The sequence below is a fragment of the Dermacentor variabilis genome, unplaced genomic scaffold, assembly GCF_050947875.1.
Source record: "Dermacentor variabilis isolate Ectoservices unplaced genomic scaffold, ASM5094787v1 scaffold_20, whole genome shotgun sequence".
NCBI lineage: Eukaryota > Metazoa > Arthropoda > Arachnida > Ixodida > Ixodidae > Dermacentor > Dermacentor variabilis.
In genome coordinates, this window is record NW_027460368.1 from 994,836 (window position 1) to 1,139,014 (window position 144,179).

At 45.9% G+C, this 144,179-nt stretch overlaps 3 protein-coding genes across 3 annotated transcripts; 2 read left to right on the forward strand and 1 right to left on the reverse strand.

Annotated features, from left to right (window-relative positions):
* The first annotated feature begins 1,775 nt into the window (after positions 1-1,775).
* cm (AP-3 complex subunit carmine) lies at positions 1,776-81,937 on the forward strand. The gene is made up of 12 exons (XM_075678427.1): positions 1,776-2,127; positions 9,061-9,245; positions 10,927-11,039; positions 12,594-12,715; positions 24,166-24,325; positions 32,249-32,362; positions 34,484-34,557; positions 50,848-50,953; positions 60,617-60,775; positions 68,234-68,284; positions 72,962-73,030; positions 80,332-81,937. Exons 1-12 carry the CDS (start codon positions 2,093-2,095, stop codon positions 80,395-80,397), a joined length of 1,254 nt encoding a protein of 417 aa, XP_075534542.1. The 5' UTR covers positions 1,776-2,092; the 3' UTR covers positions 80,398-81,937.
* A 5,764-nt stretch (positions 81,938-87,701) lies between these two features.
* On the reverse strand, positions 87,702-95,604 carry LOC142568521 (zinc finger protein 593). The gene is made up of 3 exons (XM_075678432.1): positions 95,317-95,604; positions 94,731-94,793; positions 87,702-87,877 (listed from the first exon to the last, which is right to left on the reverse strand). The coding sequence occupies exons 1-3, from the start codon at positions 95,508-95,510 to the stop codon at positions 87,760-87,762; spliced, it is 375 nt and encodes a 124-aa protein (XP_075534547.1). The 5' UTR covers positions 95,511-95,604; the 3' UTR covers positions 87,702-87,759.
* Positions 95,605-123,272: 27,668 nt separating this feature from the next.
* On the forward strand, positions 123,273-132,522 carry LOC142568522 (uncharacterized). The gene is made up of 2 exons (XM_075678433.1): positions 123,273-123,639; positions 131,261-132,522. Exons 1-2 carry the CDS (start codon positions 123,346-123,348, stop codon positions 132,404-132,406), a joined length of 1,440 nt encoding a protein of 479 aa, XP_075534548.1. The 5' UTR covers positions 123,273-123,345; the 3' UTR covers positions 132,407-132,522.
* The last annotated feature ends 11,657 nt before the right edge of the window (positions 132,523-144,179 follow it).

Consider the following 144,179-nt stretch of genomic DNA (forward strand, 5'->3'; position numbering starts at 1 on the left):
GTACAAAAAGACCACCAGAAGCGAACTCGCCTGAGATGCTTACCTACTATAGGGAGCCGTGGGAGATCCTCCTCGCCCGGTCGGGGCTGGCGGCCCAAAGGGGCCTCTTGGACCAGGCGGAGAGAGTAGCCAGGTCCACTGGTGTCCTGGAATAGGGGCCCACCCAACCGCTTCCCTCCCACACTACCCTTTTCCTTACTCCCCTATTCTCTCTCAATAATGAATAAAGTTTTTCCACCGCCACCACCACCTTTCTTTAACGCTGCGAGCCCGGTACTTCCCAGTCACGAACGGCATGCGCGTTATCAGTGTGACGCAGCATTCTCGACAGGAAAGTAGCGAGCGCTGAGTTTTCAGGAAAGGAAACGCAAGCAAGGCAGATGACGATTATCGTTGTGGGACAAATATACACCCAAAGGGTGCAACCGTTTTAAGAGTGTACACGCTAAGAAACGTTTACACCCTTTGGAGTGTATATTTGCCACACAACGATAATCGTCATCTGCCTTGCCCGCATTTCCTTTCTTGAAAACGCCGCGCTCGTTACTTTCCTGACGGGAATGCTATGTCATGCTGATAACGCCCATGTCATTCGTTACTGGAAAGTATCGGGCTCCCGCGTTAAAGAAAGGAAACGAAAGCAAGGCGGATGACGATTATTGTTGTGGGACAAATATACACCCCAAAAGGTGCAACCGTTTTAAGAGTGTCCGCTATAAGTTGCACCCTTTGGGATGTATATTTGCCACACAACGATAATCGTCATCTGCATGTCTTGTCCGCATTTCCTTTCTTTAACGCGGCGAGCCCGGTACTTTCCAGTAACGAACGGCATGCGCGTTATCAGCATGAGATAGCATTCCCGATAGGAAAGTAACGAGCGCAGCGTTTTCAAGAAAGGAAACGCAAGCAAGGCAGATGACGATTATTGTTGTGTGGCAGATATACACTCCAAAGCCTGTACCTTTTTCTAAGAGTGTAGGCGTGCACTCTAAAAAAAGTTTACACCTCCGACCTAAAGTCCTCCAACCTTAAGTTCAAGGAAGCGCCTCCCCCGTGGTATTCCCCCGGGACAGCTACTTCTGCCGGGCTTGATCTGGAGGTATTCGGATTTTTCCGGTGAGCACGTCAGACCCCTTCACACCGCATAAGCTGGTACGACGTCAATGCCGCGTTTCATGATCTCTTGAAGAGTTTGTGGATCATCTGATAAGCTATCAGCATGAACAGGTAGCTACCCGCAGCAGATAGTTTGTGAGCGGCACAGAAATATAACACATGGTTGTTTTTCATTGTTGTATAGTAGACCATCACCTTTACCCTTCGACATCTGACCCGTCACTTAACGTATGACATTACCACGACTCAGTGGTTATGGCGTCCTGTTGCTGAGCGTCGTTTCGATTCCCAGACACATTCATGGGGGCGGAATGAATAAGCGCTTAAGTACCGAGGTGTGAGTGCACATTACAAAACTGCAGCTAGTAGAAATGAATCCGGGCCCATTTGTGCAGTGTTCATCAGAATACCACTCTGTTCATCAGAACCCTATCCACATACCTATCCACTTCGTTGTTCAAACTTTCCGCCATTCCGATTCGCTGATGGAAGGGTGAGACTTCTTATTATTGACTAAAAAGTATTATAAGTACACTAGCGCAGTTAAGATTTTGAGGGCGCTTTTTATGTAGAATTAACAGTATAATAAGCGAAAATTTACATACCTAACGTTAAAGGGTTGGTTGCGCCACTTATTCCCCTGTCGGCAACTGTCCCATGCCGCGTCGGCAAGTGTCAGCGGCGGTAGGCAGTCGCGGGGCGGCGTGATTTCGTTGGGCTGCGGTCAGCTGCTCGTCATCTTCAGCATGCGTTGTTTACGACCGAGCATCGCGTAACGTTAGTAGTATAGTTATTAGGATATTGATTAGAGCGAATTTGTTCACTTATAGAGCTATTGGCGCTTCGCCTTTATCTAGTCGTAGCCCATCGTGTCAGCCGAGCCTGCGTGCCATGTTATAGCAACTGTTATCAATTGGAAGCTGGAAAAAAACTTTTCTGAATCGGGTAGGGTAAGATATCTTACTTAGCCACCATGATCCACAGCGTTTTCGTCATAAATGGCTCTGGGTAAGATGTGCTTGACGCATTTCTGTTTATGCTTTTGCTCCATATCGTTCGTAGACCGCCGGCTTGTCTCTTTTTAGTGATCTTGTGGCTCGCTCGTTGAGCATCTCAAAAGTTGCGTGTTGTATTAATGTGCTCTCTTGGAACTCTTCTTAACTGCGAACAATTTACGTTGAGTCCCCGCGATTGCAATGTAAACAATGAACTATCATGTCCAAGTCGGCAGCCTTGTTCTTACATCGGTAGTTTCAGTGGGTGGCTCCACATACTGCTACCGCTGATACCTTGCGGTACCAATACAAACATCCAGTACTCATGACCGTAATCCTGTGTAGAAACATGCGTGGTGGAGCACACCTAGACCTTGTTCACACTAAAGAGTTGCAGTTTGTGCCGCGCAGGAAACGCCGCAAGGATGTAATGCCGTCCTGTGGCTCACTGGGAGCCGAATAATGAACTTTAAATGTAGTGCAAAGCTCTTGGACGATGCAGTGCTGCTATAAATGTATCCAGATGTCCCTGTGGTGCAGTGTCATTCACATTTGTGTGGTATAGTGTTGTATATGGTCAAGTAACTGCGTTCCTCACGCTGACGTGCATGTCATGCTTGTGCTCGCAAAAAAAAAAAAAAAAAAGGTGAAGTAAAGCGCCCCATGGTAATGAGTGAAGGAAACTAACAAAGCGGTTGTTACTTTCGTTCATTCATGCAGTGCTTAGTTTGTAGAGTTTAGTGAACTCCACTTCAGTGAAACTTGTCAAACTGGAACTGTCGGATAAATGAATTTCGTGCAATACTTTGGTCGGCTGCCCGCACATGGGTACAATAATAATGTATTTCTGTTAAACAGAACACATTGTGAAAAATGGTACCCCTTGTGAACTTTGCCTAAACAGGACTGCACTCTAGTGAAACTACGAAGGTCTCTCCTGGCTGTTGCACTGCATGTGGAGCGGCAACATTTTGACAACTATGTGGGAAGGCAACGTTAGAGTCAAGGAAATCCTTGAGACAGATGCACCATTGTGATGTCAGTGACCCATCCATGGATTGCGTTTCGCTCGGCATATTAGTGTGCCAGGATGGAAACAGTAGCTTGCAGCACAGAGTGATTATGCTTGCTTTGGTGCTCAGCAGGATCAGGAGTGTTTCATGACTTTGAAGTGATGAGTAAGATAGCAAAGAAGAGCAACAGTCTTGAGATGATCTGCACTTGTGGTGTGTAGCTTATGCTACAGTATCAAACAAATTGTCAGTGAATTGAGGTGAAATTCTTGAGGTGAAACTCGAAAAAATTTAGGTGAAACACCTTCAATGCATGGGGCATTATAGAGGGTTGTGGGAAAATTAAGTTTTTTAACAATCATGGTATAATTAAATGAATACACTGTCAGGAAAATGGCAAATTAAATATGAAAATTTTAATTCTAAAGGTTATGTTAACTAAATGTACATGTCCAAAAAGCACTGAAACATGCTGGTAAAGAAAAAAAAAAAAAGGCCAAAGCTGGACACCTAAGAATCTGTATGCATTTCAAATACAAGAATGAGGTGCCTTTTCCTTTCTAGTTGCAATTAAGGAAGTTTTACTCTACTTACTTTCACCAACATCATGGTGACAATGCCTAAGTACAAACAGATTGTGCACTGCATTAAAGTGTGTCCTTTATTTTTTGCATGGCATACATTGGTTTCTAAGTCACCACTGAGCATCTTGCTTGCAATGAGGCACAAGTAGCAATTCTTTAGGCTAACACAACACCATTTCTATCACCCGGCTTCATTCGGCAACATGCTTCTGTGTCACTGCTTGTTAGCAGGCTCATGGGGTAGCACAATCGTGCAGATGTCACGATTATTACAAACAGCCGAACTGATTTTCCTTTGGATACAAGGTCATTCAGTGATTTTTGCTTTAAGCATTACATACTTTGCGGAGGGTTGGCTTGGCACAAGTGCTTAGCTTTAGTGTGATACTATCTTTGAAGCATGTTTGGTTTGCCAAGAAGGGCAACATGATGGGGGTTGTGGTTGCTACATGTATATGGCAAAAGACACACACCAAGTATGTGTAGTAGCGTTTGACCGGACCTTGCTTTAGCCACTGTCAAAATACTGTCTTCTTGGTGAGCCATGCATTACTGCAAATTATTGTAATAAAGGGATACTGGAGAGAAGATAAAGCTGAGCTGTATTAGTAAACAGCCCTCCGAGAGTACCGATAAAACCACTGTGACAGGAGGCCTCAAAAGCCAGAAAAGGTGTGGAAATGAAAGATGGGTGGCAGCGCCACCTTTGAGTTCCTGCACCAGCTTGCTGTGGCATCATGGATTTTGACAGCACCTGCGTGGACCTAGCTTTTGTAATTGGATACAGGCTGTATTTTATTCTGAATGAGCCAAAGATAACTTTTAACTGTGCCATAATGGCCCAAATACGAGATAATACTTTGAAATCGGTGACATCACACTGACAGTGCCATAGTTTAGGCATGAAATTTAAGAAATGGAATTTTGGCCTTCAGTTTCTTTTTTGCTCATCAACCTCCTACGTAGAAATTTATGAAAATAGAGTTCTGAAAGAATACTCTGTCAGCCTAAACTGATTTAGTGTTTCTCCTTTAATGTCTCTAATGACAGTGTAAATCAGAATCTTATTTTGTTGTGATGATTAGAAAGATTACAGGATGTTAATATACAGAAGGAGGTCTCGAAATCAAAGACTGCAACGGGACCTCCTTTGCTAACAAAACGTAATAAAACACATGTTACAGCAGTTTCAAAAAATCGTTAACAAGGAAGAATTACAGGTTTTAGTGTGAAAAGCATAATTGAAGAATTAAATGTGCATAAATAAGAGGCATGTAAGAAAGCACTGTGGCTAAATCTTGTTGAACAGTAATAAATTAGTGACGTAAATGACATGACGTACAAAGCATAATTTGCCAACTCTAATAAAAAGTCAGCACTGCAAGGTGTGGTAACTTGAGCACTCATGATAGTGTAAGTGGTTATGCATCATCTCTTTTCATCAATTTCTTATATTTATTTAGAGGGAATAGTGGCATTTGCAGTGCTGTTGTATGCATGGGAATGCTGTGAAAGGGGTCTTCGGATTGGCACTTTCACTTGGAGAGCCAAGGCGCCTTGCCATCTGCGTGGTGAATAGTGTTCTGTCTGTCACTGTGGTTCAGTCTATTTTGGAACATTGTGTAAGATGCCGTTTTTGCTATATTCTTATCTAGAACTTTTTATTAAAATGCAAGTATACTTCCAATAGGGGGTATGGTTGTATCGTGTGGGCAGTGCCTACAGCAGGTTGCTAAAGCCAAAGAATGGGGAGACCTGCGCTTGATGTGTGCTGATGTCAGTCGTATGTTTTTCTGCATTTATTTGTTACATTGTAAGTGAGAAAACCAGTGCAAGTAACGTTAAAAGGGAAAATCAAAACTTTTCTTAAATTCCATGCTAGCTTTACCTTGCGCAGCCATCACCATATTTTAGGCAAAGCCATGTTCAAAACAAGGCTGGACCGTTCATGTCCCAGCATTGCCATGGTACTTCAGTGCTGTTGAAGTAACTTAGATGGATGGTGATGCCAGATTTCTGCCTAGGCTATGTTGTAAGAAAACTTCATGGTTTCCATGCTGTGGTCATTGAGAAAAGAAAGCGTAATGTGAAAGTGTCCTTGTAAGCAGCCTGAATTGTTCAGGAAGCCTGGATGGTTGCATGTTACCCTCTGTGTCACTCTATCCTGACTATACATGGTCGTCAGTAAATGAGCAACTGTACGAGTGCTCAGCTGGCCACTCGTTCCTTGCAATATGTGCATGCCTGGGTATTCTTCTCGCTTTATACTAGTGTGTGGGTGAGTGTAGCTGTTGTGCGTTTATCACTATGTCCCGAGACACGAAAGCTTCACTGCAGCACAGAATCTGGGTAAAGCTTTTGTAAGCCACCTTCAGGAGCACAACTTGCCCAATGAGCTATCCTAATAACTTTTGTACAGCTTCCCTGCGGGTTTCCCTACACATTCCTGGGGAAGACGAGGGTAAAAAAATTTTAGTTTTTTCGTGACTGCATAGCTGAGAATGTTAAAAATGTCTTTCAGAAATTATTGCTACTTTGGCTTATTGGTGTGCAACTGTGGAAGAGTAAACAGCACTACAACTTTGTTTGGGCGTCATTACTTTCTTTATTTAATTTATATTTTATTTAGCAATATTGGAAAACATCGCGTTTTCTACCAACACTCTTATTAACACTCACCCAAAATTGCTCACCGCACTGGATGCTTAGAATTTTCTTGTTCTTTACTCACTGATAGGATGGAGAACAAGAAGCCTGTCAGCATTTTGTTCCCTGCATTGTGCATGAAACAGCAGAGCTAGTTTGAACACATTGAGCTTGGAAGAAACACCGCTAAGCTGATGGGCACCTTTGGAGCCCTTGTTTATGGGGAGATGTAGGTAGTTTTCATCAATGCAGGATTCCCACCTTTCCACCCATCAGTAGATCAGGAGAAGACCTTGCTTTGAAGCACAACTGATGCTCCATCAGTTTCTGAACTTGATCCATCATGAACATGAACCATTAACTTGCTCATAACTGCACCTGCCAAATGTTGTTTGTTGATTGCTGTTGAAGTCCACTGTCATTGCTGTTATCCATTGAGCCCCAAAACTACTGTGCCTGCTAAGTTTGATCTCTGTAGGCCCTGTGTCATTTGCCGGGATAAATGTTGCAGAGAACACTATTGCTTCAGGTTCCATTTGATGAATACAAGTGTCATTGCCTGGTGGTTATCATTTTAGATGTATAATGCTTCTGAATGCACTGTTTATACTTAGTCCTTAAACGCACTATGTTTCATTAGTCGTACAAGGCAGGCAAGATGAACACGCAGAGCGCTCCAGTTCATCTTATGTTCCTGTGCTATATGTCTAATTATGCATCACTAACAACCCACCAGCCTTCTACCCTGTGTTGCTTTTGAATGTTCAACCTTCTCAGTCTATCTTTACTTCTCACTTTGTTGGACATGACTAGGGAATGAATTTCATCTTGTTTTGGTTGCATGTTTTTGATGCCTTTCTAGAAAAAAATGCACATTTATATGTTCAGGAATATTTTAAAAGTAATAAGAAAAATGGCGGATCTCGTGCATATGGCGGGCATCAGTGATTGAAATTTCTTCACTTGATTTCTCTGTAGCTCAACAGTGCTTGTTCAGTGCACACTCTGGCCTCCTCCTGTTCACTTCTTTCTTCACATTTGGCTGCTTTTGATGCCAAAACGCTTCTTGCTTCTTGTTCTGCTTGTCTGTTTGGACACACAAGTGGTACATACCCAGTGGCCCCAGTTGTATAATCTGCAAGACAGCAGCAGGCCAGCACCCACAGTGAGGGGAGGAGAGTCAAAGAAAGCCTCTTTTTCATAAAGTGGGCCTTTTTGTTTTGCCACCATCAACTGGGATGCACAAGTCCAACTGTACACATTGAGCCATTGAGACACACATTGCCATGTTAAAATGGGTGAAACTAACCTGGGCACAGCAATAAACCACAAGCGAATTTAAAATACAGCATACAGGCTTCCTCTGAATTTTTTTAGCACCATTGGCACTAGGGTCATTCTCCTGGCGGGCTACAGTAATGATGTTTCCTGGAAAACTTGTGCTCTCTCAGAATTATTTTTAAGGGCTGTTGCTTTACTTTATAACATGCGTGATTGATGTGGTTAAGCCACATTCGCAACAGTGGCTTTAGTAATTTGCTACTTATCACAGTGCAGAACTACAGTCTGCATGATAATGTTGTATGTCAACGAATTTATATGAAGATTTTCCTTTTTCCTCCTCCTTCCCGAGAAATGAGCACTATGGTTTCCTTCCTGCTCAATGAAGATGGTAGTAGGTGACGCTGTGATTGTTGAGGAAATTTTCATGTTGCACCGATGCACTGGGCCTCCTAGGCTTTAGCGCTAGTGAGGCAGACTTGGGTAGTTAATATAGTGGGTGCTTCTAGAAAGCAAGACTTGGGCAGTCAGTATAGTTGACTGCTAGAATTCTTTACTTCACACATTACCTGCAGATCAGCTAATGCCTTTGTTACCAATTCGTTTTTCATTTTTGTTATTTCCAGTTTGACATCTTCTTGGTAGTGCCTTTGCCTTGTTTTGACTTTGTCCTTGTCCTTGCTTTTAATTCGCTAGAACATTTTTTTTTACTGTTTTGGCTTGCTTGAGGAGTTCGTTTGCTAGGGCCTCTGTTCTTCTCTTGTGAATGCTCCCTTGGCTGGCTGGGTATAAGAAAAAAAAAGGATGGCAGTTTTGTCTGAAGACGAAGCATTGAAAGAAATAGCAAGGTTTAGCATTGCACTGGAGGCGTCTTAGAAAGCTGGCGGGATGAAGAGCACCACCAAGAGCATTGCAGGTGTTGCATCTTGATGGTAAACGAGATGAGAGCAAAGGTAAATGATTGGTGTTCACCAGCGCCCAAAGAAAGGATTACATAGAATTACCTTGACGTTTACTGTCCGTTCTGCTCAGACCAGTGCATGCACCACGGTGTTGTATGCACACAGCTGCATGGCAGCAAAGCCAATGTGTATGTGCACAGCGCTCATGCCAGCAGTGGAAGCTAGAATGCTGCCCCAGCTCCGGCAGACCCAATAGAGTGCAGTGTGATAGTTTGTCCACTTGGCTTCATCGCTTTTACCGCCAAATTCACTGTGTGTCTCTGGAGGCTTTCTAACCCTCCACGCGCGGGCTGCACATGCGCGCCAATACTGTGACATGACAGTGCCAATGGCAGCGCTGACATTTGTGCCATCGCCAGTGGTGATGGCACAAACGCTCCTTGAGCATTCGTGTAAAATGAAATGGTGAAACATACTGAGAACATGTGCATTTCATGGGCATTTTTTCTGGTAATCATAGGGATGTCTTTATGGAAAAGCACTGGAAGAGTGTCATCCACCGGTCGGTGTGCGACTACTTCTTCGACGTGCAAAAGAAAGCTGCCAGCCCTGAGGATATCCCGCCTGTCATCTCTGCCCCGCATCACTACCTCATCAACATCTACCGCAACAAGATGTTCTTTGTGGCTGTCACTATGTCCGAGGGTGAGTGCATGTGCAGTAAAGGTATCATTGACGTCGAGAAAATCTTTCTTTAAAGCAATTGTCTTCCACTTTATTTCAATTACAGAATTACATTGCATGTCATGGTATACTGTATTTATGCAGTAAAAATGTGCTTTGCATCTTGTGTGCAGCGTAAAGCTTTTTTTTTTTCATGTATTCAGGCAGGCTTGTGAGTGTGTCACAAATGTTGTCTTGTTACTGACTTGGTGTTTCTATTGTCCAAATACGAAACATCTGACTTCTTTTGTTTCACTGCATTATCATAAACATATTTAAGACAACTGCAACATAAAAAGAACCGCTGCACACTACCTGCTGACAAATAAGGCTTTTGAAAAGTGGAACCTCCTTATAACTTTCATATTGACTGAACGAGATCTAAGCATTTAGTTTTTTTTTTTTTTTGGTCTTGGAACACCATTTATTGTTGCAGTGGGTTCGATTGATTAATACCTGTTGTTTACTGGTACAAGGGCCAAGTATGCTCAAAGAGTGCCCAACTAAGGTATGTTGCATCTTGTGATTATAATGTAGCAGTTTACTAAAATGAACAATGAATAAATGATAAGTGCTGATGCCTCTTACACCCTTTCTCAACAAATGCATAGAGGCTATTGCTTATTGATGTAATCATCACAACAGTTCAGTTTTGTGAATGTTTATGTGCAACGTACTGTTCTGTTCATATCACTACATGAGTGCATGTTTCGCAGTGCCTTCTGTGTAACTTGCTAATAACTCTATGGGTGGAGGTTCGGGTGCGCAGAGGTCCACCTTTGGGCTGCCTCCATATCATGATGGCAAGTTGTACTCACATGCACCAACTTGATCCCAGGACATGGCCATTTGCCAATAATACAACACTTGCAAGCTGTCTGTGCTGTTAGCTGCATTGATGGGTTCATGCTCTTGGGATCAAGTCAGTACACACGAAAAGCATGATTCATGTCTCTACTAAGATAGACACAGCCTGAAAATTGGTGTGCACTTTTGCAAAATGCATTAAACTCACTGATAGCACTGGTGCCTATCGGCAGGATATGCATTTGGGCTAATTGGTTACAGTTCATCTTTGACTTGAGCAGTGCACTCGAGGCAAAGAACAGAAAAAGAGAAGATAATGCACTTCAGTTGGTGTGTTTTCTCACTTTTGGTCCCTTGTCATGTATGCTCCCTACCAGTGCACACAGTAAGTCAGAGTAATGAATTTAAGAGCACTAGAAGGTCTTGGATGTTCGTCCTGTGCAGGCTTCTTTCGTGGGAGTTGTGCCCACGAAAGGATGCAACTCTCTGCATACTCTCTAAGCAAGCACTTCTTGTTTAGGGCAGTCTTTCATTTTATATACCAGCTGCGGTGGTTCAGTGGTTGTGGCAACCTGCTGCTGAGCATGAGGTTGTGGGTTTGATTGCCGACTACAGCACTGCATTCCAACAAAGCCTTAATGCAAAAGTGCTCCGTACTGAGCATTGGGCGGACACTAGAGAACTAAAGACGGTCAAAATTAATCTAGAGCCCTTCACTACGGTGTCTGTCATTGTACCCGTGTTTGCCTTGCAACATCACATGCATTCAGGGAATCAATCTTTCAACCAACGTTTGCTTTATTTCTGTGATGTATCCTAGCTTCTCACCTGCTCAACTCTCCCCTCCTCCTTGCAGTACCACCGCTGTTTGTGATTGAGTTCTTGCATCGTGTGGTGGACACATTTGTGGACTACTTCAGTGATTGCACAGAGTTCCTTATCAAGGAGCATTATGTGGTTGTTTACGAGGTATGCTTTGTTGTGATTATATTGTTTTTTATTGTCTGATTATTTGCATTTGACGAAGGAGTGAAAAACAATCTGTCTGATTCAAATTAATGTGGAGTCTACCTTGCCCCCATATTGTGACGTCTCTCTAGGCCCGCATGCAACTCGTGGCTGTGCAGTCAGATAAAGATAGATTGTCAGTGTCTAAATATTAGTTTCTATTAGTTTACAGTAAAGAAGGAAGTATCTTTAGCACTGTGGAAGTGGATTCCTTATGCGCTTACAAATGAACAAATTTGGAAGCTTCCCACTGCGGTAGCCCAGTAGCTTATGGCATGGTGCTGTTGAGCTCGAGGTCGCAGGTTTGATCCTGCTTGCAGTGGCTGCATTGCAGTGGGAACAGAATGGAAAAATGCTTGTTACTTACAATTAGGTGCATATTAAAGAACCCTAGATGGTCAGAATTAATCCGGAGGCCTCCTCTGCTGCATTCCTTATAATTAGATCACGATTTTGACACGTAAAGCTCCAAAATTTAATTTCATTTCAATTTTGGACCATAGTTAGGAATTCACAATTTGTAGTGAGCAGTGAAAGTAACTGTAATCTTTGTATACTTTTTATGTTGTGCTTTACTATTCAAGCCATGATCTAGTCCTTCAGTTGTGTAAGTTATGTTCATGCTATGAATGAGAAGAAAGGGGGTTAACCAAGGGACCTGATTTTTATTAATCATATCATAAGAAGCCAACAAACAAAGACACCACGGACAACACGGGAAATTACTTGTATTTACTCATCGAATTAAACAAAGGATAAATTAATGGAATTGAAAGCGGATGAAAAAACAACTTGCCGCAGGTGGGGAATGATCCCACGTTTGCATTACGCGTGGCATGCTCTACCAATTGAGCTACTGCTGCGCCGTTTTCTCATCTACCTTCTGGGGTATTTATGTGTTACTACCAGAACTAGCCCTGAAAGTGTTAACCAGCACCACCACTAGCAAACCTTGGCAGCGGGTGTGGAACATCCTTTCAACCGCAGACATGACATGTACGTGATCTTTTTGGTTGAAAGCACCTGGTCAATAAACCCACACATGCTACCTGAAGGCATTGATGTTGCCGGATTCGAGACCCTCTTTACAGAATGAACGAGAAGAAAGGGGGTTAACTGAGGGGTCCGATTTTTATTAATCATATCATAAAGAGCCAACAAACAGACACCAAGAACAACACATGGGAAATTACTTGTGCTTATTAACTGAATTAAAGAAATGATAAATTAATGGATTGTTCCCCACCTGTGAGAAGTTGTTTTTTCATCCACTTCCAGTTCCATTAATTTATCATTTCTTTAATTCAGTTACTAAGTACAAGTAATTTCCCATGTGTTGTCGTTGGTATCTTTGTTTGTTGGCTTCTTATGTTATGCCTATGCTAGAATGTCAAAGAAATAATGTTGTCCTAGGGGAGGCTAGCAGCAGTGCAGCATTTTTGAATGTACACATTCTGGAGAAATTGCACGGTAGTGGTACATGTGCACAGGTGAACAGATTAGTGAAATGTGCAGCTTCTGGATGAAATGTTGGACAATGGCTTCCCGCTTGCGACGGAGTCCAACATCCTGAAGGAGCTCATCAAGCCACCAAACATCCTGAGAACCCTCGCCAACACTGTCACGGGTCGGACAAAGTAAGTTGTCTGCCTATCCGTTGTGTTGTTGTAGCAGCAGAGGGGCCCGACTTACAATAGACTGCAGTCGGTGATGGAGTAGCAAGTGTCCCTCAAAGGGAATGTGCGCATATTTGCCAGCAAGTTGCCTTGTCTGAATTTCTGTCTCCACGTTTACCTTGCTCAGACGCTCAATTGCTGTGAACCCTGAGGTGTGGGTGTTTGTGAGATACGAAAGGATAGATCTGTCTGTAAAAGAATTAGTTACAGCTTTGTGGTGCCCTTTCTCACAGTGTGCAAGGAGGTTCTCCCAACATTAGTGGAATCAATCAATCAATAAGTTTATTCCAGTTTCCATAAAACTGGAAGTGATGAGAAAAAAAGCAGCATTGCAGTGTAACTTGACTGACCTCACCACCACTGGAAGTCAGCAGTAGCAGGGAATACATATAAAAATTTTGGTAAAGTAGTGCACTTGGAAAAAACACTCACACAAGCATGAATGATGAGGACATGCACAGGCGCTGTAACACAGGCGCAGTATCATTTTTCGGAAAAAAGCATGCCTCTACCTGGGCATTTGATTCTATGTTGAGCGTCACACGGTGATGGTTATCTCCATCTATTTGTTATTTTTTTTTCTTGTTTTCCCCGCCATCTAGCTGTTGCAGCGCATGCACTTAGCAAAGCGTTTACTAAAAAAACACGTCTTTGAGCAATAAACCAATAGTTGCAAGCGCCTGTGTATGTCCTCATCAATGAATGATGCTGTGAATGTGTTTTTTCCAAGTGCACTACTTTGCCAAAATCATGGATCGACAACTATAGACCGTCAATACCTATTAAATGTGTATGAAATCTGTGCCGCACATGCTTGCAAATATACACGTAGTTAATCAGAATAACAATGGCAAACATAAATATATACTACAGTAGACTTCCGTTAATTTTACCCCACTTAATTTGATTTTTTGATTCATGTGAAAAGAAAGGCGGTAAGGTGAAAAACTCCGAAAGTAGAGGGGACATTTAAGGGCCTATCTCAAACTCTGAAGGCATGCCAGTAAATTTATTAGGTGTCTCGGTGCTCGTACTGTTAGCGAGATGGCGCATCTACATGTGTAAATCATTGTCAATCATTGTCCGTACATATGTGTAAAAGCAGTCATTTGTATGAAAATTGTTTAATAACTGCTGCTGCTGCTGCTGTGTAAAGGGGCAGCCACCTCGTCAAGCTACTAATCTCAGTAGCTTTTTGTGGCTACCCCTTACTTGTGTATTTGTTCAAGGAGAATAAACTTCAATTCAAAATAAGAAACACGTGCTATGTTCCGCAACAGTGGCACGTTTCCCCCGCTTGGTATGCTTCACCGCATAACACGCATTGTGGCGAAGCTAACTTTAAAGGCAAATACTGCCAACTGATTGACGGCGCGTTTTGGCGTTTTTAGACCCGCCGGATAATTCGACCAGTTTTGTAGGTCCCACCAGGGTCGAATTATCGGAATATCGACTGTAACAACTTACACAGGTCTGAACATAATGCTATAAGTCAGTATCTTTGGCAAGACTTGCTCATATTTATTTGATGGGCATTGACCGATTGAGGAATTTGGGTGTTATGCATTTTTACATTATGGAACCATATTTCTGCACTCGGCAACAGGAAAGTATCTGGGTTTCTGGTCGAATAGAGTGTTCTTCTAGGTTCAGCCATTATACATGGGTCAGCTATCCCCCTCCTAGACCCCTTTCATAGAGTCCCAAAAGTGTTTATGCTCAGAGCTGAATTTAGTCTCGCATTCGTCGGGACTGACTTTTGATGCACGTTCGTTGTTAGTGAACTGCTCGGATGCCTCCTCTTAGGTGCAAGGGAATTAATTTTGCGAACGTGGAAGGATTGAGAGTGGCCGCAGCACCCTTTCATGGCGGGAGCCCTGCAGGGGCGTCTGCGTGAGCAGGCGTTTGGTGTGTTGCGACACCACGTACCCAAGCACACGAGTATTGGACACTCCCGCGTGTAGCCGTGCGTGGCTTAGCCATGTCTGGGAAAAGGGGGATCCTGGGGTTTGAGCTGATGCTGGGTGTTTGGACCTTCAAAGCCGCCTGGCGGAGACAGCACACCTCTTCAGCCTCTGCTTCACATAGACGGCACCTCCAGACTGACCCGTCTGGAGGAAATCGGCAGCTGCCTTTTCTTGTCCCTCTCTTCAATCTTTTGCTTTCCCTCTTGCTGTCTCTTCTTTCCTGTCTTCTCACTTCTTCTCACTTCCAAATTTCTAGGCGACAAGGGTTAACCTGGTGCATGTATCCAACCTTGGCTATTTTATATTAGGTTATAGTAGCTACGTACAGCTGGTGTCTGCGTTTGCTCCCGGAATCGTGGCATCCCCTTGTTGGGCTTGGTGGTGGGTGGCTGGCGTAGCTACCGAAATTAAATGAATTCTGCATGGCTAAGACATCATTCCCCCTCTTTCCCATCGTCCTCTTTCAAAAAGAGGGCACACCAAAAAAATTTTTCAGCTATTCAGCCAGCGCAAAGAAACTTTCCCCCACTTCCATGTGATACACAGTCAAGATCCCGAAAAGACAGTCAGAACTATCTTACGTTTCATCGTAGCTAAATGTCTTACCAACACACTAGGTGCTGGCTACATAGTGACGAAAATGAGCAGTGGCGACCTTCTTCTTGAAGTCCACGACACTCAACAGCATGGCAAACTCTCCAATCTCTTAGCATTCCGTGATGTGGCAATCACTGTTACCCCCCATCGATCATTGATCACGTGTAAAGGAATCATCTCTGATGAAGATCTCTTGAGCCTGAGTGAGGAAGAGCTCCTGGAGGGCTGGAAAGAACACGGGATTCAAGTGCAACGAATAAAGATCAAGCGAGACAACCAAGATATTCCAACTAAGTATCTCATCTTCTCCTTTGCATCGAGCGTGCGACCAGGAACCCTAGAAACGGGATATACGAAAATTTGAGTCGGGCCTTACATCCCAAATCCCCGAAGATGCTTCAAGTGTCAGAGATATGGCCATGGTTCACAAAGCTGCCGTGGACGACTGACCTGTGCAAAGTGCGGCGAACATGAACACGAATCCAACAACTGTAATGGCACACCCCACTGTCCCAACTGTGACGGTGGACACGCAGCATACTCTCGAACTTGCCCCACATGGAAAAAAGAAAAAGATATAATAACAATGAAAATCAAAGAGAATATCTCATTTCAAGAAGCGCGGAAACGTGTTTCCTTTTTCCATACCTCAGGGTATGCTGATGCGGCGCGCAAGAGGGCAATGTCGCAGCAGACTCCGGCTCCAGCCCAGCCCACAACGAATGTGGTTGCGGCCTTGCCACCAGCCCCCCTGGCGTCAGCAGCCAGCGCTGCTGCGCCGTCCCTGAAGGAGGGCCCATCGACCTCTGGGTTGGTGGCCTCCAAGGCCCTGCTTTCCGAGGCAAGGCCTACGGTGAAAACACCCCGCTCGTGTGAGCGGAAGTCCAGCGGCTCCCAAGAGTCGATGGACACAACCCCGAGCCAGACGGCGCATCCAGCACCTTGGGAGCGGCGTGAGTCTCGCGACCGCTCCAAAAAAGACAAAACTCGTACCATAATCACGGGGCCTGAAAAGGCTCCATAAGTCATTCCTCTCACTTGACTCCTCTTGACACACAGCATAAAAAGACGAACAATATGGCTACACAAATAATACACTGGAACGTTAGAGGTCTTATCCACAACCTCGATGACATTAAAGAACTCTTACACAAACATAACCCAAAGGTGCTGTGTGTTCAGGACACACATCTTAAATGCATACGAACAAACTTTCTTTGTCAGTACGCCATCTACCGTAAAGACCGCAACGAGGCGAATACCTCGTCTGACGGTGTAGCAATAGTTGTAGACAAGTCCGTAGCTTGTCACCAGGTCGCCCTTCAGACGCCCCTTGAGACAGTGTCAATTCTGACAAATTCTGGCAATTCTCTTTAATAAATTGATCACTGTATTTTGCTTATACATACCCCCTAATTTTCATCTGGAAAAAAGCGATTTCTATAACCTAATTGACCAGCTTCCGGACCCTTACATACTCGCAGGTGATTTTAATGCCCACCACACCATGTGGGGAGACTCGCGATGTGACGCGAGAGGCCGTTTCATTGAAAATTTTCTTGTGAACTCCGGTGCATGCCTCTTCAACAAGGAGGAGCCAACTTATTATAATATCCATAACAATTCATATTCATCAATAGACCTGTCTATTGGCTCGGCTTCAATTTTCCCGGACTTGCAATGGCATGTAATAAAAAATCCCTATGGAAGTGACCACTTTCCTGTAATGTTAAATTCAAAGCCTCAAAATGAATGCCCCCTACATACACCCCGGTGGAAGCTAGCCTCCGCCGAATGGAATGATTTTAAGGAAGCAACTTACTTATCACGAGATCTTATCGCTGATCTTAACATAGTCAACGCAGTAGCATATTTTACTGGTTTTATAATCGACCCAGCTGAAAAGTTCATTCCCCAAACACAAGGTCTCTTTTGTAAAAGACGGGTACCCTGGTAGATTGAACAGTGCAGACTGGCACAAAAGAAACAAAACAAAGCATGGGGTTTGCTGCGTCGCTCCCCGACTGCAGAAAACCTCATAGAATTTAAACTGACCAATTCACAAGGAAGGCGCGCGCAGAGACAGGCAAGGAGAGCTAGCTGGGAGAGGTTTCTCTCGGGCATCACATCCTACGCTCAAGAATCTAAAGTTTGGAATGGTGTAAGAAAGATAAAGGGGCAACAAATTCACCCTCTGCCCTTAGTGGACGACCAAGGGACTACTTCGGAGGACCAGGCAAACGCTCTGGGCGAACACTTCGAACATGTATCAAGATGCACACATTACACAAAATCATTCCTCAAATATAAACAATTAGCTCAACTTAAGGCACCGGATCGTAAATGCTGTCTGGATGAACCATACAACCCTCCTTTTAATATTGCCGAGCCTAAAGCTGCATTGAGTACATGTAAAAGCTCTGCACCTCTGGCACCATTCAACTCTATCTGGGGTGCCGGATACCTCCCATCCTCATGGAAGGAAGCTATTATTATTCCCGTCTTGAAGCTCGATAAAGACCCTTCCTTGGCGGCAAGTTATCGCCCGATAGCTCTTACAAGTTGTCTGTGTAAGCTATTTGAAAAAAATGATTAATCGTAGACTAATACATTTCCTTGAACTGAACAATATGCTCGGTCCCTGTCAGTGTGGCTTCAGAGAAGGGCGGTCCACGACTGATCATCTTGTGTGCATTGAAGGAAATATCCGTGATGCATTTGTGCATCAACAGTTCTTCTCTTCGATACGGAGAAGGCGTATGACACAATGTGGCGATACGGGATCTTGCAAGACTTGTCGGGAATGAGCATTCGTGGAAATATGTTAAACGTACCAGAAAGCTATTTGTCCAAACCTACCTTCCGCGTTAAAATCGGCTATGTATTGTCGCCACCTTTTATACAAGAAAATGGTGTACCTCAGGGAGGTGTGCTTAGCTGCACACTCTTTATCGTGAAAATGAACACCCTTCGTGCTTCATTACTGCCAGCCATTTTTTATTCTGTTTACGTAGATGATATACAAATAGGTTTCAAATCCTGCAACCTTGCAGTGTGTGAGAGGCAAGTACAACAGGGCTTGGACAAAGTGTCCAAATGGGCAGACGAAAACGGATATAAAGTGAATCCCAACAAGAGTTCTTGCGTGCTTTTCACGAAAATCAAAGGGCTCATTGCAGATCCCAGTATTGAAATGCATGGTCAGCGAATACATGTACCTGTGAACAAAGAACACAAGTTCTTAGGCATCATACTTGATTTTAAACTAACTTTTATTCCACACATAAAGTATTTCAAGGTCAAATCCTTAAAAACAATGAACTTACTCAAAGTTTTATCCCACATAACATGGGGCAGCGACAGGAAATGTTTAATGAATCTTTACAAGAGCCTCATTCAATCACGGTTGGAATATGGTGCCGTGATCTATCATTCTGCCGCCCCTAGTGCGCTAAAGATGCTAGATCCGGTCCACCATCTAGGAATCCAACTGGCCACTGGCGCTTTCAGTACAAGTCCCATTGAAAGTTTATATGTAGAATCAAATGAATGGTCACTCCATCTGCAGAGAACATACATCAGCCAAACATATTTTCTGAAAGTCCACTCGAACACTCAACATCCGTGTTTTAATACCGTTAACGATATGACATATGCTACACTCTTTCGCAATTGTCCCTCCGTAAGACAGCCTTTCTCGCTGCGTGTGAGGGAGCTTAGTGATGAAATGCATGTCCCACTCCTCAAACATCGTTTAATGCCTCCAGCCAAGCTGCTACCTCCTTGGGAGTGGCAGCTGATACAATGCGATATATCTTTCATGCAAGTTACAAAGCGCGCTCCAGAGATTGAAATCCAAATGCATTTCCAGGAACTCTAGTACACACTCCTGCACGGAGTTCTACACAAACGCATTGAAGTCACACGACGGGGTGTCCTATGCAGCCGTCGGTCCATCCTTCTCGGAAACCGATGTACTGCATCCGGAAACAAGCATCTTTACGGCTGAGGCCTACGCACTATTGTCAGCTGTAAAGCATATGAAGAAATCAAAACTCCAGAAATCAGTTATTTATACGAACTGCCTTAGTGTTTTGAAGGCTTTGACGTCATTCTGTAACCACAAAAATCCGGTAATTAATGAACTCTATTCCGTTCTGCGTAAAGCATATATATCTAACCAACATGTGATTATATGCTGGGTGCCTGGACATAGGGGCATCGAGGGTGACATTCTAGCGGACCAGATGGCCACATCAATTTCATTGCATGCAGTTAATCCTAGTGCTTCGGTCCCTGTCACAGACCTGAAGCCTCTCTTAAGAAGTAAACTACGAAACCACTGGCAACGTATGTGGGGCGAAGAAATAAATAATAAGCTGCATGTAATAAAGCTAAATTAGGTTTCTGGCCTTCTGTAACAAAATCATGCCGAACAGATGTCCTATTCTGTCGTTTAAGAATAGGACACACATTTGGCACGCGTGACTTTTCACTCACGGGAAACGAGCCTCGAACCCATGGTAGATGCGGGGAGAGGCTGACCATCCTCCACGTCCTACTGGAGTGTCGGAAAGCCGAATCTGAAAGAAAGAAACATTTTCCCCTAGCATACCGGCAGCACACCCCCTTCATCCTGTAATGTTACTCGGCGCAGAACTGCTCTTTGACACCAACGCAGTCCTAGGTTTCCTGAACAATGTTGTGTTACATGTTATTAGCCCCATACGTTCGCAGCGCCTCCTATCTTCAGAGGATGCCGCTGTGATAGATGTTTCGTATAGCATGTGCCTCTAGGCCCTTGTGTTTCAAGGGCTCTGGCGAGGCAGTAGTGCTCTAGGCAATTTTAGAATCTCGCATATTTTGTATATTGCATCATTCCTTCCCAGTGCATTTTAGTGTTCATAGTACCATGTCATTAATCATTGTCATAATTTTATTACGCGTAGATTTTATGCAATTTACACCAACTCTTTTAGGCCCCTTTACAGCCATGTCACAATAAATTCACAGAACCCATCAGACCACTACGAATTCATTAACACTAGCATGGTGCTCTTTGGCCATACCTGGCCCTTGCGCCATTAAACATGAAACATCAATCAATCAATCAATCATGGCGGGAGCTTCTGTATCCTTAACCCTGTCACGAACTACAATGCCTGCATTATTTCTGTTAACTGCCCTAAACATGCCCTTTTAAGGCTCTCACTTTCATTTGAGTCTGACTAAACACACTCTGGGAAAGGCACAATGAAATCACAGCCATCTAATACCTACGATTATTTTTGAGTGATATTTAATTATTTTTTTCAAGTTGTTCATCAAAAACTTTGTCAGGTTATAAACACATTCACTGCATTGTAGATCAGTGGCAAGTTACAATGACAAGTTAGTCCCCCTGTGCAGTATGCAAGTTCTGGGCCTCCTGTATTGCAGAAGCAACATCTTAGAAAAAAAAAAGATCTATGGAGGTGAACAAGGGTCACTTCCAATCGAAGGTGTAGTAGCACCATTTCTCTGAAGTTTGAGATAGATGCAAATGGTGCATGGCTCACTGGTGCATCACACCCCACTTGAGAGGCAATGTGTGTGACTGACTGGTGGGTCATGATGCATAGGAATTGGGGCTTCAAAAAGTGCTGCCACACTGAACGTGTTAAAAGTTTGTATGCAGTCTGGTGCCATTGAATTCTTGATTCATGTTACCAGAGTTGTAGTCCAGTGTTTGTGGTGTCTGCATCTTCTCTTTGTGTCATGTCTATGTTGTGCTGGTAACATGAATTGAGAATCCAGCAACCAACTAGCCTGTTCAGCAGCATTACTTATGGCGTGGTTGTGAGGGAAATGAGAGAGCAGCTGGAGAAGACAAACACGAGCAGTGCGTGCGTCCCGAGACACAACACTCAACTGATTTTATTTTGGTGTCCTTCAAACCTCGTCTGCCTTGGCAGCTCGGTCAGGTCACCTCACACTATTTGCTCCCTCGCACACTACACGATAACCTTAGGGCGGTCTGGCTGCGTTCATTGTCTGCGGTTTAGTCGGAGTGCTATTAAAATTCTGACTAGCCCTCCTTCCCCATTGTGTGGATAGAGTTTAAATGGACACTGAAGAGCAACAGTAGGTTAGTTTGGTCTGGTGAGGTATTTTTTTTTTTTTTGTAGACATGATTTGACATTTATTTAGAGGAAAAAAGGTTGGTTATTAGCGGAGAAAATGGGAAGGGAAAATTTTTCTTCTGAATTTTGTGTGCATGTATGTGGCTTTGTGGCTGTGGAGTTTGCTGCCGAGCCTGAGGTCGAAGGTCTCATTCGTGTCTATGGTGGCTGCATTTTGATGAGGGCCAAATGCAAGAGCTGTCGTACACTATATTCTCTTTCATTAATAACAGGCAACACTGTGATGACTAAAGAAACTTGTCTCACTGATTATATTTACGATAAAAAAAAATATAGTGCATCAAATATGGAGGTGTAGGCATGTAAGTCAGTGTAACAACATTGCATACTTTTGTGTTGCAAGATATGACGTAAGTAGTCTACGTGCAAATCTCACCAACATGTCATCAAATGAGGTGCGTTTCTGTAACCAGCATCTACAGTGTGCCGGCTGTACCTGCAACCAAAACATAGTATGTTGCATATGAGAAGCACGAAGGTGCAAAAATAGTGTGTAATTTGAGAGCCTTACGTTTAGAGTTTGTAGATGTGATATGTGAAGTAGTTATTATGTAAAAAACATTGCAGATCAGAAACAACTAATCTGCAAAACATGCTCAGCAGGACCTATGACTGCACTACTTGTATACTTCCTCAGTGTTGCAGGCTAAGTATGAAATGAATTTCAGTGCACAGTGAAGATACTCAGGTGACCAAAGGTAATTGGAGCCCTCCCCACTACAGAGGTGTCACTCATAGCCCACTGTGCAGCTTTGGTAATATAAGTGGAGACGTGGGTCTTAAAAAGTGGAAATCGCGGAAAAAGAAAACTTGATTTTTCGGAACTACTTGTTTCGGCATCTGTAATGCCTAATCTACAATCATATCGAAACAATTTGCCCAAGAATACACCCCAAGTTTCAGAAAAAAATTATTTTGTTAGTGCAGACGGCGAGAAAGGATCTAAACATTAAGCACAAACACCGGAGTTACGGAACTGTCTTTTGGCTTTCCTGTCACTGAGTATCACTAGAAAGGTCAAAGTTCCGACTTTCAGTTCCTCTCATTCTCATCAATGATGGTTGCATAGGAAAAGCACAAACTTAAAATAATCAGGGGCCGGTCTACGAAACTTGCAATGCACATGGCCCTCTTATTGGCTCCTAATGTTAACGTTCGCGGAGGCATTTTTGTGTGTAGTTATTTCCCAGTTTTGAAGCTTTAAATGTGTATTTTCCCAGTCTTCTTTAGTTTTTTGTGCTTTTCTCAAATACATATAGCTCTTTTAGTCTCAAATTTTGGGATCAGCACTCGGTTCCTTCTATTCATTTACTTCTCATCATTCTTTTTTTGCCTGAATGCTGGTGAGCCAAAGAGGGCACAAAACTATGATATAGCATCTTAGGACACTACAATGTTATGAAGTCCTCTAGAAATCACCAACAAGAATTCACATTTGTAAAGCTGCAACATTAGAATTTCATAACTTCGGCTTAAGTGCAGATACAAACATCAAAATGCTAACTTGCAGTCTTTGAACTTCCAGGAACATACCTGCTTACCTTTATCTATCTTGTTGCAGTACATTTTTTTCAAGTCACATCCCAAATATTTAACACAAGAAATATTGTAAGCTTTTTTTATTGACTTATAAAAAAAGTAATTGTATATGGTTGCCACATTTTGTAATCTTATATTGGATGGGCTGTAAAATATCTAATAATGGTCAGATAAAACATGTGCTTGCTATACTTAATTCATTACTCTTATGCTATCTAACCATGTCTTGCAAATAATGATTTATTTTGTCCTTTATTTTCCATTGTGGCTTTAAACAAATGGAAGTGAAATGTTAATTATCCCAGGAAATAATTGACCTACAGCAAAACTAATTAAATATTTGAAATCAGCAGAAAAATATTCAGAAGACTGGAAAGTTTCATTATTATTGATGAAAAAGAATGGCGAACAGTATTTCAATAGCAGTGTCCCCCTTAAACAAACACCATAACTTTATTTATTTTTGCACTTAAACCTCAGCATCTGTGGAGCTGTATGATATCACAGATTTCAAAGTATTTTCTCATATTCGACCTGTGTTGCTGCAGGAAATATTCTGGAAACTTCCCTTTGGTTCCTTTTTAATGTAGTATTTTTTTTTGCCAGTGAACGATTCACTGTGTATCTCATTTAACAGACTGTCAATATCCATCATGTCACAGCAAGCTGACATGGAAACCACAGATCATATTGTTTTCCTTCAAGATGACAGTGGTTACTACATCTATTTTCCGTGAATTTAGACACGTGCTTGACTTGACAGTACTCAGTCGGTACTGAGGGGAAGTTACTTGTAAAAGCAGCTGGAAGAAAGGGCAGCTGTTTAATTATGTTTGAATTGCTTTGTTCTGCTGTTGGTATCAGAAAATCAGTTTTGATGCTTGTCATTGAATTGAATAATGGTCATTGTTGTGTTTAAGTGCGTAAAGTAATAAGTATCGTGGGATATAAGAACGTTTACATAGAACACTGTTCCTCTTGCTGAAATTGTAGGAACAAAATCAGCTGCGCCTATCAGCTGCAGTGTTCATAGGCAAATTCTCAGTAATCCTTTGGAGTGGTTCATGGCAGTATGAATGTTGTTTGCCTCAAGTCTCATTCTGTTCTTCCTTTTGTCGTCATTCAGTCTCAGCAGCACCCTGCCCACAGGCCAGCTGTCAAATGTCCCGTGGCGTCGAACGGGGGTCAAGTATGCCAACAACGAGGCCTACTTTGACGTCGTCGAAGAGGTGGATGCCATTATTGACAAGAGTGGTTCGGTCATCTCTGCCGAAATCCAGGGATACGTACGTTTTAAATTTCCATATGCCTTCTTCTTTTTAACAAGCCAAGGTGTGGGCATGGTCTGTCAGAAGTACTTGTAGTTAAATTTGGCTATTCGTAAAAAAATTGCGTAAACAACGGTAGGTCGCTGCTTGTCAAGTTGTTGTGCAACAAAGGGAAAGCTTTTTTCCCTAGTGCTGCTCGTTTGTCACTTCGTAAGTTATGCTGTGCAGCGACTTGCAGTAAAATTCACAAAGCATTTTACCCATGGGTAAAAAGCCTCATGCAAGTTAATCCAGGACTTAACATTATAGGGCCCTTAACAAGATCCTGGAACTTGTGAAGAGCACATGCATCTTAAAGTGTGTTTGTTGTTGCAATAACAACACACACACTGTATGTGTATGCTGCCTACCTGCAAATATTACTTTCTGTGTAAACCTGGGAACTGACAGACAGACTAGAAAGATTTCCTGTGCTGTCCCAACGTGACACTCTTCTCTCCGATGGACGAGAAGAAACGCAACCAAGGGGCCTGATTTTTGTCAGTCAATTGTGTGCTCTTGCACCAGATATACTGTCGGGACACCTTGAAATGGCAGTCTTTTCGTAGGACGGCGATTTGTTGCCAACTGCTAGGAGCGACAACTCGGGTTGCTGCAGGGACTGATTGATTGCTGTCATGTTGATTGGTTCTGGCTAGGCCTAAATATTCACTTGTTGCCTGGACGATTTTATGGCAATAGACCAGTGGTAAAAGGCCTCCAGCTTGCGCCACTGCCTGTCTGTGCTTGTCAACTCCGTTGCTGAGCGTGTGCTACTAAACATTTTCTTTGACAATTCTGGCTACCTGCCAGCTTTCGCGTGTGCTAAAAATCAAGTTCATATTAGAAACGCAATGAACAGAACGTTGACCATGATGGTGTTGTCAAAGCAGTTGGCGTCTCGGCTTCCCTAAAGAAGCCTTGCCATTCCTGTCATTTGTATGTGAGCCGGCACTAAGGAGCGAGCATGCAGGTTAGTAGTAACTGTAAGCAGTAAGTAGCACTACAATAACAACCATTCCCTTGAGATCACATAAGTTATTGTCATCAAGGTAACAGCAAAATGCTGTTTTAAGATACAGTAATCTTATGCAAAACAATGACAGAGTGGCATTACAGTCTAAGCAAAATTGTTTGGTGTCTGCAATTTATTTGTGGCAAATGATTTTGTGCAATTGGGCAGGGATGAAAGTTTGTTGCTGCTTGTATACGCACTGTTGTGTGCATGTGTCGGCTATACCCCACAATATGACAGTGTGACTCCATCCAATTTTCACTGCCACTTGGTTCAGGTGTCTATTGATATGCAGTCTATCCCGGATGGATCGAACTCGAAGGGGATCGCGAAATGGTTGGATATATTGATAATTCTAAATATAAAACAGGTACGTCTGTCCGAAGCTTATCAGTCTCTAACATGTCTCTAACAGTTTCCTGAGATTGTGAAAAAGTGGGAACTTAGCGATTGGCTTCTCCAAGGCCATGTTGAACGCACAAAAGTTCGCTTATTTTTTCACTCATTAGTGTTGCAAGATGCTCATGCTGCGAAATGGCTTTCGCGACGCTAACCATAAAAGCCAACATTGCCCGGACGTGAGACCACAGTGCACCTTGCGATTTTCGAAGTCCTTGTTGCACATTTTTTATTCAAGGTAAGGTAGAAATGGATACGCACCTTGCCACCGTCAGCACACTTGTACTGCGAATCAGTGTGAATGTGCCTGGCCGCGTGTCCGTTACAATATGCTGTTTAAATGGCCACTCATCATATGTGGGCAACGAGCCAGGCAGACTTGTGTTAGGTTTCGGAACCAATTCTCTGCTAGAGCCAGTCATCCTTGCTTCTCGACGGTGCTTCTCGAGTCTGTTCCTACTGACGGGTAACCGTGCGAGCACAAATGAGACACATTCGCTGTGGACTTGCGAATCACACAGCTATGAATCTTGTGCACTGCTGCTGCTATGGCATTCCTGCAAAATACGGATGGGGTGTCCAGTGGTTCTGTTAAGTTCAAACTGTAATGTAAAGATCCGTCTAAGTGGAGGTTGGGGTTGGGTTTGTGTTCGCTGCTTGCAGAATCCTAAAGTGCCGTTCGCAGAAAGCCTTTGTCTACAAGAAGACGAACCCAGGGGTGCAGCATATCCAGTTCAGCATTCCATGCCTGGAGCCACTCAGTGAAAAGATGACGTAGTGTGCACACTTTCTTCTGGAATGCGTCTAGTCTAGGACTGGGATGCCTTGTGCGTTCTTCAAGCAGATTGGCGATCTGCTTTTGCCAATAATGAACTGCCGCCGTTTGCACGAGCCATCCACATGCACACCGAGCAATACGAGAGCACCCTGCTCATTTTCGCTCCAAGGCATGCACTGCTCGTCAGATTCAATCTCTTGTGTGATGGAATCTGCCAAAAGAGTTCCATTTTAAATTTGTTGGCATTAAATAATTTCGATGATGCATCTCTGTTAGGAGAAGCACTCTTGCAGGAGTATGGCACAGTGTAGCATTCGAAATATCGAATATGGCGGTGAACGGGAGTTCGATGTATGCATAGTTCATTGCAAAATTTTTGCATGGAATTTTCAAGGGATTTTTACAACTGTTCGATATAGACAATAATTCGATATGTCCAAGTTTGATATATCCAGGATTTACTGTATGTGCCTTCTGACCACTTATTTGTTGATGTAGGGATGTGTTTAAAGGGACACTAAAGGTTACCAGAAAGTCAAGTTAAAGTGATAAAACAATGCTCTAGAACGTCTAAGGTGTCAATATAATCGCGAACAGAGCTTTAGTAACCGAGAAATTGAGGTAAATGCATGACACGATTTGAGACCCCCCAGCGACATTCCGGTACTAGCCCGATGACGAAAGCACTCCTCATCATAATTTATGTGACTATACTCAACTACTCGTATTAAAAAGATAATTTCATTAGATTTTAAGATGGAAGAAAATGCTACTTGTCTACTTCTATTCGATTCTAAGAAAAAATAACATTTTGACGTTACCCTTGAGTAGTATAGGTGATCGAAAGGTTTCGTTTTCACTCGACTCTGCCCGCTTGACTTTGCGCTGCACGCAGTTTGGAGTTTCAGTTGTTTCTTTATCGCGTCGTGCTGCGGTTGTCCTGCTGGCTCGCGAAACTTGCATTTGGAACAAGCAGCGAGAATGGCACGTCCATGTGATGTCGTGGGATGCGTGAACGGTCCGCGGAACTTGGCCAAGGGCAGTTGCAGCGGTGAATCCAACGTTACTTATCACTGAGTGCCAACGAGTGAACCTCTCTGTTCGTAGTGGTTAAGTGCTGTACCTCTGCCACAGCGTGCTGGCAAAGAGCCGAAAAATCACGTAGTGTGCTCGCTGCACTTTCGTCCAGAGGATTACGAGTTCAACGCCGACTTACTGAAGTCGCGTGAAGTGCCTTTTAAAGCAGGCCGTCGTCGTAGTAGTACGCAATGACGCCGGCAGTGCGAGCCCTCAACAGCAGGTCACGTTCATCAGTCCTTAAATCGCTGAACTCGAGCCCAGCATCGCGAGCTAATGTGTCGTTGTCAGGGTCATCCATTGCAACGAGCGTCGAAGTTGGCATCATAAAATAAAGAACCAGCTTATCGTCGTGCGCTTTCCCTTGCGCTAGCCACCATAGTTCCGCTTTCGCGCTGCTTTCGGCTCTGTCTTGGCTCTTTCTGGCCGCGCGTTTGCGTTTTGTGCAGAAAAGCCGTAGCGCCGTCTGCGGAAGCCGCTTTACTCACCGACGGCGCAACGTCACTATGAGACCATGACGTCAATACTCCTCGATCGGAGGGCGGGTGATTTGAACTGCGCTAGAGGTACGCGGACGCTTCAGAACTCATTTTCTCTTAAAATAAGTCTCTTTTTCACACGAAACAAGCGTTTCGAGGTTTCTGGGATGGTATTTCAACAGTCCACATTGACTTAATATTAACCTTTAGTGTCCCTTTAAGGGACAAGTGGGGGAAATAGTGTCAGATACCATCACTTTGTTAAACGCTTCTATTAAAAAATTCTTCCAAAGCAGTTTTCTTGATGATGGCTTGCAGCCACCAATACATTAGAAAAGTTGGGCCTATGGTATAAGAAATTTTCCCTATGGGCAGCAGAAATACCTTTTGTTTGCCTTCCTGCTGGATGTGAGAAAAGATGTGATAATCTATAAGACCCTCGGACACATTCTGTGCTGCCATTTTGCTTCCAGTTTTACTTACAAAGTGGTAGTAGAGAAGCTGCTCACATGGAGATTACTTCTTATGTTTCAACGCACTGAGAAACGTGTTGACTACAAGTGCAGCATGCAATGCATTCGTTTTTTTTCATGAACTCACGAGTCTTAAGTGTGGGTCTAGAGGATTTTTGGCAGTGCAAGCACATGTCTGATGCCATGCACTTTCAAAGGCCTAATAGAATTTCTGCTCATTTTGAAATGTCACGGGTTTAGGTGACCCTTGTAGGAATAAATGCATTGTGAGGACCAGTTCTTGTCTGAAGGCAATATTATCTTTCAAGGCACAAGAATTGCACATGAAATAATGCATAATACGATATTTGGTATTAACTTGGGTAAGTATGATAATCAAGCCCGCCTTATTTCTTTGTAATTTTGGGTGAATTGAAGTCTGCGTTAGACATTTATTCGACATGCTACATGCGTATGCGGGACTGTTACTTTGTGGGAAAGCTCTTGGGAGCACTTGTTTTAACAATACACGCACACTTAGCAGTGTGGGACTAATTAATGTGCCTTTATGCAGCTGAGAATTATCCAGTTGTCATCTTTTCTGCTTGTTCAGGAGGGTTATTATTAGCTTACGTTGTTTATTTTGGCTGCATCTTTCAGTGTAGACCACACAAAATATTTCACCTTTTAGATGTACACACCTAATAGTGAGAGGTGGAGCGGTGGCGTAGAAGTAGAACATCCACCTCGCGTGCAAGAGAACCGTGGTTCGAATCCCGGTGCTGCGCAATTTTCCACTGAATTAAAAAAAAAAAAAAATCCGCGTGTTGATAAAATTGCATAAACAGGCCTGGAGTGTGGCCTGATCCCCGGGACCAGAACCGATAATGCACTCCCTCACCAGAGCAGAATTGGCCACCCTTGTGCAGTACTTCGCCACAACCTCCTATATGAACACAACAATCAAACCCCGGCCCTCAGTCCCCAGCAGCTGTGAAGCAACTGACCACGGTGGCGGTCAGACCTGCGACGCAGCAGAGGGTGCTAAGAATCCCTGGTTCCGGACAGGCCACCATAGGAATGTACCTGGCAACGTTTAATGCTAGAACGTTATCTAGTGAGGCAAGTCTAGCAATGCTATTGAAGGAATTAGAGGGCAGTAAATGGGGTATAATAGGGCTCAGTGAAGTTAGGAGGATGAAAGAAGCATATACAGTGCTAAAAAGTGGACACGTCCTGTGCTACCGGGGCTTAGCGGAAAGACGAGAACTAGGAGTCGGATTCCTGATTAATAAGGATATAGCTGGTAACTTACAGGAATTCTGTAGCATTAACCAGAGGGTGGCAGGTCTTGTTGTGAAACTTAATAAGAGGTACAAATTGAAGGTTGTACAGGTCTACGCCCCTACATCCAGTCATAATGACCAGGAAGTCGAAAGCTTCTATGAAGACGTGGAATCGGCGATGGGTAAAGTCAAAACAAAATGCACTATACTGATGGGCGAATCCAATGTCAGGGTAGGCAAGAAGCAGGCTGGAGACAAGTCAGTGGGGGAATATGGCATAGGGTCTAGGAATAGCAGGGGAGAGTTATTAGTACAGTTTGCAAAACAGAATAATATGTGTATAATGAATACCTTCTTCCGCAAGTGGGAAAGCCGAAAGTGGAAGTGGAGGAGCCCGAATGGTGAGACTAGAAATGAAAGACTTTATACTCTGCGCTAACCGTGGCATCATACAAGATGTGGACGTGCTCGGCAAGGTGCGCTGCAGTGACCATAGGATGGTAAGAAGTCGAATTAGCCTAGCCTTGAGGAGCGAACGGAAGAAACTGGTATATAAGAAGCCGATCAATGAGTTAGCGGTAAGAGGGAAAATAGAGTAATTCCAGCTCAAGCTCCAGAACAGGTATTCGGCCTAAACTCAGGAAGAGGACCTTAGTGTTGAAGATATGAACGACAATCTAATGGGCATCATTAAGGAGTGTGCAATAGAAGTTGATGGTAAGTCCGTTAGACAGGATAGTAAGCTATCGCAGGAGACGAAAGATCTGATCAAGAAACGCCAATGTATGAAAGCCTCTAACCCTACAGCTAGAATAGAACTGGCAGAACTTTCCAAGTTAATCAACAAGTGTAAGACAGCTGACATAAGGAAGTATAATATGGATAGAATTGAACATGCTCTCAGGAACGGAGGAAGCCTAAAAGCAGTGAAGAAACTAGGAATAGGCAAGAATCGGATGTATGCGTCAAGAGACAAAGCCGGCAATATCATTACTAATATGGATGAGTTAGTTCAAGTGGCTGAGGAGTTCTATAGAGATTTATACAGTACCAGTGGCACCCATGACGATAATGGAAGAGAGAATAGTATAGAGGAAGTTGAAATCCCACAAGTAACGTCTGAAGAAATAAAGAAAGCCTTGGGAGCTTTGAAAAGGGGAAGGCAGCTGGGGAGGATTAGGTAACAGCAGATTTGTTGAAGGATCGTGGGCAGATTGTTCTGGAAAAACTGGCTACCCTGTATGCGCAATGCCTCATGACCTTGAGCGAACCGGAATCTTGGAAGAACGCTAACATAATCTTAATCCATAAAAAAGGGGGCACCAAAGACTTGAAAAATTATAGACCGATCAGCTTACTGTCCGTTGCCTACAAAGTATTTACTACGGTAATCGCAAATAGAATCAGGAACACCTTAGACTTCTGTCAAGCAAAGGACCAGGCAGGATTCCGTAAAGGCTACTCAACAATAGACCATATTCACACTATCAATCAGGTGAAAGAGAAATGTGCAGAATATAACCAACCCTTATATATAGCTTTCATTGATTACGAGAAAGCGTTTCATTCAGTCGAAACCACAGCAGTCATGGAGGCATTACGGAATCAGGGTGTAGATGAGCCATATTTAAATATACTGGAAGATATCTATAGCGGCTCCACAGCCACCGTAGTCCTCCATAAAGAAAGCAACAAAATCCCAATAAAGAAAGGCGTCAGGCAGGGAGATACGATCTCTCCAATGCTATTCACAGCGTGTTTACAGGAGGTATTCAGAGACCTGGATTGGGAAGAATTGGGGATAAGAGTTAATGGAGAATACCTTAGTAACTTGCGATTCGCCGATGATATTGCCTTGCTTAGTAACTCAGGAGACCAATTGCAATGCATGCTCACTGACCTGGAAAGGCAAAGCAGAAGAGTGGGTCTAAAGATTAATCTGCAGAAAACTAAAGTAATCTTTAACAGTCTCGGAAGAGAACAGCAGTTTACGATAGGTAGCGAGGCACTGGAAGTGGTAAGGGAATACATCTACTTAGGACAGGTAGTCCTAAGTAGATGAGACTGATCATGAGACGGAAATAATCAGAATAATAAGAATCGGCTGGGGTGCGTTTGGCAGGCATTCTCAGACCATGAACAGCAGGTTGCCATTATCCCTCAAGAGAAAAGTGTATAACAGCTGTGCCTTACCAGTACCAGTTTACAGGGACCAGTAAACCAGTAAACCAGTTTTACCAGTTTTTTTACCAGTTTTGCAGGGACAACACGGCCACAATTAGTACATGACCGGGGTAGTTGGAGAAGTATGGCAGAGGCCTTTGCCCTGCAGTGGGCATAACCGGGCTGATGATGATGATAATGATGATCTAATAATGAAGAAATCATTGACTCGGAGTCTCCATTGCTCATGCAGGTGGATTGCTGCATCAAGCTGAGCGGAATGCCTGACCTCAGTCTGACTTTTGTCAACCCGCGCCTCTTTGACGACGTCAGCTTTCACCCCTGCGTTCGCTTCCGGCGTTGGGAGGTGAGCACACATGCAGAATGATGTTGGCAAAAGCTAGAATGCAGTGGCTTTTGTTTCAGCTAATGTCATGTCTGCTTTCCTAACTGGTAAGGTGAAATAGCGGCCTTACTGATCATGTGACAGTGCCCTTGATGAATCACTGAAAACAGCCAATGGTGACTTAGTGGGATACCTTCCAAGCGGTGAGATTTGAAATTTATAAAGACCCCAACAAGGAAGGGGCGGGGAGTGTGGCAGGCATTCTTGGTAACTTTGCCCTGAGCACACACCTTTTCTGCCACACACCGTGTGCATTCAAGAACCCAAGAGGGTGGAAGGAAGTAGAACCCTCCCCCAACTATGTCTTCTCTCATAGCTCATTAGATGCTTTGGGAATTCAACTTGGACTTTAATTCGCTGGAGAAATCCTGCACTCACTTTGTGCAGTATGGCTTTGCTCGGCATGTTCCATGTTTAACAGTGGCAGGCTGCCTTCAGCAGCTAATCACAGCTGTTGCAGCAGCTGTGCACATGTGGGTAGGTACTCTCAGCAAGCGGTTGCATCCAGTCAGCTCCAGAAAACAGCTGCGATCTTGTACGTTCATGGAGTGGCACAGGGCCTCGAGAAGTTTGGCAATCAAGTTGATATCAAGGTGGTCTTGTTCACAGCTGAGAAGTTGTCAAAGCTATGTGTTTCAAATGTTTCAGTTTCTGAGGAAAATGAGAGCCTGTACCATTAAACACCCCAATAAGTATGTCGAATGTGTGCAAGGCATAGTGCACAGAGCCTCATTGTGCAGACGTCTTTACACTAGTCAGGCCAAGCACTGTGTGAACAAGAGTTGAGGGGCGCTTAGCAGTGCTGGCGATATTTTGATGGCTGTATCACTTTATTATATTGTAACCCCAAGCGCTATAGTCACATGATTGTAAAAGTGGTGGAAATGTCACCTCTTGATATAGTTTATGTAAGTGCACCTTTCGTATTGCTCACTAAAAGGGAGTTACAATTCTTTGAAAGTGCGGGCATGAGTAATGTGCATGTGTCAATAATGTCTAATGTGGCCTTGCACTTTGACACATTGCTTTTACATTCTAGCTTGTGTTTTTATTTATATTTGTCTGCATATATGTAACTGATTTCTAACATTATAATCAGCATGAAGATAACTAGTGTTTTGTTCATCAGTTTTGTGCTACCCATAGCCAGGTTTCATCAGAAAGATAGCAGTCAGCATGAAATGCATGTCTTTTCTCTTCTGCATATTCATGTTAGCATGCACACACCTAGGGTCAGAGAAGAAAACAACACATGCCACTGGACTAGTTTTTTTCTTCTCTAGACATCCTTACTAATTACTGGTCTGCTTTCCTGCAGTGCAAGCTAGTTTTGTATCTTGATTCACTGATGTCTTCATCTTTTGTTCTGTGCTTTGCTTGTGCATGTGTGTTTGTTTCCCATATGTAGCACACATTAGCTCTTGATTATTTGAGTTTTAGTAATAAAGGGGATAGTGATGAGTATTGCTGTCATGAATAGATGATTACGACGAAGGCACCAAATAAAATGACAGACAAAGGAAGACGACACGTGTCATCTTCCTTCGTCCGTCGTTTTATTTGGTGCCTTCGTCGTAATCATGTATAACCGACTCGCCCACCAGCACGTGCTCAGTCATGAATAGACAATACACTTGAGGCTGGCAATCAGTGTCATCAGCTGTGAGATAAAGATGACTTTGTACTAGCTGAACACCTTAGAACTTGTTGTGTTCTGCCAAATGCATAACCATGCTTTATCACATTGTATTTAGTCTACACCCCATTACAGTGGATCTGCTTACAATGGATTTTTCAGTATTGTGAACTGTGTTTCTCACTTTGTTTGGTTTGCCTGTGTTAGCACTGTCTTGCTTTAATGGACTCAGCCATGACAATCAATCTGCTACTGTGGACAAAATTTGAAATTACAATTCTTGAGACAAAGCATATATATGACAAGCCTTGCTGTGCTGATGTGTACTTGCAACAGACTTTGCTGTGTGCCATTTGCTTAGCAAAGTTCTGAGCTTCTTTTGAACGTCAATGTAGTCAACTGGCAGCTGCTGTGTAAAACTTTTACATCTATGCTGGTCTTTGCAGTCGGAACGGGTGCTCTCCTTTGTGCCTCCAGATGGCAACTTCAGGCTCATGTCCTACCACATAGGATCCCAGAGGTAGGAGGAGGCCCTTGGAATTCTCATTATACAGTAGAACCTCATTCATACATTTTTGGGAAAAGCACGAAAAAGAATGTACTTGCCAGGGAAACGTACGACCTGAAGTCAGTAAAACATTTGGCAGACTCAAAAGCCTTGTGCATGCTATTACGGCTCATTTTACTATTGCGTAGTGTTTCAAAACAATGGGAAACCCCCCCAAAAAAATCGAGCTGGTGGCCAACAGCGGAATACGATGCTGCTAGAGCAATACACGACGCCCACTTCTTGCTGCCTGCAGCAGGGAATAATGGTGCGTTTGTGTTATCGTCTATTGAAATCATGGAGTATGCTTCCAATTACACTATGTCACACGTGCTGAAAAATAGATAGGTAGGAGATGCTTATTACAATAGTGTTGGCGGTGATAGCTGTGAATGCGTCGTGCATCGACCCACGAGGAGCTTTTCTGGTACCCGAAGGGAAAACTGAGTGCGTGCCGGCATTTTCACGAGAGACAGGCAGGCGAGTACTGTGGGAAGCTGCCGTGGGGAGCACCTACTGCTCTTCATTGCGTTTGCCTCGCGCGTTTCTTTGTTCACATGGGATCTAGTGGCCGGAAAATGTATTGTACGGTAGCACTTTGGCGATGTACTGAACATTGGCGTGGAAAGATTGTGTTTTCTGGGAATGTTTTAACCAGTTGAAAAGTGTAACTATATCGGGTCATTTTTTCTATGTTCTCGATCGTGAATCTTGGCGCCGGGAAATCGTATGAAACGGGATTCTATCAACAAGGTTCTGCTATACTTCTCATGCTCTGAGGTTCTCATTCCAAATGTTTATAAAGGCTTATGCCACTGGAAGTATTCAGTTCCAGTGAATCAGTACTGTTTCATTGGGTGATGTTGCACAAGAAATTGGATCTGAAGAGCAGTATATATCATCATCATCATCAGCCTAGTTACGCCCACTGCAGGGCAAAGGCCTCTCCCATACTTCTCCAACTACCCCGGTCATGTACTAATTGTGGCCATGTTGTCCCTGCAAACGTCTTAATTTCATCCGCCCACCTAACTTTCTGCCGCCCCCTGCTACGCTTCCCTTCCCTTGGAATCCAGTCCGTAACCCTTAATGACCATCGGTTATCTTCCCTCCTCATTACATGTCCTGCCTATGTCCATTTCTTTTTCTTGACTTCAACTAAGATGTCGTTTACCCGCGTTTGTTGCCTCACCCAATCTGCTCTTTTCTTATCCCTTAACGTTACACCCATCATTCTTCTTTCCATAGCTCGTTGCGTCGTCCTCAATTTCAGCAGAACCCTTTTCGTAAGCCTCCAGGTTTCTGCCCCATATGTGAGTACTGGTAACACACAGCTGTTATACACTTTCCTTTTGAGGGATAGTGGCAACCTGCTGTTCATGATTTGAGAATGCCTGCCAAACGCACCCCAGCCGATTCTTATTATTCTGATTATTTCCGTCTCATGATCAGTCTCATCTACTTAGGACTACCTGTCCTAAGTAGATGTATTCCCTTACCACTTCCAGTGCCTCGCTACCTATCGTAAACTGCTGTTCTCTTCCGAGACTGTTAAAGATTACTTTAGTTTTCTGCAGATTAATCTTTAGACCCACTCTTCTGCTTTGCCTTTCCAGGTCAGTGAGCATGCATTGCAATTGGTCTCCTGAGTTACTAAGCAAGGCAATATCATCAGCGAATCGCAAGTTGCTAAGGTATTCTCCATCAACTTTTATCCCCAATTCTTCCCACTCCAGGCCTCTGAATACCTCCTGTAAACATGCAGTGAATAGCATTGGAGATATCGTATCTCCCTGTCTGACGCCTTTCTTTATAGGGATTTTGTTACTTTCTTTGTGGAGGGCTACGGTGGCTGTGGAGCCGCTATAGATATCTTCCAGTATATTTAAATATGGCTCATCTACACCCTGATTCCGTAATGCCTCCATGACTGCTGTGGTTTCGACTGAATGAAACGCTTTCTCGTAATCAATGAAAGCTATATATAAGGGTTGGTTATATTCTGCACATTTCTCTATCACTTGATTGACAGTGTGAATATGGTCTATTGTTGAGTAGCCTTTACGGAATCCTGCCTGGTCCTTTGGTTGACAGAAGTCTAAGGTGTTCCTGATTCTATTTGCGATTACCTTAGTAAATACTTTGTAGGCAACGGACAGTAAGCTGATCGGTCTATAATTTTTCAAGTCTTTGGCGTCCCCTTTCTTATGGATTAGGATTATGTTAGCGTTCTTCCAAGATTCCGGTACGCTCGAGGTTATGAGGCATTGCGTATCCAGGGTGGCCAGTTTCTCTAGAACAATCTGACCACCATCCTTCAACAAATCTGCTGTTACCTGATCCTCCCCAGCTGCCTTCCCCCTTTGCATAGCTCCTAAGGCTTTCTTTACTTCTTCTGGCGTTACCTGTGGGATTTCGAATTCCTCTAGGCTATTCTCTCTTCCACTATCGTCGTGGGTACCACTGGTACTGTATAAATCTCTATAGAACTCCTCAGCCACTTGAACTATCTCATCCATATTAGTAACGATATTGCCGGCTTTGTCTCTTAACGCACACATCTGATTCTTGCCTATTCCTAGTTTCTTCTTCACTGTTTTTAGGCTTCCTCCGTTCCTGAGAGCCTGTTCAATTCTATCCATATTATAGTTTCTGATGTCCGCTGTCTTACGCTTGTTGATTAACTTAGAAAGTTCTGCCAGTTCTATTCTAGCTGTAGGGTTAGAGGCTTTCATACATTGGCGTTTCTTGATCAGATCTTTCGTCTCCTGCGATAGCTTACTGGTTTCCTGTATAACGGCGTTACCACCGACTTCTATTGCGCACTCCTTAATGATGCCCATGAGATTGTCGTTCATTGCTGCAACACTAAGGTCCTCTTCCTGAGTTAAAGCCGAGTACCTGTTCTGTAGCTTGATCCGGAATTCCTCTAGTTTCCCTCTTACCGCTAACTCATTGATTGGCTTCTTGTGTACCAGTTTCTTCCGTTCCCTCCTCAAGTCTAGGCTAATTCGAGTTCTTACCATTCTATGGTCACTGCAGCGTACCTTGCCGAGCACGTCTACATCTTGTATGATGCCAGGGTTCGCGCAGAGTATGAAGTCGATTTCATTTCTAGTCTCACCATTCGGGCTCCTCCACGTCCACTTTCGACTAACCCGCTTGCGGAAAAAGGTGTTCATTATCCGCATATTATTCTGTTCTGCAAACTCTTCTAATAATTCTCCTCTGCTATTCCTAGAGCCTATGCCATATTCCCCCACTGACTTGTCTCCAGCCTGCTTCTTGCCTACCCTGGCATTGAAGTCGCCCATCAGTATAGTGTATTTTGTTTTGACTTTACCCATCGCCGATTCCACGTCTTCATAAAAGCTTTCGACTTCCTGGTCATCATGACTGCATGTAGGGGCATAGACTTGTACCACTTTCAATTTGTACCTCTTATTAAGCTTCACAACAAGACCTGCCACCCTCTCTTTAATGCTATAGAATTCCTGTATGTTACCAGCTATTTCCTTATTAATCAGGAATCCGACTCCTAGTTCTCGTCTCTCTGCTAAGCCCCGGTAACACAGTACATGCCCGCTTTTTAGCACTGTATATGCTTCTTTTGTCCTCCTAACCTCACCGAGCCCTATTATATTCCATTTACTACCCTCTAATTCCTCCAATAACACCGCTAGACTCGCCTCACTAGATAGCGTTCTAACGTTAAACGTTGCCAGGTTCAGATTCCAGTGGTCAGATTCCAAAAAAAATGAGCAAGGTACATGCCTCAGGTTTTCTCACTGTAAATATGGATGGCTTGTGAAAAATACGGCTGTTCAATATCGGCAAGAGCAGACTGTTATGCTGCTTCAGGAATGTGAAAGACCTCCCAGTCTGATGCGCATTTCGCAAAAAAGCGTGGATGGCACTCAGTCTCTTCACTTAGTGGCTGCATGGGATGCCAAAGTGGAGATGTCTGTGACACTGGGTTTCTCTTCTTGTAGATCGGGGGTTTCTGCGAACGGCATTTTAGGGCTCTGTGATCGGCATATTAGGGCTCTGCGATCAGCCAAAATGATTCTGACCCCAACCCTCGCTTGGTGGATTTTTACGTTCCAGTTTTGATTTACAGTCCATGACGTATTATTCAGACAGCCCTGCAGCACCCCCACTAGCCCCATAGACTTAATATATAAGGACGACCGAAATTTTGCTCACCTTACAGTGCATTGTGTGATAATTCGGACTCTGAATGCATGACTGTGTGCTAATATGGCCTCCGAGTCGAGCAGAAAAAGCCATATTTTCGTTGTGAAATGTTGCCGGCATGGTTGTTGGCCATGTCGCCAGCGCCCCGTAAAACCGAAACTAGCGAAGCTTAGTCGATCCAGTAGTCTCCGATGAGAATTCAGTGCATGCATTGATTCTACTTTTGTCTGTCTGTGGCAACAGCATGACAATGGTTGAGGTGTGAGCCACGATTTTGTAGTGATGCCTTCTGCTTGATTCCATGCCACTCTTATCATTCACGGTCCATGGCCAGCTGATCCCTTCGATAATATGTGCGGAGTTTCGCTTGGACAGCTGACGAAGTGCGAAAAGCGTGAAAAAAAAAATAGAAATCCCACGACTACAAAATTCTCACAACGAAATATTTTCGTATCCCCGGCAAACACCCATAGGATTCAACACATTTCATACCTCTCGACAATGGAATGTTGTAACCCGGCATATTACCTTTTCGCGCAAGACTAGTAGGCTCCAAAATGTGCTCAAATCTGATTGCTTTGCACTAAAATTGGGCAAAGTACCACCGCATTACACTTGCGTGGGCGCTGCCATTTTTGCTTACAAAAACAACCAAGCGCCAGAAGTGATTGCGCTGAAAGCATGTCATGGCTGCCATTGTGTTTGTTGATCGCCCATTTGAACCGGCACGCATGTTTCTACCGACATGTGACGACGATTTTGCATACCTAGTGCAGTGCATAATGTGTGCCTCGGTGAGGAAAATGTGGCTAAAGCAAGGTAATCTATGATCCACCAATGTGGAATTGTTTATGGAGCTTAAGATGGCGGTCGCAGCATGGAGTGGCATGCATCAGGCTGTGATTGAGCGGTCATCCGGGAATACGCATTTTTTGATTACACTGGTTTTGATGCCACCCGACAGGCATTGCATGTTGATTCGGCGCCGGACGTAGATTTGCGTCAAGGGGCCACAATCTCGATCGATTGCTTACAGGGAATATGAGATACGATCACTTCAGCGCTTGGCACCGGACGCATGCACATGTACGGGTGACAGTGTGCGCTGGAGAAATGCTGCATGCGTGGAGTGCTGTTGCTCTGCTTCTGGTGCCAAGTTACATAAACTCTCGCAAAAGTCATCGTGGTTGCAAGGTGTCCGAACTTTCGGTAGTTGTTATACATTATGGTCTATGGGGAGAATGGTGGTGCCGCGAAGCAGGCCGAATAATCGAGCATGTCCGAATTTTTGGACTCCGAAAAATCAGTCGGCGACTGTACGTATCGCCTACTAAAAGTGTGCAGTACGCTAAGAATGGCACTATGCACCATGAAATGTAAAACAGAGAGGTGAAGATGCTTATCGCAATAGGATTGGTGGCGATAGCTGTGAATGTGGAGTGTGGCGACGTGGGTGGTGATTTGCTGGTACCGAAATAAGAAACTGCACTCCATCGTTTTCACGTGAGTCTGCAGGCTATATACTCTTCTCAATCGCGTGCGCCTCGCGCATTTTTTTGTTTACATGGGAGCTAGTGGCCGGAAAATTATCATACAATCACAGTTTCGCAACGTATTGAGCTCATGTTTCCTGGGAACATATCAACTAGTGAAAAATGCGTGTAACTCTATTGGTTAATTTTTTTGGTTCTTGATTGTGAACGTTGGCGTTAAGAAAACGTACGGAACGAGAATACATCAGTGAGGTTCTACTGTGTTTAAAATTTGATTGTGGCTGAAAGCTTACTGCATCATTGTTGGTGGGGACGTGCACGGCCTTTAAGTCATACATTCACTTTATTTCTGCATATCCTGACAATAGGAGGACAAGTGCATTAGAAGCACCAGCACTGGCTACCTCATCTCTGTTTCTTTTCATTCCAACATTAAAAAAAAATTTCCGCTGTTAACACCATCCACTTATTCAGTATATTTAAATATTTACAGAGGGCAAAGTTTATTACAGTGCTAAAAGAGAAGGAGGTAGCCAACTAAGAATTAATCCTAATGGTATGGATAGCCTACACCTGCAGAATAAATATGTTGCTGTATATTCACCTCACTTCGAATTGCTTTATGGGCTTTTTGACCCTGAAAAAACCTCCAGACTTCAGTGACCCTTTCGGCAGAGTCCTTTCTCAATGGCATATGAAATGCATGAGAATGATATGTGGCTCAGTATTGCTTCTCTTTCCAGTAGGCAATGCTAACGACTCATGAGAAAAAAAAACTGTTCTAATAACTTACATTTAGTAGAGATGGAAACATCGCCACTTGCATGCAGAGGTCATAAATACAGTCAAATCGCAATAATTTGACCTCGAAGGGACCCTAAAATTTGTTTGAATTAAAAGGAGGACCTGTTTTTGAAGTACTTGTGCACCATAGCACAATGCACGAACGGTGCGAGTCGTGAAATATTGCGGCGCACACAGCGAATGAGGGCCATAAAACTGCCCGTGCCGGCCAACGTTCTTGATAACACAGAAAATGAAACTTCAGGGAGTGAGCTAAGCTGGCGCAGGGCCAGGGCGGAGTCAGGCGCGCACGGAGACCATCGAAGGTGAGGGAGTTCAGAGGCGGGGCGGGGGGTGTGCAGTTGCGAGGAAGGGTGGGAGGGAAGCGGATTTGCTTTCCTGCCAGCTTGGTGGATGGCACTAAGTACCTCTGCCACCTAAGTCCCCTTACTGCCACCTAAGACTGCCATGGTGGAGTTGCCGAGGCTGGACTGGGCCTCCGCTGCTACTTTCCTCTGCATGCTCACGTGCTTTTTCCTTCATCTGCTGACAGATTGGCGCTGCATTTACGTTCTTCATCCTGCATTCTTAACGCATCATGTCTTATGAAGATGACTGAAGTCGTTGCCACGGATCATAATCGTGTTGGTGTGCTCCCTTCTGTTGCGGCGTTGCCGCGTGCAAAAGATAAGGAGAGTGAGGTTACAGTCTATGCTCGTCACAACGGACCCATGTGCAACAGACTTTCGGATATAACGGACTGTAGTTGAGCCTTAGTTTGTTCTACCTATTTTATTAATGCAATGAAGATCTCTTTTAACGGACCGCGCTACAACGGACTATCGGCAACAGCGGACGAAATTAGCAGCAATTTTTGTCAAAATCGGGCGCATAAAACGGGACTTTTGCCGTGTCAACACGGGCTGGCAACTGACTTGCGAGGGTCAGCCGATGATCGTGGCTCAAAATCTTGCACGCGAGGGTAGGAGGAAAGTGGGGCAGAAGCGCGCTCTTTCACACGCGAGGCACGGGGGGAAGGCGAGGGAAAGGGGGGAGGTTCTACTTCGGCTGCTGTTAATGGCGCTGCGCGGGTGTCGTATCTTGAAAGTGATCTGCGATGTGGACAAAGTGCACCCAGTGCTGGTAGCTTAATATGTGCTGTGCTTTAGACACTTAGTTCGCATTGAAGCGAGAGACAGCACAAAGGTCAATTCGCTCGCTGCTGCTGCTGCGCTTATCTTGCTTAATTTTCTATCGCAATTGATGCTTCACCTTTCGGGCGAAACTATGACTTTTTTGTTTGTTTTTTACTTTCAATGTTCGTCACTCACTCTTTGCAATAAGTTCTTAGACATTGCGACAAAAGTTTCTGAAGCGAGGCATCACGGATATTACGGACTTCGGATAAAACTGACATTTTTTGTCGGATTATCAGGGTTCGTTGTAATGAGAGTCGACTGTACTGGCTGTTGCCTTCACGTCTTTGTGTTCAGGGTCCGTCTTGTTGTACAGAATCGGATGTGGTGCACTGTCTCCAACAACGTTTCCATTGGTATTTCTCGGTTTAGACTCGCGATTCTAAAAAATAAAGTCACAGTTTCGCTCGAAAGGCAGAGCATCAGTTGCGATAGAAAATTAGTGGACAGCTATACGAAGCAAGGATAGTAGTCTTATCGGCCGTATAAACTTGTAAACATAGTCATACTAACTAAGCTAACAAGCATGGTGTCACACATGCACAAGCAAACATGAACACATCTCACTCGAGGATCGCGGAAACTCGCTGTCAAAACGCTGGCGTGAGGAAATGCGGCAGCAGCAGCGAGCAAAGCGACGTTCATGCTATCACTTCAGTGAAAAGTGAGCGCCGAGAACACGCAGCACGCACAAAGTTACGAGCCACCGACACACCAAGACTCTACCCCCAATGCAGATCGCTCTCAAGATACAACCACGCAACCGTGCACAGCTGCCACATGCGCAGTTGCAGCCAGAGTAGAACCCCCTCCCCCCCAGGTGCTTTGTAACCATGCTCGCAACGTTGGGTGCCTTGTAAACGATGGTAGATGGCGCGCTTCCTCCCCGCTTCGTCTGTTTCGCGTGAGTGAGATCGAGCCGCGATCATCAGCTCCCCTCGCACGCTTTGAAACTCGCACATACAGCGTAGGGCATGTGGCAACGGTGTTATCGCCCTTGGACCTTATACAGAACCTCGCGCGGGGCATTCAGGGGGGTCATCTAAGCTTTTTCTCCATGGCGAGGTCAGAGCAATACTGATCGGAGGCGCCGCCATGTGATTTGGCGCACTGCTGAGAGCATTGCTGGAGTGCGGTGTGTTCGAGTGAACCATTGCAAATGCTTGAGCAGTTGAATTACCGGATGTTTTCACCCATTGGAATACACATAACTTTGTCAGGACCACAGCGTCAATTCGAATCAACCGGAAGTTCAAATTAAGGTTGTGCGAATTAACGTGATTCGACTGTACAGTCCAACCCGGCTACATTGAACTCGCAAAAAACGCCTATCAGTTCGATATAGAGCATAATTCGATATAAGCCTGCTAAAGAATTAGATGTCATAAAAGCACATACCATTTATAAAATTACTTTATTGATGAAACAGCTTAGTTTTGCATGAAATATGTAGTCCTGTATTTTCTCCTGCTTGGGCAGTTTCGCTGCCTGCGACGCATGCACTTCTCCACATTGTCTTAGGAGTCGGAGCAGCTGAGGCTGCAACCTTCCACATTCGCGCAGAAGCACCGGACTAGTGCGAGTGCACCAATCACCTCGGAGGACGTGGGCAAAGGACCGTCGTTGCTTTCCTCATTGTTCCCACTTTCACTTGTGCTTGGTACAATGTCGGCAATGTAGTCTTTGTTTTTGGGCTCTCCCATGGTCACAACACCATCCTCTGCACTCACAACCTCATCGACAATCTATTCGTCAGCAGCTTCCGGAAATTCTGACAGCTCGGTTCAAACTTCGGCAACACCGGCTTCGGCTTCGTTGCACTCATCAGAATTTACAGTCATCACTGGGCACGCGGAAGCCGCCATGTCTGAAGCAATTTCAGATGAACCACTTGTACACGGCCGTGGGTACATGTCGGGCGTCACGGGCACTGGGTTGCGAGTTTGTCCACTTTAGCCCTAATCTCCCCCTTATTCCTCAAGGTTGTGTTGAGAGTGCTCCTTGGAATCTTGCACACTGCGAGGCATCCAACTTCTCACCGCATTCGACCGATTGGTGATTTCGAGCTTCATCATCATCATCATCATCAGCCTGGTTACGGCCACTGCAGGGCAAAGGCCTCTCCCATACTTCTCCAACAACCCCGGTCATGTACTAATTGTGGCCATGCCATGCCTGCAAACCATGCTCATGGCGAAAGGTGAATTCTGCCGCTTCATCACAGCAACAGTGCGGGAGAAGGCCCACAAGGCGCAAACACAATGAACCCGAAAAGCAGCGAGACAACTCGTACTTGCGCCATCTTGCACAACGAGGGCACATGAGCCTCTGATTGGCTGTCTGAGCAAGCGCTGCGGGTGGGCCAGGATCATTTTTTGCAGGGGGGTGTCGACGACTCGCTCAACGCAGTGCGATCACGGCAGGGACAACGCCTCCTATAATATACTATGCCTGGAACGTGAGCCGCAAACGCGCTGCCCTTCCGTCGCCTGTACTCTCCTCCTTTTGGTACGCTGGCGAGCGCCTCCTGCGGCCAGCCCTTGTAAACACGCCGGTGGCGCGGCTACCGGGAGCAACGTCGGCAGCCAAGTGGCTGGCGCGTCGTGAGCTTTCGGTGGCGGCGGCTGTGGTTGGGAGGGGTCATGGGGACCGGTACGGTGGCGCGCGCCGTCCTGCGGCGCATGGTCGCAACACTCGGCAGAGAGCTCCCTATGGAAAAGAGAGCGACGTTCCAGGCATATAGTTATAGGAGGCGTTGGTATGGAGAGCAATTTTATGGAGCCATGCCGCCAGGTTTCCCCACTGCTGCGAGGGAAAGCCAACTTCTGGGGGCACTTTTCCGCCACTTGACGTTCGATATACAGTTGCCGACCGTTGCTCACCGTAACTCCAAAAATGAGATTCATCATTTGTATATTATTTTTATGCCCACCATAGGACGGCCTCAGTCAGTGATCTCCAATTACCTCTGTCTCTTAATTTAGACTATGTGATCTACAACTAGACAAAAAGACAGGCTGGGAAGGAAGACAGTGCACGCGAAGTTAGTAGCCATCTCTGCTTGCCCTTTATCATTGCACCCACCAATGATTACCAACAATTAGATATGGCACGCGGGCTGCGTAAGCGTCAGGCACACACAGTCATTCGTAGCTATGGCAGGGCTAGAGGAGAAGACGCGCGCTCTCCTTCTCAAGCATGCATTTGATCACGTGACCTCCAATTAACCCAAATATTGAGCGCTGGAGGGGGATAATGCCCATCAAGCTGCCATCCTTTTCGGTTCACTGTTATGTGCTTTTTCTTGCACCCACAGTGTATGCGTCACTCAACCATATGACTTTTAGATAGGTGTGTGCAAATATAAAAATTTTAGAATACGAATCGAATACAAATACAAATATTGAATACCGAAAAATGGTGTGCACATGCATTTATTAGCAAGCAGCGTTAATTTGTTATGTTGGAACTTTGCAATTGCATTGTGAATGTTAAAAAACTAGACTATTGAGCCGTTATACTAAAACCTTGTGTATTGGGCTCATGTTAACTTGGAAAATTTAGTAATTCCCACTAGCTGTCCTCGCCAGCCTATGCGTTGTTGTACCGCATCAAACGCTCGTATACTTGGAGGCATTTGACCCTGTGCCAGTCGTCATGCATTGCACGTGCTGTCAAGCAATAAGCTCAGAATTGGTGAGTGAGTGAGCGAAACAACTTTATTCGGTCCACAATAGATGCGAGTAAACTCAGTGTCACCTGGCTAGGGCCCACTTGGGGACCATCAGGTCAAACCTGACGGCCGTGTCGCGTGCCCTCTGGACTACCAGGATTTGAGAGGTCTGGTCCTGGGCCTTAATAAGCTTCATCATTTCCTCTTGGGTGAAAGCGGGACCAGCAGAGGCGCAGCCCCACAGGACATGCTCGAAGTCCGCATAACCGCCACACAGGGGGCAGTCCGGGCTTGGAAACCATTTTGAATACATTGTGTACAGTGCCACGGGGATCGGGTAAGTGCTTGTTTGTAGAAGTCTGAGAGTGACTGCTTAGGCCCTGCATAGCGAGGAGTGTGGCAAAGGCAGAAGTCTTCTTGAGAGATAATTATGCTTGCAGCTCTCGTTGCATGAGCAGAGAGGCTCGGGTTGCCCAGGAGAGGTCACGTTACTCGGTGCACGGTCAGTCAAACCTCGTGCAGCCGAGTGTGCCTCCTCGTTGGGTTTGAGCGAGGCACGCTCAGTGGTTCCAAGGTGCGCAGGGAACCAGGCCAGGGAGTGATGTTTGAGGTCTTTAGCATTTTGGATGATATGTAGGACCTGGGGAGCCATCATTCCCATCTAGAAGGCTCTGATAGCAGCCTTGGAGTCTGAATAAATCGTGTCATGTATACCGTCCGTCAATGCAAGAGCAATTTCAACCTGCTCTGCAATCCTGGAGCTAGAAGTGTGGATGGTAGCGCAGCTGAGTACTTTGGAATCACATTCGGTGACCACTGAGGTGAAGGCTTCTTCTTGAGCGTACGAAGCAGCGTCTACGAAGCATGTTCGATACTTATCCAAGCGGGCACTGGCAAGCAGAGCTTTACCCCTGGCTCGTCTTTGTCCTTCGTTGTAGGTCGGATGCATATAGCGTGGCATCCATTGTATGGAAATCTTGGATCTTACGTCTTTGGGCAGCTTCACAGCATCGGGACTGACGACCATAGGGTTACATCCCAGCATGCCAAGTATGGCTCGGCCCGCTGGGGTACCAGAGAGTCTGACAAACTAAGAAAACCCTTGGGCTTCAACAATTTCTTTGAACGTGTTGTGGATTCCCAACTTGAGCAGGTCTTCTGTGTGCATTCGGACGGGAAGGCCGAGGGCAACCTTGAAGACTCTTCTGATTAGGGCATTCATCTTGTTGCGCTCCGACACGAGCCAGTTTGCATAGCCGCCAAATAAGCGTGATGGCAAATCCATGCCCCCTTGCTACTGAGAGGCTGGCTTTTCTGCAAACTTTAGAGGTCGAGTGGCTAAGCGTGCTTTACAGGCAAAATTTTGCTACCCGCAAGAAATCGTTTCAAAATTCAGCACAAATTGCCCTAATAGTCTTAAATCAGATAGAAACAATTGCTAAGAACCGTGTTTGCACCTGCACAACCATAAATATAGTTGGTTTGATTAGAATATTCGTTCATTTTCGAATATCTATTTTTCAATTCGAAAACAAATAGTAAAAATATAATATTCAATAATATTCAAACTTTACGAATATTCGCACACCCCTACTTTTGGACTTCATACGGAACATCACGGTGACGACGACAGCAAAAGTTTGCCTGGAGTGTCAATATAATTGAACCGTCTCCTACTATGAGGTCTTATAAATACTCACATAAGGCTGTCACTTCAGTGAACGATTCTTCGTGATCACACAAAGTTTGTTCTAGTGCAACTGTTATGGAAGGTAATATATATGAGTGGGGTTCAGAAAGCTGGTTGCCCCCCCCCCCCCCCTGGAAAAATGAAAACTTTTTCCCTATGCTCACAGTTTTACACGTGAGTTGGTGTGGACTGTAATATTCTGCAAGCTGAAAGTCACTTTTGAATAACAGTGCCTGGGCTTGGTCTAGTCATTGCCTTCATATGATGACTGGCCATTTAAATGGCATATTGTGACAGACATGGGGCCGGGCACGTTCACCTGCAATTTGCAGTACAAGTCACTGATGGTGGCACGGTGCATATCCATACAGGCTAGTTTGCTTCTGTGCTGCATCATCATCTACCCTATTTTGAATAAAAACATGCAACAAGCATAGACGTGCCTGAGGCACATCATGGTCTTGCGGCAGGGTGCTGTGGGCTTTCAGAGTTAGCATTGTGATCAGTATCTCAAAGACCATTTGGCAGCTTGAGTGGTTTGTGACACTCGATTGGGGAAAAAAAAGTAACCTGTTGTGCTCACGATATGGCCTTGAAGAAACAAATTGGTAAATTCCCGTTTTTCTTGGTTCCGGGAAACAGTCTGATATGGTGTGGAGTCTTCAGATAAGTTTCAGACAGGCATATTTGATTTTGAATTATCAATATAGCAAACTATTATGTGATCCCCTTCGAGTTTGATATATCCAAGATTGACTGTACTACTACACAAAAGGTGTTGTTTCTTTTATCCTACTGCTTTAGAAGAAGCCAGTGGCAATAAACTTTTGCCTTATTTCCTTCAAAGCATCTCTTCAAAGTTGGAGTATCTAAACTTCATATTCATACTCCTCCTGTACTGAGGCTGCTGATCATTACAATTTCTGGTTAAAGTAAATGTAAAATTCTTTGGAATCTAAAAATCTGGTGTCTTGGTGCCACGACCTTTCTTGATTGCCTTTTGTGTGCTCGTTGCAAACATTCAAAGGGCTCAGCTCTTCACACTGGAAAAGTGCATTTTGTGTTGGTGGCTTTTGGCAACACAGTTAAACTTCGATATAATGAAGTCTGTAAAATTGGCACTGTATTTAGTTCTACTGAAATCTTGTTATACTGAAATTTGGCCTTCTATGCAGATAAGTACAGGAAGGGCTCTAAAAAAGATATGAATTATGGGGCAGTTGGAAAAGAGATTTATCTTGTTGGCATAAAAGTATTAGACAACTACATGAAGGTGCATAGTTTTATCGGCCACATAAATAGCAGTAAACATTTGCTTACTTACTAAATTAGTAAGTGTGCCAGTAAATAGGAACAGATCTCACTCGATGACCACGAACACTTGCTGCCACAATGCTGGCATAATGAAGAGCACAGGAATAGGGAGCTGAGTGCTTCATCTGCCTCTTGCTTCAACGTGACTCTGAAACTCTAGATTACGTGACCTCCAGCAAAAAGTCATAGTAAATCTCAGTTAACTTGATGCTCTAAATAGCTGAAACATCTTCAAGATAAGTGGAGTTCTGAGATAAGTGAAATAACAAATACAGAAGCCCGCTGGCTGTGCATACCATATGGAGCCGTCCCTAAATGACGCCAGTAATATCCTTGGTCACTTTTGCATGCATTGGCACCGGACATGTCAGCGTCCACGGGCAACAGTGTTGGCGGCACTGCACCAAGACAACATGCTTGGCACAGAGTCGAGACGATTGATCCTACTGCAATGTTTGAAGCCAGAAACGTATGCATTTGGGCTGGTTGGCTCATGACTTGATCAGAAACAGTGCAAAATAATGGGACGTGAGAAGGGCACAGACAATGACGTTTTTGATAAACAGTGCCATTGTCTGTCCCCCTTTCACGTCCTGTTATTTTGCACTGTTTCTGCTAAAATTTGAAGCCACTTATCCGAGCATAACTGGTTCCAGACATCTAAAGAAGCCGGCTCTGCTACTTTCTGCATCATAATGTATTCCAGACAGTTTCACTTCAGTAAGCAAAACTTAACTGCGGAAGAGCGCAGCTGTCACGCCCTCGGCAGATGCCTATGAGTGACGCACTATTTATACCTCACCGTCATGCAAGTATTAAGCGAGCGTCTTTATGAAGTTAGATCTCGCTGAAATGCTGTGGGCGCAGCATTCTTTTGGGCACAGCGCACTGTCTGATTGCACCTGTTCAAAAGTGCTGTTCGTCTAGCTCAAGTTCACGATTAATGTGCTGTGACCACATTTATGCGTCACTGACAATGTCCTAAATAAGAGGGGGAAAAAAAAAGACTGAATCCCAGCTCCCCGCTGCTGTGGAGGCCAGAACAAAGTGGCAGCAATCAGCCGAGCAAGTGCACACAAGCGAGGATAGAAAGAAGGGGGAAGGATAAGCAGGTATCACAGCCTGGCATGGCGTTTGGCTAACGAGCTACTGCTGGGTGAAAAGCAAGTTCAAGCAACGCTGCCGACGCTGCCCCATTGCCTTTTTCCTGGTATTTTTGAAGTCGAAATTTCGAGATATCTAAAGTCCGGCGCGCAAACTTTTCTTCGAGATAAAGGGAGGAGCACACATGGGTTGACGCCAAAGCCAGGAGAAACTTTTGACTTGATCAATATTTTGAGATATCAGTTAACGAGGTTTTACTGCATTTGTATCTCGGAAGAAAGAACAAGTCAAGAATTCAGAATACATGTAGTGTTTCACATATTGTCAGTGCAAAGCTGTGCAAAAACTAAAATTATACGTAGCTCTTTGAGCTATGAAAAATCAAGTCAACCCTCACATTTGACGTGCCATTGGACAAAGTACTTCCACAGTGTGGTGTATCATAGGTACATATTGTAGTTTTTGCAGGTAACACTTGTGTTGTTAGTTCTCTTGGTTGCGCTTCTTGAAGTTTTGATGCTTTTCCATCCTGGCTGGCCATGGCTGTTAGCAATGACAGCGCAATGTTGGTTTTAGACACAGCTTAAGAATTGTCAAGTGCAAGTGGGAACGACTACGTAGAAATGAACGCTATAGTTTTCAAGCTGCCTATCACATGGTGCAGTAGGCTTTAATATGGGCTCCCTGCATCCATTGATTATGGGTGACAGATGCTCTATGAGGGTAGTTGAAAAATAATGAACCATGGTGATATGCATCAGGTGCCTGATGCAAATAAATCTCATGATCCATTTGTGTGCATTTTCTGTGCAGTGTGGTGGCTGTTCCAGTGTACGTACGACACCAGATCAGCTTCCGGGAAGCAGGCGGTGGCCGACTCGACATTAGTATTGGACCCAAGCAGACGATGGGAAAAACTGTACGTTCACTTGTGCCACACTTTCCTTTTAGGTTCTGTTAGTTTTTCTTTCTTTTCTCTTTTAGTGGGAGCAGGTACAGTGGTATGGTCTAGCTACCCAGTTGTACTGTAAAACCTTATTATTATGAATTTAATGGGTTTGAAGAGAGTGTCCAAACGAACTGAAAAGAACAAAAAAGTAAAAGGCCTACCAACTCAACAACTACAGAAGGAAAAAAGCACTGAAACAAATGACAGATGTACAGGAACATAGCTGGAAGGTAAGCAGCAAAAGGACAAAAACTATCTTGTAGACTGATGACGACAGCACTGCTCATGACGCTTTTTAATTTTGCTTGGATGCTACCACCACATGTGCCATGGCCTCCAAGATTGGGTAGCATGACCGCACTGCCTGATCTTTGAGGCTTCACATGTTTCTGAGCTCCAAGGACTGTCCAAATTATCTATAGTATGGGAAGATATACAAATTAAAGAGAGTTTTATACCAGAAAATAATGCATCTCCATCTTCAACAGAACCACTTATGGCAGGGACAAGCAAAAGAGCACAGGATCATTACCAACTTGCCCAATTTGCAATACAAATAATGTGTATCCTTGACAGGATCTGTCAAGGATACACAGGATACATACACAGAATACACATGTGAACACAGTGTGTTCAAATTATTGAGTTTTTTTAGTTAACTGAGGTTGAATTAATTTGAGTTTACTGCATAATATTTTGCTGCTGAGCATGAGGCGTCGTGGCCACACTCTGATCAGGTGCCATAATGCTCATGTCCTGTAGCGGGTCCATGCTATTATTGATTTAGGAAGTACAGTGTAACCATGATTATATTACTTTCTAGGGACTATGCGAAAATGTATATGCCGGGTATCGTATAATCCGACCGACAAAAATTGTGTCTATAATACACAGTTTAGCGCGTTGCAAGGAGCTTCAGCTATCAGCTATAATAGTACTCTGCAGGACTCTGAAGCCCCAACCGTTTTTTTAGTATACCGTGTACTGTGAGATTTAGCATACTGTGGACCAATCCACATCCACCAGCATGCTAAAACGTTCTTTTCTGGTCTATAGACTTAAAAACTCAGTCAATTTCTTAAAGACTTTGTTTGAGCCACGCAGCAAGAGCTGTCTTTTAAGCACAGCAACGTCCAAAAGGATTTCACCTACGGCGGCGTTGCCTGCACAGATTAATCTTCCAATGTCATCGATTCTGTGCAGTACATCCATGAATGTAGGCACAGGCATGGCAGCATCTGTGTCCCTGTCCAAAGTGGCAGGCAACCAACAGTGTCGGCATGATATGACGATCAGTGCAAAACTGGAAACCCAACAACAGACGCATGAGAACTCTTGTGGGCTCACACTTAAACCAAGCTCTGAACTGCATCCGTAAACATGCTGTTCTGGGTGGATCTGTGTGGCTAATTGTTTTGATCTTCGCACGTGTTTTCACGCTTTCCATTGCACTAGGGTGGTTGTCTTGGGTGATCACTTTCGCAGACTGTTTCACTTTTGCGAGACTCGGCAATGGACGTGATGGAGTATGTGGCCGACAGCGCTCTTGGCTCTATACAAAGCTTGACATAGCGTCAAAAAACGTTTTGGCTGTATACACGAACGTGTCTGGTGACGAGATCAGTCACTGCTGGGAGAAAACACAGAGAGAGAAAATGCAATGAGGCGGTGACGAAGAGACGAAGGAGAGTGGCGATTAAGTGATGTGAAGAGGGGAAGGGAAACAAATGATGAGACGGCAGTGAATGTGAGGGAAGGAAAAAAAAGGCTAGAAGGGAACCTGGAAACCAGCCAGAGATTTCTGAATATGAAGGAGTACTTTGCCTTTACTGTCGGATGGCAGGGCACCAAGAGGCAGCTGCCAGTAGCTGGTGGTGCTCCTCGTGCGTCTGCCGTTGGGTTTGGAATTTTGTGCGCGTAGTCATACGAGACTGGACGTGTATAATCTAGCATTGTATAATTGAGGTTTTTAATGCATGATTTCTATGGGGAGTTTGCCGGGACTAATCTGTCATAAAACCAGAGATATCACAAAATCAGAGGATGTATAACCGGGGTTCCACGGTGCAGTGTTCTTCAAAATGTCTGTGCGTGATGGCATTTTAAAATGGTTATTAAAATTTTATTCTCTGCGATGTTTCTTAACAACTTGCATTTTGGGCAAACAAAACAAGCAAATATTTACAGTCAGTGTCCGATATTTTGCACTCCCTTGGAGCCATAAACACACACACACACACACACGCACGCACGCACAGAGAGAGAGAGAGAGAGAGAGACAGTCTGAAAAAATGAATGCATATTTTTTTACTGCCCCCCAAGGGCGCAAACCTCACCAGAGGCAGATCCATAATAGCTCTAAAGGCTTGCCAGTACACTTATCATGCATATTGATGCTCGAACTGTGACAGGAGATGGTGGGTGCACACGTGCATAATTAAGGAAGACGTACCGTATTCCGTGACAGTGGCCCCTTTCTGCTGTTGGTATGCTTCCCTGCAATGCACTGCCTATGCATGACTGCATAACACCGGCTGAATTGTTGCGAAACTGACTTTTCAGGAGCAACATTATGCAACACTTCTTCCTTGTCATGCTTTCCCTGCGAAGATGACAGTCGGTGCCATTGCTAACAGCGGCGAATTCTTTCAATGAAAAACATGACACCGAACAGCAGGAAGCTTGGCAGTGGACATTGAACCAGCTAGGCTTAGCATTGCTGCAGCGGCTATGGCTGCCAGCAGATCGGTGTGTGAACGTGCTGGCTCAAGACAATGAAACCACGAAATGGTGGTGGTGGTGACTTCAATTAATGCCATTTCGGACGTGCGATTGTGGCAAAAAGTCTAGAAAATCGGACGGCGAAGTGTTTCAGTGTTCAAAATTTCAGATGTCCTTATACATTGGCACTATGGGGTATATCGGTGTTGTGAAGGCATCCGAAACACCGGGCATGTCTGAAAAATTGGTCGTTGACTTTATTCCACTTTTAAGCTATTAATAGGAGCTATTGTTGCTGTAACAGTTGGTAATGTAGTGCATTTGACTGTGGTAGTGATGTGTTCGTATGCTGGAATTTAAGGAAGAAAGAACTAAAGTATAGATGCTTTCTTGAATATCACTGCTGTTTTCATGACAGAAATGTCCCATGTGACCATGATCCTTTCATAGGGATTTGTCCTTCCAGAAAATGTCTAGCCAGTGTGCTAGGTGACAAAAACAATATGCTCACTTGCCTAGTTGCTATATGGGTTGAAGAATTTGAGGCAAGGTGTGAAAATGAAGGTGGCGTGGTGATAATGGTGATAATTGCTGCAATTCAACAATTTTGCGTTTTCAATACATTTAATTCTGCAACCACAGCCAGTTTTCTCTGAGCCTTCTGTTCTTGAGCTTGGCCCACTTCTCTACCACTTTGTCAAAAGGAAAGCCCTTGACATTAGGTTCTTCACGTGCTCCGTGGACAAGGCAGTCCAATGACTCTTCTTTGAGGCAGTTCCTCAGATGCTTTTTGACAAGCTTCAGTGCAGAGAAATCTCTCTCACAGTCGGCTGTATGTGTTGGGAGCACAAGATGCAGCACCAGCCACATGTGCAACAAGAGGATAAAGTTCCTTGGTGTCAGTTGCCACGCAGAGCAGAAAATCTGATTGTGTCAGCTTCTGGAGCTTCTCAGACTCGAGCACTAAGTTGTACAAGCCCACCCACTCTTCCGGCACATTTGGGTTTATGGCTTTCCCAGCATAGGACAGAGCATTTCCAAAGCACCAGAAACTTCAATGACATTGCCAGCCACCATCTTCTATTAGCTCTCCCTGGCAAACAAAATAGCAAACTTTTCCAGAGTTGGCTGGCCTTGAAACTTGTCCTTCAGGTTGCTGAGAATTTTCTCAACAAAACCCTTTCGTGTTGCCTGCATTGACTCGTCAAATTGTTGCGTGATTGATGGTAGGATGTTGTTGCTTACCTAAAGGCCGTTAACTTGTATCTGAAGGTCTTTATGTACCAGTATGCTGACTGTCGATTTTATTGTATCCTGCAAAACATTGACATGCAGTGAATCTGAAGTACTTTGGACAGCCTCTAAAATGGATGGGATGACACTGTACATCATCAAAAGTGTCCCAACAAATTTCTCGTTTTAGATAAACTTTAGCAGCCCAGCTACCTTAATTATCACCCCGCTCCTCAGCGTCTTGCGACAGATTTACTGTGTTGGATGGCAGATTATTTCAGACAGTGGCACAAGAACATCCAACGCTAAGCCAGCGTGTGTGTCAGATGGTCCAGTAATTTTTCCTCACCTCACTTTGGGTGGAATATTTTTTGCACTGTGCCCGATTCAGCTGCACGAACTGAGCTTGATGTATAGGAGCTGTAGAGGTGCTGTAGCAAATCCTTGAGTTTACTTATGTATGTAACTGCCTTTGCAGCTTCGTTCATTGCCAGTTCGAGCTCAGTCAATGCCCACAGCCCGGCTTTGAGTTGCTGTCGCATCTTTCAACTTCTTGGTTAGCAGTTGACTGCTCCCTCTTTCTTTCGTGTCATGCTAGGTGTGCTGTCTGCTCTGATGCCACGAAAGACCTCATAGGCTAGGCTTTCTTTTTTTTTTTTTGCGATGAAATCTTCAGTGGAACTTGCATTGTTTTGTTCATGAAATTTAGTGATAGCAGCTTTTTCATCACTCAGCTGTGGATTGATGCTTCTCAGCACATAAATCATTGAAAGAAACTTCACTTTCAACTTGCCTTAGAAAATACACCTGCGGTGAATTAATCAGCTGTTTTACAGTGGTACAGTCGGTCGTCTCGTCGAACATAAGATAATATTGCTCACTCTGTCGAACTCCATGCAGTATCTTCTCCTCTGTCACACTTGAGTCAGGCTGCCATCTATTGCATGGACCTCTGGCTACAACTTGTAAAATTTATTCCAGCCGACATTTATGCCTTTACGTAAAGTCCGAGCCCACCCAAGCCGCCAAGGTCAGTTGTGAGTGCTATCCTGTGCTTGCAAATGTAGTACCTGCTTGAAAATGCTTGCTTCATGCCATGACGGAAAGCTAAGCACTGCAGGGTCTCCAGAGGTGACATAGCTACTTTGCTGTGTCTGTTGAGTGTGACAGTCACGGTGCCAGTTGCATGCTTCGTGCTACCTGATGTTTTCAAGCCAAATCCATTTACATGGCACTTCATTCCACACTGAACTGTTGAAGGGCCTCTTGTTGTACTTTACTGATGGCTTACAAAACATTCCATCTTTGACGCTGCCGTTAACAAGCTAGGGGTAGTAGCGAAGCCAGGCTTTGTCGGTGCATGTTTGTTGGCATCGTCACTTTTCTGGACATTGCACATCCTTGCTCTGCCAGGCAGGCCTGAAGTGGGGGGCTGATACAATCTTGGCTCTGTAAAGTGTCATTCACAACTGCTATTCACATTTACCTGTGGCTATTTGATGTTACTTGACTCTTTCAGCCACTTTTGAGGGAAAAAAGGACAGTAGAGATGATTTCTTTTGTTAGAGATGACTTCTTTTGCTAGAGATGACTTATCTTGTTAGACATGGCACAAAAAAACAACAAGCACAACAAAGTCCCTGTGGTGCGATGTCGACAGACAACTACCATGCAACTTGTTGTTAGCCTTACTCAGCTTCGCGATATTGTGCTGCTGTAGTGGGGTGAAAGGGTGAAAATTTTCAAACTAAAAATGTGAGATGACATGTAAAAAATCTGGCAGCCGTGACTGGTTTCCTGTGCCTTCAGTAGACAATAGCATGACCTTCGGCACTAGTTTCCATTAACAAAGGTCATGTCTTCCGAGTGTCACACTGTAGTCCATGTTCTGTGAGGCCATGAGGCCACCTGTTCAGTCTCCTTTCTGTGCTACCAGAACAAGTAGTGCATGCAGTGCACGTGGATGCAGTGCAGGCCAGGGGAGACATGCATAGCCTGCTAGGCATAGAGTTGCTCTGGGCATGCTATTAAAGTGGGGCGGTGAATCATAGCAACGGTGGGCATTCTCCCTGCCACCTGCCATGAGGAGAACCATGATATTTGTTATAAGCATATTTTTTTTTGCATGCTGATATTGGTGAGGAACATATTATATTTAGTACTTTCGTATGTAAAGGTACAACAGTATTGGTCAAGTAAAAAGGCTGTGCTCTTTGGCCTTTGATGTCCATACGCCTACAAAATCTAGTAATCATTATCATCAAGTCAAATTAAATTGCTCCTAACACTGCACTTTTGTTTGCCTATCCAGGTTAGCTTCTGTTGGGCCCATTTTTGTCTATTGTGGCTGCTGTGACATGTGACATTTAATTGTATTGGGAACTGATTTGAAACTTGAAAACTAATACACTGTAGAAATGGAAATTGCACTTGAACGGAATTGACACTTAAATGAAAGAACAACCTTTAAATTGGTTGGTTTTATATTTGCATAATGCAAAAAAAGCTTTTGTGAACTGTAACCAAGCAAAATTTTTGTAACTCTCTGTAAACGAAACAACAGAAGCAAGCTCTGAAGGATTTTTTTTAGGAAGAGGCAGGGTGATCTGCAATAAATTTTCTTGGCGTCACCTTTCTTCTGTTCAAAAGTGGTGGCAAAGACTCAAACAGGCAAGAATTTCATAGATATTTAATGCAGATCACGTACTGACCTGGAATGCCTCGTAGCACCGCCGCTTGCTGGATAGGCGACCAATATAGGCGCAACTGAAATTTTGGACGCCTTATTGCATGCTGTTCAATAATTTCGACTCCCTCTGCATGGGCATGTGTTATTCTGCCGCCGACTGGAGCGACTGTAGTGCTATGTTTCTGCTTTTTTATGTCGCCAGTGGCTCCTCATAATTGAAACTAGCAAAGTCTAATTAATCCAGCAGCCCTCGACCATGCCCATAACATGAGACAAATTAGCTATTATGTTCACTTCCTTATGCTTAACATATCTAACAATGTTAAAAGGGTGTATGACATGCAGTGCTGCACCTCCGCACGTCTTTATCAGTAAGGAAAACTCCTGTTAATCAACATATTTATGCAGTCCCTTGAGGTTCTGTTTAACAAGATTCTACGATACTGTACTTGAAATTGGGGAAAAAAACTGAACAAAACTGTAGAAGTTTGCACACAGAAAAAGTGAACAACAATATAATATGTTGTTGAAATTAGTCAAACACAGATAGTATTTCGAAGTCATGTTCTCCCTTGAGCAAGAAAGACCACTCGTTTAGATGCCAATGATGCAGTGCAGCTGGTTTTCCTCGGGAACTACAGTTATGAGAAGTGTACGTGAGAATGGGTGAAACTTTCTTTGGAGTATAAAAATTGCAGATAAGGTAGGATAAGGTTGGTGGAAACTGTGTCAGCACCTAACGGACTGCTAATTTTAGGGTACCGTAGTCCACAATTGTTGCTGTTGGATGCTTGGTAGGGTGATGGGTCATTTGTCTCACAGTAGGTCAGGATAAGGGAGCAGGGTCAAATGCTTTGGCATGACAGGAGGAGGTGTTGGGTTTGCGGGGTAGCTGGAGTTAGCACATCTTTGGGTATCATCACTTCCAAGAACATGGTGCTGAATGACAGTGGTGACGAAGTGGTAGTTTGTTTATGCTCTTTGGAGTAAACACTTGCCTTTTGGAGTCGCATTTGGAAGTGTAGGTGGCAGCACGTGGTGGGGGTCATCCAGCACTTGACGAGGATGCCCTTGTGTTTTTGTTTCTGTGCGCATTGTTTGCTGGCCGGACAGTGTGCACGTGGCCAAGGAGGGCTGAGCTGCGGTTGTTACTGTGTCACGTCCGACAAGGGGACTTGTGTTCATGACATTAAATGGCACATGAGACCTCCCTTGTTCGACCACTGTTGATCACTTCATCTCCATCCTTTTGTGTGCCTCTGTCAAGTGCAGGATGTAGTGTTATAAAGTGGTGCTGTTAAGTTGAACCTTAAAGGGACCCTGAAACGATTTTGACGATTTTCTACAAATGTACTGAGTCGTTAGAGTAGGTCCTTCTGATCATTAACACATGTAAGTGCTCCACGTAAAGCGTGTAATTTATTATAGTGTTGTAAAAATGCACATCGCTGCCGATTGCAGCACACTGCTCGGCGGAATTTTAAGCCGCCCCTACCCATATGACGGAAATCACCCATATGACGTCAGTGAGGTGAGCTATCCGATTGGCTGACCAGGGCGCGTGATCGATAACTTTTCCAACTTTATGGTAAACAAATGATGTTCGTAATAGTTGGAATGTTAGTTAACTTGTTTTTATAAAAAGAAAGTAACATAAAGAGAATGCACAAGAACAATTTTTCAGTACACTTAAGCACTTCCGGCACACGGCAAGTGTCGTCTGCTTATGTTACAACGTGCTCCGTTCTTGACGAGAGCTTCGCCGTCATTGTCGATCTGTCTTTTCGCGAGCGCTGTGGTTCGACTTTGTTGCGTTGTGCACTGCAAACGTAGCCACTGGCAATATGTCCAGCTGCGACATCCTGTCTCTCTGCAAGCCAGTAGACGAGCGGACTGGCTGCAGCGCATCAGACTGCCGCTATCTGATCGGCGCCAGGATTTGCGCGATTGCAGCCGTCACTTTACACCGGACGATTACTAACGCAATAGCGTTTCGCGAGTCCAGTATTAGGGCAAACGCAAGTGCAAGGGGACAGGGCCTGGCCGCTTGATTGTCGGGTGAACAGAAGTGCAAATGTGAATGGTCTGCACGGTGCAGCCACCTGGTGGCATAGAGCTCAACCACACACAGTAGCAGTAACAAAACATATTCTTCTTTGCTGGTGGTGTAAATTTTTCGCAGGAGTGTAATCATCAACACATTGTTTTTGTAGATGTTTAAAATGTTTTCCACTTGGTTAGAGCAATATTAGCTCTTTGTTTGGGTGGTTAAGCTCTGCGCCAACAAGTGGCTGGACCATGCAGACAGATCAGGCCACTCACGTACGTCTACGCTAAAGTTCCTTCATCAGCTTGAGTTTATGCCTACAGCCATCTGCCGAAACACCCAGCTTGCCTGTGGTTACCGGAATACCAGACACGGTTGGCGCTACGACAGAATGCTCGCAACGCACGCTGCTTCGATAGCTCTCGCTTGGGGTCGACGGCCAAGCGGCTAGCGGAGAGGTTTTGCGCGGGCGGGCTCCAAAACAACCAGGAGTGGACGATGTGACGTCGCATCGTGACGACAAAACCAGTGAAGGCGGAGCTTAGCCCCAATCGCTCGGTGAACGAGTTGAAGAGGAAAAGCATGGCTAGGGAAGAGGGTAACTTGTAATAGCTTGTAACTCCATTAATACGTAACGCTTCATTTAAAGTGTGGTGCGAATGTTCTACTTAAGCTGTACCCTACGCGTCTACAAAATTTGTCAGAACAATTTCAGGGGCCCTGTAAATGGCTTGGGAACTGTCTTTAGAGCAGCTAAAGCACACTCTTTTACTGTCATTCACCATGACAAGGAAATGTTTTCAGTTTTCATCTTTTTAACCTTGCTAGGTTCTGGCTTGGGTAAGCGTGTCGTGCTAACTTAATGACACAGTGTGGTGAAGAAGTGGTAGGCATTTGTTCCTGTGCTTTATGAGACTTCATTCTTTATGTGCAATGATTCCAGGTCGATGAAGTGGTCCTGGATGTGCCTCTGTGCAAGACGGTGCTGAATGTGACCCTGACAGCAAGCCAGGGCAAGTACAGCTTCGACCCAGTCTCCAAGAACCTCATCTGGGAAGTGGGACGCATCGAGCCAGGACGGCTGCCCAACCTCCGTGGATCAGTGAGTCCCTTTGATTCATTTGAAGCAATTTCAATCGCAGAGTGAGGATATGTTGGAGCAAGAAGTTTTCATTGGGCAACTGTCCACATGGCCAAGTACATTATGTGGCTGGTTAAATCATGGAAGCACTTGCAGAGCAGGAATCAGATATGGGGCAGAATGCCAGCAACTTCCAGGATTGCCACAAGGAGGTATCATTGTTCTAGTGTGCTGTTGGCACTGTCCGGCACAAGGATGGGAATAGGCCCCAATGATGTGATCACTTGTGACCAGACTTGCACACATTACAGAAAAAGAAGTAACCGATTACAGTTACAATTACTTCATTAAAAGATGAAATTGATTACAGGGACCAATTACTGCCCCACATTACTGCCCCACAAAAGTAATTGAGCAATTGCTAGAAAGTAATCGGCGACTTTTGTGCTAGTACTTTCATCCCAGCTTTTATTAACAATGCGCTAATATACAGTGATTAGAACGGGCTGGTCTGGCTCTTCCAGTGCATCTTCTGCAGCCTTAGAACTGAGGTGAAACAGCGCGAAAAAAGATGAGGACACAAGGAAACAAATACCACAGACAAGTGCTGACTGCCAACTGGAAGTTTATTTGAAATTCACCAGACATTTATACCTTCTTCAGCATAGGCATGCGCACATCAGTCGCAAAAACATCTGCAAATCAACATTTTAAACAGCGCTTGTCTGTGGTATTTGTTTCCTTGTGTCCTCGTCTTTTTTCGCGCTGTTTCACCTCAGTTCTAAGTATGAACCAACTAGCCCTCATCAAGATCTTACTTCTGCAGCCCTTCATACATTATCTTCATTAACAATTGCTTTTCAAAATTTTTGTTCATTATCTTCAGCAGCGACACCAGCACATCAGCAGTGACACTGAAAACTCATTCTTTGTGTGCACAGGAGGGAAGAGTGGTGTTGTAACATACTAGCACTGGATGGTGATATTAATGAACAGAGAGAGGTTTGGAATTATCCAGTGACAAGAAAAAAAAAAAAAAGAACTCTAAACTCATTGAACATGAGGGTGCTGACATGGGGGCACTTGTGCTGCATAGAAAGGTGGAACCACTGCGAGATGGAAAATGTGTCACTGACAATGTAGTCTGTGCGACCTGCCTTTAATGTGAGGGAAAAAGAATTGTGCAGAGGACCATTGATGATTGCTAGTGTAAGCAAATAGCCAAATGCTTCTAGAAAGCTACTCACTTTATTAAAGGCATTATGCAGTTGAAGGCATATACTATTTGTTAGAGTGAGGACACGTGCATCATATTGTTATGGAGTGATTGATACATAGATGAATGCGAGGTTTGGCAGAGCGATGAAGCGATGATGAGGTCGCTTGCACATTGGCTGGATCAGACATCTAATATTCTGCAAATATATCCTTCGCCCATATCACACCTGCGTCACACTTTGGTGGAGGTACGGGGTAACCTTAGTCAACAATATTTGTGTTGTCTCCTGCGGTGTGAATGCTGGCATAGAAGGTGACTGCCGCCCTCCTCTGCACTCTGCAGCAGCCGCCTTAGGGGAGAGGGTGGCGGGAGGAGGGCTGCCCTGTCCAAGCACTCATCTACAACATGCCATGCTCCCTACAGGGAAGCAGAAAATAGTACCTCTTTCGTCTATGAAACCTTTCTTTTCCTTCTCAAACCTTCGGACACTCTAAAGCTCTCGCACAATATCACATGCTTCTCAAAGAGCTGCAACAGTTGGCGTGGAACGACGAACATGCCCTTTGTATCGGTGGTGAAAGTCCGACCACCAACCACAAAAACACTTGAAAAAGGCAAATAAAGCTGTGCGCTTTAAAAAAACTGGGACGTGGGTTTGCCTGTCTTAACATGTGCATCCACGAGGCTGCTGCGTGCCACAGCCCCAAGCATTCTATTGTAATTCCTGCCAAATTCAAGTGCTGAAAACTGCGTCACCTGTTACAGCTTGTCTCGTCAATAAAGTTGCATGTAAATGGTTACTGAAAAAACTTAGTTGATTACTGTGACCATTACTGAGCAAAAAAAGTAATCAATCATTTACAAAATTACCTGAAATCTAATTTATTACATGTAATTCGTTACGCACAAGTCTGCTTATGACATCATCTGATTGATTCAGATGGCAGAGTTTGTTGCCTTTCTAGGCAAGGCGGCTTATGTGGCATCAGTGTACCAATATTTGTTGTAAGAGTTGGCTTGAGTACCGTATTTTCTCGAATCTAATGCGCACTTTTTTTCTGATAGAACGGGTCCAAAAATTGCATGCACATTAGAATTGAGTACAACCCTAAATCCGCGTTACCATATCGCCATCGGCATTCGCAAAATGGCCGCCTCGTACACACTTCTAGCCTAGCTGCCGTAGCTTCCTCCAGGTGCATACCTCCATGTTGTACGTGTAACCAGGCACTGGTGTAACCTAGTCTACCACGTGTCTTCCCATTTTCTGTGTTTATTTAATCGGCATGGAAGCGCCGACTGCAAAGACACGCCGAGTTATGTGCGCGGAGAAGCGACGGAAATCGGGCCGCATCACGGGCGTTTGGAGTTCCCGAAACTTGCATGCAGGACTGGCACAAACAAAAGGAGAATATTTTCATCGGCAAAGCAACAAGGAAGGGTTTCAGTAGACCGAAGCAAGGTTGCTTCGCTGAAGTAGAAGAGCTGATCATGGAATACGTGCAAGAGCAGCGAGTGGCACAGCAGCCTGTGACAACTGATCTGCTCAAAGTACGGGTGATGCAGTTAGCCCTACAGAAAGGGCTAATGCGGAGTGACTTGAAAGCGAGCAGGTGCTGGCTATCAAATTTTATGAAAAGAAAAGGCTTTTCTCTTCGAAGGTGGACAAGGATATGCCAAAAATTGCCTGAAGCATATGAAGAGAAATTGCAGTTTTCAGCGGTACGTTTTGAAGTTGCGCCATAGAAACGGCTACCACTTCGGACAGATTGGAAATGCCGATCAGACGCCGCTCTAATTTAACATGCCTGCCACCACAACTGTTGAAAAGAAGGGATGAAGCAAGTGCGCGTTTTGTCTTCCAGCCACGAATGAACTAGTCACCGTAATGCTTTGTTGCACTGCGGATGGGCACAAGCTACCCCCGTATCTTATCTTCAGATGGAAGACGCTCCCGAAAGGAATTGTGTTTCTGAGTGGTGTGATTGTGCGCGCAAATGAAAAAAGGTTGGATGACCACGGATTTGGTCGCTGACTAGATTGATAACGTTTGGCGGAAGAGACCCGGCGGCAGTTTGGGTCTGCGTGGGATGCTTGTGCTCGATGCGTTCAGGTGCCACCTTGACCAGCGCATCAAGGACAAGATGGCTGCATGCAACACCGACCTTGTCATGATACCCAGCGGCATGACATTGCAGCTCCAGCTGCTTGATGTTTGTTTGAACAAGCCAGTGAAAAATAGAATTCGGGCGCTCTACACCGCATGGCTTGTCAGTGGCTGTCACGAATTCACGCCCGCCAATAAAATGAAGCGTGCCTCGCTGCACGACTTTGCTGGATGGGCGAAAGATGCATGGTGCACGATCCCATCTGCCATGGTCAACAAGGCCTTTAAGAAGTGTGGGATTTCAAATGCCATGGATGACACCGGGGATGAAATGCTTTGGTGTGTTGATAGTATGTGATTCTCACCCATGCTCTTGGGACAAAGGAACGACAGCACAGTAATGCAAACAATCACAAGGGCATTTATTGCACCTTTCATAGATCAGTGCCTGCTAGCCGAGTTGCTATCCACAAAGCATGCCGGTGGGTGCGCGAGATATCTAGGAAGTCCGACTCACCATGACCGGATAACGAGCGAATATGCTCGCCCCATGTTGGACACCAACGCCTGGTTGTTTGCGTGTACGGTCACGCGAACTGTGGCGCGTTCGAATGAGGCCTCACGAGATGGTCTCGCAGAAGCATGGAATCGGCGCACGCGCGGAACGTCCGCGCCACTTGCCGAGCCCGAACCAAAGAGGAAGCGCCTTCTCCTTTCTGCGCCCCCAAGTAACCCCGCCGTTTGGTGGCGTTAGCTGTGCAACACTCGCGCCATCTCTTGTACTGCGCTTCAACCAGACCGACTGCCACAGGCATCAGGCCACACGGCGAAGCCGGATTACAGGAGACAGGAGCTATGCGGGAAAACAATATATCAGGGGATGCGTGAGAGTCGCGCATCCCCACAATAGCGATAAGGAGTTGTCTGATAGCGACGACGAGTGATATCTATTGCCCCACGCAACTTGTACCGTTGCAGTGAAAATCTTGGCGGCAAGGTGCGCTGCTTCCATTTGTTTTTATTCATCACAACTTTAGTGTGTTGGGAATAAATCTGTTTTTTCCAAATGACAGAAAATAGTATTTCTGTATGAAAGCACGAGGTGCACGGTATTGTACTCAATTTTTTTTTTGGTCATGGAAAATGGGTGCATGTTACAATCGAGGTTTTCATTTTTAAAAAATTTTTTGATCACGGAAAACGGGTGTACGTTATAATCAAGGGCATGTTAGAATAAAGTAAATACGGTAATTGCAGAATCTTGTGTCCTGGTGGAAACCCTTTTTTTTTTTTTTTGGTGGCTCTTTTTTTTTTTTTTCAAAAATGGTGGCTAGGAATCCTCCCTTCCGCCATGCACCCACGAGCAGAAAAAGGATTGCAGTGGCACGGAACACAATTAGACAGAGAAGGGTGCATGCACTGCAGACCACTGTTTGAATATGCACACACGTGGCACTAGCAAATTTTCTTCTGGGATGAGACAGGAGGTGGCACAGCCCCTGCATGCCTGCGCAGTACATCGAAACTGCTAACACCAGTACATAACTGCATTTGGAACGGCCACAGGTGAAGCAACTGTGTGTTCCCTTTAACCATGGACTGCACTGTATAGCATCTTGTATGCAAGAAAAAATTCCTCTGAGGCCCACAGAACCTGTTGTTTCAGCTTCTGACCTGGTTCGTTGGCAGGTAAATGTCGTTTTCTTGTTTTTTCGTGACCTCACCCATGACTGCTTGAAGGATGGGGCATGATTTAGAACTGTGTGGGAAATACCCCTTCCCCTTTAATGAAAGAAAGGTGTATTGTGCAAATGTAAGCATTCCCTTTGTACTCGAATATAGGCTGTCACTGATTGAGGGGACGCAGTTGAACCTTAGGATGTGCATTAGTGCAAACAGGCTCTAAGCAACACATTCAGAGCTTGCTGCTGGCTACCTATGTGAGAGAATTTTGAGCAGTGTCACGAAGGACTCGCATGTCAAGTCGCAGCACGAGCAAGGGAATATGAAGGAACCAGGCAGTGGCACACATTACCTAGGCGACCAAAACAACTTTGGGGTGTTGAAAATTCCGAGTTTTAATGTATAGTACTACTGTGTTTTATACATAGCAGGCAACTCTACGAGAGCTAGAGAGACTTCTCTCACTGCTCGCATTTGAAACCAAAACTGGTGTGTCATATATCCTCTTGAGACCTGAGTACAGCTTTGGGATATACAGTATTTACTCGCATAATGGTCGCACTCGTGCAATGATCGCACCCCTGAATTTTGTCGTAAAAATTAGATTTTTTTCTTTCCCGTGTAATGATCGCACCCTGAACTTGTCGCTGCGATATGTCGTGTGCCAAGTCTAGCTAATGATGATCGCACTTACCATCTGTCGAATGCTATGCGAACGACTCATGAAGACATATCAAGCGGTCTGCATGCACCCAACATTCTTAAGCAGATGCCCCATTTATTCCTTTCATCATTTTCCGCACTTCAAAAAAAAAAAAAGTTACAACCAAACTTGCCTCGGCTTTATTATTTGTAGGCTTCATAATGGTTTTGGTCAACAACAACAACAACAACAACAACAACAACAACATAAAAGGCGCCTTTCGATTCTTCTCTTCTGCACTTGTGGACACGCAACAAATCGCGAGCGGCAACGATAGTGGCCACGTTAGAAGTGTACCCTATTCATACGCCGACGCTTGTAATGCAGCTAAGACATTGACCCACCCTTAGCGGAAACGTGCCGTATTAGGATAGCAGTGAAGACAAATGTCGCAGTTTCAGCAGCATGCCTGGCATGTGTTTCTATGTCACTGGCAGCTAAGCGTGCCCATCTCCGTTTCTGTCCCCTCAAAGTGGACATGGCTATGTTGCTGTCGCAAACTTGCTGATATTAATGATATTATTCATCACTGATACAGAAGAAACTGTTTCAATGCGCGTAATGTACTCGTGAGAAGAAAAATAATCGCGTTCCGCTTGCTCCGCCGGCCGCCATTCTTGTTTTGGTGTCCCGCACTGACAGCAGCAGCCACCTGCTTGTTCACCCGTTGTCATCCCGCAGCAAACATGGGATGAAAAAAGAAAATGTTTCTTTTCGCAGGAAATTTAACCCGCGTAATGATCGCACCCCTGAATAGTATTTTTGACAGAAAAGTGCTATCATTATGCGAGTAAATACGGTAATCACTTTTCAAGCTGGTTTTTATTGTTTACTGGTATATCACAAACATGAAAGGCACTTTTGAAAACTTGAATATTACTGTGGTTAGATGCCAAATGGTGCATCTCCATGTACGTGGAATACATGACCATCTCCTCATGTTTGCTATGTTAAAACTGTGTTTCATTGCCTAAACACAGAGACAAAGATGGAACTAGATGTAGTACATAGCCATATTGCAGCTGCATCCTCGATTTTCACACAATCTCAAAGAATTCGAAACACACTTTGCTTTCCACCATCTGTGACAACACAGAGATCTAGATAATTTGAGTGTCAAATTTCTTGAAAGGGGATGACAAGAATATGAGTAAACCAAACCACTTCTGTACAGTTCCACATTCCAGACTTCATGTCCAGAATGAATATTTTGAGCAGTGCTTCAGAGTGAATTTTGAAAAAAAAAATTGGAAGGCAGTGTGTAATATAGTGTACAAGTGGTCTTCAGAGGATATTACATGAAAGGCTTTGGAGACCTGAACTTGTTTACCACCAAACAAGTGGAGTGACATGCGTCTGTGACCAGCAGCCACATTGCATCACTTGCTCTTGTGACCAAAACATAGTACGCCACATACTGGAAGCACAAAGGTACACAAATAATATGTCATCTGAGGTAAAATTGTGGCCACAAACTGTAGTTGTAACATGTGAAGTACTTACTATTCCATAGAAAGCGTTGCAGATAAAAAGAAGCAACTGCTCTGGGAAATGCTGGGAGTGAGCCTCCTGTGATGGCATAGCTTCCTCAGCATTGGCCTCCTATGTATGAAATGAAGTAGAGTGTTATTCTTGGTGCCTTTGTTCTGTCTGAAAACATCCGCGTCTTAAATGCATGGCAATGTACAGTTTTTTGCAGTAGCTTGCTCTTCTACCTTGCATATTAGTGCGTATTTAACATTGTTGTCTGCTTTCCTGTGTGCCCAGATGGCCCTGCAGGCTGGTGCTCCACCTCCTGATGCGAACCCGACGATTACGGTGAGACCAATCAGCTTATTTGTGGCTGCAAATCAGGGAGCTGCATGTGCTTTCGATCTTATTGGCAAATTAAGTAAGGCTGCGGGTAAACTAATTCGATGAATAGATTGAATTCTATGTGCTATTTAGTCAATTTAATGATCAATTAGTCAATCAATTAGTCATGGCATATGGAACACAGAAGCCAAGGGCTGTGTGCTAGCAATACCGAGCAGCGCGTATATAATCACTGTCGAGCATAATGTTTTGGTATTCTCGTAACTGCCAGAAGTGCACTGCTGATAACTTAACGTAATGTTTGTTCTTTTGCATCGTTGACGCATAATACTTCTGCTTTATGAATTTTTTTGTTGTTCATTTTCACCCAGCAAGTGCCATTGAAAGAGAGGAATTGTAAATTTTCTGTGTTTGCATGTGACAGTGTCACGACTTGGGCATTGCAGCTCAGAGCTTTGATTGAAGTTGGGCAGCACCCTGACTTGGGTGCTGAGACAAGGGATCATGGCATGCGTAGCTGTGCAGCGGCCTGGCTAAACTTCGAAGTACAGTTAAACCTTGATATAATGAAGTCGGTAAAAGCGGCAATTTGCTTTGGTATATCGAAATTTAATACTATTGAAATTCGACCTTTTATGCAAATAAGTACAGCTGCCGATAGATTTTTCTTACACGGAAAGGAGCCGCAGAATTTTGCCAATTATTGGGCAATCAAAAAAAGCAAATTTCAATGAGAAAACAATTCATTTTGATAAATTTGGGAGTCGGCGATAAATGATACAGTTTAATGCCGCGTATGTCGACAATATCTTCTCGGCGGTAGAAATTAAGCAAAGCCAGCCACGCTTTCATGTGCACTCCGCTCCCGCGGCTGATAGTGTCGTCTGCACTGGGACGACGCTATCAGGAAAAGTGCCGGCAGTTCGGAGCAAATGCTTTGTCTGCCCCTTGCTCCAACGGGTCACCGAAACTCGATATTATGCCACCTTCAATACTAAACGCACAGTAAGACAGCTTACATGGTGCCATGGTCTCGGCACACCCACTCTGCATGCACGGCAGATTACCTCTAAAGCAGGGTGCGCAGGTGTGTGTGTGTGCTTAGCCATGCATACAGCCATGTGCAGCTGCGGCCGAAATGCGCGCCAACTTACCTTCCCCACTCTGCCCCCTCGCGCGCGCTTGATTGCGTTGCCGCGAGTTTGCTCCCCTTTCCGTTTTTCCCTTTGATCGCGTGGTAAAGTGGCACTCGTGAAGCCACCATTTCCTTACCCTCGCACACTTTCACTCGCACCTAAAGCACACAGTGCGCAGCAGGGCTCGATAGGATCTTATTGCACTTGAACTTTATATGGAACATGATGCGGCTCCACTTCGGGGGTTGCTCTTGTCACGCTGCAAGTGATACGAGCTGCGTTTGCAAACAGCCGCTTGTAATTCAATCATCTGACCATCTGCGTCCGCAGAAGTTTCCATTTATTGTCTTGGCATTCCTTTACTGGTGCAGTGAAATTTCGTTACATTGAAGTGGCATACAAACACATTTCGTTATGTTGAGGTTCTAAATATGTAGCTTTCTATGGACAAGAGGTTATGCAAAGTTAAATACATCATTATATCGAAAATCTCATTATATTGAAGTTCGTTATATCAAGGTTTAACTGTAGTATTGTTTTATGTATTTTAGCTGCTTGCAAGTGCTGACCTGTGTGCATGGCTTGATCAAGGTTAAGCACAATTCCCAATGCCACAGGAAGTTTTCTGTGTCCATACTGTCTCGCCAGCATTTTGTAGTTTCATTAATGGGCCCCTCACCAGATATTGGCATTACAAATTGTAAAGATGCAATGCTGTGCATAGTTCGCTGCGATGATGGTAGGTATGAAGTACTGTAGAACCCCTCCAATACGTTTTCCGCAGGACCGTGAGAAAAACATAGTAGCCAGGAAATATATTACACAAACATGCTGTTAAAAGCATGTGAATGTGTTGTTAAATATTAAAATAGACACATTATGCATGGCTCAGCACCTAAAGGACTTATTCAGCAATTTACGATTTTAAGAAATCACAGATTGAAGTCTGCCATTTCTTCCGTGCCTTTGCCAAGACTGCACCCTTTTCAATCTGTATGACTGCATTCTTGCAGTCTGCATCGTTCTTATGGCTGACGTACCTTCTCAGCATGTCCAGTGGTGCAGTATAATTGGAGAAGGCAGGTGGTATGCAGTGCTCCTTAGTCCCAATCATTTCTTTGTCACTGGTGCACTCATCATCACTCAGCGCAATCTCAGCGTTAGTTTCGTCTTCACTTTGTGGCTTTGAAGTCATACCTGCATCGTCCACAGAGACATATCTGTCGTACTTGAAACTGCGGCACCAACTAAAGGCATTGCCTGGTGAAGGTTTTCTTTGTCAGCTGTCCTGTTTTAAAGTGAAAGCTTTGCTGACTGCGAACTTGCGGTTTCGCCGTGATGTTGCTCCAAGGAGGCACATGACGTCACAATGCGTGCCTCGCCGTGGATATTTCTCTCTCTCTCGCTCCCTAGTCACTACTGCGCATGTGCCACTAGTAGCACTGAGTCACAGGTGTTCCGCTGCTGCGCAGCGCCGTGCCTTTGCGCCGCCGCCGCTTGGTATGACGTCACAACGCGTTCCTCGTCGTTGCGCTTGCCTCCGCTCGCTTTGCCAGCTGCGTTGCATGCCTGATAACATGTCGGAGCATTGAAAAGGAGAGCTTGTGTGCGCCGCAACCACAGTTGAGGCGGCAGTATGGACGGCGACAATTCTGATAAGCATGAGGAGGCCTGGAATCGACATCGAAACAAGATGAAGAGGAAGCGAATTGCCCAGGAAACAGACGAACAGCGCGCCAAACGACTGGCTAAACGCCGCAACATAGCTAGACAACCAGACTAACCTGCACTTGCAGTAAAAATTAACCAAGGCTAACCATGCTATGCCTTAGCTTTCGCTACATATATGCTGGCATAGCCGAGCCAAGCCACTGCCAATTTTTTCTCGTTGACGATTTCCGCACTGCTCCAGAAACTGCACTTCTAGAAACAGTGCTGGACGATTTCTGCAGTGACTGCACTCCAAGCTGTGGCCACGTAATGCATGGTGTCCAGTATGGACACCATCCAGGGCTGTTTTTCGTGGCTAATCATTGCGAGTGACTTTTTCATGATGTTTTTCCTATAAAAACACTGGCATCCAAAGGCTGAAGACAGCTTGTTGTATTTGCTGGAATGTACACAACTTCCAGGCTACGGAGCAATGCTGTATTCTTGGGATGCATTGAACAGGCCACCTGCATCACAGTAACATGATTGTGTTCAGGAGCACACAAAAACAGCAACACTTGCTGACTGACCATGAGTGATGATGATGATCTCCATCCCACCCCGAGCGAAAAAAGAAAGAGATAAAAAGTTCTCACCCTTTGGGGCTTATCGTGTTAAAATAATTGTCATCTGTCTTGTGTGCTTTTCCTTTCTTTGAACCCTTAGCTTCCATGGCAAATTTTGAAAAAAAAAAACATTTTGAAAGTGTGGCATTTCTTTAGACCTGCATGTTTTGGCCAATTTTTTTCTAAAAATGTATACCAGGAAAGCTTATTGCATTTTACTGCTCTTGCTGAAAAACAAACAAACAAGCAAATATTATAAAAAGTAATATTCATTGTTTATTATTTATTTGGAAAAATTACCAGAACCTGCACGTGTGCAAAAAATTAAGTAAAGTTCGTGAGGAGTTAACTCATCATTGGTACAAGAGGACGCTCGTTGTGATGATGAGTTACCTTGTCATTGGCAGTTAAAGGGGTTTACGCTTTGCGCATTGTTAGTGTGACAGCGCATTGCCACAAAGTATTGAGCATAGAGTTTTCAAGAAAGGGAACAAAAGCAAGGCGGATGATGAAAATTGTTTTAGGACAAGATAAGCCCCAAAGGGTGTAAACTTATTTCAGTGTATATTTATAACATGGCGCCCATGACATTCTGGTTCCTGCAATCACTTTCGATGCGTGCAAACGGGGAAAGCATAGCTTTTGATATTTGTTTTTCCTACTAAAAATGAGTTGTCGCAGGGAGGTGATTTTGGACACCTCTGATTTGGATTCTCCGTTCACCATTTTATGGTAGAGGTCGGAAGAGCACAGCTGGGACGTCTAGTATGGTTGATTCTTTTCTTTTAGGTTTTTCAGCGTTGTAGACGGTACACTTGATATTTTTCTTGTAATTCTGTGCAAAGCTTGGAACTTACTGTGTGGAAACAACATATCAAAGGGGATTCTAACGCATGGTTGTCTATGGGCCATTTGGTAGGGCTGGGCTGGGCGTCAGAGACGTTAAACTTGGGAAAACATATGAACGAGGGATGTATCAGTGGGTTTCTATTGTATTGAACTGAGGTAGAATGCAGTGTGTGAGCTTTATTTTCTAAGCTGATAAAGGCAGAAAGCTGGGCTAGTTGGTGTGTCATCATTATTCAAAAGACTAGCGCAAAATAGCAGGGACAAAGACAGAGAAGATGACAGGACGAGCACTAAGCTGATACCTTGGTCAAGGTGAGATGTAGCTAGCTGTATGTATTTCATATATTTGCTCTAAGGTAAGTAGCCCAAGGAAAGCTGCAAATGGGCTGTTCTCTTCATTTTTTTGTATTTTGTTGCAGGTGCGTTTCACTATCAACCCCCTGGCAGTGTCTGGCCTCAAGGTCAATCGGCTGGACATGTATGGAGAGGTGAGGTCACCTGCGTGAAATTTTTGTCATTTCTTTTTTAATGTTGTTATTACTGTGGCATATAACCATGCATTTTCAGCCCTCTGCAGAGATGGAAGCTTTCACGATGTCTACCATCAGGAAAAACATATAAAACCTGAAATTTTCTTGGAATTTCCAAGTTCTGAAAAATTCAAGAAAAAGAAACAAACAACAGAATCTTCACCTCATTTGCATTGAACCAGGAAAATTGGTACTGACAGGGGCTATGTTATGGCAAGCATAGTGGTACAGTCAACCACAAAATTTTGTGGAACACGAGGTGTGAGAAAAAGCTGAATATCTGCGCAGCCTCACAATGCAGCCTAGTATTCGCATTCACAGCCTCTACCAGTATATGTGAGCAACATTGTGATGTTCGGTTTTACTGACTACTGTTACAGCCTGCTCAGATATTGAACGTTTTCAGAGATCCCGTGGTACGTAAACTTATGTGGTTGACTGTACATCACAAGGAAAAAAAATTAGATTATGGGGTTTTACGTGCCAAAACCACTTTCTGATTATGAGGCACGCCATAGTGGAGGACTCCGGAAATTTCGACCACCTGGGGATCTTTAACGTGCACCTAAATGTAAGTACACGGGTGTTTTCGCATTTCGCCTCCATTGAAATGCGGCCGCCATGGCCGGGATTCGATCCTGCGACCTCGTGCTCAGCAGCCCAACACCATAGCCACTGAGCAACCACGGCGGGTCATCACAAGGAAGCAATGGTTTTAACCGAACATGTGCAATCTGAAAACTATGGTGTCCTTTGCTGGTTTTGTGGGTGCGAGCCTGGCCGGGTAGTTGGAGCATGCCTGAAACACATGATTCAGTTGAATCTGATTGTGCATTCCAACTGACAGACGTCCTACTGGTGATATTGGCTGGCAGTAACTTAGTAACCTGTAAACCACCATTTTTTTTCACCGCACCTAACCCACCAGTGCCTTAAGCTGCCAAGAGATTTGCATAAAAGCAGCCTGGGAAAACCTGGAAATACCGGGAATTTGAAAATGCCAATGTACTAGACATTCTGGCTTTGGCCGTATGTCTGTATTTGTTGAGCATAGGCATGTCTGTATTCGTTGAGCATAGCCTGAACCAGGATAATTGTACAACCAACTTCCGTTAATTCAACCTTAATAGGACTAGTGGAATTGATTGAATTACTCTGAAACTTGCATATATTACGAGGTTTCTTTATAAGTGTCCTGTGCATAATTGCTATGTCTAATTACCGTATTTACTCGAATCTAGGCCGGCCCCGATTCTAAGGTGACCCCTGAATGTTCAAAGCTAGATATAATTTTAAAAACTTACCTCGAATGTAGGCCGAACAAAAAATGTGAGGACAGCATTTATTTAATATGAACATGCCAAGCTCACTCTGCGTCGTCGCCATTGTTAGCCTTGTCCCTATAGCCCAGACCACACGTACGCTTGCGGACGCGTGCAAGCTCGCGTCCACGCGCCCATGCATGCGCAGACAGTGCGGCATCGCACGCGTCGAAACGCGGCGCAATCTCGGTGAACAGCTCCTCTCTGTTATTGCGCGCTTATCTTCCTTATTGCTGTCAGCTCCTCGTTGCGGCACACGCAAAAGTGTCTCCTGTTGCCCCTTCCAACGACGGATGTTTTTCTCATCGATGCTGAAGTCCCGCCTGGCTTACTATGCCTCTGCGGCTAGCACAACTTTTTGTTTGAAAGCAGCACTATAGTGTGCCATTACGATAACACCACATTGCACACCCATACCGTTGAACCAGCTCCGATACGACACAAGTCAAAGCGACGACATCGCTCGTGTACGTCAGTTGGCTACTGGCCCGACTAGTAGCAGCTTCGATACTGACTTTTCTAGAAGGCGCTAGCTATGGACCATATTTATCATTTTCAGTTACAAACAGGCGCATTTTTTAAAATCCTCGAAGCCGATCCTAGAGTTCTGTACATGATTATTTGGAAAAAGGTTATCACCCTAGATTTAATAAATATGGTGTATTTGGGTACCCAAACTTTCTATGTTATTCTGTGCGCCTAGTCACGGCTTCGATTCTGAAATCTGTTGCGACGCATCAGGCACCTATAGCCATCATCATCAGGTGCTGCAGTCGAATTGCAAAACTGAAACCACGAATGCCTGTGCCACAGTAGCTGTGTTAAAACACTTATGGAAAACATGTATTGAGGTCTGCATACCGCATGTCGCGCCAGTGACCATGCCGAATAATGTCCCGTTTCCATTTCTGAGCTGAACTGAACTGCCTCCAGATCCAAGCTAGAGGCAGCAAGCCCAGAGCAGTTGTGGCTGCCAAAACTGCCAGCAATAGTGCCACGATGCAACAGTTTAGAGTGGACAAAGGGAGCAGTGGGACTCGTGAAATAGGCACTGAGTGAGTGTAATGATGTACGAACGATGTCACATGGGTGGACACTTCTGGTTTGGCCGCACTTTGCTCAACATGATGTGCATAACGATGTTTATATGCACGATGGTGCAATTTTGCCTGCATTGATTACCACTGGTGACCACTTCTGCTTTTCTTTCGTTCACTGCAAGCTAGTTACTTCAGACTCTCTTCCAGTACTTATGGTAGGAATGTGCGTGTTGCAAACATTGCAAATGTGGTTTTGTAACGTGCAGGCAATATTCGGATCTATTTTCTTGGAAAGAAAGTGCACATTAGAGTCGCACAAAAGCGGTAGCCCTTCATTGTGAGCTACTGTTTTTACTTAAAGCTTGCTTGAGAAAGTATGCTGCACAACTTGCTGATGTACTTGAACGCATTCTTGGTACAGTCCTCCTGTGAAATAACAGTTCCATGGCATTCAGTGTATTCATTGCACATCCACATCTAAATGCATGATACAGTAATAGCTCGTTATATGAATTCCGCGGGGATGCTACGAAAATTCAAATTATACAAAATTAGAACTAATGAAAGTCACAGAAAACATAGCTTGGGTAAGGTGTGTATATAGTCCAACATGGTGTGAGCACGTGCACACACACGCTGCGTCACGTTGGCGTGAACAATGTCTATACTTCGAACCACTGGTGCAACGAACGTAACAAGACACGGCCAATGCGGTCTGACATGCCCGATGTCGAGATGGCTCTTGCTCCATCTGCATGTTCGTTGCGCCGACTGGCACAGAAAAAAATATATTGCTGTTTCGCCCGAAAAGCGAAGCATCGATTGCGATAGCAAATTAGTTGATAGCTGTACGAAGTAAGGATAGTAGCTTTATTGGCCATATAAACTTGTAAACATTCGTTTACTAGCTAAATTAACGAGTACAGTTTCACACGTGCACAGGTAAACATGAACACACCTCACTCTATGACTGCGGAATCTCGCCGAAAAACGCTGGAGTGAGGAATTGCTGCAGTAGCAGCGAGCGAATTGACCTTTGTACAGCTCTCGCTTCAATGCGAACGAAACGTTCAAAGCACATCGCATACGAAGTTACTGCCACTACGCGCACTCTGCAAACAACGCAGATCACTTTGAAGATGAGGCTCACGCGGGTGTGCACTTTGGCCACGTCACAGATCGCTTTCAAGATATGGTGCACACATGGCTGCCCTGTAAGCAGCGGCTGCCGGAGACCCTCCCTGCCCCTCCCTCCCACCCTCCGCCTCACGCCCATGCCTCGCGTGCGACAGGAGAGGGCGTGCATCCGCCCTGCCTTCCTCGCTCGCGCACGCTAGATGGAGCCGCATCCGCGAGCTCACCCTCGCACGCTTTTGCTGGCACATACAGCATACAGCACACGGCGATGATTTTATCGCTCTTGGGTTTTGTATGGAATCTCATGGGAGAGAAGTGACCTGCAACAGAGGCATTGGCCGTGCCTGGCCAGGCGCAAGTGTGTCTCTCTCCAGTCAGGCCTAAAGGGCCGCAGATGGAAAAAGCAAAGCTGTGCGGCTCGCATGCCAACGTGCTCCCGCGCACTAGCACTCTCCCCATCCACGATGGCGTGGAGTTCGAATTATTGGTGGCGGTGCAGACTTCAGTGTGAATTAGCTGGATGCGTTACCTATATCTTTCAATACATTTCTGGACGGACCGCGGCAGCTACTTCGAATTAACGAGTTGTGAATGAACAAGCTTTTACTGTATATGCATGTACAGAAGTACTGAAGCTCCCTTCAAAGATGCTCCTTCAATGCTCCTTTAACACAGCGTCCTGTCCGTCCAATGTACACCTTATTACAGAACAATGGTACCTTGTAAATGAATCCAACAGCATGTGGTACAAATTGCTTGGCATGACATATTGGGCAAGGCCCTCTTCTAACGACCGGTTTTGAGGCGCGCTTGTTGGCTAACAAGCAACTTCTAACTTGCCTGTGGCTTCATACTGCCACAAATGCGGCTGAGCACCAGAGTTCAGCAGATACGCAATTTTGTGTGAGAGCAGGGACCAAAGTGCATATGAACAGAGCCTTTTTTTTTTTAAAATAAGGAACACAGAGGGCACATGCACCAACCAGGAATTGCCTACCGTACATGATACGGAATGTCATTACATTTGATAAATCACTATAGGCAGCGTGTGCCACTTGAAAGTGTATAACATGGGATTTTACTTGCTTTTTTGCTGCATTGTATTTTATTTTGTTTTTGTTTACTGTTTACTTCTGTATGTGTATATTCTGGATAGATGAGAATAAAAGTTTCACTTGTGAGAAAGCGCTTGTGTCGTGCACGAGCGCTTTTTTTGTCCCTTGTCCTAGCACTGAGTTTTTTAATTTTTAATGTAAAGTCTCATTTCCTTAATTCAACCCTCGCGGTAATGAAGAAATTAATGCAATTATCCGGTGAGTCGAATTAAACTAGAAGAAGAAATGCCAAAAAACACTGCTGATTCATTTGACAGTGTTTGCCCGAGTCTAATGCGCCCCCGAAACAAATGTGCACCCACTTTCTATGTGTCAAAAGTAGAAAACTAACTTAGAAATCGCATTAAAATTCCTAAACAAAGTCGAAATTTATTGTACACTCGATTTTTTAGAATGGCGGCGGGTTTCTTAATGTCAGCTTCACTGCAATACGGCTGTGTTATATGGTAAAGTATATGAACGCCGCAAAGGCAGTTCTGGTTTCGTAACTAATTGCACTGCGCAGGCAACTTGCGACCTAATTTTCTTGTAAAATGTTTCTTGTAATGTGTGTTAGAATCTGAGTATTTAGAGATCTTGATAGACTGTTATTGCTTGGAAATCTGCCTATGGTGGGCCGAAAGTAGGCGTTTTTGATGAGAGTCATGTGTTCCAATGCAGTGGCGTAGCAACAGGGGGGGCCGGGGGGCCGTGGGCCCCGGGTGCAAGCGGCCAGAGAGGAGGGGGGGGGGGGGGTGTCATATGCGTCTGAAGACACCCCTCTTTCCGCCAGCTACACCCGGGGAGGGTTGTGACAGAAGACCTATGGGCCCCGGGTGCCAGACGACCTAGCTACGCCACTGGTTCAATGCATTTGCTGTTCCCTAAGCTTCACCGAAACAGACGCTTCCACTAAAGGGGTCGCTCTCTTGGAGTCACCATAGGGGTCAGGCATATGCATGCTTACTGGTCGAGTCCGAATTATTGGGTGAATGCCAACTTTAGAATCCAAATAATGAATGTTCGTTCCCGTATAATGTATGGGCGCCAGCTGGGACCTTTGGTTGGGATTGAAGTAACCAAAAAAATAAATTAAGCGGAGTTGAATTGATGGAACCGGAGTCGAACTGATAGTCTTGCAGTGAATCAAGTATCGAGTACCCCTGGTTGGCTACAAAGCCACTGCACTCAAAAGCCGCTATTTGTGTCCTTATGAAGACGAACCCTGATCAACAATGAGCACTAAGCTCTTGTGGCACATCTTTGTCCCCTTGCCTATAGTGCCAGATGGTGCGAGTGGTATATGGCTGCACACTTGGTTGTTGCTAATGAGAGACCTGAGTGCCGTATTATACGTTTTACTCTCTGGGTTTTCCTTAGATATTCAATCATTTAATGTTTTTTAACGTGAAAGCATTATATGCCCATTACGCAAAAATCCAGCGTTGGCAGTGGTGGTGTGACCGAAAGACGGTACCAAAAATGACCGATGGCGCATAAAACACGTAAAAAATGCTTGGATTGATGTGAAATTTGTTAAGCAGGTTTCTGTAAACAAAGTCAATTAATGGAATTGAAAAGAAAATTTGGTACATTTTGGCCTGGCTGGGAATCGAACCTGGGCCTCTGGGGCACGAGACGAGCATGCTTCCCTGACGCCACGGTGGCTCCACGGTTACGGTTGACTAGAGTTGTGCTTAGTGCATGCTTCCGTCACTGCCTTCCACGTGTCACTTGTGCTTCGGATTTTATCAGTGCTGTATCAACTGTGTCTACTGAGATGCACTTTTGATGCCAAATCATGAGTGTATTAAATGAGGTGTGTCTAGTGCATGCGTCATTGCCCGCGTCACATCGCTGCCTTTGGATTTCATCGGTGCTGTGTCTACTGGGATGCTTTCAGAAGCGTTTAGCTCAGCGGCAGCTGTGAAACATGGACGCCCACGGAAGCATGCCTCAGAAAACAAAGCAAGGGAACACAAAAAAAAATTGTCATTCTGCCGCAGAATGGTCCGAATGTTTCAGGTCTGTGGATAACGTATACGCAAACACACACACCGCTTCAGCAGAAAGAACATTAATGCATGTCGAAAACATAGATAGAAAACATTTCACCTAAGCGATTATAATGCTTTTGCATTCCAACACCTAAGCAGTCTGAAGTGTCTCTGCTGATTTTTTTCTTTTTTTTGGCAGACCCTTGAGGTATGATTAGCGAGTCCTTACAGCTGAGTTTTCTATAAACATATTGAACCTTTATTCTGATCCCCTTCAAAGTCAGCACAACCTGGTTTGACCATGTGCCATTTCAGTTGCCTATGTACTGTTTAATTGCTGATGTGGGAAAAAGAACTTGCCGTGGTGGCTTAGTGGCTATGGCATGGTGCTGCTAAGCATGAGGGTGCTGGATCAAATCCTGGCCGCAAGGACTACATTTTGATACGGGCAAAATGCAAGATCGCTCTTGTACCGGGCATTGAGTGCACAATAAAGAACCACAGGTAGCCGTATTAATCCAGAGTCCCCCACTATGGTGTGCCTCACGATCAGATTGTGGCTTTGACTCATAATAACCCAGAATTTAATTTTAATGTGGAAAAAGAGTGTGTAGCTGGTGCTGGCGTGACACTAAATGATTTATGTGTTGTCTCGTTGCTTTTCTGCAGAAGTACAAGCCTTTCAAGGGCGTCAAGTATGTCACCAAGGCTGGCAGGTTTCAAGTGAGGACGTGAAGAGGTGCAAGTCCAACCTTGATCGAAGTAAAATACGCTGGAAGTGTATTTTCCAGGACTGGGCACCTTTCGCATTCAATTGAACTTTCCGAACAACCCGCAAGAAAACTGCTCAGTGTGCAATTTCCCCACTTATGTGTGGTGCTTGGTTGGCTTGGAGAAAAAGAAAGGGTGGAGTTGACGGCAGTGATGACATTCATCTGCTTAGCTCATTCCAGAGAGTCAAATGAAGGATACGAAAAATATGGCAGTTTGCATCCCGTGGAAAAAAGAGAGTTTTTTTGCAAAAGCATTTGCAGTGGTGGAACGGGGTTATGACAAGGCTGCCTTGTTTGATTTAATTAGCTGTTATCTAGCCTTACAAAAACAAGCCAGCTTCTTGCCCTCAAAGTACTATAAAAGCTCTGCCTCATTTCTCATTACCTTTAAGAAAGTCTCGTTGAGACGCGCGTTGTACTCCCAAAGGTAGGCAGCAAGCTAAATTCATACCAAGGACACTTGGAGATGGAGAAAAGTGTGGATGCCATCCTGAATGTATGGTAGTCATAAAATGTTTTGTATAGTTTAGTCCACTTTGTGCAAATGCAGACTTTGTCTGGGAACAAATAGTTTCGAGGAAGAAACATTTTGCACAGATGCTTCGTTTTTTATATGTGGAGACATAAAAACCATGGAGACTGGCTATGTAGAGCCTATTGAGTAAGATTTGCTCAGGGTAATGCTTCTGTGTGCAGCAGCCCTTCAGAAGCTTTAATGATTAGCCCTGTGTCCATCATTTTTTGTAAGTGAAATTAATAAGCAAAAGCAAAATACTAGAAAGGTGAAAGCACCACAATGTTGATTCTCCGATTGAATGCTTGAGATAATTTTTTTATAATATCTTTGTGCTTTTTTTCTAATTGTTAAGTCATAAAATCGTATGCTTTTTATGTACAGGCAGGGTCAGAAGTTTACGGGATGCAGGTTTTACGAAAAAGTCAAATGTCAGCCCAGTTTTAGTTTGCAGTCCATGATGGAATGGCCTAAAACAGCAGAACACTATGTTAGTTGCATACACGAGTACACAACACATTTTAAATCTAGGCTGCATGCCCAGGGTCAGGAAATTTCTGCATTTTCTTAGATTCTGCATCCCATAAACTTTTCGCCCAGCCTGTTCATGGTTTTGCACAGCTGCATCTGTGGTGCCAATTAGTAATTGTGTATATTCAAACCATATTTCGAGACATATGTCCAAAAGGTAGTTGAGAATTACTCCTTTTTGTGGTATTTGTACAAGTGTCAGGTATGATGCTCTAACATGGCTGTTGTGATGAAAGTATGTTGCACACATGTTGTTAGCATCTTTTGACAGCATTTTGATATTACTTGCAAAAGAAAGGCAGTGGATAGCCTGTTGGCTTCCTAATCTCACCGGACTGTCTTGGGAAATTCGGGAACAGACTCAATGGCTACAAGACTCCCATTTCAAGCAGCTGTTAAGTGATCACGGTTACTTTTATAAAAGTCACGCTGCATGCGAATAAAGGTGTACTAAATATGTGTTGAAGTTTTTTGCTTCAGTTTTGTGATGATCTTACAAGTGTGTCGGAACCTTGTGGTTTTCTATGTTCAGCATTGTACAAGTTGGCCTCTTGTGCTGTGTGTAAATGTCAGTGCATCTCAACTTATGAAGTTGATGTCATGCCATCGTCTTGACGGCACTATTCTTTGGGATAAATGCTCCTCTGTGGTACCATCTCTGGACCACCACGCATGGCACATGTGGTACACGTTGCAATAGGCAACTTGGTGTTTGCATGCAGCTCTGTTTAGACCTGCATGTGTATTTGCGAGACATCCCATCCTCCAGCACATAAGGCCATCTGGGCAGCCCTGTCACGAATTTACGCGCTCTAAAAGCATATGGGAGGCAGCATGTACATGATAGAAAAGCACTTACAACACAAAAATGCTTAAGATAAAATGACAAAAGAATACTACAAAGAATAATGCTATAAACATGCTCTCAATCACTAACATCACTAACCTACTCTTAAAGTATAGTCTCCCAGTTCCTAATAAGGCAAAGGACCAACAAAACGTTCTGACTGTCACGACATGGTGGTAGCCGGTCTGACGTGGCACAAGACGCAGCCACAGTAGCTCGGACGTTATGCAGACATCTGTCGCTGTCGCTTGATGGGGCTGATTTCTGCACTGGTGGCAGTGCACCTGAGACTCGCGTGGTGCAGGACGTGGTCCTCATCGGTAGTTTCAAGTTTATTGCTTTGTTTATACAATACGTCGCACAAAATGTGTAAGAAATGTTTGGACCCATAGCCAAAGGCTAGTAACGGCAGAGAGGGACTCTGGTAACGGGTCCAATGAAAGAAAACTGTATCACTGAATATGACGCAGGCACTTTCAGTAAATATCATGCAATTTTTTTGTAAGCACATGGCTTACGTGTCAAAAAAATTTATGTAACAATTGTAGTACATAACTAAGCAAGAAGAATAAATAACTGATAAACATGGTGTCATACGAGCAATGTAGCATGGCGCAGTATGTCAATTGTTGACAAAGTAATTAACAGGTATGCGAGACATATTGGATGCAATTAAGCATAGCATTGAAAGAAGAAAAAGCTTGAATTTGGCCAGTAGGTGCCCCTAATTGTTTTAATTCTAATGGTAAACAATGCCATAGTTTAACTCCTGTAAATTGTACCTGCTGCTCCCCGTAAATATTATTTACAGAGGGTAGGTTGAAGCTGCCTTGCGCAAGGCTTGTGGGACAGGAAGACGTCGAAAAAATGCACGAGTGAAATGGGCGATACGATTCACTATGTTGTTGTTGAAAACTGCTACTTTAAATTGCTGTAAGTAACCAAATGGGAGGATTTGCAAGGCACGAAACAGTGGCTTGGTTGTTTCATAGGGTTTACTACGAGTTATAATTCGAAGTACGCGTTTTCAAAGTTTTCTGATTGGGTTGAAGTAGCTCTTGTATGTCCAGACGCAGGCTTCTATATAATATATTAAATAAGTACTTGTGAGGGAAAAGTACAAGGTACGCAAAATGTCACGGTCGAAGTGCTCACGCGCCTGTATTAGTGCATAACACCCAGATGTGAGCTTTGCGCAGATTGAGTTATGGTAGCTCCAGTGTTATGGTAGCTCCAGTGGTAGCTCAATTGTTGTCTAAAACAACACCGAGGTATTTAAATGTGCTTGTGTGTTCGAGCACAGTGTCATAAAAGGTGAGCATGGATGGGCCCATCCTGCAGATAGTTCAATATCAAGCCGACCAGCGGTCGAGGTGAAGCAGGCTTCAAGCACTTCGCCCCTAATAATAGTAAGTAATAATAAATGAAATAAATAAATCAAGATGCATTTTTTTCATGTCAATGGCTATAATGGAATTGCTTGTGAACAGCACATGGACTCACGAGCAGGAGGTGTTGACATTTACGCAAAGGAAAAAAAAAAATATAGGTACAACCATATACCCCTGATTCACAAGAGGACAATGCCACCTACTGTGGGGATGTCTGTGCCATATAAATGAAGACAGAATTGTGATAGCCACTGTGTATGTATCTCCAGGCACACCAAAGTGTGATACTGAGAAGCTCGTGACCACGCACTTTGTGTGGGTTAGCCGTGATGACCCTACCCCTGTGATCATTGTTGAAGTCTTCAGAATGTGGACATTTCAAAACCAGACCAAGAAATGATTGTTTTTGCTAGAAGAGCTTGGTTTGAAGTGCCGCACCAAGTCAAGTCACTCAACTACTCAACAATGATCGTGTATAGATCTGACTTTGGCCAAGAATCTGTCTAAGGTTGTAACTGAACCAGTCAGTCAGACACGTACCCAGGGGGACTCCCCCCCCCCCCCACCCTGGAATTATGCGGCGCACCCTCTCCTCGCCCATGCCACCACTCTTCACATATTCCTAAAGTGCCGACAAATCAATCTATTCCACAGTCAATATTTTGCTGCCTTTTACAGCAAAAGCTGTATGTGACTAACCTTCCATAGTTTTTTCGGCATCCGTCAACAGAAAAAATCATGTGGGCCAATCCTGGTGATAGTGCAGAAAGGGTCCAAGCTCAATGGCACGTACCCCTGTGGGCCCGGAAACCTGTAACGCGCCCTTAGAAATCTTTGGAATGGGCTCACATATGGGGAGTGCTTAACGCTTGCTTGACTTCCGCCGGGGGTCGGCCCGGCATTGGACTACCCTCGAGATGGACCCACGTATGCGGAGCACTCCAACGCCTGCTTCACCACCGATGCGGGTGGGCCCGGAATCTCACTATCTTCGGGATCGGCCCACGTATGGGGAGTGCCTAATGCTTGCTTCACCTTTGCCGTGGGTCGGATTGGCACTGCACTACCTCCGGGCCAACCCACGGTGGAGGTGAAGCACTTTGCTTTTCGTTTGAGAGCTTTGACTGTCGTCAGCCCTCGCTGCCATTCCATCTTCACAGAGTGCAATGGTTGTTTATTTTTCCCCTCTTTTTGGATAGTGGTAGTTATCTCCTGGGCTGTGAAGGCCAGTTTTCTCATCGATTCGATGCCCGCAAAATTAACTCGAGATGAGTTCAGTTGTCACTATCTATTCAATGATCACGCGCATCACTGTTGCTTCGTTAGTTCGAACTTCTTTGCTTAGACTGATCCAGGGACCAGTAAAGGGATTCGGTTCATAGTTAGCTGGTCTATATGCTCGTGGAACGAGTTGTGGCCGGAAAAAATGCCAGTTGCGTTGAACTTTTCCTTTTGCTTCATTATTTCCTCGAGTGATGGCTCGCCGCGATGCTGGCAGATCCTCGGAACCATATATTCGAAATGCGGGTTAGATAAGGTGGAAAATAAAATAATGCGAAATAGCGCCCATCATCAGACCTTGCAATAACAGTTAAACCCAGAAGCAATACCACTGTCACCTGTTACCTCGTGTGACTTTTTCCTAATTGTACAACACTTTTCGTGCAAAATTGGCAATTGGAAACAAGAGTCACAAGGAGCTGAGAAATTAAGCGATCTACTAAGGAAAGAGCCAAGGCAACAGCCAAACAGGAAGGAAAAGTGAAAATTGACAAAATTAACCGTTAGTGAAAATATTTATGGATCGTCCTTTTTATTTAAAAAGGAAGTAGAGGAAACGCGGCCGGAAGTGGAGAATAATTCCGTGTTTTGAATGACACTTCTACAGTTATCTGTGGAGCCGTCTGATGTAGCCACTCTATGCTTATGCGGGGGTTTTTCTAACCTTCTGTGGTGGGCGCAGTACGTACAGAACCGCAGCGTCCTGTGCTCTACGCAGTTGTACGGGACTAGCGACTTGGCATCGTTACGCAACTTCCCGAATAACAGCAAGGGTCGGTTTTGGCACTTAAATTGGTGGAGCACTAAACGAGAAATCCTAAAGAATTGTGATTGTTCCACAAATATATATATATATATATACGTATGTAATTCTTCCAGAGCTAATTCAAAAAACCAACTAGAAATCTTTATTTTACACTTTTGCTGGTTTACTTGTTCTTGGCAGTGTTCTTCCTGCGCTTCTTTCATACACGAGTCCGTTTGATGTGGTTCCTTGTTTGCCAAGTAAAGGAGAGGTGTACCTCATAGGCGTACCTGTGGGGTACACCTTATTTCAATTCTCTTCTGCGGGTTTACGAGTCTTTATGGTGAATGGTGGGCATTATTCACATTTGTACTAGTAAAAGCCCCCGCATTTTCATCGAAAGGTTACCTTGGGTTGGGGGGGGGGCACCCCGCCCCCCCCCGAAAAAGAAATCCTGTGTATGTGCCTGCAATCAGAGTATATCATAGTAATTCCAAAGCTGTCATCACTACCATTACCAAATTATGAAAATAAGTACATGTACCCTTGTCTAACCATGTGTGATGTGCTGCAGCTTCGCTGGTCATCCACCTTCACCAAGTGGAATGGCTTCTAAATTTTTCTAGGTCATCATTTGCTCTTGATAAATGAGCGTTCTCTGCGCACATTGTCTTTTTGTCTATACCATGTCGTACTCTTTGCTCAAGAAGGTTATGCTGACAAGTCCGTCATTAAGTTCTGTGCGGCCGGTTATCACTTTTTGCTCACTGAGCAAAAGCTTGGTGGCAAAATTGTTAGTTAGTGCTGTCAATTTTTTTTGAAACCATGCTTTCATCGATTTTATTTCTTTTTCTTTAACTTTTCATTTGTTGGCATTTGCAGGGGCTTTTGAAATTGCAAAAGCTTTTCAAAGAACTACAATATTAGAAGAGACAACAAAGCACTTTGCCTGCACAAGAGTAAAAGCAATGTGTAAGCCTTTATGGCGAGCTGCTTGCTGCCTTGTGGATTGCTGGAGTGATGGTTGGACAGGTCTGGTTGCTCCTCAAATGGCTTCGGTGGGCAGGTCGGATGTGACGACGTCAGGTGTAATGCTGTGTCAGATGAGTCAATGACCTGGGTACATTCATGTGCGCTGCGACGGGATGACCACTGGTACAGGTAGGCACAAGAGTAAGAGCAATGTGTAATCCTTTACGGTGAGCTGTCTTGCTTGAGTGAATAGGGTCTATGCAACCAAGTTTCTTCGTGCACCTATTTATGGTGTGCTGCACCTAGGCCCTTGATTGCCTGGTGCACCCTGCACCCCCATCTTCAATTGCAAAGGTGCAAGGCAAGGTGCTGCTGCTGTACAGTGCACCCTTGAACTTTGCACCACGTGGGTGCAGCCTGGCGCACCACAACCGGCACCTTTTCTGTATCAAGCAATCCTATTGTAGTGAAGGCACTCATCTACGGCACAATTAGTCAATGGCATTTTGTATCTCGCGGGGAATCTCAATGACAACATCTCAAATACCAGGGCTTCATCACAAGTTCGCACCACGTTTTTTGCGACTTTCTGGGCCCCAATTTAAAATTATATTTTCTACTTAAACTGAGAACAGCATGCTTGATTACATCACTATAAATCATGGTCTTTTCATTTCCACGAACATCTTGAGACACATTCTAGGCCGTTGTTGGTTCCTTTAAGGATTTCTGCACAACATACTGGCTGAAATAACACTGATGTTGAGCAAGCTTGCATGTGCAGCCAGGACGAAATTAAAAGCAATTATTATTATTATTTGTTTTGAACCATATATACAATTTACATGAAAGATAAAGCGAGGAGCAGGCTGGCAACTGCCACCGGAAGGGGCACAACGCCTGCCTAGAGGAAAGGAAGAGCAACAGGACAAATCTAAAGAATAAAGTAGAACACACGTGCTACATATGAGCAGGCACGTCCCATGATGACAAAACATTTTCAGAGGAAACAATTTACTATCGTTAATTTTACTGTACAGGTGCTACTCTTTTGGGGGCTGTGATTCCACTTTGCGTCTCTTGGGAGGAATGTAATTTCCCATGCCGGCTGCGGCTTCAGCTTCAGCCTGGCTGTATGGCTCCTCTTCCAGGGCCTTCAATCTGCACACAGGAGAAGCAACAGTATATAGGCTTTAAGTTCAAAACAGTACTGCGCTGCTCAAAACAAGCACCAGAGCCACAGAATTGATGATAAGGATGCCTACATGCAATGCGAAGCATGTAGCACTCCCTGCGTACATTTCCCGGTAACGATTACTGTTGCGCAAGCTGCCGCGGCAACGGCAAAGTAGCATACGAAGCAGGAAGTGACGTAACTACACTTTTGTACGTAAAAGAAGAACCCACACAGCAACTGTGACAGTGCTATAGGAAGGCCACGAGTAGTGAGGACTCCTGAAGAGTAATGTGCATACGAGGCATGGTGAATTTCTCTTCTCGTGGGCCCACTCTTTGTAGGTGCACGAACTCTCGGCACAAGCCAAGTCGCAGGCCATCGGAACGCCTTAGGCTAATAATTCGGTAAAGTGCATATGAATGTCGCCAGGTGAATAATTTCAACCTATGTCACAATGGGTAATTGTTCTAGTTGTCGCTTGGCTGCCCAACCACCTTCACAGCATGGATTGGAGATCATTTTCTTTCACAAGGTTTTAATAATGCAGAAAAAAATCGATGACATCAAACCAATGCATTCAGCATCTGACAATCTCAAGAGGGCCGGCCAAGACTGTTAGAAATAAACAATCAAAGCAGCAGGATGATGTGCAGCGCAGAGCCCACATTGAAACTTCAGACTGATATTGTTTGATGGCACTGTCGTATTCGAAAGTGCATATCTAGGGCCAACAAATCATTACATTATTACCAGACTAAGTAAGCGTGACCAATCACTGCTTAATAATGCATATGCACACACACATGGGAAGTGGGCATGCGCAAGCTCCTTCAGGATAAGGGAGTGCGAGTCTTCTTAAGGGAGCTCAAGCTCAAGAAAGTTGTCGTGTCACACGGCCAATAACAAGCGATTAAAAGAAGCCGCCAGGGGCGCGTTCAGCGGTGTTTCGTTCTTGTACAAGTACAAAAATGTAACTTCGAATTATGCTTGTAGTTATTATAGGTAATGCTCCTTTGATAAAACATATTCGAAATATTTGACGCAAGAAACATACAACTTGTTAAATATCAAAGCGCACTCACTAAACATAGCTGTGCTGACAGTGATGCCAGCCACCCTGTACTTATCTGTTTCTTTGCGCTGTGGTGAGTAGACTAAGCATTATGTGACCCGAGCTGCTGCAAACTATAATTAAAACAGTTTCGTGCATGGTGACCTCGTGAGCTTTCTATTTATTTCGTGTACTTTACCGGTATCAGTCACGAGTGACCACACCAACCACTGCACGACTAGTACAACAAAGGCTACGTTTACACGCACCTGACACGAGCGGTTTGAGTAAAAAATCTGGCTGACCGAACCCGACATGACCGTGTTTACATGAACTCACTTCCGACGAGTCTGGACAATGACGGCACAGAGCGTCGAGCCGAAATGTAAACGTGTTTGAACTACGCTTCTGGTTCTCGCTGCCGTCATCGTGGGTCTTACCACTATGATGAGGTTGCACTGCAAAGTGCTTGTCTTGGCCTTCATCTGATACTATTTCCACTGCCATCACCAAAATCGCGACATCACAGTGATCCCGCACAAGCCTCTGTGGCTGGCCCAGCACGTCAGCGTTTACGTACATGCTGCAAACGGGTAAGGCTGGGTCAACCTATCTGATGCAGTCGGGCTGACTGAGCCCGACTCTATGCTTGTTCAGCCCAACAGGCATACTGCAGCCCAACAAGCCGACTCGACCTACTTCTGTCGGGTTTATGTAAACGCCCTGAAAGGTGACAAAAACATGGTGGAAAGCGGCCTAGGTCGAGAGTATTGTGCAGCAGCAAGCATAACTGTTGCTGCATTGTGCTTGAACTTTTATTTAATCCAATACAAAATGCTCGAAACACATACAAAGTTAATTTTAATGCAAATATTCATTAAATTATCAGTTTTACAACAAGAAGTATGGGCAAGAGATACTCCCTTCAGGTGCCGAGGGAAATAGTCTATCTCCCCTGACCAAAAGCTCCTTTAGATTCCCTAAGCGGAAAGGTGACCGTGTGACACTGAGTGCATCTTCCTCGAGATAAAGACGACGGAGTTAAAAGGAGTTTGAAGCTGCCCGTGTCACAGGGCTATAACAGTTGCAAAGAATGCAGTTTCAAACAATTTTCAAAGATGCAACAGCAATATTCAACCACTTGGACCAGTTTACGCACAAGCTAGTCAAGACATCTCGCATCAAAAAGAATATGACAAAATGCATTGGCAAATTGCCACCAATAACATCTGAAAAGGAATATGCTTTAGTTCATAACTCAAACGTCCTGTGATATAATCACACTGTTCAGCTTTTGCATGCTTGTCATATTTTTTCATGTAAGTTGCATAAATATTTGTTTTTCTACTGCGAATTAGTGACCGCATGATGCGAGAGATATTCTCAACTGCTCTCTAAATAAAAACAACTATGAGTGCCACTTTAGTGTCGTGTTCCTCCGTGTACTTGTCCAGTGCCAATATTAGCCCTGAGAACGACTTACAGGGGCGCTGCGAGCACTGCTCACGTGTCGTCTGCTGCAGTTCGGGCAGTGTCTGGGTGCCTGCCTTCTGCAGTGTTTCTGTTCACTCTCATTGCCCATGCTTGCATACTTATGATGGTCCTCTCAAATATACTTTTATGACATCTTCGTTTGCAAAAATGTATTCAAGGAGCTTATTTCCTAGACGACAATATATTTCTCACAGGCAACACTACAGTGCCAGCCGAGGTAACTCAGACCAGCCCATTGCAGTTTTTCACGGTAGCTCATATGAATAATAACAGCATAAATGCAAAAACATAGCACGTACAAATCCAGTTAGGGTACCATGCCTGTCGTGGTGCAACATGCATGTCACAAACCCTGGCTATATATGACTTTTACAACATTTACCTTGACTTTAAGCCGCATAAACAAGTTTTTGCTCACGAGTAGTTCATGGTAAAATAGTCAATTTTTGCATTTCTTCACAGAAACGCTCCGCACTAACATGCGAACTTAACTAACACAGCAGTTTGAATTCTGCCAGCACCACTTGAGTTTTTAACTGCATCTCAAAATTACACCATTCTTTACTAGTTAAATTTAAGTGATGGTAATTTGAAGTAAAGCTGATTGAGGCTTACAGCTGTTTGCAGCACACGAAAAGGAATGTGCCAATATTCCCTCTCTGTACTACACGTTCAGCTCACCTGAGCAATTACTGGTGCTTCTTGCTTGAGAAACAGACATGACAAATCTGTTTGGAGAACTGATATAGGCTGCTCAGGCTAAATATTTGAGTGAAATATGCCTTTTGGTTCCAACGGCTGCGGCCAGCATGAAGCCAAAGCCTCATTCATTGGTAGTGTGAGACATATTGAAGGTATCATTATTCCATAGTGGAGATCAAAAGTAAAGTGAATTCGTGTGAGGCTTGCGGTGTCTTCCTTACGAGGCGGGTATGTGAGGTGCTCTTTTATGTACTGACGAAATGAATAGTTCTCAGTTTGTATAATTAAACAATGCAGGATCGTGACATGGTGAGGCAAAATGTGTTTGAATTTTGCTTTTCAAGGCAGCCTAAGCTGCACTGTAGTGCCTCGAGTATACTTTAGGCATTGTAATTGGTGCTGTAAAGAACTACTTCACGGTTCAATTCGAAGTTGTAGTGAACTGTTGGGTTTCGTAAACAATGCATGCTTCACCATAACAACAGTCGGCTGCCTCCGCTGTGGGAGGGGTGTGCCGTATTGTCGATGAAGGTTAGTGTGCGCCACTATAAAACATTTCATTGCTTGCAGTTGGTTGGTTCTCGATCCTAACCACGGAATTTTGTTTCAGGTGATTGCTGCTATGGTATTTGTGAAGTATATACATCCTATAGATGATGCGCTGTCGTGTTAACAGTCAATGCGTTTTCTGGGTGCCTGTTTCAGAGAACAGTGAAAGTAGTAGCAAACCTTTTTACAGAAAATGTGCACACTTATCTCTTCGTTTTACGCATTAATAAAGTGGCCACATTTCCAAAAACAACTCACCAGAGTATTATGAATCAGGATGAAGGCTTTGCTGGGCAGTGTCTTAACACAGATTTATAATGTTAACACGAAATACCAAAATTTTTCTGCTATGTAAAATGCAATGTCTCTCGTAATTAAGTACTCAGGGAATGTTAATTGTTTAGGGGAGCATCATACATAACTTTGCATGTTGAATTTGCAGACATTCTTTTTAAGCAAAATTTATGGACAGACACAGCGCATATATGCATTGCAAAACCAGTAAATCCCTTCAGCACTACATAGCTTGCGATATCCAAGTCGCAAATTTTCATGACTCACGTGGTTTTTAAGAAGAAAGTACGGTTCAGGCATGGCAGCAGAAATCAGAAATAATATGTACGACTCGAGCTGCCAATACAATGAAACGTTCCTTTCCTTTGGCCACTTCTTAGGGTTGGATTCTGAAATGCTCCTAACCTTAGACCGTTTCCCTACCTTCCGCAAGGAGTCCTTCATGCTACCTAAACGTTAAGCATCCTTGGAAGGCCACCGCGAATTCTAAAAGCTTCCTTTCGCCTTCCCTGCGGAAGGAGCAAGGAAGTCTAATGTTAGAGGCTTCTGGTTTTTGTAATGAATATAATGTATAATGAATATTTGTAATGAACTGCCAAGGTAAAGTGCCTGGACTGTTAAAATTGCATTTATACTTCTATACCGAGGCATAAATTCCATTTCTTTGGTGAATAACGTAAAAATAGTTAAAAAATGATGCATATGGCAGGAAAGAGAACTTAGTCTAGCAACTATGGCAGCATCTGAGTTCGGTTGGTCAGGTATCACTTTCTTTTTTTTTTGCTTGCGTTTTGTTTTGTGTGTGTGTATTTGCCGAGAATACTCTTTTCCTGTTTTGGAAGACTTCTGCATCGTCTCCACCGGGACGTTTAATGGGTATACGAATACAATCGATGCACCCAGTAACCCCAGGGAATCCTCCGATTGAATAGAACCTGGTCATGACTACACTCGCTTCACTGGCGTTTGGCAGCCAAACGGACTTGGGATACAGACATAGGCATATCAGCTGTGTCACTTCCCAAATACATCAGCACACAGAGAGTTGGGATACACGCACAAGGTCGCCTACAACAGTTTGCAACAGTTTGACCTTCAAGAGAGCAGGCAGCGGCTCTCCCCTGTTGTCAGTGCTACAATGCAGTTGCAGCTCTGCCAGTATGGCTGGAACAGCTCGCTTGGAAAAACGTTACCGGGCTAGAAAGTCCACTTCGTCGTAGTATTCCAGTGAATTCTGCCTGTCAATCAGACGCTGGGCTGCAGTCAAAGGCGGAGGCTTGTACACAGTCCCGTAAAGAAGTTCATTTGCTCGTTGAAGAAACCATGCATAGCTTTCGAAGCTATCGTCTTCGGATAAATATAGCAAGGCTGTCATTCTCGCTGCTTGCTTTTCACAAAATCAAAGTAAAAAGATATGGCACGAAATGTGGTCCACGGAACCAAACTGGACGTCAACAGTGGCTTAGCTAGGTCATCTAGCAACCGAGGCGTTTAGCTCTTCTGTCAACACCCCCCCTGGGTGTAGTCGAGGAAGGCGATATCAACAATTTTCGGGTGTCTTCAGACGTATATGACACCCTCCCCCCCCCCCACCCTACTGGCCCCCGTGCACCCGGAGCCCACGGCCCCCTGCCTCCCCCCCCCCCTTTGCTACGCCACTGGATGTCAATACATGGCGGCTGCCCCCTGCCTCCCCCCCCCTTTGCTACGCCACTGGATGTCAATACACGGCGGCTGGCTACCGTGGCCTTGGCTGCGCAAGGCACCTATTCTAGCCAAGTGTACCGCGTACAAAATCGTGCGGAGAAGCATGCGTTCAGTTAGAGGAGCACGGTTAGGAAGCATGAAGGTAGCATTCTGGCTCCCTAAGCGCGGGGAAGCACCAAGGAGGCCCTAACTTAGTGCTTCTTAATAAGGTACGCTCCAGAATTGACGCCAGGTCACCTTACACCGTGTGAGACATCCTTAGTAAGGAAAGGAGTGTTTCAGAATCCGGTTAACCTTACATCAGGCCTCCTCACAGTGAAGGATCGATGGAGGAAAGCAAGTGTACTCTGGAAGCTCCCTTCGCCTCTCTTCACGTAAAGAATGGTTGCCGTATGTCATGGTTCTTAAAATCTTTACGTGAACACCATTATTGAATGAATAAGAAGTTCGTCGCACAATTTTTAAATTGAAGTGCTAATATAGAGATGTGTGGACGTTTTCTTATAGTTTGTTTACTAAACGTGAAAAAGTACCACATTCCAGCACAAAACTTGACGTGTTCGAGCAACACTGGCACGCCGACGTCATGCAACACCTAGCAACACCATTCATGCCGAGCGTGCAACTGAAACGAACATGCCTGGCGAGACATACCGTGCTCGCACTTCGCCACAGGCAGGTGACAGTGCTCATGCGCACGGAAACGTCACATGGCCAAGCAGTGGGGTGAAGCGCTCATTCAGGGCCAGGAGCGGTGCAAGGACACATGAAGGTAGCTTCAGAGCTACCTTACGCTGGGGAAGCACTAAGGATGCCTTCACTGAGGCCCCCTAAGTAAGGACGCTTTGAGAGTGGCATAAGGCGGCCTCATGGCAATGAAAGCTTCCTTACTGAGGAGAGGAAGATTTCATTGTTTGGCCCTTAGATGCGCATTAAGGAGCGTCAGGAAGCCGGTCAATACAGCTACAGCTAGAGATGTGGTGCTTTGGAACGTCAAACCTCATTTCTAAAAGCACCGATGGTGAGCAAAAGTCACTAACCTTCGCTTGTGGTTCTTACTTTTCAGGTGGTCATTGAGTGAGTTTTTGTCCATGAAATACCTCCTGCAAGACAAGAGAGACAGTAATAAATAAATAAATGAAACATACGCTACTTGGTAAACCGCTACTTGGTAAACCGAGAACGCACAGAACAAATAAATGATGTGCTCCGCTACCCACCCCCACAAGCTTCCCCTATATTTGAAAACAATGCGACGTGGAGTCATTTGCGCACTGCTGTGCGGGAAGAAAGAAGCTATGCGTTCGGTAAACAAAACGATAAACACCTACCAACAGAAGAAGCGGCTTTCGCCGAGAGCGCTGCTGTTGAATTTGGGCACAGTGACTAAAGTCAATACGAGACAATTACAATATGTCTAGCACAGAACATCGGAGAGTCAGCATTCCTGTGAAGCTCTGCAGTATAAAAGGTGTGGATCTACTTTCGAGAGATTCGTTCAACCACCCACGCTAACACCAACTGTTGCATTTATTTTATTGTGTGACACATGAACAGATAGCGCAGAAAAGGCAATCATGCTAATAGTTGATAAAAGAGCCAGCGCAGGCTCGAGCGAACTCTTACGCGCAGTGCAGGCAGTAGAACTGCGCGTCTCCAGGCATGTCGTAGTCGACCTCCTGGTTGAGGAGCCTTTCTGCGTTTTGCGGCTGCATGTCGACGTGAATCTGGTCGATATCTTTAGCCCTGCGTTTCGTCTTGTCCTTCTTGTGCGATGCTGTGTAGCCCTTGTGAGTCTTTTTCCGCGAATAACGAGTCATTTTGACAGCCAGCCGCCGCGCACGATGAGAAGTTGCTACGGCTGCTACAACGTGACAACCAGCGTTATTACTGCACGGTTGCCATATCGCTTTAAGCACAGGTAGCCAAATTGGCCTCCGCAGTAGCCCAAATGTAGCTAAAAGCGAAACTTTTGGGTAGCCCAAAAGTAGCCAAAAAGCTTTGTATTTTCGTAAAAGCATTTCTTAAGCATATTGAATGAATTTTCGGCAAGAATACATATTATTAGTTTTTCCACGCATGACATTTGCGCGCATCGTCACGGAGGCCATGCGGCACGCAAAACGCGTGGGTCTAAATGTCGTACAAAAATCCCTCACGTGATCCGATCCTAGGTGTATAGTGTGCTAGAATAAATTATCCTAGTACACTAGGATCATTGAGGGATTTTTGAGAAGGCGCGATAGTGGCGCCGAGCGACGCCGCGGAGTGTTCGTCCTCGGCGCGATCTTTCTCTGGACCGCGCGTTGTTCAAAATTGCTGATGTGATTGTCCTTGCGTTGCTTGTGTGTTGGTTGTAGGTTCTGCGTTACTTGGCGGAAAGCGTGGTCAGTGGTGGTACGGCAGTGCGGCTTTGTCCTCGGTGAGCTCTAGCAGTACAGAATCTGCGTTGTCTTCCTGAGAAGTGTCGAAGTGGCCTAGCGCCTCGGCAGCGAAGTTCTGCGAACCGCGATGTGGTGTCGCCGTGTCCGACTTTGCTTAACGGACATGGAGGGATGTGCTGCCACCTACAAGTCACTCAAATGCGACTGCGTCGACCGCCCACCGTTCAGCGCTGAATATGTGTTTGGTGTGCTGTGCTTGAAACGAGTGGTGCAGCGGGGGTGGTGGAGGAGCAGAGTGGCTTAGGTGCTCCATTGGCGCGTTCACAGACATGTGCTCCCGTTTTGGTCTCATTAGCGGCTGACGCGAGATTATGGTGTGCTCCTTGCCTAGTATGAAGTTTACGATGCTAACACACAGCATGTTCACGTTTTTCCGTGCTATATGTCATTTGCATGACGACCGGGTTGAAAACGAGGCACATGTCTGTGTTCTTTGCGTTTGTGTGTTGTAAATTACTTTCTATTGTGGAACTTCTGGCAGTCTTATTACGCAAGGAGTACGAACGTAAACATATAAACATACTTCTGTGTGTCTGAAATTTTGAATTACCCATAATACCCTTTACGGCTGATAAGTAGGCTACACAGCTTGCTTTAATCAGCTACCTTTCGTTGCGACGCTCTTCCGTGTGGTATACTGATGCATGATGCGCGTTTATTTCTGTACTGTTGTAAAAACAATTTGTTTAGTCACTGCTTCGCCGCAGTACATTTTAGATACGCGGTGAAGAATACTGAAAGTGGGAGGGGGCCGCTATCACCCAGCATAGTATGTCCACTTAGGCGACCTGAGAGGCGGCGGGTGCGCGAGTGCATCATTGAAGAACTATTATTATGTCCAGTGACAGTGGCCCCTTTTCACTTTTAGTATGCTTCACCGCAGTACATTGCTTAAGCTTCACCGCGAGACATCGGTGTATTGTGAAAAAGGTAATCTTAAGCCCAATTATGCAATGTTTATTTTGTGGCTTGCTACACAGGGGTGGAAATAATCATCATGCAGTAAAGCATACTAAGAGTGGAAAGGGCACATAGGTTTACACTGTGCTCATTATATTCAATTGTGATATAATTTGCAAGCGCATCTGTGCTCGTAGTAAGCTTCATTGACGATTCTTTGTACATTACAAATTCATATTGCAGGGAAACCCACTAAAGTACATTTGGCATTATGGAACGCGTTATTCACCTTCAATGCAGGAGCACAATGCGGATTCGTGCCCATACCTTTGGCTGGATTGCACATACTCTCTCTTTGAGAATTGATTCATTGTTCATAAGTGCACTGGTACTTTAGTCTAAACTGGAAGGCTGAAGTTGATATGGAAGCACAATTTTTATTAAGGGGACAAGATGTTGACAAGACAGTTGCAGCACAGCATTTTTTTTTTCTTCCAGGCACCTTTTCTACTAGAAGCTTCCATTAAAGCATTTAGAGCCTCTTTGAGCCAGCATATAGTGTATATAAATATCAGACACTGGTTGAGCTTGGGAACATCACCTATGCTCTCTGCAGTAAGCTGTGCACAGGAGAAGTTCATGCCTATCTATAGTAAAATAACATATAGCACAGCCATGCAAAATTTAAAAAAAAGGGGTGGGCTGCAGCAATACTAAGTGTTAAATGGTGCTTTATCCTTTCCTTTGAGTTTTCTGTTTTTGTGCTTTTTATTATGAATCCTCCACAGTAACTACGCGAGTGCCGAACTTGAGCTTATTGGTTTTGAGGTCTCATGGTTGTTACTAACAGAATTTGATAAACGAACAAGGGCTAGGAGGCATCCAGTCACCTTTTGTCTCATGGTGTCGCTCCATGAGCACTGTTAGCCTCCAGACCAACTAGGAACAGGTTTGTTGCAATTGCTTCTGAACTATATTGCCACCATACCAACAGTGCTCTCAATCACAACTTATGGAGAGTAGAATGCTTGCACCCAGCAAAGTCTAAGAAGGAAGCATTCAGGATGTGTGAAGTGGGCCTTTTAAAGCTGGCAGCATTGCTGAAGGGGCTTTGCCTGTCTGCCCTCTTTGTGGATCCACAACGATGATTTCCTCTTTGAGAGGGATTGTTTCAGAGGTTGTTACATGGCAACAGTGGTGGGTGTTTGTAGCAGAGAAGCTTGTCTTTACCCACTGTCAATAATCTGTTCCTTCTCCAGTGCCCCTGTGCAGTGCGTACTTTTTTGTACACAATGTGCTCTCCATGCATGCATGCATTTGTAGCTTGTAAAGACTTCTATTACCCCTTGCCTCAAGCTGGTTCTTGCCGATGTCACCCAAGAAGGTAGTGGGGAGTATGGCAGTGCACACTTACAAAACATTGCTGATACCTGTGAAACCAGATTAATGGAGCTGCTGTTTTTGTATTTTGCCCACTCCATCCTCATCAGTTACAATGAGCAGTTCTTTGTCCAAACAGAAGGCACATGTAGTTGGTCATGCATAGCCTGCAGACTGACTTGACGTGTTACGACAGAGACCTGCCTGAGAACCATAGCACAGTGTATGTATGTAAAAACCTGATGTGTTGATGACTTCCTTCTCTTGTTTCACACTTTGCCTGATGAAGCCAGCGATAGGGTCAACCAGATGTTCAACAGGCTTCCCACTAGTTTTCCCAGCCTCTCCTTTACCAGGGTGCTGCTCATAGATATCTGTTTTCTTGACCTTGCGCTGCACTTCAACCATGGCCACACCTGCTGAACCTATAGCATGCGATCAAAAAAGTGCTGTACATCATGTTGCTCCAAACTCATGACATGTGCTACAAGGCCATGAGGAACACCCTCATTTATTTATGCCCTCATCATACTGTACGAAGCTTCGCATGATAAGTTCGACAATTAACATCTGCTGGTTTTTCAGTGTTATTCCTGTCCAGCTTGCTGAAAGCTATCCTGAGTGTTTCAAAAGCAAGAGACTGCTGCTGGTCAAGAAGTGCATAAAACAAGGGTCGCTATAACCGCATATGTCACACAAAATGAACGCCACTGAGTGTACAGGCGGTTTACTTCATATCCAACAAGCTTGGTTCTCCGTTTGCAAGTGGGTCAACTCAACTTGCCCCGAAGACATGGCCTGTGACAAACTATGTGCCAGATTCTGTGACCTCTGCAAAGCTGAAGATGTGTTCGAGATCCTGACACCCCGCAGCGGCTTCTACACTGGGCAAACAGGCTACTATAAAAATGACTGCCTTTACTAATATGTTAATAACATGAAAACGGGCAGGAATTTGGCTGTTCATTGGGGCCAACTGCAGTGCAAGCCACTCTTCCACCAGATGTGTGTTGTTCACAGGATAAATGCAGATAAAACAATGATGTTTGAAAGCAGTGTTTTTAGAGTTGAACAATATTCTGCACAAGCAGCGCTGGTGCCTTATAGCCACAATTCATGACTGCACCACCATGCAAAGGCACTATTTGTGAATTATTAACTTCTATTTATTATATTTATGGTGGCAATATAATCCAAGTACATATCCATATTGTGTGCAATATGGTTAAATGATGTCTACTATGATAGCCATTCCTAATCTGAAATGCAACAAAAGAGCAAAAATGGGCAACAAATTGTAATTCAAAAAGACAAAGACAACCAGTGCACAGGATAAGTGACAAAGTTCCTCTTAATGAAAAAAAAAATGTGCGAGTATGCCACAAGCAGTGGGCAGCAAACTTTCAAGCTTGGGTGACAGAGGTAAAACTTTAAAAAATGCTACACTCAAATGTAAAACGGCCTTGGACACAGAAAACAAACACAGTGTACAGAATGAAAGGCCAACACTCCATCCAAGAAGACTATGGCACCACATACTTGACATGGTGTAAAAGATGTTTGTTTACATGCCCTCCCCATAAACTAATTGAAACAAAAGCAAAAACAAGGAAAACATTCCTGAAAATGTAATGTGCAGAGTCTGAAACCCAGAAAAAACAACCCAAGAAAGGTTTCACTAAGTCTTTCATTGATTACAATTGTTAATCTGTCTCATCACTTCTGAATGAACCTGCACAGCTGAACAGGAAAGAGTCCAATAGCAGGGATGCAAAAAATGTCGCCAAATAAATATAATTTGCTTATCAAGGATACCTCCGGTTTAGTTGTGGTCTGACTTTGCACAATAATTGTGTATAAGCTTTTCCTGTTTAGAATGGTTTAGCAGATAGGGAAGAAATGGCCGTGAGAGCACCAGGTGTATGCATAGTCTATGCGCAAAAAGCCACTGATTTCTTACTTTTATTTTTTTCTCTACTACTATTCACGAGTATTTAAGTGCCTTAATAGCGCAGCTAACATCCTACTGCAAAACCCAAAAGTGGGCAAGTTGTGGCATAAAGAAAATTGCAGTTTCACTCATAACGCAAAACAATGATGCAGTAGCTGGTGAAATATGTGCAGGAAGGTTGCTTCATGCGGTGTTTGTTGAAGTGAACGCTTGCCAATGGAAGTCAGTAATCTCCTTTAGAGAAGTAAAATAAGTATGAGTCATATTTACTTGTGGGAGTTGTGCCTCCCAGTGTTGAAGTGGAAAGACTCGACTTTTCTTCCTCCTCTTTCATATCCGGACTTGGACACTGGTCTCCTCCAAAATAACCCTTTAGCTTCTTACTGCTGAATTTGCTTTGGTTTTCTCAAATCTATATTTGGGCCACCCTTTGCTAGGTATCGTGCTTTGCTTGAGGAAAACAAGACACCAACAGCCTCATCCAGTAAATCTGAGAAGGCAAGCACTAGAACAAGATTAATGAAGCAGGTGCACCCAATCACTGTCATTACATGTAAGAAGAAAAATTAACATAGGACTGCCTTCACAAGTGGGAAGGTGATGTGTCAGAACTTGAAGGCGTGGACGCCAGCTCTATATACAGTACGCAGACATTGAGCAGGCTTTAGCCAATCATGGCACCTGTTGGCTTGATTGCACTCTCCAGGATCAGTATTCACCACTACTGTACCTTCAGCAGAGTGGCTGAAATATAGAATTGTGGACTGCCAATCTTTTGATCATATGTTTGAATCCTCGCAGCACAATGAGAACTTTATTTGCAATATTCTAGCAAGAAATTTGGGAATTCCAGTGACAACCCCAGTAGACATCAGAACAACCAAGGGAGTTAGCCAATAGCAGCTACTGCTATAAAAAGAAGACTGGCATAAGCACAAGAATTGAGATGGGCACACTAGATGCCTTTGTCCACTACTACTTCCTACTCCTACTACTCCTACTATGTCCACTACTTTGGTGCTACAGTTAATGATCTCTAATGAGTTCAAGGAGCAAGAATTTAGCCCAGAAAAAATGTTATGCTTAACAGCTGTATCTAGTTGTATCATTTTGCCTATGCAGCTTTATATAACCCTGTCCACACTTGCCTAAAACACATGAGTGGCATCCTGAAAAAAAAGATGAGCTTTGATATTGCTTTGGAGAAAATTCATCTGTTCCGGCCTAACAGTACATATACATACTGCGCATGGCTGCATTCGGTATACCTTATCACCAACTGTTGAGTCATCTTCTTACCTCATCAGCGAATCACTCCTGCAACCAAGTGTGCTGGTCCGGGTTTTACCTGCATTCCACCTGTGCAGTTGGTAAAAGTCTTTGGCTGTTTACTGTAACTTCATATTTAAAACATTTGGCTTCATAAGAGGCTTTGGCAACACTGGCAACCCTAATGCCTGGGCAGGCTTCACGAAAGGCCACCAGTACCTCCTCGTTGCAGACTGTGCTCGACATTCTTCTTGGTTCGACTGTGACTAAGAACCCATATATCTTTCCTTCAACGTGGCTGGTATTGGTGATGCTTTGATGCAGAAAGAGGCTATTGTTGCACGTGTCAGCCTTAGGCCAGAAACCAATCTGGCACAGGTGTAAATAGTCTTGTCTTTCCCATATGGTGGTTCATCATCGCGAGGCATATTCCTTTAGTCAATTTGCACACTGTCAATGTGAGTGAGACTGATCAAAGGTTGGCTATGGCGTCGGATTTCTTGCCTGGTTTCGGTAGTAGCATCATGACCAAGTGTTTCCACTCTGGGGAATTCCAATATTCCAGATTTCATTGATTACAAGCAATAGTGCTTGCTTCCTCGTTTTGGCAAGAGTCTTCAACATCTGTAAAATGACTCCACCTTTGCCATGTGCGCTTTAATGTTGACATGTTCGAGAGCAACAACAGGTTCTGTCATCGTAAAGAGGCTTTCCATTCCTTCCTTGGCAAGTGGTCATTAAGGTGCGTAGTACAACTCTGGTGACGGTCAGTCACTGAGGGGTGGTCAGGGAAAGCATCTGCAGCTTGTTCCTCAAATTACTCAGATGTGCACGGAAGATAGAGCAGCATGTTTTCAATAGTATTACAGTATTCGGTTCATCCTGTTATAGCCGAGAATGTGTCGCATCTTACTGAGACCTATACGTTCAAATGACACACAGTGGTCCATCCACTAGTCTCTGGCAAGTTTCTTACTATGACATCTTGCCTGCTCAATCTTGTACAGAACATTGATCAGGGTTTGTTGCGTGCAGCCGCAATTTAAGTACGCAGTATGCAGCTTGGCTTGCTCACCCCAAAGTTGCAGCAGGCGCTTGTCAGGGCTGGATGTTGCCCCAGTAAGCTCTAGTTCACGTCTCTCTTTGCAGTTTGTAAAGGATGCATGTTGCTAGCGATTCTTCAACACCTTCACATTCTGCAGACCCAAGTGCATCACGGAAATGGTCCCATCCTGAAACCCTGATTTTGTGAATGTGGCACATTTTCGCCCCTACATCAAGTGTTATACTGTATAATGGTCGCTGCCTCTTCGGACAGAGTCGCACTGACACTCTGGATGAAGGCCACAGTTGCCCATCCTGGTTTTAATGGAGGGTGTGGCAGTTGGGATAGTTGGTGTCATTTTGTTAATTTGAGGTATGTGGTGTCTGCTTCGTCAAGGTGGCATCCTCTTGGCCATATGTCTTTGCATCCCCAATGTGGGTGATTTGGATTGAGCTCACCTCTACTGAGTATTCTGTGCGCGGGAAAGCGAATTTGAAGATGTCAAACCCAAGTGAAATCACCTCGGCTGCGGTGCCTGGTTTTGGGACAGAGGTAGACCAATACCAAAACAGCTTCCTTTCACTGCCTTAGCCTGCAGCACACCACAACAACTTTCTGATGCGACATATGTTTATTCAAGCTGTTCTTTCCTTGCCCTAATTCAATAATAGCCAATTTTAGGAGCTGCAAATCAAGCTGACTTAAGAAGACTGCCGATTTTTTAGCTGCTTCTAGTAGCTTATCGCTTGGTTAATTTGCTAGTTGGGCATGACATGCTTCATGCTTAAAAAATGAACTGTTTAAAGAATTCTTGAAGTAATATTAGGACAGGCCACTCTGAGTGATCACTGCTTTTTTCGCAAAATGTGGCAATGCGCTAGGCAGATGCTGTCACGGCAGCGCAGTGTTTAGGTTGTACGAGTATAGAAAAAACAAAATTGGAGTTGTACGAGTATAGAAAAAACAAAATTGGAGTTGTGAAGTTCAAAGCCCTATTTTTACACCCTCTCTTTATACTGCTGAAATTAGAGAGCTTTAGATTAGTGGATGCAAACAGCATGCGTAAACAAGAACCCTGTTTGGGTATTTCTGGGACCCATGTGGTTTGCATAACCAAGCAGCACACGAGTCACTTGCATACTCTTATCCAATACTATTAGTTTCATTGTAAAGCAACCAATATCGCAGTAAGTCTGATCAACCTGCATCAATATGCTAGAAATTTTTAAGCACTTGGGGTGTGTCGGTTGAGTGTTTTTGAAGCACATGACCACACCCTTGGCCACTAGACTTGTGCTTTCCAGTATTACTTGCTAATCAACTCTTGAGGTGTTTACATTGTTTTTCTGTGCTGTAAGATTAGTTTGACAGTCCTAATAAAATTGTTAAAGTGAAGGTCTGGGCTGTTGTATTGGCCATGTCATTCTAAAACTGTTAGGTCTGACACTGTCAAAGCAGTTGGCAACTTTAATAAGCTTCACCTCACTACATATATGTATTGCGGTGGGACCATTCAGCATGTGAAAATAAAAATACTGGCAAATAAGAGAGTTCGAGAGCACCTGAGATTATAGTAAAGCGGGCGGGGCAGTATCTTCAGGGTAACGGGGACATCAAAGCTGGAACTAGGGTTGCCATACATCCCGTCACTGCAATACAGTTTGCTTCATCGCATGAAACAAAAGTGTTGCGGTGAAGTTATTGCAGACGCGCATATACACATTAATTCGTCCGACTTCACACAGAACCTTGCGTCCCACTGCTAAAACTAAGTGCGAAAAACGGGCAGAGATGCAGCTGAATATAACGACACAGAATTAAGCTCCACCTCACCGTGTTTATCACGACCTTAGTACGAATAATATTAAACATCTACTCTGCATTTTAGTTCGTGGAATTCTGGCAGACCATGCGATGTCACTTAAGCTCCGTTAAGTTCACAGCACTACGCGATAATTGTAGTAAAGCCCACAATAAAAGTAAATCACATGAAGTCACGGATGGCGCACTAGCGCTGAACACGATTGAAAACATGTGCTGCCCCATTTCAAGGACGCGTGAACAGTTGTGAGCAAACACCACCTTAAGCATTATATTACGTAAGTCGTGGTGAAGAACACGTACAATACCTCCGCCTACGACGCCCGTCAAGTAAAGGTGCATGTGCGATGTGATGACGCTGCTGCACAGCGCCGGTTAGCAAATTGCATTGCTGAGGCGCTACGCCACTTGAATATTTCGATTGTCAGCACCACTGAATTTTTCAGGGATATGGGTCTCACACCACCAGAGTTCACCGAGACCAAAAGCCGACATGCCACACCACTCCTACTGCACGACTTTTTGCCAACAAATACTGAACCCACTGCGGAGACATTATACAACCCGCGGTCGGCGTGGGCCGAAGATTCAACGCGCCACAAAGCAACTTTGACGCCACGGTATCACTTGGCGCCATCATCGCGCCTTCTCAAAAGTCTCTAAACGATCCTGTCCCTAGGCACCTAGGATCAGGTCACGTGAGGGATTTTTGTACGACATTTAGACGCACGCCGGAAAACAGAAAACAGATGCTGCACAAGCGCAAGAAGTGCAGAAACGCAGACATTTAAGCAAATTCATGGTAAGGCAAATGCGGTCTTCATTGCAAATGCACTGTTTTATTTCTCCCAGAGCACCAAAAAATCGCGAAAAGAACAACACAAAAATAGCACCGCGCCATAAACACGCTAAGCAATGGCATGCATTCAGGCGTTCAGTATTATTACTTACAGCTCATTATAATTTCGCTTAACACCACACAATGCACTAAACGGAAAACTACAAAAAATTTCAGGACAAGGTCTAACACAACAGATGGCGGCTGGTACAAAATCTAGTACGATATATAGACATAAAAAGTATGCTATGATTAAGCATCACGAGCTTATTGAGAAGTGGAACTGCTTGGTCCGTACAAAATGTCAGAGCTGAAATGGTACAAAAATTCTTGGCCCGGTTTAAAATCCTTGCAGCAGCCTCCGTTCCTGGTCAGGCCAAACTTCACGTGGAGGAGCGCTACCAATGTCTCGTTCAAGTTTATTTCGAAGGTCGGTTTTAATGAGCGAGACCTGCCAGTTGAACACTCGTTCGACGGCGCCATTTGATAAAGGTAGCTATAGACCTTTCTCATGCTTACAAACAGAGTTCTCAGAAGACTTCCGGTTAAGCCGTCAGGAGCAACAGAAGTTACACTAGCCTATAAACTTACAGGACCCTCCAGCTGGCACCAGCTTTGTTGGGGAGTTGGAGTATTTGACAATGAATTGTATTGTTAAGTGCGACAAAAAAAAAAAAAGCCCGCACCCGAGTTCAACACATTGCGCACGTTCTTTTATCTGAAAACATCAAGAATATGTGCCTGCAGTGTAGTATGCGGCAAAATACTTTTTTTCTTGGCTAACATGACTCTCGTAAATGGCTGACCGGAAGTTCTTTGGGGTCATGAACGCAGTGCTGCCACGTCGCGGGCTGAATTATCAGTCATAGCACTCATAGTACAGCCCTCTGGGCCGTTCTCTTTTCGAAAGTAGTCATATTAGGGTTATAGTTAGACACAGGTATCTCGCTCTCGTGAGCAGCACTCCTTGGGATAGTTACTCGTGCGAGCTTCCCACGCTAAGCGTGCCGCGCTCGCCTCACACCTGCTTAAGCTTTTCCTAGTTTCTAGAGCCGCTCGAGTTCGCTCGATTCAAACTAAATAATGTCCGCGCGACCTTGGGAGATCGGAACACAAGTGATGTGCGCCCGGCCGGCTGAGAAAGGGGCTTTGTACCGGCCACATAGTTCCATGTCTCAGTAAGGTGCTGGCGTAGTCTCGTGTGGACGTCATCCTCTCGGTAAGCGCGGAGACTATCTTATATTCCCTCATCTTTTAAAATGTTCAATACTTAGAAGCATTTCTCTCGAAAACCATACTTAGTTCAAGGGAATATTCCATGTCTCAATAATTTCTCTTGTCGTATTCGAGTGCTGATTGCCATGTTATCTGTTGTTAACGTAACTTTTTCTCAAGTCTCTAAATTTATTAAAGCAGCTTTTTGCGTGCGTACCATGGCCATGCACGTTTATATCTCCTTCCGTTTCTCTACCGCGGGTGCACTTCAGAACCACGGCGCTGCAATTATGCTTGAGTAATTTTCCTGTTCTTTCTTTTTTTCCTCCCTTAAACTCGTTCTCTTAACTACTACACGCAGAAACAAATGAAGAGCGCTCGCATTCGATCTCATAAATGAGATTATATATATATATATATTGTCACGAAAAGACAATTGAAAATGTACCCGGCGTCGGCGAGACAGACAGTTGTACAAGATGGCGTACACAAAACTCAAGCTGGCGTCCTCAGCCTCTGCTTCTTCTTCTTTAGCGCCCACCTCTTGCCGAGCGCGCGGTCAAGTCACTTCTTTTTCAGCGCTGGCGCGTGACAACTAGCGGCATTATCCCCCCGCCAAAAGAAAAGCATCGACCCGATGCTTACTAAACTACGATGCTTACTAAAAGAAAGTGGAAGTGTGGTAGTCGTATGAGATCAGTTGGCGCCGCCTTAACGCGCGAAATACGGTTTGAGGCGAACAACATGCACCATCTCTGAGTGGTGCTGTCGACGCCGAGGCGATGCAGCACCGTCGGGAATGACCTCACAGTTCACCTCACTAACGCGGCGTATCACTTTGTACGGTCCAAAGTATCTACTCAGCAGCTTCTCAGACAACCCCTGGCGACGAATTGGAGTCCACACCCAGACTTGGTCACCTGGCTGGTATTCAACTTGCCGATGTCGAAGGTTGTAGCGTCGCGCGTCTGCACTCTGCTGCGTCGTGATGTGTATGCGCGCGAGTTGACGAGCTTCCTCGGCGTGTTGAGTAAGTTGCCCGGCGTCGGAAGTAACGTCGGTGTCGTGCGGGAGCATTGCGTCTAGCGTGGTCTGGACCTCGCGCCCGTAGACAAGACGGAACGGTGTGAAGCGTGTTGTTTCCTGAATGGCAGTGTTGTACGCGAAGGTAACGTACGGAAGGACTTGATCCCATGTTTTATGGTGGATGTCTACATACATAGACAGCATGTCAGCAATGGTTTTGTTTAGCCGTTCCGTCAGTCCGTTGGTCTGCGGATGATAGGCAGTGGCCTTGCGATGCTGCGTGCAGCTCAGCTCGAATATGTCATCTATCAGTTGGGCCGTAAAGGCAGTTCCTCGGTCGCTGATGACATGTGATGGGGCACCATGTCTTAGGACGATCTGATCGATAAAGAACTGGGCAACTTCGTAGGCGGTGGCACGTTGTACAGCTTTCGTCTCGGCGTAGCGTGTTAGATAGTCTGTAGCGACTATAATCCACTTGTTTCCGCTGGCTGACAAGGGAAAGGGTCCCAGAAGATCCATACCGATTTGATCAAACGGCGCGCTAGGTGGTGCGATGGGTTGCAGTAACCCCCCGGGCTTCAAAGACGGCGATTTCCTGCGTTGACACTCACGGCAGCTTTGGACGTAACGCTTCACCGTGGGAGAAAGTCGGGGCCAGTAGTACGTCTGGCGTACTCTTGCAAGAGTGCGTGAAAATCCCAAGTGTCCAGACGTGGGCTCATCATGGCAGGCTAGGAGAATGTCATCACGGAGGGTGGCAGGTACGACCAATAGATACTCTTTGTCGCTGGCACCCGAGTTTTTCTTGTAGAGGACACCCTTCCGGAGGCAGAAGGTCGAGAGACTGCGAGAAAGGTGTCGTGGAAGTGTAACATTCTTGCCTTCTAGGTGATCGATGAGAGGGCGTATGTCGGCGTCCTCGCGCTGTCGTGTGATCAGGTCAGAAGCGGTGAGGGCCCCAAGGAATGCGCCGTCTTCGTCCATGTCCTTATCGCAAGTATTGACGGGAGCGCGCGACAACGCGTCAGCATCTTCGTGTTTGCGGCCCGATTTGTATACGATGGTAACATCGAACTCCTGCAGACGGAGACTCCATCGAGCAAGTCGCCCGGACGGGTCTCGTAGGTTGGCTAGCCAACACAAGGAATGGTGGTCTGTCACCACGTTGAAAGGGCGACCGTAGAGATAAGGCCGAAATTTCATGATGGCCCACACAACCGCTAGACACTCTTTCTCGGAAGTGGAGTAGTTAATTTCGGCACGTGAAAGGGTGCGACTGGCGTAAGCGATCACTCGCTCGACGCCTTCCTGGTGTTGAACGAGAACAGCGCCAAGACCGATGTTGCTTGCGTCGGTATGCACCTCGGTGTCAGCGTCCTCGTCAAAGTGAGCGAGAACGGGTGATTCCTGCAAGCGCTGCCGTAACTCGGTGAAAGCTGCGTCCTGCTCATCCGTCCAAACGAAGGGTGTGTCTTCTCGCGTGAGGCGTATGAGTGGTTCGGCGATCCGGGAGAAATTTGCGATGAAGCGCCGATAGTACGCACACAGACCGAGAAAGCGGCGTACTGCTTTCTTGTCACGAGGAGTCGGAAAAGCAGCAACAGCAGATGTTTTGTCTGGGTCAGGCTGGACACCGTCGGCGTTCACGACATGACCGAGAAACTTCAACTCTTCGTAACCGAAGTGACACTTTTCTGGCTTTAGTGTGAGATTAGCGGAGCGGAGCGCCTCAAGTACCGCCTCTAAACGTTTCAGATGTTCTTCGAAGGTCGCCGCAAACACGACGACGTCATCTAAGTATACTAAACAACTGTGCCACTTGAGACCCGTAAGAACAGTGTCCATCATTCTCTGGAATGTGGCCGGTGCAGAACACAGGCCGAATGGAAGTACTTTAAATTCGTACAGTCCATCCGGGGTAACAAAGGCAGTTTTTTCGCGATCTCGTTCGTCAATTTCGATTTGCCAATATCCACTCTTCAAATCTATTGATGAAAAATACTTGGTTCGCCGCAGCCGATCTAACGAATCATCGATCCGCGGAAGCGGATAAACGTCTTTTTTTGTGACGTTATTCAACTTTCTATAGTCAACACAGAACCTAAGCGTTCCGTCTTTCTTTTTGACAAGGACCACCGGCGACGACCAAGGGCTTTGGGATGGTTGTATGACGTCATCGTCAAGCATTTCTTTCACTTGTGCATTAATCACGTTGCGTTCTTTTGCCGATACGCGATAAGGCAGTTGTCGTATGGGACGAGAATCGTCGTACGTGATTATTCGGTGTCTCGTGATGGGCGTCTGGCGTACCTTAGAAGTAGATGCGAAGCACTCCTTGAACCGAAGTAGTAACTCACGCAGCGCTTCTTGCTTTTCCTCCGAAAGGTCTGAATTGATGTCGATGTTGCTGAGTGTGTGAGCTGGGTTGTCCTTTGTCATAGACGTAAAGCATTCAGCAACGTCTGCTAAGGGCTCAGCAAAAGCGATAGTAGTACGACGAAACAGGTGCCGATGTTCCTGGCTGAAGTTCGTCACGAGGAGCGCAGAATGCCCACCTCGAAGCATAATGAGACTGCGGGCTGCACATACACCATGAGTCAGCATAAGGGAGGAATTGCCCTCTGCAACAGCTTCGCCGTCACGCAGATCGTCGCATACGACCGCTACCAGGACACTTGCGCGTGGTGGTAAAGTTACACTGTCGGCGTAAACCCGAAGCGCGTTACGTCGGCAATTGTCGCGGCTGTTCGCTGCTCTCTCTGTCGAAAAAGTCACTGTGCGTGCCCGGAGGTCTATAACGGCACCATACTCTCGCAGAAAGTCGACGCCCAAGATGAGGTCTCGAGAGCAATCGCGGAGTATAAGGCAGCTGGCTGGAAACGTGGACCCACGAATTTGTACTCTGACCGTGCACATGCCCAACGGTGTTACGATATGCCCGCCAGCAGTACGAATTTGCGTTCCAGACCAAGGCGTGATAACTTTTCTAAGTTCCGTCGCTAGTTTTCCGCACAAGATCGAATAGTCGGCACCCGTATCCAATAACGCACTAACGTGGCGGCCGTCGAGCACAACAGGTATGTCTAGCGAGAGTCTGTCTATGAGTTCGGCTGCTGTCGTCGCTGAATCGTGCTGAATAGACCGTGCTTGCGTCGATGGGAGGTCTTCGGAAGGGCGATTATCAGCGGCCTCGCCCCCGAAGGTCGCTGTTCTTAGTTTTCCCGGCGAGGGCTTGGCGATCGTCCCTGCGCTGCCATTGGAGGGCTTCTAGGAGCTGGGGAAGATCGCCTAGGGGACGGCGAGCGCGACTGCCGCCGCGGGAACAGTGGCATACCCTGCTGGTTCAAGTACTCTTCAATCGCCCTAGGCCTTTCGCCATATCTGGGCCTTGGTGAATCCGCGGCGAAACCTTGCAGTCCAAGGCGGCGGTATGGGCATTCGCGGTATACGTGACCGGCCTCTCCACAGTGATAGCACAGAGGCCTTCTGTTAGGGGTACGCCAGACGTCAGATTTCCTTTCGAGCGGGCGCCGATCCTCCATACGTTGGATCGGTTGCACTGATGGGAGCGGCGGGACGTATGACGCGGCGTAAGACGTGGCGGGGATGAAATGGGTCGGAGCGCGGACAGGGACTCGCCCCAAAACTTCCGCATACGACGGCCGCTGCAACTGTGCTGTCACAGGCGGCGCATTGCTGCTTGGGACGGGACCTTGGATCGCTTGCTGCACTTCACTTCTCACGAGGGCAGAAATGGAACCCAGCGTGGGCTGAGGCGCGTAGCTGAGCCGTTGAAGCTCCTCACGAACCACAGAGCGGATAAGGTCTCGGAGAACGTCCAGGTTTCCAAAGGCAACCGCGTCCGTTACTGAAGCAGCATTCGCGTGTCTGTCATACGTAGCTGAGCGCTGGTCCGAAGGTGAAGTAGCGTTCATTTGCCTTTCATAGAAGGCTGAGCGATGGTGCAGCATCTTTTCCATCGTGGTGGCTTCGGTTAAGAATTCACCCGCGGTCTTCGGCGGGTGTCTTCGGCGGGTTTCGAACCAGGCCAGCAAATAGCTGTTCTTTAACTCCCCGCATTAGATGGCGCAGCTTCTTTTCTTCTGACATGGTAGGGTCCACCCGACGGAAGAGGCGCGTCATATCCTCTACGTACGACGTCACGCTCTCATTCGGCAGATGAATGCGGAATTGGAGCGCCCGTTCGGCTCGTTCGCGGCGATCAGCATTGGTGTATGTCTCCAGCAAGGCACGGCGGAACTCGAGCCACGATTTCAGGAGCCCTTCTCGGTTCTCGTACCAAGTGCGAGCACCGTCCTCCAAGCTGAAGTACACGTTTCTCAGCTTCGCCGCGTCGCTCCATTCGTTTATCTCAGCAACGCGCTCAAACTGGGCTAACCAGTCTTCAACATCCTCGAAGACATCCCCGTGGAACACTTTCGGTACTCTGAGATTCTGGAGCAGGTACTGAGTTGCCATTGTGGCCGTACCTTGCATAATGGTCGATGGAGACGTCGGTGTTCCTTCCATACTGGTCCGTGGGGGGCGTCAATGTTGTTGCGGAGAGGTGATCAAGCTCCGGAGGTAATCCTCGGATTCTCCTGCTGGCCCGGTGAACAGGGGTGTCCACTAGTATAGGGCTGGTACTCCGGCTACCAGGAGGAGTTTGTGGCATCGGATGAACCGTACCCAGCACCTCCACCAGTTTTGTCACGAAAAGACAATTGAAAATGTACCCGGCGTCGGCGAGACAGACAGTTGTACAAGATCGCGTACACAAAACTCAAGCTGGCGTCCTCAGCCTCTGCTTCTTCTTCTTTAGCGCCCACCTCTTGCCGAGCGCGCGTTCAAGTCACTTCTTTTTCAGCGCTGGCGCGTGACAACTAGCGGCAATATATATATATATATATATATATATATATATATATATATATATATATATATATATATATATATATATATATGTTTTCTCCAGGTGAGTGCCATCTGTGCGGTTTAACCGAGCTCAGATTGGTCGACCTTGACTGATCGAAGAAGGCACCACTGTAGGTTAAATGAGGCGTACAACTCCTGCGGTGGCGAAGAGGTAGAGTATCCGCCTCGCGTGCAAGAGGACCGTGGTTCGAAACCCGGTGCCGCGCAATTTCCCACCGGATAAAACAAAAATCCGCGTGTTGATAAAAATCCATAAACAGGCCTGGAGTGCAGGCTGTTCCCGGTCACCTGAACCGGTAACGCACTCTCTCACCAGAGCAGGATTGGCCACCCTGGTGCAGTACTTGGCCACAACCTCCTATATGAATACAAAAATCAAACCCCGGCCCTCAGTCACCAGCAGCCGCGAAGCAACTGACCACGGCGGCGGTGAGACCTGTGACGCAGCAGAGGGTGCTAAGAATCCCTGGCTCCGGACAGGCTGCAATTGGAATCTGAACCTGGCAACCTTAGAACGTTATCTAGTGAGGCGAGTCTAGCAGTGTTATTGGAGGAATTAGGGGGTAGTAAATGGGATATAATAGGGCTCTGAGGCTAGGAGGACAAAAGAAGCATATACAATGCTAAAAAGCGGGCACGTCCTGTGCTGCCGGGGCTTAGCGGAGAGACGAGAACTAGGAGGCAGATTCCTGATTAATGAGGATATAGCTGGTAACATACAGGAATTCTATAGCATTAACGAGAGCGTGGCAGGTCTTGTTGTGAAACTTAATAAGACGTACAAATTGAAGGTCGTACAGGTCTACGCCCCTACATCCAGTCATGATAACCAGGAAGTCGAAAGCTTCATGAAGACGTTGAATCCGCGATGGGTAAAGTCAAAACAAAATACACTATACTGATGGGTGACTTCAATGCCAGGGTAGGCAAGAAGCAGGCTGGAGACAAGTCAGTGGGGGAATATGGCATAGGCTCTAGGAATAGCAGGGAAGAGTTATTAGTAGAGTTTGCAGAACAGAATAATATGCGGATAATGAATGCCTTCTTCCGCAAGCGGGTTAGCCCGAAAGTGGACGTGGAGGAGCCCGAAGGGCGAGATTAGAAATGAAATAGACCTCATACTCTGCGCTAACTCTGGCATCGTACAAGATGTGGACGTGCTCGGCAAGGTGCGCTGCAGTGACCATAGGATGGTAAGAACTCGAATTAGCCTAGCCTTGAGGAGGGAGCGGAAGAAACTGGTACATAAGAAGCCAATCAATGAGTTAGCGGTAAGAGGAAGGGGCACTCCAAAGGGTGTAAACTGTTCTATGCTGATAACGTGCGTGCCGTTCGTTACTGGAAAGTACCGGGCTCGCAGCGTTAAAGAAAGGAAACGCATCAAGGCAGATAACGATTATCGTTGTGTGGCAGAAGGGGCAAGCCAAAGGGTGTAACTTTGCCTAAGAGTGTAAGAGCTTCATAAACATTTTTTTCTTCCGCTTACACAATTCGTTTAAAAGTAGAAGCTGCACGCTATCCAGGGGCGCTATTCTGGACATTCCGCCATTTTCTTCGGTGCGTGACGTAGGCGCGACGCAAACAAAATGGCGCTGGTGGCCCCGTTTTGCTTACGTAACGTGACGCCAACTTGACGTTTCGCCTAAGAAACTGAAATGAAGGCACTGAATGTAGCGTTATCGGTAAAGCAAAACAGTTTTCCTCCGCAGTAAAAATAAAGCGGCTATCTCAAAGCGTATGATTATTCCGTCGAAAACGCTTCCCGCTTCCGTCGTCTGCTGCGTACAAGCCGTCGTCTGCTTCAATAGCTAGGATTCGTGTCCCCGGAAAATGGAATGAGTCATCGCATTTTGGCGCCAACGCGCTTGTTTTCTTGCTTGAGACAACATACGCGACCTACTAGTGGTGATGCGCGTATGTTCTAGGCAACGTTATCGCTATCTCGTGAAACGCAAGTGACTCAGCCCGACTCGGTTGACTGAGAAACGGCCGAATATCCCCGATAGCGTTGCGCGCGCCAGAGATATCCACTAGCGCGACGCAAGCGCCGGTGCTGCCATCTCTTGTTCATTTCTCTGGTTACTCGCACCGCGGGAGGAAACTTCAAGGCGCCGCCTTGCGTACATTTCTTTTTATAAATTAGAAAGAGGCCGTTGTCATAACTTCTGATTGTGCTAAAAGGCATTAATCTTGATTACAATACAAATGCAGCAGTGAAAAGTGGACAACATTGCCGAAAGTTTGCTATGTTCAACCAATATTATTTCGTATAAACGCGTTCTTTTAAAAAATGATGGCCCAGACACAAATGCCAACACCACCCGAGAGCGATGCAAATACTAAGAGCACGCGTTATGAACAAAAGATTTTCGTGGCGCCAAACGACGGGGAAAATGTGGCGATACGCATTCCTCTCGGCTGCCATTGCATATGGCTGCTCATTAGCATAATTCGCGCGGCTTGTTGCAGCAAAAATTATGGCTGAAAATCTCAGCAATGGCGGCCCAGCGCAACATCACGCATCGTCAAAATGACGCTTACGAAACAGCCCTTCCTGTGACGCTCCTCACGAGATATTCCTTCAGCCAATCAGCAAGCTGGTATGGCGCATATCTTGGATCGCCACCACATATTCGCGCAGTTGCAGATGCATTGCACTGGCTTCTGCACGCTACCGCTCACATTCTTTTTGAAGCGCTAACATCACAATATATTTGCCAAGGACCAAAAAAATGTATTAATCCATAAAATTTGCAGCTCCACGTCATGTTTCGTCATCTTGATGAAATGCAAAATGACATTTCGCAAAACTTCCGTTTCCCGGCACAAATTTCAAGGCACGTGAGCTCTCCACAGCCAATCAGCGTGTAAACATGGCGGATAATGGCGGCCGTGCAGCCGCCATGCGTGTCGAGAATAGCACCCCAGGTCGGGAGAAGGATGCCGCTTCAACATAAGGCACGTACCCACTTGATCGCCACCGTCGTCAACCTCTTCATCGCTACAAATTGCGCCAGCTGCTTATACATACGCACTTAATAGTAGCTTCATCATCATCATCATCATCATCATCAGCCTGGTTACGCCAACTGCAGGGCAAAGGCCTCTTCCATACTTCTCCAACAACTCCGGTCATGTACTAATTGCGCCATGTCGTCCCTGCAAACTTCTTAATCTCATCCGCCCACCTAACTTTCTGCCGCCCCCTGCTACGCTTCCCTTCCCTTGGAATCCAGTTCGTAACCCGTAAAGATCATCGGTTATCTTCCCTCCTCATTACATGTCCTGCCCATCCCCCCATTTCTTTTTCTTGATTTCAACTAAGATGTCATTAACTCGCGTTTGTTCCCTCACCCAATCTGCTCTTTTCTTCTCCCTTAAAGGGAAACCGAAGAGTCTGTCGAATTCAATAAGACGCTCATATACGGATGCGGGAACCTTATAAACCATGAAGGTAAAATTTGGGGGGGGGGGATTTTTCACTTAGGAGCGACGCAATCGTCGGTTGAAATTGCGCTGTAGCTCCGCCCCCCGTCGAGCGCCGCGCGCTGCTGCTGACGCTGACGATGCGAGCGGAGACCGGAAACCGCGGCTTAGTGACGTCAACACTGGTGTTCCGCTCCTTCGCAGTCTCCGCGACCGTGCCTGACCGGGCTTATTTCTGCGTGCGTGCCGTCCTAATCTGCTTCGCTCGACCCTACATTCCTTTATTTGTGTGTATATAGGAGTGGTAGTTGACGTGCGCAGCATCAATTGAACTAGTAGGCCGATCATGCCGGCGTTCTGTGCAGCCTACGCTTGCACGAACACCAGCGGCCGCGACGATGCTCCGATGTTCCATTAGTTCCTGCAAGACAAGAAGCTTTCAGCTAAGTGGGAGGCTGCTGTGGAAACAACTTCAAGCGCTCAAGGACAAGTGTTGTGCTCTAACCACTTCCGTGACGATTACTACCGGAGTTTATCAATAATGCGTGCTTTGGGTTCTCCTAAAAAAAAAAAATAGTTAGCACGCTGAACGGAAGGTGCATATTTATCGCCCACCCTTGACGCAGGTTTCATCGCCAAGCGCCGCGAATTTTCTATTCGCACGTGTGTTGTGAAACAGCCTGCATGCAGCTACCATAACGCAGTGCAAGCGTAAAGTTTGCATGTGTTGGAAAGCCTGCTCACGCCAAGGCGTTGCGCTCCCCCTTCTCTCGCACACATAAGAAACCGACCATCTCACGTAGCCGACGGAATTCGGAATTCGCCGGTTACGAGTAGCGTGCGGATGGCGCGCTGATGAAGGTTGTATACTACACGTGCGACAACAGCCGGTAAACTTTTCCCGCGTTTAAACCGTCTGTGTAGATTGCCGACAGCTTTGGGGCAGCGCACAAATGCTGAAGATCGCATCACCGCTTACGTTCTACGAGGAGGCATGCAGGAACACAACACTACACTTGTTTGTCCGGAAACGTACTCACTGGAACGCTGAATGCAGCTTAGCAAAAAACTTACTCGCCAAAGAACATTTCCAACTCAAGGAGATGCTAACACCGCCTTCGTTCGCGTGGAAAGCAGTGCTTGCACCAGCATTTTTTGCTTCTTGGAGAGGCCGGCTCTTCGCAATCGGCTCGTACATGTAGTATGTAAAAGTATAAACCCCTTACAAGTGATCTTGCACGCGACAGCGACAGCGCTACAAGCGAGGCGATGGCTGTCGCGTTCACTCGTCGTCTGCAAGCCGAACTCCACGCGAGCGACGACTTCCCGGTATGAGGGCAGCAATATACGCGCCGAAACTAGCGTGACGCATGCTTTATCAATTTAAGTTGATGTATTTTACTGAAGAAGGAGCATAAAATATTTCTGAAGATCTTGCACTAGGTTCTTATTCTTACACGTGTAAAATTCAATAGTTTGCCCGTTCCGTGGGACAGACAGTAGTATTTGAGTTATGTACATCCAGTTTCGGCTTCGCACAATTGGCTAGTCGCTCATAGCATTTCCGGGTGACGAGCGACGAGTTCTAGATTTCTAGAAACGAGCGATCGAGCGACAACACCGAGCGATTTGTTCAAGCGACGGCCCGTTTTGTCGCTCGAAGCCGTCGCCCGTCACCGTCGCGCGCAAAATCGCTCTCGTAGAGTTTAGACTTAACGCCGAACTCCTCAGAGAAACGCAAGCTCTCGAAAATTTCCGCGACCGTCTCAGCAAAACACCACCAAACTACTTTGCACCGTGCTTCGTGTGTAGCGGCAGCAGTCGGTCCGGACGAACACCACTGTTGACGTCACGAGGCGCCCGACCAATCACAGGCGGAAACGAGGCGCGCGAGCTGGGCGTGTCTGCTGCTGCACTTTTCGTCGAAACAAAATGTTTGCGCTTTCTTTCGCTCAATTTCGAGGCGATATTCGAATTCAGAGGGTTGAAAACCACGGCGTACTGCTCATCACTCATTTTTTCTGGAAAAGCTTTCCTATAATTCTTCTTTCCATAGCTCGTTGCGTCATCCACAATTTAAGCATAACCCTTTTCGTAGCTTGTTCGTCGGCAAAAGCAAATACTCATCCAGGAAAAAAAAAGTTGTGGCATTCATCATAGAGTTTCTCACTATAAGTAATGTAGTGAGAAACACTATGACTTTCATAGTAACAACGCAACGTGTACTAAACGGAACCACCCCACCGACGCCGCACAAGCCGCACGCTCATATATATATATATATATATATATATATATATATATATATATATATATATATATATATATATACTTGCGGTGTTCTGCAGCGCCTCACTCAGCATATCTGCAAGCTGTCGTAAAGTCCCAACGCTCTTAAACGTTAAAAAATGGCGTGTCTATTCTATTATCGAATAAAAATGGGAAAATTCGAATATTTGACTAGCTTCCATGTTGTTTTCATTTAACGATGCAGGCATGGATACTTCGTGAGCAGGAGGCAACCTTACGCATCGCTGCGACGGAAATCGCGCTGCCGCAAGCCGCAAACGCATGTGAAAGCTCCCTTTCTGACAGGATGCAACGTAATTGTGTTTGACTGGTTTTACATGTTTGTAACACCTACTGACGACAAGCATGCTGCACTTTTAGGCAGTGCATTACGTGCTCGCACGTGTCTGTTGACGGCTTTCCGCGACCTCTATTAGCAGGTTGCAGATCTTGCGTTGTGGTAAGCCCGCGAGAAATAAATCGACTATTTGCTTCCTTTCCTCGACCGGTACTCGTGGCGGCATGCTTGCAGAAGACTGAGTGGCAATACGCAAAATGCACTTATACATATATACCTTTCACAGTGTAAGGCTCTTCAAACAGCGTCTGTGTCCGCCAATAGGGAGACGCGATAACGCGGCGGAAATATCTAAACATAGCAGTGTGAAAAACTAGCAATGTGTAGCTATTTTTCGATCGTGACATTTTGCCGACGATAGCAGTCTGTGCCGGGAACATCCCGCTCCACAAAAAGTGTGGTGAATGGTGGGTATCGCTGTTGTGATCAGCCGTTCACCCCGCAGCAACGTCCGGTCTCGGATAACGCGATTATGGGAAACGGGCCGAAGGCCTCGTCAAGGTCGTTCACAAATGGGATGTGGTATGGCCACCACTGGAGTACCTCGGTCAGGTGTGCGCGATGCATTTCTTTTTGTTAGTTATTAGGAACGTATTACTTTTCATTTTAATAGTTTCGCGTCAAGCTCAGAGTTTTGTTGTATTGCTGTGTTGTACGATGCAGTTACGCGAATCAAAGTGCGAAGCAGGTTTTGCGACAGTTGTGACTCGGTTGCGCCGATTTTAGGTAGATAAGCATTGGAAGTTTGTAAAGACAAACCATTGGTTGGTAATCCCATGCTTATAGAGTAGGTGCGCTATTGGTTACCACTGCAGAATTTAGATTTGCCGAAGCGTGTTAGGAAAGCATTTTTTAAAGGTCTTTACGCACAGATAGAGTGTAGCTCTCGTTTCTTTAGGTTTTAAATGCCATTCTACGAGTTAATTTAGTTTAATGTGGTCAGCAGAGCTCAGTACGTTTCGCATTAGAGGCGCTGGTACTGGCAGACGGCACTGACCGAACGAGCAACTCAGCACGCGACACTGATCCTTTTGACCATTTCGATCGCTGTGACGCGGCCCGTAGATCAAAAGGGCGCCTTTTTCTTTCGCTTTGGCGACTTGTGAATCACGCGCCGCGTTGAATTTTTAGTTCGGAAGGACGGAGTTGAGGGCACGGGACACGTTACCGGGAGAAGGTCCCAATTCTTTCTTGGCTGCCGTACCGTGACCCAATTGACAGAGGTCTTGGGGCCGTTTTGAGGGGGAGGGACAAAGGTGGCTAAAAGTAGCCTACTCATGGGCTTTCCCGCTCCTTGGCTGGCACGCATTTCAAATAATTGCCAGTTGTGACAGCTGTGAAGTATGTCTCCTAGATGGTCGCCTACTGCAACAGAGTGGCTCAGTCAAGCATATTTTCGAGTTTCGCTGCACAGCGGGGCAAGGAATTAAGGTTGTCCTCAGCTGAGGCGTTTCAGTTTGGCAGGGCTGACTTGATTCAGACCCTTGATTTATTCTTTTTTTGTCATTTTCGTGAGCTATGCCGTTTGATAAGTGTTGATGCCTCGAGAAGGAGCATAAAGAGTTTTTTTATTGTCGTGTTCTAAACATTCTCCTTTTGTTTCTCGCTTGCCTCATAGATGCGTGAGTTGCGCCTTCTTTGAGACATGATTGAATTATTTAGGGTCGTTTGCGCGGCGCTCCTCTATGGCTGCCTTTCTGGCGCTCGCTGGCTCTAACCTCGAAATTAGTTATGGGAGAGGGCATGATTACCTGGCATATCTCGGAGGGGTTTGTGTGCTTGCCTTGTCGCTGCTCAGGTGCTGTGCGGATTTGATCGCTAAATGCCAGTTCCCAGCCTACGACCTGCAGCCAACCCTCCCTCCAAGATGGCCATTGCCCCTGGACGTGATCCTCCATGTGAGCCCGGAACTTCGAGCTGGAGCTGTGACTGCTGAGGGGCACCGATGAGCTGCCCCTTTGCCAACTCTCTTCCTGCTGTTGCTGCTGTTGTTCCTGCTTGCTGCTGTTGCTGCGATCACAAAAGCCCGAAGAGGGCTGTTGTGATCGGCCGTTCACTCAGCGACAACCTCCGCTCGCGGATAACGCGATTATGGGAAACGGGCCGACGACCACGTCAAGGTCGTTCTCAAATGGGATGCTGTATGGCCACCACAAAAGTACCTCGGTCAGGAGAGGTTTAGGCAATTAGCGAGGATACAATCCTTCACCTGCCAGCCGCCAAAATTGGCACCTCCACGCCGAATAAGCGGTCATAGCAAGGATACGGTCCTTCACCTGTCAGCCGCCAAAATTGGCACGTCCACGCCGGAGACGCGGTCAGTGCAAGGATACAGTCCTTCACCTGTCAGCCACCCAAATTGGCACGTCCACGCCGGAGACGCGGTCAGTGCGAGGATACAGTCCTTCACCTGTCAGCCACCCAAATTGGCACCTCAACGCCGGAGACGCGATCAGTGCAAGGATACAATCCTTCACCTGCCAGCCGCCAAAATTGGCACCTCCACGCCGAATAAGCGGTCATAGCAAGGATACGGTCCTTCACCTGCCAGCCGCCCAAATTGGCACGTCCACGCCGGAGACCCGGTCAGTGCGAGGATATAGTCCTTCACCTGTCAGCCACCCAAATTGGCACGTCCACGCCGGAGACGCGATCAGTGCGAGGATACAGTCCTTCACCTGTCAGCCACCCAAATTGGCACCTCAACGCCGGAGACGCGATCAGTGCAAGGATACAATCCTTCACCTGCCAGCCGCCAAAATTGGCACCTCCACGCCGAATAAGCGGTCATAGCAAGGATACGGTCCTTCACCTGCCAGCCGCCCAAATTGGCACGTCCACGCCGGAGACCCGGTCAGTGCGAGGATATAGTCCTTCACCTGTCAGCCACCCAAATTGGCACGTCCACGCCGGAGACGCGATCAGTGCGAGGATACAGTCCTTCACCTGTCAGCCACCCAAATTGGCACCTCAACGCCGGAGACGCGATCAGTGCAAGGATACAATCCTTCACCTGCCAGCCGCCAAAATTGGCACCTCCACGCCGAATAAGCGGTCATAGCAAGGATACGGTCCTTCACCTGCCAGCCGCCCAAATTGGCACGTCCACGCCGGAGACCCGGTCAGTGCGAGGATATAGTCCTTCACCTGTCAGCCACCCAAATTGGCACGTCCACGCCGGAGACGCGATCAGTGCGAGGATACAGTCCTTCACCTGTCAGCCACCCAAATTGGCACGTCCACGCCGGAGACCCGGTCAGTGCGAGGATACAGTCCTTCACCTGTCAGCCACCCAAATTGGCACGTCCACGCCGGAGACGCGATCAGTGCGAGGATACAGTCCTTCACCTGTCAGCCACCCAAATTGGCACGTCCACGCCGGAGACGCGATCAGTGCGAGGATACAGTCCTTCACCTGTCAGCCACCCAAATTGGCACCTCAACGCCGGAGACGCGATCAGTGTGCTATCCCCCATCCCCTGTTTGTTCCCAGTGATATGCGTGTGTTTCCGACAAAGTTACCTTCGGAGGGAAAGGGCAACAAACTCCCGGATTGGTGGGACCTGAAGTCATCGGTTTCCTGACGCCGGATTGGGTGAGGAGGCTGAACAATGACCACGCAGGGGATAAAAAAGAGTTACGGGCGCTTGGAGAATCGGCTGCTACAACTTCTTGAACTTTTTCTGTACTACTTTGAATTCTTGTAAATATGTAATATAAACTTGTTTGTAAAACGTCCTGGATATCCGGGACCAGCCCCACGTTCCCTTACTCCTCCACGAGCAAAGCACATTCCACATCTTCGGACTCCCAGTCGCAACGTCGCCCAGACTGCCGTGGCGTAAGCACCAGCGGGGAAAGCAGTCGCTTCCGTAGTTAGAAAACAGCGCCGATATCGTACCAAGGGGATCCAGGATGCCGTGCCGCTGCTTCGCCATCACCCCTCCTGGTGGCAACGATCACAAATTACGATCATCGGCCCACATGCCGATGCTCCGCGAGCGAGCAAGCAGGTCAGCGAGATATGATAGACGGGCATGCACTGTGCGACGCTCTCAACACCAGACTGCGCACATGCACACGACCACGTGCTCACATGGTAGCTCCAAACTCATGAGCGCGACTGTACATCACAACGTTGTTCGTATATGCCAGAAGAGGCTGGAATTGCGAATACCAGGCTCCGTTGTGAGCCTGCGCAGACATTCAGTCTTTTTTCAGGTCCCATGGCACGTAAATATTGATGGCCGACTGTACGTGATAAAGAAGCCCAGTCAGTCGACATATAGGAACCCTGGACCGCAGCTTTCTACATTTAACAGCAGTGTTATTACGCACAACTTAGCGAGTGATGAAAGCAATATGGGAGGAACACGAGGCACGTTAACAGCGACACCTTCATTCGCTTGTCACGAGGCAAGAGTGTCCCACACCTGGGAATGCCGAAGTACGCATGCTGAGCATTGCTTTCGCACGTTTACGATCGAGATTAGAAGCGCGAACTAGGCTGAAGTTGAGCTTTACGAAGTATGGTGCATAACACGCAGACGAGCGATAAAGCATGAGTCGTTGTTATTTGGAATGCCATATCTCATTTTCTTCCCTATAGCGACCGGTGTCGGCGACGCTGCACTGATCTGAAAGCGTCGTAGCGCCCCCTGGCTTGTGGATGTTGCCTAAATAACGCCACAGGGAGTCGAAGAGACATTATGCGTTTTTTTCTCGAGCGCAGGATCAGTGTCTGAGGCCGCCACCATGCCGGACCAGGAACTAAGACGGGTGCACTGTTTTCGCGACCACGCCGTCGCCGGCGCCAACTGGAGACAGACGCGGTTTGTCGACGAAGTGCCTAGTGCACGCGTGTGCGGCCTTTGCCGCATGATTCCAATGCGGACGGTGACGCTACCGTGCTCGCACGCTCTCTGCCCATCTTGCTACGCAGCCAGCTCTCGAGATGGTGTCGGGCTGTGTCCCTTGGATCAACAGCCATTTGAGGAAGCGGAGAGCCTTTCTGTTGTCTTCCCCGCCAAGAAAGTGGAAAGCTTGAAGGCGAGTAAAAAAAAAAGAAGTATTTGGCGTTTTGGAAACGTACTTCATTTGCACCACTGCCTATTAGCACTCTTAATGACAAGACTGGTTGTTTTAGATTTTATAATTGGAAATTACTGATGTCGCTTCACATAATATTCCTGATTAGCGTCTCCTTAATGTTTACGCAGTGGCAGGTACACTGGCACATGATGCCAATCCCTAATATACTATACTCACTCGCCTATACGCATCGGACGGGATGTGGAAGTAGGTTCCAAATGTCGGCAACGATGACGCGCGGTGTCTGCATGATGCTATTAATTTCTCGTTTCGCTGTAGATATTGGCCGTGGCGTCCGGTAATGAGCGCTGCACAAAGCATACCTGGGGCCGAATCTTATAACGGTTCGGTTGGGGAACCGTTCCTTTGGCCTCACCTGATTGGCCAAACTTTTGATTACGTCACAGGTCGTCAGAGACAGCGGGGCGGTATCGCAATTTTCGATTACGTCACGCATCTGTCAATCATCTTCAAAGCGAACCGGTCGTAGGAACCGGAGAAGGGGTAGTCCGCTTTGGGTTCCGTTGCTGTGGCTTGGCTGTTGGCTTGTGACCCTGGCCGCGCGCGCCGGTCGCGCGCCCCCGGAGACGTGCGGGCGTCGCGCGCGCGTGCGTTGTTTGCTTCGGAGGCTATTGCTTGCCTTCGTCGTCTGCTTGGCGTTGCTCTTTCGGTGTCGACCACGGCTGGAAATGCGATACGCTTTCGAAGAAGTGACGGATAATGAGTTGCACCGCCCTTTCTGGCTTTCGAAGTAGACCTTTTGCAGGCTACGCTATCAAATGGAGGAGACTCGGGTGCAAGCGTACGAGTGGCCATTCCACGCAGAGGAAGGGATATTGCGCGCTGCGGTTCATCGGCACCGGCCTGCAGCTACCAGAGCTCAGTCGGACGCGAAGCATTAATCAGAATTGCCTAGATCTCTGCTGCCGGCATTGTCCACAAAGTTGCTCTCGCAATTACTGTGTTGGCCGGTTGAAGGGCTGGGTCAGCTTTGCCGTGACTTCAGCTTCAAAGTCAATGCCAAGGAGGTATTTGCATGGTGAGATCGAATTCCCAGTGCTATCGCCAGTGCGAATAGCTCGCAGGTCGCCGTTCAGCAGTCAGAAGGGTTCAACCTAGGCTGGTTCAGCGCTTCCTTCGTTTGGCTGATAAAACTATACAGTCAAGACGGGAAGGTATTGTGGAGCTCTTATTTGGCTGCCCTTTTTTCTCTAGTTCGCGAGTGCCATACTTTGTTTCTCAATTTCACGGCACAGCGCGCACCGTCAGCACCACACTCTTCGATTTGACTTCGCGCAGGCAATGCAGGGCTCGTATACCGTAATGTTCGATTTCAGTTCCACTGCTTCTATCACGCGACGCGCCGTGGGGCAGCTCGCAGGGATAGCGGCAGCGCGGCGGCGAGCGAGTCATGTCCGAGCCGATGACGAAGGGCGAAAAAAGAAGGAAAATTGATATAGTCGGCTAGTAAAGGTGTCCCTAAGAACCAGTTTACGGTTTTGTCGTGCTAGCTACTTGAGAAGTGCTGGTAGTGCGTTCCTGTTGCATGTATCGTGCGAGCTCCTGGTAGCAAACGACATAGCCCTGCGCTCTGCCAACTCCGTGGCCAACTCATTTACGCTTACGATACCGCCTGTGGGCTGAGAATGAAAAAGAATGACATTAATAAATTACTTCTGCATTGCGTAAACGCCCGACACCACAAGTGTATACTTCAAAACTTGGCGTATAATATTTAATTTATATTTTACATTCATTTCGCAAGGAGAAACATTCTGCGATTCCTCGATTAGCTCGTCATATAACGACGTACAATTCAGAGGTGGTCGCGTACTCCCCTTCTTCCACCGCCGGCTTGAGAGTGGCACATCTAATGACGTAAGCGGCGAAGCGGACGGTTCGTATTCCGAACCGTTATAAGATTCGGCCCCTGGAATGTACAGTGATGTGACCCACTGTTGCCGCTAGTTGCATTTCCATGCCTAATGCCACATGCAGTCTCTCGAAATTCGTTTGACCGCTTCGACGGTTTACCAACTAATCCGCGTCCATTTCTCCGTCCATCCGGCTTTTGTGCGTCCAGGGATGCTTTTTCCAAGGACAGCGAGGCACTGAGTAGCAGATCACTAAGCGGAGGATGTGTTCAGCCTCCTGCCCTTACTATACTACTTACCCTAACTGTACACTGCCAGCTTTAAGAAAATACTTCCTGCATTTGGTGATATAGCGAAGAAATTGAAAAAAAATTACAACGGCTACAAAGTCCAATACTTTTACGCCTGATGAAAATATGACGGTTACGGTGTGACCAATGATCACCGCAGCTTGTTTTCCGGTTGCGGGAATTCCAGCATCCCTGTTTGGAGCAACGGCTGACTGGCAGAATGCATATTAGTCGTTCACTTATTCTTTAAACCACTGTTCCATTTTTAAAGCAGATAGCTTTCTTTGGTTGTTTCCGAGGTTGGTGGTCGTACTCGGCAGGAAAAACGTTCGTTCGGAGTATACGCTTGCACCGATGTTAATGGCATCTGTTGCATTTAAACATATGCCATGTGTACTTACAGGCAGATTTTAGGCATACCTTTTATGTATATTTTGTTACATCCTAACATAAAAAATTGGAACAATTAAGTTTACAACTTTAACATGGCACTAAACACGGATGTCGCGTTTCTGTAGCTGCATTTATGGAGGCATCGGAAGCGGACAAATGTATTATGCAGCACGCTGATATATATATATATATATATATATATATATATATATATATATATATATATATATATATATATATATATATATATATATATATAATCTTAGCTTCGTTCACTTCAAGTAGTCCAACAGATGCCGTCGACGCAACGGTGATTTGTTTTCAGTGCAGCGTTAGATTTATAAGCTTTCTGCCGTTTCTTTATTTGAACTGAGCGATTTTCGGCAATGTTTGCTAACCACACACACGCGGCTCTTAACCAAAATTATGGTTCATGCAGTCCGAAGAATTGGGGCTTTTATTTTAAATGCTGCGACTTTTCCTTCCCACCGGTTCAACGGTCGTCTGACGAGAGCATTTCTGCGCTTTATCTTTTTTTTGGGTAGGGCTGTCACAGTTGGCTTACAGACAGACATGTTCTGTTTTCTGCCGTTACGCGTACTCGCTTATTTCGGGGTTATGAGGTGCTGACTTGCTGTGCGGCTGAAAGTTGCACGCTATGAAAAGTTAGGCGATTCAACCTCCAATTAAGTCGATGAAATGGTCTTCCTGAGCGACTAGGGGGGGCGCGCTCTGTCGCGTCACCCCTCGCGTGAGGCAAGTATGGAGAGGCGTCGGACTCATTTTATTATTGCACTATCTTCTGGATCGTCCCACATTTGGACATGTCATGACGTGTTAACTAATTTCTGAGATTCAACATGTCAAAACTACGATCCCATTATGCGGCACGCCGTCATGGGGGAAGAGCGTCCGTGGCGTAAGGTTACAGTATCGGGCTTCTGTGCTAGATGTGCTCTGTTCGAACCCGGCCGTTGGACAAATTATCGATGCGCAGGCATCACATGGCTCATTGAGCGAAGAAGCCGGCGTCCGTAGCAGCGAAACGGCACCTAAACTCTCATTTGCTGCGACGCCACATCACGAGGGCGTCTCGACGGAGCAGAGTGGGCGAAAGGCAACAGCTGCTACAGCGCACCAGGTGTTGCGCGAGAGCAAAGGGCATCGGTGCGAGATCGTCACACTCACTATCGGACGCCTTTGTTATCCGCGCGTTCCTTGTCCGCGAAAGCTCTCGTATCCGTTATAACTGCGCCTCGGCAATCTCCTTAAAGAAACTAATGTACAAAGCACAGAATAAATTCGAAAGGACAAAGCGTTTGTGGTAGTTCGTTTCGAACCTACTACCCCCGCTCTCGACTCGAGTGTCGTGCCCCCTGGGCGAAACCAGTGCCTCCAATAGACGGCAGGCCTGTGTGCTCTGCTTTATGACGTCACACTACTCGGACCGAAGTTGCCAATGCCCGGCGTGACGAAAGCAGGACGTAAAGTTTACCGCGGCTCACTCGAGAGCGTCCCGATTAGACGCTATGGCAGTCGGGCAAGGTATCCTGACGTCACGGATTGAAGTGCACCGGCCTTGTGCTACCTCGGCGCTGGCTAAGCGCCTCGACGCGCTCGCTTGCCCGCGAAGAGTTCATAACTCGAAGGACCAGTCAGTGGCGTTGCATTGGACATTGATACTTTCGCATTCACAACTTGTAAGAAGTTCTTAGGTGTCCTCGAACTTATAAATTTTATTACTTAAATAAATCGCAATTGCGCCACAAGGTCGAAACAATGTATGCAATGTCCACGTGTTAAAATCCTACACGAATTAAGGCTCGTAGCTTTAGTGGCAGCACGCGAAAACGAATGACCAGGTATCCGATAATCGTTAACGCAGTAGCGATACCTACGGTTACACACCAGATTTCTTGGCTTATTCAGAGACCGGGGATTATCTTGGTCAAGACACGTCGCCGCACTGAAATCAAAGCTGAAGAGTTTTGTTCACGTCCTTCCCGTCGTTGCAGGAACAAGATAGGGGGGGGGGGGGCTCGGAGTCGTCATTACTCCAATTGTACCAAGCACTATTCTCAGGCGTGTACGGTACAGCATACCGGCGCTCTCAAACGTGGGACTTAGCTGTGTGCGCGCGCTGGAGAGCATTCGAGCTCAAGCACTGCGCGCATGTTTAGGCCTCCCACGATGCACGTCAACCAATGGAACAATAGCGGAAGCTCGTGCTTGCCCTATTGGGGTATACTTGTTCTGCGAGCCTCTTCGAATGTACCTTCGCTTGTTGACCTGACACAGGCACCATCCTGTCATCGCTCCCTGCCACCCACCCAGGTTCCAGCTCTTCAAGGACTATATAACGTCATCGGAGTGTTCTGCCGTCAAGATTTTCTCCCGCCTGTATTCCGAGAATACCCCCGTGGGTTCTGCCTAAACCTTTCGTTACATTGCAGATCCCTGGAATTACTAAATGTTCATCCGTTGCATCTATTGGCCTCAAGCAACTTACCGTGTTGCACATTTCTGCAGAGTACGGAGATACTGTACACGTGTATACCGATGGCTCTGTCGCACCTTATGCCTCAACTGAACTCTTCGTTATTTCACTTATGATCATCACTCGGCGGTTTAAACTAGACCATGGATGAACATCAACTGCCGAAGAACGTGTTGCTATCCAGGAGGCACTTCCATTTCTCTCCGAGGAGCCTCCTCACCCATGAACGATATTCTGCGTTTGCAAGCCCGCTCTTCATACGATTGGCTGTGTCCTCAGACAGGGCCCGTATTATTCCATGGCTATAGAAATTAGAGCATTTCGACTACGCAACTAGAAATGGCCACAATGTCGCCTTTCAGTGGATACTTCACACTGTGGCGTGATAGGGAACGGACAGACGCTGAAGCGAAAACTGCTTTAGATGCCTCTGAAGTGCGCATTCCGTTCTCACGAACAGACACAAACTCCCTACTTCGTCGCATAATACGCAATCGTACGTTGGAACACTGGACCCAACCAGATCGACGACACTAGCGAGTACGCAAATGGGACCAAGCAATGAAGTTTCGTATGCCTCACAAGCTCAAAAGAAGCCAAACGAGCATGTTGCACCGGATTCGCCTTGGTGTCACATTCACCAACCGTCCGACATGATAGGCGGCAGTGATACTAGCCCAAACTGTGAATACTGTGAGGTGTCAGAAACACTTGATGATATATTTTGTGTGTCCCGCGTACGCGCAAGGACTACAGTAACTGGTCTCTTCCATCCATGACATCCATAAGAGGTCACTCTCAGACAAGTTTCTTTTAGGTCTTTGGCCTAACGCAAACAGCGCAGCCCTGATAACAAGTGCCGCTATAGCTTTTCTCCAAGCCACTGGGCTGGACGCACGGCTTTAGAGATGCTACAGCTCTGTGAATTTGTACATACGCATATCTTCCTTATACGATCATCAGCCCTTTTCCTCAGTGCAGAGTAGCAGGCCAGAGCAAGTTATAGCTCAGGCCGACCTCTCTACCTTTCTGCAAATAAATTTCTCTTCTCAACTGCAGTAAACATATACTGGCCACGTAAGCGCGCGTGGTGTGCGCAGACATGCGTGGACAGAAAGAACTCGATATCCAGGAGCAAAATCTGCTAGAACTACAGGGTCTTGTCGGCGTTGCCGTCTCGCGTCGACTTCGCTTGCGGTGTCCTCGCAGCGGGCACGAGGTGCGTCCGCATCGCGCTTTCGAGCTGCGGGGTTTCGTCGGCGTTGTCGCTGTGCCTCGGCATCGTGTTCCCGTTGCAACGCGTCTGGGCGGCGTTGAGCTGCATGCAGCCTGCGCCGTACACCCGTTGTTCCTGCTTGTGGACCACGTGGAGTCGCCTTGGAGCGTATGCGGGCTCTCCTTGCTCCAGTGCGATGAGCGTTTTTGCGGTCGACGCTCGACTGGAGTTGACAGTCAACACGCGCGACCATTTCTGCACGAAGTTATGTTTGGAGCGAAACCTAGCTTCTCTCCAGAAACCCTGCACCGACAGCTACTGTACCATGGCTCGCTGACGTCCAAGTCTAGGCGTCATCGGCGGTTGTGTCCGTAAGCGTACCTACAAATAATTCTTGCAATGTGAATAAAAATAACCAAAGTTAAACTTTACATTTAGGAGTAGCATGAATTGAGTTTCTTGACATCGGGGCGTGTTCGATTGTGCACGGCTTACAGACGAAGTATGCGGATATGTATCGGATATTGCGCACCGCGGTTCCGCTCAGGCACAGGGGTCAGCCAACCAGCGAGAATAAACACTTAGCGATACGAAAAAAATAACACTGCAGATGTGTAAGCCAGCAGTCCTTAACGCTTTTACAAAATGCTACATCATTTTGTCGTATTCATCAAGAAACTTTATACGTACGCATGTTTGAACGCCTAAATAAGTTATAGTAGGCATGACTTTTCTTTTTCGGCACATTTCTGTTCCTTTTTCTTTGTATCTCGTGCTTCTGTAGTACGTGCATTTTCCCTGATGTGTATTCCGCACGTCTTGTCGTATAACCTCAGCTGCTGCTTGCGGTAGTCTTATGTCCCTTTCTTTGTCTCTTAACAGTGCTAAATCGTCAACGCTAAGCCTCATGTGTAGCGAGTACACCCAGCGTAGGTACCACTGATGTCCTTGGAGTTGTAAAATGCTAAAAGCCGGAACTTAATCCGGAACCCGGAACGGTAATCCGGAATGAAACCCGCAACGTTAATCCAGTCATTCCTATAGATGGTCTCAAATGTTTACCTCAATTCGTGCTGGTTTTGACGTTGTTTAGAGAGCAGCATTTCTCTGCCATGATGTCTCGTGAATGATGATAATGATGACGGCTCTTCATTCGTAGACATCCCCTTAGATACGGGGCGGTGACAAATGGTCACCTAGCCTTCTTGAGTTAATCAGGCACACTATACATGCCTTTCATTCTAGCATGTTCTTGATGTCTGCAACCTAACAGATTGTGTAAACGTATTTTCTTTTCTGTCGTTTCAAGGTTTATTGCTGGAATGCAGCGCAAGGCTGCGAGTTCGTGGGCACTGTGGAAGGTCTGCTGCCGCACTACGAGAACGCATGCACATTCCACAGCGTGGAATGTTTCCGGTGCAACGAGGCAGTACTGCACAAAGACCTGCCAGGGCACTACGCGAACGGATGCAGCGCCGTTTCTTCTTCAGCTACCACAGACCATTCGTCCTTGGAGTCCACAACAGCGAGAATTCGAGGCATGGCCATGGAAAACCTGAAGTTAGAGTTGAGGGATCCGCATCGTGACCTGTCTGCAATTAGGAGCCAGATGAATGATCTCTCAGAGCGCGCCATCTGCCAGGAAGCCAGGTCCATTGAGCTCGCTCGCGAATTCAGGGCATCTGTGCAGAACCTGAAGGACGAGATGACTAAAATAGCGGCCGCCATCTCTATGACGGGATCGCACCAGCTGCGGTCTGAGCGAGATCCATTAGACGAAGCCGGCACGTCGTCACCGCTGCCGTTGCGCTTGGAAAAGGCGCTCATACTCCGAAAGTTGGAACACTTTGCCCACATGTCGCTCGACACGTTGGAACACTTGCGGCAAAACGCCACTCGGCATGGTCACCGCCCGGTGATCGCGTATTGCGAGCCTGTTGTCCATTCACTCGATAAATTTCGCCTTTTAACCAGTGCGGTGTCCACGGCACACGGGTTGGGTGAGGAACTTTCGAGGATTTGCTATAGCCTGATTCTCCAGAATGCTGACGGAATTTTTGTCTGCGAACAGGAGGAGAGGAAGTTTGCCGACGTGACTGTGTCGCACACGCGGGACACTTACCTTACGCTCGTCGTCTGGAAGCGCACCTGTGGAGGACTTTCTGACCTCGTCGTGGATATAGAGTTTAACGGGCTCCTGGTGGGCTCTCGGTGCGTGCTTAATGATTGGTCCGTAAAGGTGCGACATTCGGGTGAAGAGCTTGTTTTCAACGGTCCATTTGAATGCGGTTGCATTTGCACCCGAGATTTAGAGACAATGATACATTTTCACCGCCATTTCACTATCCCGTTAGATTCCGTGAAGAATGCCTGCTTTCTTAAAGACGGAAATGTAATGCTCGAGATCCAGCTAGACTATTTACCGAATAAGGAGGGAATAGACTCGAGCAAATGATGCTCGTCAGCGCTGGGCATGCTTCGCGAAGCCAAATTCTCCTTGTTTCTTCCCGTCTTTGCAACGCTAAGTTGTTTGCGCCTTTACTCTTGTATAAATTAAACTTTACGGAGTTTCATGTTTCCTTGTTTCTTACTTCCTACTCACATTTTAAATCTTTCAATATTGTTTGGACATCACTCCCCTTTTCATTTGTTTACTACTAAGCGGGGCACCACAGGCAGCAGCTAGTCCCGCCTGCAGATTTTAACCTTTAAAGCGCTTCTGCATTTTTTCACATCTATTAATAGTGTGTGGTTTGTATATCTTGCAAGGCGATGTCGCAGTCTGATACTGTGATGTGTCATGCATTCAGTCTCAAATTGAAATTGTCCGAGCAACTAGGCCGTCATTGAGAAGTTTATCCAGACTGCTCACCAGCCAGCTCTTTGCATTTTTGACTGTCACAACCGGAGTGCGTACGTCGCCAGTGTCACACTCTATTAGAATCTTCTCGAGAATTCAGTGCGACTTGCAAAGAAAGGGACACGTTGACAGGCGCGCAGACTGAAAACGGACAAAATCTACAGCAAAAAACTGCAGCAGATTCAACGAATTGGAATCTATATATATTTAAGCTCTGTGTGAGTGCATAAAGGGCCGGAACACGCGAGTACGACGGACGCCGTGAAGTCTTAATGGTTTCAGAGGCACCCTGCGCATACGTACGTAGCGTGATTCGAATCAATTCTATCCGAAGGAAGCGTTTACTATGTCATTAGCGTGCAACCACAGATGCGCGGGCCATCTGGTGGTGCTGCAAGGAACCCAGCGGCGCGCGTGCTCCGCTGTCATTGGTTGGCCTATTCTGCATGGGCACAGCCAGGCCGCAGCTCCCAGGTGCACGAAGCCTGGTAGGTTCGCGAACCTCGCCAGGCTAGCTTCGCTTAAGAGAAAAAAAAAAGAAAAAAGGAAATTGGATAGGTTGCGTAATGTACGCAGCCGCTGTGGGCGTGCTGCGGACGGTGCATACGGGCACAAAATTGCCGTGAACAAATGCCAAACGTAGTTATTCACGCGTTAGCTTACATGTCTATGTTCTACAGCTGGCAGTAGTGTTGGGGTCTGTTGTTGCTATTGTGCTCGCTTCCTATTCGTAGGGGGCTCGTTCGTTCTGCAGGGGACATTTGGGCACTAGGGCAAAGCTATGAGACCCGCCTACTCGGTGGCACCTGAGACTACCTTGTGCCGCTCGAGGCCGCCGTACTTGCAGATGGTCGGGGCGCTGCCCGCGCTGCTTCGCTTGCCTTAATCGCTTGTGCTCCCTGTGGCGATGGACGCGTTCCGCCGTGCTCAAACGGGTTGGGTCTTGCGGCCCGAGTATCTTCGCGCCGTTTCTTGGCCCTATAGCGTGTCAAACGCAGGCGAGTCATAGCCGAGCAAGCGTGACATTCTTGCAACAAACTACACACTTCTGGCCTTGTACGAGTAACTCCCCGTGAGTACGAGTTAGATAAGTTATATTTACCATGACTGAGCGCTCTCTCAGACGCGACAATTCCTGCTCGGATGGACTAACCGAGCTATACCTCTTCGGGCGCCGCGCGCGACGCCAACTTCAGCTCGGATTGCGCCATGCCTGGCGCAATCATACAATTCATAGTAAGTACAGCGGGGCGTGGCATTTTCGGAGGTGCTGGACGTTTGTGCGCGAGTAACAGCGGGTGCGAGAGAGAAAAAAGGAAGGGGGGGCTTCTGCTCCTTGAATATCTGGCTCTGCCTAGGCACTACGGAGAAGTTTCTTTGAGCGTGTTGTATGCGTTTGTCCCTAGGCGCGCGCCGGCATAGCGGAGGGGGGTCGAGTCTGTTGATGCTCGGACGCTGGCTGCTCGCGTCGTGGAATAGGTGAAGTATAGTGGGCACTGACACCCTATTGGTTGATCACTGTGACGGGCAGACTCATTCGCGGCTGCGGCGCTCGTGCTGAGTCATTCGTGCCGTATTATACCTTTCTCGCGCCTTACGGTGCTTTACATGGCTCTACCTTCAATATAACATGACTGATTTTCCCGGGCGAGCAGTACGGACCGTTGCAGAGGCCGGGCTGCATATATTGAAAATCTAGAAGGCGCAACGCTTTAGCCCCCGTGGTTCAACGCGACTGGCTTAAAGGCCGCGGGTGACGCTCGACGTCCTTGCAACCGCTGCGAGAGCACGCCGCGCCACCCGGACACCCTTTGCACTAACCTAACGTGGGCTAGACGCGAAGTCAACAATCTTCACGGCGTGACATCAAGGCGTTACCTGCGGCGTTTCAGCCAATCGCGACCGAGTGCATTTGCTAAGGCGTTGTGCGTTTATTTCACTCAAAGGGCACCACTCAAAAATGCTCCTGAAAAGTCTCTACGAAAGCATACGAAAAGCCTGCCCAAAGCGAAGATGCTGCTCTAGGAGAGCAGGCTCTGCCTCTTCTACGGCCCCTACTGCTCTCCCGGGAAAATCAGTGATCTGTTTTTGACGGTAGAGCGCCGTAAGACGCGAGAAATGTTTGGTTCGGCATGACTCGGCCCCTGCGCCGGAGGCGCAAGAAAGTCTGTCCGACATTCCTTTAGAAATGGAGATCGTCAAATGGGGAGTCCGTTCCGACTGCCTCGCCTTCTTCACCGGGCCGGCAGCCAGTGTCGGAGCGTCAACTCGACCCCACTCCGCAATGCCGGCACGCCGAGGGACAAACGCATACAACACGAGCAAAGAAACTTCTCCTCCGTAGCGCCTAGGCAAAGTCAGATATTCAAGGAGCAAAAGCCCCCAGATTTTCTCTCTCGCACCGGCTCTTACTGACGCCTGCGCACAAACTTCGGGTGCTTCGGGAAGTGCCCCGCCTCGCTGTACTTACTAGCTATGGTAAAGACGCCAACAACCGCGCCATTTGTGTACTGGACACATGCATGATCTAGTAATGGCATGTTTCCTGTACACGATACCGAAGTAAGGCACGTGGTTAATGCGGCTGCAACGACATAATTAAACGGCAGTTCTATAAGTTTACAACATGTTTTCGTTACATGCGGCTTTAGCAAGCCCTGATCCCCTGCGACCAATTTCAAAAGGGGTTTCGCGTAAAAAACACGGAGTAGCACAGAATAGAATGCTTGAGTCTTACCAATACGCGTCCGTAACTAAATCGTTATGCGCGAGGCTTCGTTTAGCTCCCTCGTAATTCGTCCCTGTGGCTATGAGAAATAGAGGTGCGCTCAACACCTACTGCACAGTTGTGGAAATGGGTGGCGAGATGACGCGAGCAAGCTGGCCCTTGTGTAGCACTAAAACCGTATCTTAATACTAGACGTGCACGCGTGCCCGCACGTCGAGGAAATATACAAACCCGGTAGAGCTAGGTTTCTGACATCTTCGGCTGGTCGCTCCAAGTCGGAGTTGGTGCGGCACCGAGTGGTCTCGACCGGATCCAATCGCATGGATGGGCCCCGCCGAGCACATTTCGAGCGCTCCGTTTCAACCAGCCGAATACGCAGTCACGTGTTAGAGCGCTCGATAACGACCAGCCAAGGATGCCGTTGGTGTCGTGCTCCCAGAAAATTGCAACTCTTGCCTGCGCGCCTGCCGAGCCGCTTCGCACCTCGCGCACCTCACGCGCACTTCTGAATCTTCTAATTAGTTCGAAAATTCGTTCATTGCGTGTGTGGAACACCATCACCAACCGCAAAGTTGAAATACTTATGCCGTTCTATTTTTGTGTCATTTGAGGCGCCGAGTTGTATCAGTTTCCGACGAGCGCGCATTCAACTGGCAAACACACAAACACAAGTTGGTCTTTCAGTATCGGCATGAAACGGGCTTCCATGCTTACGTGTAATTTCATTGCGACTTATGCAGCATGGCAACCTAGGCGGATAGGAAAAAAAATACATTGCTTTGTCTTTTGCTTTTTTCCTGTGACATTTTTTTTATCGTATTATCACTGCTATCCAGTTGTTGCTCGGCGAAACTTGCGCTGCTAAGCACGAGGTCGCGGGTTCAAATCCTGGCCACGGCGGCATTTCGATGGTGAAGAAATGCAAAAGAATGCCAGTGTACGTGCCGTGCATTCGGTGTACGTTAAAAATCCACAGGTGCTCAAAATTAATTCGGAGTTGCCCAATACGGCGTGCCTCATAACCAGATCGTGGTTTGGGCACGTGCAGATGAAAAGTATTGGAGTAACCTACTACTATCCTTACTTCGTATAGCTAGCTGTCCACTAATTTACTACCGAAATCAATCCTTCGCCGCGAAACTGCGACTTTTTCTTATCGCAGCAAAGGTAACGCGACGTCGAGTGTGCGACAGTGACGTGTCCGGGCAGGCGACGCCGAGTACAGCGAATGAAAGTGGCCTGGTGACGCGAGATTGCGCAATACTCAGTTCGCCGATGAACTGCTTGACTTAGGCGTGCGACGAATGCGCCGGTATTACTGGTGACACACTTGTGACGCGATTGGTGTGTATACACACGGTGCTTAATCGAGCCCACGTTGCTCATTTATGTATACGCTTCTGGCAGTGGAGTTTGCCGGTGAGGGCCGCACCACCTGTAGCGGCGCAAGCACAACTCTGGCTTCCGCAATTCAGTCGACGGCGTAGAATTCAGCTATCGCACGTGCTGTAGTTATCGCCACGCGTGATTCCAAACTTCTGAACCACGTGCGCCACCGTTCTGCAGCTAAACTTTCTCATGCCGCTGCTTTACGATGGCAAATGGGCAAGACATTGAAAAGTGCCAAGAAAAAAAAATCGTGGGGACGGCGGTATTGCTGCATCAAAGACTATCACGGCCGCGCAGGGCTACCGAGTCTGATATTCTACATATTTCTTAACCGGCTGTGGGAAGAGCAGTGCTGGAAGAAACGTTTTGTGTCTGTGCGCAGAGTGAAGTAAGCGTGTAGCAGTTTTCAGTGGGAAATAACGTTGTGGATATTACCGTTCTCTTGGCATCTGGGGCAACGCGAAATAAAAGGGAATGTATTTGCTTGGCATGTTAATATTGCTCTGTTTCTTCAAGTGTACACTGCATGTATTGAAGAGTTTTAGCTTTTAGCGTAAACAAGCTGCGTTGTCGTCTGCTAACCGCCAATTTCAACTTGTAGCGAAGCCGATCGGTCTGAGTGAACGGCGAAGTTGAGAATCTGCTCAAGAGATTTCGTTCATGGAATGAAAAACAATATTGAGAAGCATCCTGGATACAACCCAACGTTGTTCCCAGCGGTCTACCGAGCGAGGCCGTTCAATGCAACCGAGAACATTGCGAGATATCAAAGGCAAGTCATGTCAGAGGCATAAAACATTAACTTTTTGGCATCGGTATGAGGTCGCCGGTGTTATTCCAGGCCACGGCGGCCGCATTTGGATGAGGGTGAAATAGAAAACGTTCGTATCCTAGAATTTGGGGGAACGTTAAAATCTTTAGGTGGCCAAAACTAATGCGCAGATCCGAATTATGGCGTGTTTCATAATCATAGCCTGGTTTTCTTGCATAATAAACTCACCAATAAACTTCATACTTTTGTTTTCTTTGGCATCATTAGGGGTGCTGCGCATTCATACTAGCTTGCATTCCCATTTAGTTTGCCGTTGCTCCAGAAGGTAAAACCAAAATAAAATGGAAAAGATAAGATTGACTGATGTCAAACTCGGCAAAAAAATGTGTTCATTCTACTTATGACTAACCTTTTACTAGCTTTTCAAGTGGTGCAACAGGACCACAAGTCTCACTGGGGTGAATGAACGTCCAGAAGTTGAAGTAAGCAGTTAATAAAGGGAAAATCAGACATCCACCCATTCGTAGCAATTGCTACAAAGGAAACCCATACGAGTTCCTCGAAAGAAAAGTCTCGCAGTTGAAATTCGTCCTGGTCCGGTGCTCGAACCCGGGACCACCGCCCTACCATATGAGCTAACCAGGCGGCTAGCAGATGGCAGGGCCAAGTCGAATTTGACACCAACTCGAAGCAAAGGCAAGAGTTTAACGTAATAGTTCTGCGGAAATTCGCAAGGTGGAGAGAAGTAATTAATAGAGGGAAAATCAGACATCCACCGGTTCGTAGCAATTGCTACACAGGAAACACATACGGGCTCCTCGAAAGAAAAGCCTCGCAGTTGAAAAATTCGTCCTGGTCCGGGACTCGAACCACCGCCTTTGCGGGGCAACCGCTCTACCATCTGGGCTAACCAGGCGGCTAGCTGATGGCAGGGCGAAGTCGAATTTGTCAACAACTCAAAGCGAAGGCAAGAGTTTGATGTAATAGTTCTGCGGAAACCCGGAAGGTGGAGAGAAGTAATTAATAAAGGGAAAATCAGACGCAGTGATGGAGAACCTCAAGACTCGAGTAAAACAGTGACAAATTTTATTCTATGCATAATGAGCTACAGCCAACTGCTGAGACAATGAGGACCTAATGTGATCAGGCAAATCATCCGATTTTAGGTAATCACACGGACAAATATTTTAAGATAGTTTCTCACTTGGTTTGCATGGAAGAGGCATGTGCACTATTTTGCAATTCATCTATTTCGAGAGGTCAAGACTGTTTGGAATTTCACATTAGAAATTATACTGCATTCTATGAAGCTAAATAAATGTATGCAACATTTTCCTAACACCTCTTGTTTTATCCCAGGCCTCGGAAGCGGAAGCTTGCAAAGGTACTGCAACAGCGTTTTCCGTATTGGTATGCTCAATACAAGAAACTGACACTTGCACTGAGATTAATCACACAGTGAAGTGTGATGCTGATGTGCAGTGTCAACACATCGCGGCCTCTTGGCCGTGGCCTCTTGACAGTGGGCCAGACATCAGATCCAGTTGCTTTGGTGGCTATGACAGTGTTAAATACTCGAGCGCTGCTATGAGATATCTATGCGGTGTGAGTGTTGACGTATTCGCCCTGTTGCTTGGCATAATCCCTGTTTCTGCAGACCCAACATGCGATGTCTCACTGTTTGACAGGCTTGGTATGTTGATAATAAAACTGAAGGTGCAATTTTTTTTGCATCTCTTGCGTTACTATTTTCTGTAAGCGGAAGAACAACCTCACAGCACTCTCACAGCGTGCTCCAGACACTGAGTACTGTAACTTAAAAATGAACTTATCGACCACCGTCGCACATGCAAATGTAAACAATGCTAGACTGCTTCAAGATCCACTACCCTGGTTGCACCATGATCATAGATTGTACCAAGGTAAGTACTGATAAGTGAAGTATTTAAATTATAAAGCTGGCTACACACTCATATTCCTGGTTGGACTAGGCCCTTGTGGAGCAGTTGTTTTCGATCAGAGGCATGTGGAGGGCGCTGTTCTGATGCATTCATTATTGTTGACACGAGCTTCTTATATCTGGTGCAGCCAAGTGATATCATCATGGCTGACAAGGGCTTCCCAGGCATCAGGTCAGGGGTTGACGAAGCGCATGCTGTTCTTGTGATGTCCTCTTTTCTTACAAGGGCATGACCAGTTGAATAACAGTGAAATATTAGAAACATACAACATCGCATAGGTTAGAATTTGTGCTGAAAGAATAATTCAGCACATAAAGACATGCATCCTGAACTCGCAGGTTCCCACAGAGGGGAATGCAAATATGTCGGATGTCTTTCATGTGTTCTGTGTTTTAACAAACCTACAATCCCCTATCATAGATATAGAGCGTGCAGACTACGCTGTAAAATTTGTGGATGATTATCTACTGTAGTGCGCCGAAGCAAGCACAGGTTGAATTGATCATTCTAGTCCATTCTTAAATGTTATCATGGTTCAGCTGTTGTTAGGCCATTTTGTTTGTTAATAGAGTGTTTGTCAATTTGTCTGTGTTCATGACTCACAACCTCTTGTGTTGACTACTATCCATTATTCTTTGTTGCAAGTTCACACAGTGTCTTAAAGCTAATACGTTAAAAACGTTATGCACATTGCAAATAAAACGTACTGAAGCTCGTGAGTTTTACTGTTGGCGTAGTGGCAGTGACAATCTATGTTGAGTGTTTGATGTTTTAGCTAATTTTAGCCGCATCGGCTACTCTTGAAATTTTTAGTGCCTGATTACTTCCACTTTTTCTCGCATAGGTGTTTCCTCCGCAATCCCAAACAAATTTCCAGCCCGCATCGCATTTCTTGTTGACAGTTTGTGAAAGCAAGCGTTTACGATCCGGACACAAATTCTCATTCATGTCTACAAGCGCTTTTGTTGCGAAACGAAGTTCCTCGCATGAGAATAAACTTTTTCTCGCCTTGTCGAGAACAGCGTTCTGCTTTTGCCGGTGAACGAACGGAACTATTATGTTCATTGCTGAAGGGTTGCCAGGGGCGACGACTATATTGAATACTTCAATGTCTGCCGCGGTAATGTCTTCAGAGATTGTGTTACCAATATTTGACGTTATCTCAGTAAAATTTTCGCGTTCTTCAACCGATATTACCTTTCCTTCAATGTTGGCATTACGAGACTATTCTTCGCACTGTATCAAACTGATATGTCGCGCGCCTAGGCGACAAGGCGTCACAGCTAGGCATGCGACATGGTAGCGGCGCAAGTGTTATCACTCTGGTTGTGCTTAAGAACCCCGGCATTCAAGCTGCCGCGCGCTTTCATTCCTGTAACATAGAACCGGGCAGTTCGCTCAACGCTGTTAAGTCGATCGCTAAATAAAGCTGTATTGTTTTCGCTCCACCGTTGCGCTGTGCTTCCGTCAGACACGACATAGACTGGCGATGAGGATGGGACCGCGGTGGGAGACTCCTCGGCTTCGGTGGAAGAGGTAATTTTGCAAGTGCAAGTGCTTTATTTTTCTTCACATAATCATGGTCATACAGATATCTGGACCGATAGCCAGGGAAGGCTAGTTTGCAGTTGGAAAGGCTAGGGAAGGCTAGATTTGCGCCATCTATGAGGAGGGCGACGCCGAAAATCCGCTTCCTTTGCATGGCCTCGTAGATCGTCGCGCGCACGCGCTTCGATCCAGGTGGCCGAGTCCTTCCCCCCAACTCCTCTCCCCATCGCCCTCCCTCGTAACTCCCTCGAAAACTCACTCATCTTCGACTGTCTCCGCGCGCGGGCCGTCCTGCTCCGCCGCCCCGGCGCCAGCTTAGCCCGCTGCATAACGTTTCATGTTTCATTATCTGCTGTTATCAGGAAGCGTGCGCTGCTGTGCGTTGACCTGCGTGGGTAATTTCGTCAGTTTCGTGGTCCTCGGTAGCTGTGTGCTTGTGCTCCGCGATGTTTCACCCGTTTCACGACTCGTACCACTAGTGCATCGTGCAGTGGTACACAAATACCTCGAAAACAAACCCCGCAAGGTTGTTCCGGGTGCTTAAAAACAACAGGTGAGCGCGTTGGCCCAAGGACACCAGAAGGCGCATGTACACGAACACAGCCCTGTCCATGTGTGTGCTCCATGATCCTCCGGACGTCGTTGCGCCTTGATTGTGGTACACTTTCCTGTTGCCGGTAGAGAAAGCTGACAAATAGATGTTCCTCCTCATTTTCACATGGTCTATGACTTGTGTTTTTGTGTGGCAAGTCTCATTCTGCAATTTCAGTAACTTGCCTAGCTTTCCATTCCGCCCTCAGTGCTTTTTCTGTGTGTCACGTTCTACAAACGTACTAACAGCTGAAAAATTACTGTTCGTGTTTGTGTATTATCTCAGTAATCACCGATGGGAAAACTGCGCGAACAACCTTCATGTGTAGGATGGTACGCTTTTCTTCTGAAAAGAGTGAGCATTGCAAGTGTCCTACATGCATATTTTTGCAGTTCGTCTTTATTATACAAAGGAGTGCCCGCGAGGTACGACTTAGTGTCCTAAGGGACGTAATTTTGCTGCTAAGCATTGCATTCGGGGCGAAAGAAAAGTCCTGCTGTTGGCTTATTTTACCTGGTCCTTCATTGAGGAATAGGCCTTTCTGCGAATGTTTTCTATATGCAGCTGCAAAAGCCGACTACCTTCTGTTTCCCCTTGCCACCGTTACTCAAATTGTGGCCAAGTGCAAAATAATGTGATAGTGTGTATTTCAGTTTTTAGTACAATGTTATTTCTGTTCTGCCATGTCTTTTTCCTTTTGTTCAGTAGTAATGAACATGTCACGCATTTCATATACTTTCGCGCAGGTTTACAAGTAAGCTCTTTTTCTTGGTATGGCTGGCAATTCAACAATGTTAGCATTTTATTCTATATTTTAGGTATTTTGCATGCCATTGTTTTTGCCATTACCAGTGAGTTTTCTCTTTCTATAGTTGTCATGACTATGTAATACACGTCGTCTAGTTTTGTGCAATATCTTAGTGCATATATCAAAAGCTCGTCTACATTTCGGTCTTGAGGGCGTTATATAATAATCTAGTTTTTTTTATATGTGCGTGTACATGAAACGGCCTTCGCGTTTTCTAGCGCTTTTTTGTTATTTCACCGTGTGTGAACTTTTGTGTTCAGCACTCTTGTATATGTCATGCACCTTTCACTTATGCTCATTTTTTGAGTGTGTATCACCCCACCGCGCTATAAGAAAAATCTTTGTTTTCGGAAACGAAGTCAATAAAGCGAGACCAAAGACATGTTGTGTTGGAAGTGGAATTTTTTTATGTCCCGGCACATGCTGGTATAAGTATGGGCAAGACTGCGTGCATGCCACCATCGCATAGCCCACGGCGCACCACACGCCAGCTCGCAAGCAATGCCAATGCGCGGTGTAGCGCGCGCATTCCTTGCGAGCTGGCGCGTGGTGCGCCGTAGAGCGCGAGCGATATAAAAAAATAACAACGTGCCCCGTACAGGTAAAAAAAAAAAAGTAAGCGGTGCGCGCGGCACGGAGGAAAGGGGAAAGGGAGCGGAGTGGGAGGCATAATAAAAACAAAAACAAAAGAAAAACGTTTGGGAGAGGAGGCGCCGCGCGGCTGCTGTTCCCGTTGCCATGACAACGTAAACAATCGTGTGCGCCGCCATTCTGCTTCTGCGTCGCCCTGCTATTAGGGCCGTAACTGAAGGGGACATTGGCGCTAGCATCGAAAGGGCGTCTGCTCGGAAACAGCCAATGGTAGCCAGGCGGAGATTCACCCCTATGGATGGGATGCTGCCAGCAAGGAACAAGCTCCTGCCTGACAGCAACGGCATTCACCTGCTGACGTATTATGCAGCACGGACAGTTGAGGAGCATCCGGTTGGGAGAGTATAACAAATGCGACCATGAGCCTTCAGCTAGGGCAAGTAGAACATTTCGACGATTCTACGAGCGATTGGACTAGCTACGAAGAACGCGTACACGCGTACCTTCAAGTCAATAATGTTCCGGAGGACCGGAGGGTAGACGCATTCATCAGCATATAGGGGCCACAGACGTATTCGCTGCTCAAGTCGCTCGCCGCTACAGATAAGCCGCCCTCGAAGTCCCTGGAAAGCTTGTGCGAGCTGCTTCGTAAACATTTGGCCCCTGAATGGTCAGTCATAGGTGAGCGAGCGAAGTTTCATCGTCGAGGACAGAAGGAACACGAAACGGTACCACAGTACGTGGTGGAGTTACGGGCATTGGCGCAAACATGCGAGTTTGGTACATTTCTTGACGAATCGCTTCAAGACAGATTTGTGTGCGGTTTGCTCAGAGTCGACATTCAAAGACACTTGTTTTCGGAAGACAAGAATCTAACGTTTCAACGAGCCGTTGACCGCGCAACAGCTTTGGTAGCTGAGCTCGCTAACGCTACACCTGCTCATTCGAAGGCTGAAAGCGAGTTCGGGGAGCATCAGTC

Coding starts and splice junctions, on each gene's coding strand:
- cm (XM_075678427.1), top strand. CDS start 2,093: ATGATCCACAGCGTTTTCGTCATAAATGGCTCTGG. Junction 9,246..10,926: donor GGCTGTCACTATGTCCGAGG/GTGAGTGCATGT, acceptor TCCTCCTTGCAG/TACCACCGCTGTTTGTGATT. Junction 50,954..60,616: donor AGCAGACGATGGGAAAAACT/GTACGTTCACTT, acceptor CAATGATTCCAG/GTCGATGAAGTGGTCCTGGA.
- LOC142568521 (XM_075678432.1), bottom strand. CDS start 95,510: ATGACTCGTTATTCGCGGAAAAAGACTCACAAGGGCTACACAGCATCG. Junction 94,794..95,316: donor TTCTACTGCCTGCACTGCGC/GTAAGAGTTCGC, acceptor CTTGTCTTGCAG/GAGGTATTTCATGGACAAAA. Junction 87,878..94,730: donor AGTAAGAACCACAAGCGAAG/GTTAGTGACTTT, acceptor TCCTGTGTGCAG/ATTGAAGGCCCTGGAAGAGG.
- LOC142568522 (XM_075678433.1), top strand. CDS start 123,346: ATGCCGGACCAGGAACTAAGACGGGTGCACTGTTTTCGCGACCACGCC. Junction 123,640..131,260: donor AGAAAGTGGAAAGCTTGAAG/GCGAGTAAAAAA, acceptor TGTCGTTTCAAG/GTTTATTGCTGGAATGCAGC.